The sequence below is a fragment of the Equus caballus genome, chromosome 1 (genome assembly GCF_041296265.1).
Source record: "Equus caballus isolate H_3958 breed thoroughbred chromosome 1, TB-T2T, whole genome shotgun sequence".
Classification (NCBI taxonomy): Eukaryota; Metazoa; Chordata; class Mammalia; order Perissodactyla; family Equidae; genus Equus; species Equus caballus.
This window is the reverse complement of record NC_091684.1, coordinates 105,629,672-105,761,653: the sequence shown is the minus strand read 5'-3', so window position 1 is coordinate 105,761,653 and position 131,982 is coordinate 105,629,672. Positions and strand designations below refer to the sequence as shown.

General features: G+C 56.1%; 2 protein-coding genes and 2 long non-coding RNA genes across 26 annotated transcripts; 3 read left to right on the top strand and 1 right to left on the bottom strand.

Moving 5' to 3' along the window:
• Positions 1-10,333: 10,333 nt before the first annotated feature.
• LOC102149743 (uncharacterized) lies at positions 10,334-44,582 on the top strand. Of its 19 annotated transcripts, XR_011438505.1 has the most exons (7): positions 21,860-22,332; positions 26,189-26,728; positions 26,944-27,050; positions 36,127-36,186; positions 37,549-37,776; positions 42,178-42,283; positions 43,031-44,582. XR_011438505.1 is itself a non-coding variant. In XM_070266652.1 (6 exons), the coding sequence occupies exons 2-6, from the start codon at positions 26,514-26,516 to the stop codon at positions 43,527-43,529; spliced, it is 987 nt and encodes a 328-aa protein (XP_070122753.1). In that variant the 5' UTR covers positions 21,860-22,332; positions 26,189-26,513; the 3' UTR covers positions 43,530-44,582. The 19 variants fall into 19 exon arrangements, 10 of the variants coding, with proteins under 10 accessions (XP_070122788.1, XP_070122753.1, XP_070122764.1 ...); XR_011438497.1 differs by lacking the exons at positions 21,860-22,332; positions 26,189-26,728 and adding an exon at positions 10,334-10,822; XR_011438508.1 differs by lacking the exons at positions 21,860-22,332; positions 26,189-26,728 and adding an exon at positions 14,733-14,869.
• Positions 44,583-48,158: 3,576 nt separating this feature from the next.
• Positions 48,159-77,416, top strand: LOC106782122 (uncharacterized). Its single transcript, XR_002805161.2, has 4 exons — positions 48,159-48,350; positions 75,119-75,172; positions 76,614-76,794; positions 77,277-77,416. It is a non-coding gene; the product is annotated as an uncharacterized lncRNA (long non-coding RNA).
• Positions 77,417-88,587: 11,171 nt separating this feature from the next.
• Positions 88,588-96,971, top strand: LOC138917141 (uncharacterized). 2 transcript variants are annotated; one of them, XR_011424695.1, is made up of 3 exons: positions 88,588-88,764; positions 89,124-89,273; positions 96,668-96,971. It is a non-coding gene; the product is annotated as an uncharacterized lncRNA (long non-coding RNA). The 2 variants fall into 2 exon arrangements; XR_011424705.1 differs by lacking the exon at positions 88,588-88,764 and adding an exon at positions 88,790-88,895.
• A 7,418-nt stretch (positions 96,972-104,389) lies between these two features.
• RHCG (Rh family C glycoprotein) lies at positions 104,390-126,387 on the bottom strand. Of its 4 annotated transcripts, XM_023650082.2 has the most exons (12): positions 125,952-126,331; positions 119,906-120,032; positions 118,406-118,592; positions 114,729-114,879; positions 111,292-111,439; positions 110,136-110,302; positions 108,941-109,078; positions 108,619-108,755; positions 108,197-108,312; positions 107,944-108,017; positions 105,628-105,717; positions 104,390-104,810 (listed from the first exon to the last, which is right to left on the bottom strand). In XM_023650082.2, the coding sequence occupies exons 3-11, from the start codon at positions 118,570-118,572 to the stop codon at positions 105,652-105,654; spliced, it is 1,164 nt and encodes a 387-aa protein (XP_023505850.1). In that variant the 5' UTR covers positions 118,573-118,592; positions 119,906-120,032; positions 125,952-126,331; the 3' UTR covers positions 104,390-104,810; positions 105,628-105,651. The 4 variants fall into 4 exon arrangements, with proteins under 4 accessions (XP_023505850.1, XP_001499473.2, XP_070122740.1 ...); XM_001499423.6 differs by lacking the exon at positions 119,906-120,032 and having other exon boundaries at positions 125,952-126,387; XM_070266639.1 differs by lacking the exons at positions 107,944-108,017; positions 108,197-108,312 and having other exon boundaries at positions 125,952-126,293.
• Between the last annotated feature and the right edge of the window lie 5,595 nt (positions 126,388-131,982).

Genomic DNA, 131,982 nt, shown 5'->3' with positions numbered 1-131,982 from the left:
TCACGATGTTGCTATATTTGTCATTCTGTCTCTGCCGCGTACCCACACACCTGTCTCTCGCTTGACACTCCAGATGATTATTTTTCTGTGGCCACATGCAACCGTTTACACAATGATGCTTGTGATGGCCTGGACACTTTGGCTCTCTTCCGTTGATTTCTTGCTTCACGTGGCCTTCCTCCAGATGGTTTATGTGGCCCCGTGGACTCTGCCAAGGTGATGACTAGCTGGTTAGCAGGGCTGGGAGCCGCCCCTGTGGCACAGAAGGGTGGCGTCGCTGTGTTTCCATTTAGCTGAGACCCAGACACCCACAGACGCCACCTGCACAGGCTGCTTGGAACGTGGCCCTGATTTACATCGTAAAATTCCTCCTGATCTCGAACCAGCCTGTGTCTGGAACAAAGAGGCTTTGCAGAGAGGAAAATAGGCCTTTGGGGGAGAGGGGCCTCAGGACAGACTCTAGCTGGAGTGAGGTGATGTCCGCTGCTGGCCCTGGCTGGCCTCAGATCAGGGACAGGACAGGAAAAACGCAAAAGAGCAGAGCATCCCTCGCCATTTGGGCTGAAATCGGGGCCAGCGTCAGCCTGGAGCGGCCCGGAGTCTCCAGGGCGGATGTGGGACTTGATGACTAGAAGGAGGTCATATTAGTGTGTGTGAGATGGGGACAGGCATGTGTGGATCAGGACACGATGGCAGGTCACCCAGGGAGCGAGGGGCCACACCAGGCTTCAGGGGAAGGGGGTGTGGGGACTGGGTGGGAGGGGGAGCAAGACAGTCATGGTGGCCCGGTGACCAGGTAAGACCCGTGGGCCTGGACCACACACCTTGGGACCTGGGTGGGGATGGCCTTTGTATTGGGATAGCCCCTGCGCCCCAAACCCGCAGTGGCCCTTGCAGGATGGAGTTCACCAGTCAAGGTGGGACACGGGGTTGCGATGCAGGCCACCTGTCATGGACTGAACTGTGTCCCCCTAAATGCATGTGTTAAAGTCCTACCCCTAGTACCTTAGACCGTGACTGCATTTGGAGGTGAAGTCTTTAAAGAGGCGACTGAGTTAAAATGAGGTTGTGAGGGTGGGCCCCAAACCGCTCGGATGGGTGTCTGTAGGGGAATTAGGACACAGGGACGGCACAGAGGGAAGACCACGTGGAGACGCAGGGACTGTCTACAAGCCAAGGAACGAGGCCTCAGGGAAAAGCGCCCCTGGCTTTCCAGGTGCCCACTGTGTGCCCAGAACTAGGGAGGCTTGGAGGCTGCACATGAGCACCTGCCAGGCCACGTGCTGCCCTCAGAGCACAGGTTCAGCCTATGGCAGCAAGAAAGGGCTTGACCACTGAGCCTCCCGCCCCTTCTTTCAGGAGGATGCCATCGTGCTCACTGGTGGTCTTCAGGGCGGCTACAGAAGGCTGCTGGAGGGTATGGGGGACTAACGCCACCCCCTGAGCCACCACTACTCTGGGGGGCCGGGCCCCTGCCTTTTACCCCGTTTGGCCCTCACGAAGCCTGTCCAGTGCCCCCCACCGTGCCTTCACCTCCTGCGGGCCTCTTGGAGGCGGCAGCCGGCAGGCCCACCCCCTCTTTGGGACACCCAGGTTTCTCCACGTTTTTCTTTGATTGCCTCTCAATAGACATAAACATCTCCTGCTCTCCCCCCATCATCGCACACGCCATGGAGGATCAAAATCTTCTTCATAGGTCCCATTAGAAGAAAAGATTTTGTCCACCTTTACTTTCTATAGTTGCACTGCGTAAACAGTATGGAATTTTATTTTTCCAAAGAGGGAATTATATCCCAATATTAGGTATATTTTCTAAAATGTCATTCCTCCTGTCCTAAAGGTTCTCATAAGACTCGCTCTCCTACGTCCCCTCCCTCTGCAACGTGTGCCCGTGGGAGGAAGGACCAGGATGCATATGAATGGCACCCCCTGGAGTTATGCAGTACCCAACCTGTACAACTGTCCAGGGGAGCCCTGGCTCAGGAGGCAACCCCAGCTGACTATTACTGCTCTATAAGCTGTCCGAGCTGGACCCCTCACGGTGTGGGGCTGCAGTCACCAAGACGGGTGGAGATGTCTGCAGAGAGGGAGAGTGCCTGGAAGGCTCCTTCTGAAGCCAGAGCAGGGTCCTAAAAACTCCTTGTTTCAGGCCTGAGGGAGGGATCCAGGCCTCGGCTGACACCCCGTGACCTTACCTGGGAGGGTGGCTTCAATCACCAAAAGGAACAGAGAGGCAGCCAAGTCATAAGGGCTTGGCAGGGATAGAAAATCGGGGCATGAAAGCAAGGAGATGGAGAGCAGCCACCTTTTGAAGGCTAGAATCAGGAGGGGCCAGCCCGGGGCTGGGGGCACAGCACACAGGCTCTTAACGTGGTTCCTGAAGCCCCAGATGAGCTGCAGCCAGAGGGCATCCCTGTCTGGTTCACCCATCCTCTTGGCTCTGCTTACACACCTCTAGCAACAGGGAGCTCATTACCTCATGGGAAGCCCATTTCCTGCTTGGGCAGATGAGGTTACTGAAAATCTCTTGCTCGGGTAATCCTGCTTTCTCAGGCCACAGCAGAGGAGAGTGGGGCCATGGCACAGTGGTGGCCAGGTTGTATGTGGGTTGATCACCTACTGTCAGGCGTTATTCTCAGCACTTCTAACATGGATCCCATTTCATCTTTTCCAGATCCCCCACCAGGAGGGGCTGCCACCAACCCCAGTTTACAGACACGAAAACTCAGGTACAGAAAACTCTCAGTTGCCAAGAGTCCACAGCAAATAAGTGGTGGGAGGAGATGAGAGTAGAGACTATGAGAACATCGGTCTCAGGCTCGGGGTCCCTGGGGGCGCTGTTGGGGAACTCCAGCCCCCTTCTGGGCAGGTGCCAGGGACATCAACACACTCGTCCCTGCTGACCCCAGGATAGCCTCGGGAGCTGGCTGCCCTGCTCCACTGCCCAGTGGCCGCTGCTTGGCTGCTTTGCTGGGGCGTGGGGTGGCAGGCCTGTCCTTGGCTAGCCTTCGAGATCGGCTCCTGCCACTGCTGCATGGTCTTGGGGTGTTGGCCCTCCTCCCGCCCGCCCCCCAGGTCCTGCACTGCCCTGGCTTGTCTGCCTTCCTGTGGTGGAGCCTGCCCTGCTGCTACCAGCTGGAAGCCTGCCCCTGGCTCGGAATCGTGGGTTAGTCAGAGCTCTCCAGAGAAATATGACTGGTGGGATGTATGTATATATGGACAGACATATAGAGAGACAGAGACAGAGAGAGGTCTGTATACGTACATACACATACACAGATATGGGAGCTGGCCAGTCTAAAATCCACAGAGCAGGAGGGCAGGCCAAGACCCAGGAAGAGCTGATGCCTCAGTCTCAAGTCCAAAGGCAGTCTGGAGGCAGGATTCCTTCCTTTTCAGGGAATTTCAGTCTTTTTTCCTTTAAGGCCTTCAACTGATTTGATGAGGCCCACCCAAGTCATGGCCGATAATCTGCTTCACTCAAAGTCATTCAAATGTTAATTTGAATTCAAACGTTAATCACATCTTCTAAAAAGTACCTTGACAGCCACATCTGGACTGGTGTTTGACCAAATAACTGGGCGCCAAGGCCCAGCCAAGTCAACACATAGAATTAATCATCACAGGCAGTTCTGGCTTCCGGAGCAGCTCATGCCATTCTGCCTGCTCTCTCGCAGCCTGGCCTTGAGATGCTCTGGAACGATGGACAGCAACCCCTTGGTCTCCTTTTTCCAGGCCAAACCCCTTCCCCAAGGCCTTGTCTACACACAGCTTGATGACCAAAGTCCCCGCTGGCCTGGCTGCTCCGTTGGTCAATGCCTCTTTTAAATTATGGTGCCGTCTGTGGCCAGCTTCCCACAAAGCCGACCCCAAGGCAAGGATTTGCACCTAATGAAGTGCTCCAGGAGAGCCAGAGAGGGCGTGGGGGAAGCAGGAGAGCAAAGGGACAGAAGCCCAGCAAAGAGGGGATTTCCAGCCAAGCGTCAGCCCCAGCCTGTCCCCATAGAGGGCTCTGGAGTGTGAGCCACACCTCAGTTTGTCCCTCAGCGAGCTGGGCTTCCGTCCTCCCACACGAAACATCATTGGCTGCTGGCTGCTCTGGGCCTGCACTGGGGGCGTAAGCTCCCAGATAAATCCAGCTCTCTGCTAGTGCATCTGATGCTCCAGTCCTCCCAGACGCTGGGGGCAGGAAGGACAGATCCTGTAAGAGGGACGGGAGGGGATCTGAGTGAAGAACCAACAGTGTCTGCCACAGCGTCCGCCTGAACAACGTGTCCCAGTGGGGTGTGACCACACAGCTTGGGGACACTAGCACGAGGCTGGGGCTCCTGGAGGACCGGAGCTGTTTCTTGCCACTGCATTGACAGGAGAACCAATGCTATATTTTTAAGAAACATTTGGGACAGTAACAAGGGAAGGAATAAAAATGATATCCATCAGGCGTCTGCACAGGATGCAGCTGGTATTTTAAGCAGAAAGGAATTTCATAGAATTTAAGATAGGGAATGAGGCAATTGCAAACTGTTGGAGGCTGTTGTGGGTGGGGCCTGCAGGAAGGACTCTCAGAACACCGCCCAACTGGCCTGCCGAGGGAGCGACGGCCCTCCCACTGTCTGGAAGCTAGGATATTCAGAGGCGGCCAGGGCAACTGTTGACTTCAAGGGCACACGGCGGTGGTTGTGGTCCAGGCATCAGAGAGCCCCCACTATCGACTAGGAAATTGCCTCTCGACACTCAGGCAGCGGAAGATTGCCCGCTGGACCATGTCAGTGGAAAAGCCCCACATCTCTACTGCATCGCTCAAAGGCAGCTGGAAATGGCCCCTCCTCACTTCCCTCTTGCAAACTGCTTCTAATTAGTGCCTTCTAATTCCCATCCAGGATGCCGGCTTCGAGGGACTCTGGATAAAGTCATTTTAGCTTTCCAGTTGATGCAGTACAGCCTGGCACTTTATGAGCTTTGTTAGCACCTTGGCCACCAAATTGTTGGTTTATAAGCTTGTGGTCCACAAGGAACCCCAGATTTTTTTCCCTCCAAAACCTGCTCTAGGGTACCCTGCGTAGGGATGTTGTGTGTGTGATGATTCAAAGGTTTTTGTTGCAGTCTCTGGAAGAGGGAGGCCAGAATTTGCCGTGGGAGTGATGAAAATAAGCAGAAACACACACAGCATTCCGACAGTTTCTCATCTCTAGTAGGGTGCCGTCTTTCAGTTCATCAAATGTTGGTGGTGTCTTCTGTGTTAGCAGCTGAGAATGTGGACGTGAATAAGACAGGATTCCCTCCCTCGTTGGGCTCACAGTCATGTGGAGGCTTGGGGCGAATTACTTGACCTCTGTGTGCCTTGGTCTCCCTGTGTGTTGAATGAGGAGAGTAAGAGGATCTGTGGCATCAGGACGGCTGTGAAGATTCCTAATAAAGCGCTTAGGATAGTGTTTGGTACAACAGACCCACCAAGGAAGCGTTAACTGATAGCGAATTCTCACCCGCGAACAAATCTGAAAAATGCGAATCCTGAAACATTTTCAGCGTTATCAAGATGCGCGTGGTCCTGAGCTGGCCGCGGAGGGGGTTGTAAGCGGTGCCTGTGACAATTGCCACAAGGTGGCGCCCTGCTGCTGGCTCCACAGACACGCGGATCCTGGAGGGTCTGAGCCCTGCCAGGTGCTCCGGAGGGCGCTTCCGGGAGGGAGGGGAGCCCGGCGCCCTGGGCATCAGCATCCGGCAGGTGCTGCCTCGGCAGGACGGCCCCCGGGGAGGAGGGCCAGGGAGCTGGCAGGGACAGAGAACGGAACCCTATTAAACCAGGCCGGCGGACAGGGGCTTACTGCATGATTCTCCGGCCAGCGAGGGATGAGGCCATCTGAGAAAGCACTGGGCCTTTTCTCTGCCCACCTCGCCACCATCTGCTCCGTCTCCTCGAGGCTCCTGTGCTCCCTCAACCACAGCCCAGGTTCCCTCAGGCCCGATGCCCACTCCCCAGCCTCGTCTCACTGGGACTCTGGCAGGCTCAGCGGGGGCCAGGGACTACCCCGGGTGGGCCAGTGGCCGTGCCTGTCCATCAGCAGGTTGTCAGGAGGAGGGGAGGGTGCAGGAGATACAAACATGGCCCCTTAGGCCCACCTGGGCTTTTAGCCAATGAGGAGGCCCTAGAGGATAGTCTGGGTCAGAAGGTTTCATGGAGGAGGTGACATCTGCCCAGAATGTCAGAGATCCTCAAGAGAAAGGCGTGCTCCAGGCAGGGGAGCTGCAGGTGCACAAAGGGGGGAGCGAGCAGGGCCAGAGTCAGGGCCTGGGGAAATGGAGACATCTGGGATGGCGGGCTGTGGGTTCACGGAGAGGGGGCAGAGGTCAGGTCCAGGTGGAGCTTGTACGCCTCGGGGAACTTGGCCTTTATCCCACAAGTAGGAGAACCTCGCTAAAGGACATTAAGCCAGGAGGAGACACGATCAGACCTGCATTTTAGAAGGGGCCCTGCCCAGCGGGGTGGACCACGTGTTGCAGGGGGCTGAGTGCTGAGGTGGAACCCCAGTTAGGAGACCTCTGACATGGTTCAGGGGAGAGAGGATGTGGTGGGAGTAGGGCGGCACATCTCTGACGCTGAATCCTCGCTCCAGCAATTTCTAGCTGTGTGACTTTCAGCAAGTTCCTTACCCTCTCTGAGTTTTGTCCCCAGAAGTGCTTGGCTTATGGTAGGAGCTCAGCACAAGTCTGTTGAATGAATGTCAAGAACCCATCAAAACTCGTGACCAGATCAAAAGCAGAACATCTCGCCTGGGCTGGCAGAGGTGCTCCTGCCCCTGGAGGTGTGAGCCTGGAGGAAGTCTCCGGACTCTGCAAACCCCAGGCCTCGTCTTCACATCCTGTCATCTCCTCTCCCATCCCCATTCACCTTTGGAACAAGAGACCCTCAGACGGAGTGAGAAGGGACTTTTATTTCTTAGTTTTCTGAGGTCCTGCAGGTATGAGAGAGACCCCGGCGGAAAGGAAGCTGCTGAGTTGGAGGATGAAGCTGGCAATGGACTGACACTGCCGTGGGGACAAGGGGCACTGCTTGCCTGGCTGCCAGAACCTTGGGGAAGGTCCTGAGCCTGCCCCGTCCACCTCGGTCTCCACGGGGCCTTCCCGAGCAAGGCCAGGATAGAGGAGGCCCCAGTCCCAGGGGGAAGAGGCGGCAAGCTGTAGGGCTGGAGTCCCACTGCCTTACTCACTGGGGTCCCCACGACCTTGAGTCCAGTTTCCTGGCAGGTGGGAGGGCCCCATGCACGCGAGCGGGTGCTTTGTGTGCAGGCTGAGAGGCAGAGAGGAGCCAGGAGCGGGAGGAGGTGCCCAGCTCTCCTTAGGCTGCTGTCCCCTCTACCCAGACCCCAGGGCATCACGCGCCCGCAGGTTCGGTGACTTTAAAGCCCGGGCAGCAGCCGCCTGTCGTGCCCACCTGCACCTCCCAGAAACGCCCCCAGAGGGCGCTGTTGGACAGCGCTCGGAGCCGCGCTCCCGGGCCGGAGAGCGGCTAGGTCAGCACCGTCCACCGGGGAACCCGGGACGGGTGGGGAGGACGCAAGCAGGAGGACGCGGGGCGGGAGCCTCGGAGACCCTCAGGAGCTCCTGTGTCCCGCAAGAGCCTTGGCGTGGTGCGGCCAGGTCTTGGGGGTGCGCGGGCTTCAGCCTCCGCGTCTTCAGGGCTGCAACCCGGTGGCAAAGGGGATGGCAGGGCGGCATGGTGCGAGCTCCGGCAGAGACGCCAGGAGGCGCTAGTCCGGCCTCCTCCACTACCCGTCTAGGCCGCGGTCGGTTGCACGAAGCCTCCGCACCCTATTCCCCCGCAGTCCTGGCCTGGGGGTCAGAGTCGTGGGTCCTCGGGGGCCCGTGCGGAGGAGGCCGCCTGCCCGCGCCCCTCCCCGGCCTGCATTGAGTAGCGACCGCCTCCAGCGTTCTTCCTCTGCGCCCTGCGCCCCCATCCTCGGCCTTTCTCCGGCCAGGTGCCCCGCCCCGCCCATGGGGTCCTCCTAGGCTCTCCCCTGGAGTTTGGCTCCCGGGAAGGCGAGGCTTGTCCTCAAACTGGACTCGGGGGGCGGGACCAGAGGTCTGAGTGACCTCTCGGGCTAGGCATTAGTATTCACCCAGGACTCAGTGACCTCATAATCCCGGAGTAGGAGGGACAGGATGCGGGCGGCTCGAAGAGAACCTTCAGGAGCCAGGAAAAGATACGCTAGCAGCAGCCAGCCCTTGCCTGCACACTCACTCTGGGTGTACTAGCCCCTCTGAACATCCATGTTCTTTCGTGGGTTCAAGCCGAGAGCTCAGTCTTTTCTAGGCCTTTCGCTGGCTTAGAGGGCGTAGTCCTCTACAGGACCTGAAGGACGCTGGCTGGGGAGCCGGGCAGGGCACAGAGGGTGGGCCCCATCCTCAGGCACTGAGTTCCCTGGGAGGGCTCACGGCTCTCTGTCTCCGTGGGTCCTCAGGCCGCGGGGGGAGGGCAGCCCTGGCACCAGCCCCTGCACCCTGCGGGCCAGCAAGTCACGCCTAGGGCCAGGCCCTTCTTGTCCTTTTCCCAGTGAGCTGGGGAAGAGTGGCCTTGCTGGGGTGGCCAGCCCTTGCTGGGAACGCTGGGCGCAGGGCAGGGCTGGCGCTCCCTCCTGTGCATCCTTCCTAAGGCTGCACCACCTCCTTTGATGCCCTTAACTCAGGAGAGACTTGAGCTAACTGGAAGCTGGGGGTCTGGGCCCCGAGAAGAGAGGAAGGGGAAATCCAGGCTGTGGGAGTGCAGCTGGGAGGCTGGAGAAGTCAGAGGAGGTGTGCTGCTGACTGTTCCCCTGACCCCCATTCCTGGGGTCTAATCTACTGCCTCCTCAAAAACTGCCCAAGAGCCCAGGGGGCAACCAGCAGGGTTTCGGCCATACCAGTACCCCGGTGAGGGCGTGCAGGCTGGGACAGAGTGGGCAGGAATCATGCTAGGCCTGCACGGGTGCCCAGTCCCTCCAGACGGGGTGAGACCCAGACAACGACAAGCGGACCTGCAGCATCCTGTGACCCCACCACCGTCTCCAAAAAAGGCAGCTGGGGGAGGGAGTGGAGAGGACGGGAGGGGGCCGCCGGCGCCCGGGTTTGGCGGGCGCCTCAATGGGCCGCAGGGGCCAGAGCGGTGGCCTAATGGATTCAGGCCTGCCGGGCAGAGGCGCACCCGCCCCGCCGCCCGCCCGAGCTCTCAATAGCGGACAATGGAGTCCCGGGGTGACCTGAACAAAGAATTTGGAAGTAGTTAAACTGCAGAACACGTTCTGGGCCTGGGTGCCTCCTTTCAAAAAGAGCGCTGGGAGAAGAAAAGAAAGCACTGGGGGGCGGAGGGGGTAAGAAAATGCCCAGGGGAAAAGTTGGTAGGTTGCCCTCGCTGCCGCCAGATACCAGACGCCAGGGATTCAAAGGGAAAAGGGCGGGGGGAGGGTGGCCCAAGCCTGCCCGACCGCAGGGAGAGGCTGAGAAAGTTCTTCGGGAGAAGGCCGGGGTTCCCCAGCAGGGCCCAACCCTCAACCCGTGCAGGGACATCCCTCAACCCTAGGCTTCCACTCTGGGCCAGTCTCAGGAGCTGGGCTGCCCAGGGAGGCTAGGAGAAGCTTCTCCTGGGCTTTGGAAGCTGGAACGGGGCTCAATGGGTGGAGAAGGGGGAGAGAGTGTCTGACCTTGCCCAGCGCAGGTTCTCAATACCATCTCTGGGTCCTTGTGGCCAGCCCTCCACCTCATTGGGTCTCTCCAGGGCACCTCTGGCAGCATCTCTCTGGCCAGCTCTCCCTCTCTGATCCTTTTCCCAGAGCTTGATTTTGTTTTTCTTTCCTCAACCATTTCAGACAATCTGGGCACCCCCCCCCCACCCCCGCTTGCCCCATCCCACACAGCCAGTAATCGAGGTTCTTCTAATGAGGATATTCTTTTTTTTTTTTTTTTTTTAGAGTCAGGCCTCTAGGTGTAGAAATTAAGGCCAATTTTTTTTATCTCTTGTGTTTTTCTGAACTTTCTCATTTTTCCACAGTGAGCACATTCACAAAATGGGAGAAGGGAAAGACATTTAGAAAAGCAGTCAGTTACACTGGTGTCAAATTAATTTAGAAGAGGAAAAACCGGAGAGGTTATGGGGACCAGAAGAGTAAATAAAATGACAGAAACAAAAGGTCAGGAAATGCGTTGGGGGATGGTGGGGTGGGGGGACAAGTCCTCTTTCCTTCTTCTAGCCCTTCCCCCAAATTGTTTAGAAAAGAGAGAAGTAGGGAAGAAGAAAGGAGCCGTGGCGGCCGCTGTTTCCGGGACGAAATGCCTCTGGAATCGGAGAGAGCGCGCCCCAGCCAGGCGGCTCCCTCCTGCGGGAGGCGCTCGGTTTGCAAGGGGTTAACAGCGTTGCTCGTGAACTTGGCCTGTCTGTCTGGCTCGTGATGGATGGTGAGACCCGCTGACAAGTTCAGCCGGAGGGACCTCCCCTGCTGTGGCGGCAGGAGAAACACACAGGCAGAGGGGACCCGGGGCGAGCAGCCCGGGCGCGCGGGGAAGACGGTGGTTCGGTGTGGCAGGGCGACCAGCAAGGCGCGCTGCTCTGCCTGCCCTCTCGGCTCCCGCCTCCCCTTGACCGCTCGCCTCCTCCTCTGGAGCTTTCCGATATCCTGAAGCACCAAAGTTTCCCCAGGCTCGGCGCTGTCTGTCCCAGAGCCCGCCGCCCGCCCCTGCGGGCGATGCAGAGCGATGCGGCGCGGGGCGTCGGGAGCCCGCCTCTCGGGAGGCCGAGTTCAGCATTTGGACAGCGGCTCCGGGTCGCAGTCGTTCCACCGCGTGGAGTTTGCAGGTGCACAGCCCAGGGCGGGTTGGGAGGGTGGGGGGCGGCGGCTCTGGACCTTGGAGACGCAGGACCCAGACCGGAGGGCACCCCCGGCGCCGAACGGGACACATTTCCCCGAGCTAAGATATCCGAGCTCACGCGGGGGCCCCTGGACCGGCCAATCCAGCGTAGATAGCCTAAGCTTGCGGAGGGGAAAAGATAAGACGCCCCCATCCTCTCAGCTCTGCATTCTCCCAAAGCAGCCCGGATCCCTGAGCTTAGAGCTGCCAGCGAGGCTTCCAACCCGCTGCTTGCCACCACCTCCCAGGTTGTTGGTGGCTCGGGGCGAGCCTGGCGGTGCGGGGGAAACGAAGGGCTCGAATGGCGCCGCGACTCCCCGGGAAAAGCTGGCGGGCAAGCGGGGCGGGGAAGGAAGCACCGGGGCGCGGGCTGGGCCCCCCTCGCTGCTTGCCTCCGCCCCCTCCATTCCGCACTGGTCGGGGTGAGGGGAGGGGGGACGGGGGGAGCCGCGCTGACGTCACTGCGGGCCGTGCCCGCCCGAGAAGGCGGCGCTGGGAGCCGCTCAGAGCCGGGAGAAGCCGCGCGCCGCCAGGAGCCCCCGCACCGCCGCTACCGGGCCCGCCTCCCGCGGCTCTCGGCCGTGCGTGCGCCGGGGCAGGGGCGCCCGGAGAGCGGCCGGAGCCGGGCCTGAGCCCGGGGAAGCGCCAGATCAGGGGCACGGAGCCGCCGTCCCCGCAGCCGCCCCACCCCCGCCGCTGCCTCGCGGGCCCCCCGGCCCCCTTCCCGGTCCGTAAGTGCTGCTGCCTGCTGTGTCTCGGTGAGGCTGGGGAGCGGGGGCTAGGGCTCGAGGGCGGGTGCCTCAGCTAGGGCAGCGTCAGGGAGCTGGTCTGGACTGGGAGAGGGGCTGGAGCGTCCCTGCTTGGCCCCCTTGGGCAGCACGGGCGGCTCGGGGCTTCCCGCTGCCGCCTGGCGGGGTGACGGGTGCGCTCTGACTGCGGGTGGAGGGCAGGGCTCGGCTCTGGGGCCTGACACACCATCCCCAGCAAATCGTCAAGGCCAAGGTCAAGGGTCGTGGGGCAGTGGGAAGCGTCCAGGGGCGAGGACTTTGGGGATGCAGAATGGGGAGGGGCACAGGGCCAGATGGAAGTTGTGGGACTGGAGAAAGGTTTAGCAGGAAGGAGGGCGCTTCCAAAGTGAGGTTCCCGGGAGCGCTCGGCCGCCCCTTCCCCGCCTCTGCCCCTGACTCTCCTCTTCCTTCTTATCCCCTCCCCCACAAAAAGCACCCCAGAAAGTGGCTTCCTGAAGAAATGTTTTTAAAAATAATGCCACACACAGCACCCATTCTAGACAAGATTTATGGCACGCTTTTCCCCTCTGTAATGGGAAGTTGTTGGGAAATCCTCTCTGTTCTGCTCCCCCCTTCATGCCCCAGAACAGATCTCTTGGATCCGTTTGAGGGTTTCTCTGCAGCCTTCTCCAGCCCAGGCTCCAGAGAGCTTAGAGGGTGACCGTGGAGGTTGAGGCAGTGGTGAGGGCCTTCTCTGGGAGAAGCCGGAGGCGGGGGTGTCCAGGTTGGCCCCCAGCAGACAGGCAGGTGGCAGAAGCTGGGAAAGTCTCCAGGGTCAGATCATGGGAGCAGTGCATGCATCAAGAGATACAGTCTGATTCTTTGTGACTGGGAAGAAATTGAGGTGCTGGGGCTAAAAGGAGCCCCTTTTTTGAGCCCCCAAATCCTGAAGGAGGTGGATTCTTCAGCTGTGGAGAGGGAGAGGATGGAGTTTGAGAGTCTGGCTTTCAATCAAGGGACACAGTCCAGAGGGTAGGTTAGGTGGGCACTGAGGGGGGATGCCATGCAAGATTCCTTCGCAGGATGCTCAGTAGCTATGACAGCTCCTGGAGACCCCAGGGGAGGGGTGCCACTCTGCCCATGGCTTTTCAGGATGGGTGTTTCTGGGTTCCTGACCAGCCTGGGCCTCCCCGGAGCCCACCTCTTGGATGCCTAAGCTTCAGCTTCTGAGGAAAGGGAGGCCAGGCGTGAAAGCCAGAGAGGGCACCACAGCCCAGCTGACCACGTGTACATGAAGGGGGGCGTGGAGGCCCCAGGGGCCCTGGGTGCAGGAAGCAGGGTCCATTTGAGCTAATCTGGTGCTGGACTTCCAGACTCCAGACAATGGGAAGATCAGCTGCATCAAAGATTGGGCCTGAGCAAGGAGCAAGGGAGGGAGGGAGGGAGCCATGGAGAAAGGGTACTCAGGACTTAGCCAGCTTGTGACCGGAGACCCTGTCTCCTAATTAAAGCCCAGAGGGGCTCCAGAAAGGAGTGCTAGTTCCAGGCTGAATGTCAGGTGCAGTGGCTGCATTTGCCTGGACTGGAGCTTGGAAAGCTCCATTGGTCTCATGATCCGGGTCTGGATCAGGGCAAGTCTGGTATACCAGGGGCCCCTGCCCAGGGCTGTTGGCTAGAGTCAGAACTGCCCCCTCTCCTTCCATTGAGCCCCTTAACTCACTGCATCCTGGAATGGGGGGCACACTCCTGTGGGTCGTCAGGGCCCCTGCACCGAGTTGTGTAACCACCAACAGGAAACAGGAACTGGGGCCAAAGCCAGCTCATAACCCAAGCACCTGAGGTTGCCAATGGGCACAAGAGCAAGAGTTCTTGTGTACACGTGTGCGTGCATGGGCAAGGTATCTGCCACTTGCCTGAGGCCAGTGGCGAGATGGGTTTTGGGCCAAGTGTGCATGTGTGGGTTGCAGGTTGTGTGAACCTGAAGGTGTACAGGGCAGACATGTGGCTGCAGTAGGAATGGGCACTTCTGTAGACACAGGCCAGGGGTTCCCAGGAACCTCTCTGTCCTGCGGTGGAGGTTTGAATATGAAAAATGGAGTCTCAGGCTCTCAGTGGAGATGCCTAGGAGAGAAACCTCCTCTTGAGGAGCCACCTGCCACTGGAGCTCTCTTTCCAGCTGCCGTTCCTTTGCCCTAGTAGATGCTGGCACCCGCTGAGCTCCAGTTTGGGACTCTGGGGAGGAGGCCGAGGAGGTTTGGGACAAATGAAGCAGTGGCAAGAGAGGCTCGGCCGGCGCCTCTCAGCACCATGGCCAGGGCCCAGCACCACCACTGGCGCTGTGGTCTCAGCACCCAGCACTCAGATCCAGTGCATGGTTTGCCATACCTGAGGGCCTGCAGGCCAAGGCCAGGGGCTTGGGGTAGGACAAAGAGCATAGGACCCAAACTCAGTCCAATGTGCAGAGGAGGGAGCAATCGGAGCCAGGGCTGATCGAGTTCTCCCCATTCAGGCTTGGAATTGGCCTGCCACCCTCAGCTGGTGGTGCCCGGCCCACACAGTGCACCTCTGCCCGGCCTCAACCTGGACCATTTCCTGGGCCCCTGTCTCAGCTGTGTGTGGACGCTGGCCACCAGCCCTCAGAGACCTCCAGCCGGTCCTGACCCACCAGAGCATCCTCTCCCTATGGCCAGCCGACGCTTTCGCCATGGCCTCCTTCCTGGGAGTGAGGCTGTAATGGCCGGGTGCTGGAGGTGGAGACGGAGGGCTTGCTGATTCCGGGACAGTCCCACTCAAACAGGGCGTGGGAGCCTCCCTAGCCAGCCTCACCTGCTCTTCACCAAGGGACTCAGTTTCCCAAAAAGGGTAGCAGAGATGGGGCCCTGATGACAGTGTCCTCCCACATCTGAACTGAATCCAGATCGAGCTTTTAATTCTTTCTCCCAGAGCCCCCACCCGCCCTCAGCTTGCCGGTCGGGCTTCTGGCGCCGCCGTGTTACCGTGAGCCTCGCTGAGGAGCCATTTTGTGCAGCATCCTGCTTAAATCACAGTCCGAGGGGCTCCTTCCTCGCTCTCTCCCTCCTCGCTCCCTCTCCCCCCTCCCTCTCTCGCAGGTGAACCGTGCTTCTCCACCCCTTCCCGCCTCCGCAGCCCCACCCGGGGTGGCCCAGAAGGACGAGGAGGCCACCCCCACACACACCCAGAAAGGGAGACAGTGCAGGTTCCTGGAGCTGCAGGAGGAAGGAGGCAAGGGGCGCCTCCCAATTATGGTAATCCTTTGGAATTAACTGTCTCGGGCCCAAATTCGGGTGGCTCCTTCCCCAGGGCTGCTGCTGGCCTCTCTCCATTTCTCCACCGTTGCTGCTCTGTCTAGCTCCTGTGTGCCTTCTGGAAAAAGGGATGTGTATGCAAAATGGGATTTGGAGGGAGATATGTAAATGATGGGCCTGGTCTGGCACAAGCTGGCTGGGATGGGAGTGGGATGCAGACGGCCCTGGATTTAGGGTCAGGATGAAAATAGAACATACCTGAGACAAGCGGTGGGGCAACAGGCACTTGACGCAGTTGGGAACCGGACACACGGAGATGTGTCATTTTTAGAGGAGAAAGGGAAATTTAGAAAAATCATGAAATCCTTTCCAAACCATCCTTTTTCGCCCTCTTTGGAAAGAAGGCAAATCTCCAGATTTGCCTGGCCCAGACTGTCTCAGTGCCCCAGGCCCCACCAGAATGGATCCTGAGGCGTACCTCTGTCCAGCCCCACCGTGCTCTGCGCAGACCGAAGCAGTGGGAGTCTCTGGGCAGAGAAAACCTGTGTGTGTTGACCGCTGAAAGCCGGGAATTAACCGGACCACTCTGCTGCCGAATCTGGCCCTAGCTCTTGGACTGAAATTTTTTTTCTGAGGGGCATCTGGGAGCAAAGATAGTGCATTTTTCATATTTAATCCTTTGCTTCCCATGGATGGCGGGTGGGGGAAGGTGGATCCCAGCGCCCAAGGCTGGAGGGTCGCCACAGCATCAAGAAGGAAGGGGGTAATGGCTGGGGTGAGCAAAAAGGGGCGCCCATGGGCCACTTACCACTGGAAAGCTGCAGTGGGGCCTCCAGTTCTGCTGTCAGGCTCACTCGGGGGTGATTCCGGGAGATCCAGGGTGGCAGCCCTTTTCCCCGGTGGAGCCACAGGCAGCGAGTGGGCCAGGTGTGTGCTGAGAGCCCTGGAAGGAGGGCCGAGGCACGGCTTTGTGCTTTGATTTTTCTGTGGAACGTGAATTTAACCAGCAGCCAGTTCGGGCCTAGGACATCTCCAGGGGGCCGGGCACAATCGCTGGTACCTTCCTAGCCGCGCTGAGAGAGGAGGGACCGAGCAGCCTGGTACTGAGCGTCAGGGCCTGAGTGTAGCATAGCTCGGGAACTTCTGCATGCCAGGCGCTATGGGTGGGACACCGACCCGCATGCACCAGGATACTTAATTCCTTCCTCCACTCTCAGTTCCCGCGCGTGGGCTGGGTTTACTGCAAGGTGCTGGGCGTGGGGAGAGAAAGAGGGAAGTTAAAGGTGAAACGGCTCCTATTTCTCGGCTCTTGGCCTCCCAAGTGCTCACTTGGCCACCCTGGAGAGACCCTCACCACGCCCCAAGGCGCGCATCCCCAAACCTCCTCACCGGAGCTCCCTAACTGTGATGTCCGTGGTGGCTGCCAGGCTCCCTGGGGCTTGGGGGAAGGCAGAGGAGCTTGGGGGAAAGGCCAGACGGTGCGCACCCAGGCGCGCAGCCCTAACGCTTTTGAGAGCAGCGCGGGTGCTCCCCTGCCCTCAGGGAGGAGAAGCCGTGAACGCCGAGGCCATTGTAAGGCTGGGTGGTGCGGAGCGCGGGAAGGGGGCTGGGATTTGAATGGGAGCCTGTGATTGGCCGATCCCTGGCCTGACGTCACTTCCCCGCGGGGCGATTAGCCTGCAAGAGGAGGGCTGGTGGTCCAGTGCGCCGGGGGCGGCCGGGGTTCCCGGGGCTGCAGAGGCGCGCGGCGCGGGGCCCTCGGTGCGCCCCGGGAAGCCGTCGGAGCGGGCAGCCGGCGCCGGCGCCCGGGCGCACAGAGCGGGAAGCCGGGGAGCAACGCGCCAGGAGGGCAGAGGAGGGAGGGAACTGGGCGGGGGCTGCCGGCCTTGGTTGTGGGAGTCAGGGTGTCTGTGTGTCTGTCGGTCCCCCCTGGCTCTCGGCGTGCACCCGGGGCTCCCAGAGCGGCGCCCGCTCCGGTGCCCGCGCCCGGCGGGCAGCGGCACGTGGGGCCCACGGCGCGGCAGCGGCGGTGGCGAAGGGAGGCCCGTTTCTCTCTTTGGTTATCTAGCTGTATGAGTGCCACAGAGCCGTCATAAAGCTAGATAACCGAAAGTAGAAATGACTCTCACAACTTCGTGCGAGTGCCCGCCCCGTCGGCCGCCCGGCCCGCGCGGGCCAGAGGAACCCGGAGGAGCCCAGCGCCCGCCCAGAGGACTCCAGCCCGGCGGAGCGGCCGCGCCCGGACCAGGTACCTGACCTCGGCTCTCTCTCTCTGGGGACACTTTCCGTACCCTGGAGGAACTTGCCGGCTTTGCCCCTACTCCTCCTCTTCCCCCACCCCCACCCCACCGCATCCCTCAGCGGCGGGGCAGGAACCCCAAACTGGAGCGCGCCGAGGGAAGGGAGGGGCATGGGGTTGCAGAGGGGTCGCTAGTGAGGAAGGCGCCAGCCTTCGCCTTCACCCCATAAATCAGGCTGGAACAATCCTCTCCCGGAGCTGCGGACGGGGATTTTGGGATGCAAATGCGGTGGGAGAGAGACAGCGGCCGGTAGGGGGTGGGGATGGGGGGAAGTGAAGGGGTGGGCAGGAGGCTGCCCCGCCGCTAACAATGCGGCCTTTATCGAATTATTCTACGAGTCAGCCCCTGAACGCCATTAGCATACGGCTTGGGGGTTGCCGGAGCTTCGCCCCTCCGTGAGGTCAAGTTCTTGATAATTTGATCACTTTTCACGGGCTCTGGCAGCTGCCTTTGTGTGCAGTTGGGGGGTCTGTGTGCAGCGTGAAGCGGAGCAGAACTGGCGAGGAGTGCGCTCAATGGCTAGGGGCCGGGGTGGGGGCCTCCCTCCCCGACGGGCCGGCCCTGCCCTGCATACAAACCAAGCGCCGGCGGGCGGGCGGACGGGCGGTGGGAGGGACCGAGCCCAACCCCACCACCTCTGCGCCAGCCCAGGCCTGGCCGCTCCGCTGGCGCCTCCTTAACTTCCCCGAGTGGTTAAGGTGCGGAAAGGCTCCCAGTGCCCCCTCCCCCTCTCTCCCCCCTCCTCCCCAAGTCGCAACATAAGATGTATTACAATGTCTAGCAAATAAAAAAGCAATTGGGGCAAATCTGCATTCCGTTCCCATGGCAACCCTATGCAGCACACCCGGCCACTCAGGCTCCGAGTCCCTCGGAGCTGGGGCGTGGGGAGTGGGATGCCCCCTGCTCACTGCGTGGAGGTCTGGGTCCCACGCAGCACCCAGCGCTGGGGTTCCTCTTGAGGTCCTTTTCTGCCTCCTGGTCACTCCCCTCCCTGACATGTCACCTTGTCCTGAAACTCAGGGCTTCCCAGGAAGCTTGGGGAACTGCTTGGGCTCCTGGGGATGCGTGGCTTTAGAGCCCTCCATGTCTCAGGGAAGAAAGAATCCAATGTGCGTTCAGACGCCCTGATGGTTTGGGGAGCTTTCTAAGTATGTGAGCCTGTGAGTGCTGTGACAGACAGGGTGTAAGGGATGGCAGCCACCACCCAGACACAGCCCCCATCCCTTTTCCCTTTCCTACACAAGGAAACAGATCTGGAGGCCTGAAGTGACTCTTCCGGGGTCACAGCTCAGAAGTGCAGAGCTGGGCTCGGGCCACCTTATTCCCATCTCGGTCCACCTCCTCCTTCCTCAGAGCCTCTCCCTCAGTTATTTATAAGGCCCACGTTCGCAGCCCCTATCAGAAGCTGACCAGTCCTCTCTCAATAATAGAAATCTTTCCATTTTCATTCCTTCAAGCGTTGTTGTTTTTTTGGCCTTTGTGTTACAAAATTATTTTGGAAATAGGTTATATGTGTAAAAGGCAAAAATTCTAACTGTACAAAAGGGAAATCCCTTGGCCCTGGGGAGAGAAACTGAGGCTCGGGTGTATGGTGGAGAGAGACTTTTCACTGTATCAGCTTTTGAATTTTGAACCATGTGAATGTGTTAGCTATTGAAAATAAAATTAAAATAAGAAAACAGAAGCCCAGGCAGGGAAAGTCAGTTGCCCTCCCTCTGTCCCCAGTTCTCTGCCCCAGAGATAATTATCTGGTACAAGGTTTTCGTGGATCCTGTGTACCCCCCCCCCATTTTTAAAGGTGAGTCTCCCTTTTTGCTTACGAGAGGCTGGCAAAGGGTGACTAGTGTGTTTCAGGATCCACGAGCCATGAGCAGCATCCCCTGGGTGGCCCTCCCTTTCCAGCGCACCTGGGAGCCTGTGCGCTGATGGTGACCTCATTTCGGAGGAAACCGGAGCAGCTCTTCCCACCCCATGGCCCTGTTCTCCCTTCCTAGCCAGCTGGCCATGGGCCCTGGGCTTCCATCTCAGCTTCCCACCATCCCTATCCTTTTGCTATTTTGCAACAACTAGTCCTTCTATTAGCCCGGTGGCTTTGCAGCCTCACAGCTGTGTCTACACAGTTCAAATGAGTTCTTGGGGGGGGTTTTGCTTTTGTTTTAAACACTGGGGTTCCCAAACCATCTGGGCAGTCCTAAAACCTGGCTGTGGGGGAGAAGGAGTCTGCGAGGGGGAGAATGCAGTTTTCTTTCCGCTTTCTACGAAAATCCCTTGATGCAAACCTCCCGGGTCAGGGAAAGGATCGCGGTGGCCGGGCTTCGGCGGGCAGAGAGCGCCAGAATCCTAATCTCCCAGACCCTACCCCACACGCACCAGAGCGGCCCTTGGAGAGAGGCCACCCCGCCCGATTTTTGCCTCAAGGCATGGATGCCCGCCCCTAATTTAGCCTTGTTCAAATCCCCTCTGGACACTTGAAGCTCGAGGCCCACACTCAAAATTGGTGCCTCCTCTCATCAGACCTCTTCTGGCTTGCCCGGCCCTGGGGGAGCCGGCCTGGCCTTGGGCCTCCTCAGCGCTTCTTCCCGTGCCCCACGGAGGTCTTCCTCTGGCCTCCTCTGGCCACTCGGCTCCCGTGTTTGGGCTTCTCTTTTGTGGCAAGTTTGCCCTGCCTCCCCTTCCTTCCCTCCCCCCTTCCAAAAAGGCTTTGGGGAGCCTGAGAACGCAATGGAAGCTGCGGCTTAGAAGCCAGAATTGGTTGGGATCTCCAAGATGCTCTTCACTCAACCCCTTTCATATGACATCTGGAAATAGCGAGCTCAGTAAGGCCCAATGGCTCGCCAAAGGTCGCACAGCAAGGCATTGGTGGGGCAGGGATCGGGGCAGCCCCCGTGGCCAGTGAAGCACAAGGGCTGCCTTCTCACCGGTCCAGGAACTCCCCACCCTGAACGACTGTAGGACCAGGCGGGTCTCTGCCCCGGCGAATGGAAAGCTGGCATCCCCCGGCGCCGCCGAAAATCCGGCTGCGGCGCGGCCAGAGGCCTCATCCAGGCCGGTCAGGGAGCGCTCCGCGGCCGCGGTCCCACCTCCGGGGAAATGGGACCGGAGCGCGGAGGGCGCGAGGCCGGGAGGCCTCCCAGGGCCCAGCCGCGACGCTGAAAAGCATGCAGGGTCGGAATTAGGCGCTCATTTAGCGAGCGTTACTAATCCGAAGTTACAGCGCTAATTCCCTGATCCGGCCGCTCCCACACGCAGCGCTGGGATGAGAGGCGCGGCCGCCGCCCCGCCCCGCCCCACACCCCGGCCGCCCGCCCCGCGCCCTCGGGTCCGCCGGCCCCGGGCTAATCCGCCCGCCCGGCCGAGCGTGCCGGGGGCGGGTCCAGCCGGCTGGGGTGTGCCGGCCGCTAAGTCCAGGTCCGGGCGAGGCAGGCAGGGGTCAGCCCTGGACCCCGGGGCAGCCCCAGCGGGATGTATGCGCCCTCCAGGACCCAGGCGGCGCGGTCAAGAAAACCACCCGGATTTCTCCAACCCGGCTATGCGCACCCACAGCAGCGGCGCCATTTTAATAGCCTTCATTTCCCCCTTGGCACCTCTCTCTCCCGCGTGTGTGTCGGGGTGTCTCTGTCCCCCATCCCGCCTTGACTTTAGACCCCCTCCGTCAGCCTGGATACAGTGACCAATCAGCTCTGTCCTAGGGTGGGATGCGCGTCACCATGGCGACGGCCAGGGCGCCCTGGCAGTGCCGCCCATCGCAGAGGGCAAGTCTTCGCTCCGCCTGGACGGCTGTGAAGGGGAGGTGGCGACGGTAGGGGGTTGGAGTAGCCTGTGGCGTGTCACCCCCATTCCACCTAGGGTCACTTCAGCTGGAGTCTGGCAGGGGGAGAATGGACGATGTGGGCAGGGCCTTCACAGAGACCTGGGTTCCTCCAGGAGTTGCTCTTGCAGGAGTTTTCAAATTTCCCCAGGTCGTACTCCCCTCTGTCGTTCTCATCTTGGTCCAAAGGGCCATGTTGGTCTCTCTCTCATCCTCTTCTCTCTCTCTTCCTGAGAATGGTGTTCAGGAGCTCTTAGAAGTCACCCCCCAAACTGCCTTGCTCTTAAGTGCTGTGATTTGGGGCAAGTCACTTCCCAGCTCTGAGTCTTAGTTGTCTCATCTGTAAGATGGGTGTGCATAACCCTGGGGTGCAGGATCACCGGGGAAAGCGTGGAGGGCACAGTGGGTGCCCTATCAATGTTAGAGCTCCTTTCCCCTTAGCAGGCAGGGCAGACTACTGGGGGCAGAACTCAGAACTTGGGGGTGTCCTTTCTGTCTGGGGAGCCAAGTTTGGGTGTCTCATGGCTTCCTAGAGCCAGCTTTTCATCTCTCCTCCAGACAGCTGGGAACCGGAGAGGACGGAAAGGTTTTTAAAAATAGAGCCAGGGTGGGGGCTGTGGCTGGAACAAAACCTTGGTCAGTGGCTCTGAGAATGGGCCGCTGCGGCTTGCATAGCGCTGGCTCCTTCCTTCCAGGCCGGTCCGGCTTAAGCACCACTTTAAGTGGTCAGGCATTCACTGGCCAGGCCCTCACGGCAATTGAGCCGCAGGGGTTTGAAAAGAGGGCCAGGGCCTCAATGACAGGACCTTGGGCCAGGCTAATTGGTTTTGGTTCAAGGGGATACTGGATTTGTGAAAAGCTCCGAGCTGCCTTTCCCACGCCAGAGCCAGGCCACAGCTTTAAGGAGAAGGGTTTGAGGAGCGTGGGGCCAGGCAAGGAAGCTGGGAGCCAGGTGCCTCCAGCTGATGATCTTGTTCTAATGGGCAAGACGTTCCTCTGCTTGGAGCGTGGGGAGTTGTTATAAGGCACTTTGTGGGTGCAGGCAGGTCCTATCAGCCTCTTACACACCTGTGTGGCTGTCCCAAGAAAGGGGCCCCCTCTTCTGAGACTTTGGTGCGCCTTAGTTGTGGAACACCCTCGCTTTTTCCCTCTGTATCATCCAGTAAGAGAAACCAGCAATTGCCGAGTTACTAGTTCTTTCCCCCTGAGCTGGACCACGCCTGAGCTTTTAGACTCTTTCCTGAGGCGGGCAGTGCAGTTGGTCCCAAGATAACCCACTTCTGTCTCTTGAAATGTCCCTAACCCACGCTGGGCACGGGCAAACAAGGAGGAGATGAGAAACACGCAGCCTCAAGGTACTTTTTATTTATTTTTAAGATAAAGGGTCAACCATTTCTTTGCATTCAAAAATTAAGCATTAATTGTGTTACGACAAGTCTATCATTATTGTAGATAATATTAATGCAAATGCTTTGGAGCGTGTTATCTTGAGATGTGCCAGATATCTGAGTATTTGGACCAAATGATTGCACATTCGTGTATATAATGTACCCATTCTTGGGGTGTGTGTGTGTGTGTATATATATATATATATATATATATGGTCTCTATACCAAATCATACACTTATGTGACAATCAGTTATATTAAGGATGGCAGCAGGGTTAGGGGGAGCTATAAAAAGATAAGTCCCATTTAAAATGATGTTACATCGGGGCTGGCCCCGTGGCTGAGCGGTTAAGTTCGCGCACTCCGCTGCAGGCGGCCCAGTGTTTCGTTGGTTCGAATCCTGGGTGCGGACATGACACTGCTCATCAAACCACGCTGAGGCAGCGTCCCACATGCCACAACTAGAAGGACCCACAACAAAGAATATACAACTATGTACCTGGGGGCTTTGGGGAGAAAAAGGGAAAAAAAAATCATTTAAAATGATGTTACATCGACTGAGACCTGTTTTTCATGGTTCCTTGTGTGTTGAAGGGCGCATTCCCAAGTAATCACCAGCCAGAGAAGCCTCCTCCCCTTTTTATCAGCTCCCACATTTTCCACAGTGTTTGCCCACTTGAGGCATATAAGTAGGAAAAAGGTACTTTGAAGAGATAGAGAACTCTGGGTATCACATTTTCCATTTTTATTTCAATTTTTAATTGCCCAGAGCCTAATTTCTTTGGGCCTCTGCTGATTTGCACATTCGAGATTCATGTGTAAATATGCATGTGGTACGTGTGCACGCCTGGGCCTCCTTATCACAAAGTGTGCTCTCTCGGTCTTTAAATACACACAATCCACGTCAACGCACAATTATGGGCTTGAGTATTTGCCTCTTCTCCAGAATCGGGTTAATTTTCCCTTCGCTAATCCTCAAACCCATTAAGTTGCCCCCACACACAAAAAATTGCCGACCCTACCACAGACCAGCGGTCCCACCCCACTCCTGCAGCCGGCAGCTCTCCAGGCGGGTGCTGGAGTGAAGTTTCCTATTAGGCAGACTTCATTAATGTTACCAAATATACCCCAGCACATTCACTCGTCTACTATGAAGTATTATCATAAATAATTAAAATTAAACTGCACTTGTCAAAATAAATGAACAAAGTAGAGTTAGTGACGTCTCTGCCTTGATTTGCCTGCCCTGGGTTTGCTTATTCACTAATTTGCAGAAAAGAAGAAAGAAGGAGAGAGAGGAGGAAAGAAAGCACAGCAGCGGCCGTGGGAAGGGGAGAGGGGACGTGGAGAGAAAGGAGAGAGAGGAAACCTCTTGGTCGTCTGCCCTTGGGGTCCCATCATTAGGGCGCTCTGGGAGGCTGTAATGCGGTCACTAATGTCAGCTCATAATGAATATTGAGGTGTGGATGTGGAAGGGGGATTTCTTTGTTTACTGAGGAATGGCCCTGAGAATGGGGAAGAGGATTGCCTTTGGGGATTAAGGAGTGGGCTTTGTTTTTATGAAGGGCCTTACTCCTTTTCTGAAGTTTTCTGCAGCTAATTGATTCAGTTCAGATGTTCCTTTGCCCCACCCGGCCGGCCGAGGCCCTGTGTTTGCGAGATGCGCACAGCCCCACTTCCCCATCTGCTCTGGTCCTTTCCTCTACTGTGACCCTGGAAAGGGTGTGAACCCTCCCATCAAGGAGATCACAGGCTATGGAGAAATCGGTCAGGGGCCGAGACCTTTGTATGCATCTGTGTGTGCTACACAGACACATACGTACCATGTCCATATGTATGATTAGAAGCATAATCTACATACGGAAACAGATCATAGGTGTACAGTTCTATGGGTTCTGACAAATGCATTTACACCCATGTAACCAACACTCAAGATAGACAGCATTTCCCTCACTCCAGAAACTTCCCTCCTGGCTCTTCCCAGTCAATCCCCGCCTACCCCCTTTCCATGTCTCCTCCCATGAATTAGTTCAACTATCTAGAGTTTCATATACATGGACAAGGAATATACACCAGGAGTTTTTCTTTTTAAGAATTTATTTCAGGCCTGGAGGGAGCATTGTCCTTGGAGGCCTGGCTAAGCCAGTGTTCAGGAGATTTCGTGGTCATGGTTGCATTGGACTTGTGTTAAACACCTTCCCCTTGGATGGGGCCAGAAGTCAGACCTGTAATTAGGATTTTTGGGGAGGGGGCTGGTTTGGGCTGGTCTTCCGCCAGGACGGCCCTGTTCTCACCCTGGTCCTGCTAATGAGCCAGGTGACAGGTGAGCCTTGCACATTCCAACTTGCCTCCCATCAGAGGCACCCAGGAGCCGGCTAGGAGCTATTAATGGAAGGTGCTGGCTTTGTGCTAATTAAAACTTCCTTCCAGCTTCCATCTGCATAGGCACTGAGCCCCTCACTGGTCAGCCTCTCCCGGCCATCACCTTTTAACCTCGTTTTTTTGTCCCCCTCCCCCCATGAATTAGCGGGTGCTGAGTGGAGCTGCTCGCCTCTGTCTCTGGCCAAACCCCAGTTCTTTGTGTGTTGCAGGAATGCACAGGGTGGCATTTCTCCAGCCTCTTCTGTCTCCTTAGGGGGCAGCTGGACTGCAAGTTGGGAAGGGGGCTCGGCACCACAGCATCCTCCTAGCTAGGCTGGTCGGCTGGTCTCACACCATCGACTTGGGTTTATTTTGAAAAGGACCTCTCTCCTGTGCCCTCCACAGAGTGTGACTTCAGACCCTTGTCCCCTCCATGTCCCCCATTCCTGGTGCCTCCCAAGTCGAGTTGTACCCACCCCATCTCAACATTCAGCTGCCATCTTTGCCATCTCGGGCAGCCCAGGGGAGGGGGCTGTCACCCTGGCCCTCTTCTGAAAGCCCAAACTTTTTTTTTTTCATTTTGCCTTTTATTTCTTTCACCTCAGGCCCAATGAACATAATTTTTTAATGGAAGTTGTCTCTTAAAGAGATTTCATTAAAAAAAAACTACTAACGTCACATTAACGTCATTTAAAGAAAAAGCGCCTCCCAGCTTGGAGGTTCGAGGAGTTAACAGCTTCCTGCCTGGTGATCATTGGGATGAAATCTCTTGCAGGGAACCAGAGAGAGAGGGGCATTTCCTCGCCACGCTCCTCTTTGTAGCTCCCTAATCCCCTCAGGTCTCCATTGGGGTTGAGAGTAAAAATATCACGCCCTCCGCGCCCCTCTATCTCATTTTCTCCTGCTTGAATTGTCCTGATAATAATACAGGTCACCCACTTCTTTAACAGTGTAGACTGGGGTTTTAAAAATCAAGAGTGGATTACTGGCTGCCATGAGGCTTTGCCAGGTACCCCCAACGTTCTGGACCCAGGCTAAAGAGGGTGGCAATGCCTCTGGGGTGCCCAGGAGGCCTGCAGAAATTCCCTGCAGGAGGACTGGCTCGCCTCTGTGACCTTTTCGGCCCCGAGGGGTGACAATTCCTGAGCTGCGGCACTGGGGTGGAAGACCCAGGACTATCCCAGGCTGGGTTAACAAGCCAGCAATCCAAACCCCAGAAAGGCAGCAGCTGGCGGCCGGGGAGGGATGCCCACGCCTGGGAGGCAGGCCGTTCTGGCATGCTTTGGCTGTTACAACTCAGAGTATCCTTAACAAGTCACATCATCTCTCTGGGCTTCTGTTTCCCCATCTGTGAAATGGGGATAATAGTATCCCCACCTTCAGGGGTCACATGAGAATTAAGTAAAATGTACAAGTGCCTGGCATACAGTGGGCGCTGAGCAAATGATAGCTCTTTCTCCAGGCTGCGGCAGGGGGTGCACGGGAATGTCTGGATCTGAGGTTGAAACGTCCACCCGCAGGAGACAAAGCGCCAGGAAACGGCCAGTCTCATGGAAGAGCTGACCAGCCACCTTCCTGCCCCAGTGCCTGCCATGCCCACTGGGCTGAGGCCGGAACTGGGAGACGAATCGGGACTCCAAGGAGCGCCCCGTCGGGGGAGAGTCGGAGAGGGTGTCGAGTTCCAGGCTTGGCTGGCTGGGGAGGGAGATGAATAAGTGTCTTCAGAGATTCGAAGGGAGCAGGATCCGGACAGACTTGCCCGGTGAAGAGGGCGCCGCCAGGAGGCCATGCGCGCTCCGGTTCGGCATTTCCAGCAGTTAGGCTTGGGGAGAATCGCCTGGGTCCCGGCTCTGGCAGAGTCCGGGTCTCTCACGAGCAGCGCTGTCCGGGAAGCCAGGGTCGTCCTGGGGCGGTCGCTGGCAGGCTCTCCGAGATGCGCGGGACCCTGGGCGCATGGAAGTGCCCCACTTCCCGGGTGGTTGGATGCCTGGCCCGCTGGTGGGTAAGGAGCTCCGGGCAGGAGGGAACCTCCCTTAGCCAGGCTTCCCTCGGGCATCCTGGGCGGGCGATACCGAGGCGGGAGAGCGCCCAGCAGCCGCGCCGGGCTGTGGTCGTGACCTGGAGGACACGTGTGTCCCCATCCCCACCTTCCAGTGGACCGCGGCGCGCGTCTGGGCGGGCGTGGGGGGCCCCTGATGTGTCTTTTCTGTTTTACAGCTACTCCCCTGCAGGCGCCTCTCTCCTCGGTGCCCTCTTGTCGGGCACGAATTCGCCGTCTGCACCCGTCCGTTCGTCAGTTCGTAGGAGGGCGCGCGGGAGGAAAGGTGAGTGGCCACAGCCAGGGTGTGGGCCTGCAGCCCGCCTCTGCCCTGGGGGTCTCAAGAGCGGGCTCGCGGGAGATTCCAGGATCCCGTCGGTGAGTGGCTGGGTTTTTACCTGGCTCACCAGACAAGCGCCCCTCCTCCCCAGGCCCTGCTGCAGTCTCCTCCTTCCCCGAAGCCCAGGAAAACGGCGTGAATAATACACCTACTGGCTGTTGTGCTTTGAGATACAATCCGGCAGAGCACGGCGCGTAGCACACAGTAGGAGCCAAGTAAATGGCAGCTCTGACGGTTCTGGCCTCCAACGCGGCTTCTTGGACACCCGGCTCTCCCCGTTGGCGTCCTGGGGAGCCCGAGGTGCGCAGTGGCCAGAGCCTTACCCGTCCGCTGGGGATGGCACAGCCGGCCCTGATCGGGGGATCCCGAGAAGGGCTCCGGGCCTGGGCCCGCGCCCCAACTCTCCGGGCTGCGGAAGCAGTACGGCAATCCTTGTTGAGCACGCACACATTCACACCTCGCGTGCACCAGGGCCCTGTAGGGCCCGCGGCCTTCGGACCCAGAGGTGCCCGCGGGCCAGAGGGCGCGGGCGCGCGCCGGCGGGGCGCCCGGGGCCGGCCGAGGGCGGAGGGGCGCGCCGACAGCCCGGGCCGAGGCCCCCTGCCCTGTGCCCGGCTCGGGCGGGCGCGCGGCGGGGCCGGGAGGCCATTTTGAGCGAGCGAGGAGCTGCCGCAAGATGGCTGCGTGGGCACGAGGTAGGTGGCGGCGCCGCCGGGCCCAGCCCCTCCTCGCGCCCGGCCCCCGCGCGGCCCAAGGAGCGGAACGCGCACAGCCCGCCGGGTCCCCGCCGCCCGCCCCGCCCGCCGTCGGCTGCCGCGCTCCAGCCCCGGGCCGCTCCGGGCGCTCGGGCCGCGCGTCGCGGCTGCTGCGGGGACAGGGGCCGGGGCGCGGCCCGCCGTCTGTCGTCCTCCTGGACCGCAGGCGCTGCGCACTCTCGTGATGTCCGCGCAGTGTCGGGCGCGTGGCTGAGCCCGCTTTTTCTTTACGCCGCGAGGCCTGAGTGCCGAGCAGGCCGGGGCGCCCTTCCCGGCCCGGGGAGTCCCGAGCGCAAGGATGGCAGAGGGCCGGCCATGGGCAGGGGCCTGGCTGGTGTGGTTGGGGCTGGGGACCCGCCTGGAGGCTCCACGCGCGTCCGCCCGTGCTGCTGTGGTCAGTTGCGGAGGAAGCAGCCCCCGTCGGGCAGCAGCTTTGAGCTCGCCCCCTCCAGGCCACAGCCCGAGAGTCAGAACTGTGGCTCTTCCTGGTCCCCGCTTCCATCCGGGCGAATAATTTAAGCCTGTCGTGGCTGTTGTTCTGATCGCCCCAGTTGGCCCGCCGCTGGCCCCAAGGCTGGTCCTACACATATGCCTGTGTTGAGACTGACCAAGAAATTCGGGTAATGTTTGTTCCGTTTATCGAGGCCCGCTCTGTGCCTAGCACTTAACATGCATTCGAGCCTCAGCTTGACAGGTAGGGCGATGACTCCCTATTTGTGACTTTGGTCACAGCTAGGATGTGGCAGAGCCAGGATGTGGATTCGAGGCTGTCCTTCTCAGAGCCTGAGCTCAACCACAGGCTTGCATATGCGTACATACACAGAAACGCTGGGATCTGTCACCACTGTGGTCTCATCTGCCCCCAGGTGCCAAGCCTGTCCTGAATTCAAGCCTCTGTCCCCACACAGCCCACCTCACATACGAGGGCTCTCCTGTCACCCCTCCCCCCCACCTCCTGGCCTAAAATAGATGTTGTGATTTAATACTGTGGTTATTCTGAGCCTCCTGGCAGCCAAGACAAAGACGAAAATATGATGGTTTATAACTTTGTTCAGAAAGGGAAATTGATCAAGATTTTTAGAGATAGGAACATTTTCTCCTCCACCATCTTTGTAGAAAATTTAGAGCTTGGTGATTATGTAGGTCAACTGCTCATGTCACAGATGAGGTACCAGGCCCAGAGAGGTTAAGTGGTTTTCCCCGAGGTCATAAAGTTCGCTAGTGGAGCAAGGGCTGGGACCCAGGGGTCCCGATTCGTAGTCCAATTTCCATCCTCTTGTGAGCAGACTCTGGTGGGTGTCTCAACAACGGTTTAGCTGTGTTTAGCGACCCCTCCATCCCACACTGTCAGCTCCTCAGACGCACGTGCTGTCTTGTTCCTTTCTTTGTCCCCAGTTCCCAGTGCTGGGCTGGGCTGCTCACTGCAGGTGTGTGTCAATATTGGATAAACGAGGGAGCAGTTCCCTCTTAGAGGCTAAGCCTCTGGTTCTGAGGAGGTCGGAGCGGTGGTGGACATAGGTTCTGGCTTCAGTTCTGTGGAGGGACTTTGTGTTTTGAATGTTGCCCCCCTGAGCCCATGAACTCCCTAAGCCGCTCTCTTATGGCGAGTGGTGTGGGCTGGGTGGCGTATTTCCCCTTTTGGCAGTGGTCCGGCTCCTAACTGCCCTATGGCATTGTTGGACCTCACCGGAAGTGGTCATTTCTCTCTGGAGGGACCGTGTTGCCAGTGAGACCTGAGTGTCCCTTTATGTCAACTAAGGAACTAAGTCCCTTTATGTGAACTCAATTGCACTGGCACAGTTGCTGTGAGACCTGGTGGACCTTTTGTCCCCTTTGGGTGCAGGGCCAGCCGTTCTGTGCCTGCCCAGGTTTGGTTCCTGTGGCTTAAGTACCAATCACAGAATGTGGCTCGTCATATCCCCACAACTTAGATTAGCACATTTTCTTGGCTCCCAAAGGTAGCCTTTGAACCCTGGCATGGTACCTGTAGGTGCTGAATCAATTTAGTGAGCCTGCCACGGACCGGATTCTCTGGCAATTTGTATGGGAAAGTTGTCGTCCCTGTGTGTGTGCTGGGGGTCTGCTTCTTGGGGAGGAGCCCCTGGTGGCGGAAAGGCTCCATCAGGTCCTGGCTGAGTCCTGGCCGTTGTCTTTGGGTAGGCTGTGCCCAGGCAAAGCGGGGTGGGGAGCTGAGGCCAGTTCACATCTAAAGCCCCAGCTGGGGAAGAAAAACAGGGTTCGGTTCCCCAGATTAGTTACTATGTACGAGGATTAAAGGCCCCAGATAATGGCTGGCCTCTCCCCTCCTCCGTGCCAAGGGAAGACATGTAAATACAGCCGCACGCCAGCTTAGGCAGTAGATGTGTATAAATCGAATTTAGCAAATCAGATCATGGTTTAAATGCACTATTTAAAGCAGTCCTGCAGTGAAGCCTTTTACAAAGGGAATAATCATTTTGTGATGCTAATCATCAGCCTCCAATTTATCTCCTTTGTAAGTTCAGATGTTGGTGCACTGGGTGTCCTGAAATTGGGGCGCTCTTGTGTAGGGCCCGGGTGATGGCTGTCTGCCTTCCTTTTCTGACCTCTCATTTTAAACGGGTACATGTCCTTGTCCTCACTGGGGGCCTCAGGATGCTTGTCACTTAGCCTGATAGTTCTCATCCATCCTACTCATCTTTTTATAATCTGATAGAGCCCACCATTCAGCTGCTCCTGGCTCCTTTTCTGAGATTTTTCGCCCTTCCTGGGCAGAGATATAAGCCCTGCTGTTCTCAGGGTATTGGAACCAACTCCCTCTCTGATCTGAACCTTCTTTTGTTTCCCTGAGCTTCTGGTACCTCTGGTGCTGATCATAAAGAAGATCTTAGAGTCGACTGGACACACGTCAGCCTCTGAATTTAGTAGGTGAATGAAATGCAGGCGCCCACTGGCTGAATAGGCACTGTCCAGAATATTCTCCCCATTCACAGCAAAATAACTGAGGCCTGGATGTCACAGTGACTTTTCCCACAAGTGAAAATCGGGACTCAAAGGAGAACCTGTCTCCTATTGCTATAAAAGTGTTTTATACACTGAGCTATAGTGCCTTCCTTCGCAGAGAAAATGTAATCAGAGACCATCTGGGTGGGAGAGAAAGAATGAAGGGAAAGAGATGGGTCCGAGTGGAATAAAGGAAGTGGGCAGGAAGCTGGGGGGCCGCGAGGAGCCTGACCTTGCTTGGCTCACAGGCCCTGATATAGTGTCTTTGTCAATGCTGCCACTATTGGCGCGTTCCTTGGTAATTATGACTGTGTGTTGGCATGGCGACTCGGAGCAAGAAGACTGGAGGCGCTGGGTAAATGCACGACTTGTTCTTGCCTTCTAAAGCAGAGAGGAGCTTTTGTGGGTAGTTCCTCCAGGGAGACGCGGTAGAAAATTCACCAGGCCCAGTGCTGGAGCGTGGGTGCCTACAGCCCATAGGAGCCAGGTGGCCCTGATCGGGGTGGCACGCGCGAGGTCCTCATGCAGACTTGCCTCCAGGGCAGAGGTCTCCCAGAAGCTCCCTCCCGTTCCCTTCTGTTGGTCTTTGTTCCTGAGCTTGTGATGTGCAAGGATGTCCATTTCTACGCCTCTCCAGGTTGCCTGTTTCAAATAGGTTCATGTTGCAGTCCCCCTGAATTTGACTTATTGTAAAATGGTCTATTCCAGAGGCCACGAGTATTTACTGGGAGGCTGAAAGGAAAGGCCGATGGGCCCAGCTGAAGGGCTGGAGTTTGGGGCTTCCCTTTCGATCCTGGTGTCCTCTCCTTAGACACTTGGGCCACATCCTCATCTGAAAATGGGGGAGAGTACTGGAGTCACGAGTCGTGCTGTCTGGTCTGTTGACCACTGTTGATCTCATGAGAGGCGGTCAGTGTGACGTGCTGAAATGATAATATTGGGTTAAGTAAAATATACTATTAAAATTTGTTTTATCTGTTCCTTCTTTTTAATGTGGCTTCTAGAAAATTGAAAATTATCCACGTAGCTCCTATTTTCCTTGGTCTAGACTAGAGAATCAAGACCCCTTCCAGCCCTGATGCCCAGTAACTACTCCTGACCTATGCCTGGAAGGCCTCTGGCCACATAGGGCTCTGTATCAAGGGCCGTGGAAAGTCCGGCTGATGGTGCATAGAGATGCTCAGGCCTTATGGGCCTTTAGGGGTGCCTGGTGCAGCCCCATAGATGGGAGTTACCCCTCAGTCCTTCCAGGCAGAATCCTGCATCTGAAAAACAGGGCAGCATCCTGTTTTTCAGCTTTTAGGATGGGGGAAGAGAGCCAGTGGGCAATCCCAGAGGAGTCTTAGGATGGAGGTTTAGCAGTGCCCCATGGAGAATGGGGCACAGATGTAGGTGACAGCAGGGTTGTCCCAGGGGTGGAACATGCCCCCACCCTGTCCTTGACGTGACTTCATAGTCTCCAGGATATGTGGAAACCACAGGGCGTGGGAAGGCACCGTGTACCCCGAGTTCATGCCAAACCCACGGGACGCAGGTTTCCTTAGGCCGAAGGGCCCCTTGGCTGCCCCTCTCCGGGCGCCCCTCCTCCCCTCAGCCTCGGCTGCTCTCTAGAAGCCGAAGCTTGTGGGATGCACCCTGGCGCAGGGCCAGCATCTCCTTGGAGAGGCCTTCCGCCCTGGCTCCCTGCCTAGCCTCGGGTCTTCAGAGAGGTTTTCTGGGGAGGCGCTCGGCTCGTCCCGCCATCAGAGGGCAGAGGGGCCTTCACACCTTGAGGGCTCCTGGCTATGGGCCCAGCCTTGCTCCCAGCCCCTTCCCCTGTCAGAAACTTCAGGTTCTGCCCTGCAAACCGTGGACTGGGCTAAGGGCCTCCCAGCTCCACTAAGCCTGGAGTGTATGAACAGAACGCTCCTCACGTGGGCCTGGGAGGTGAGGAAGGGGCAGCCAGGAACTCGTAAGGAGTCATGATAACGGCGACAGGACCTGTTTAGTGAGCACTTAGCTGGGCCGAGTTCTGTGCTTTATCTTCTGTAAGGCCTGTCTCTTGGGGAGCAGAAAGAGGGGTAAGTGGGATCTAGGGTCTGCCCTTCTTTTCTAAGTCAAACGCCACTGGGATGATTGCACGGGGTGTGTCCTGGAGGCTGCAGCCCTCAGGTAGGTGGATGTCGGAGTCCCCTGTGGGTCCTCGTCTCCCAAGGAGTTGGCCTGCGCCTTGAGAAGCAGTGTGAGCTGGCTTGGGTTGCTAGAGTTTGGCTCTGTAGTGTCTCCTGCTTCGGGCTGGCGACACACCTGGAGAAGCCAGGTTGGAAGGCTCAGCGCTGGGCTCCTGGGAGCCCTGGCGAGGTGCTGGGAGGGCTGAGAAGCATCTGCCCAGTCCTGGTTTTCTCCTCATTGTCAATGTGACTCGTATCCTGGCTGTGCCTCAGTCTGTAGGATCAGGGCCTGAGGTGAGATGGAGCCTCTGCTCTGCGATGTCCCGTCGCCCTGAGGGAGCACTGGCTTCTGGAGGGGGCAAAGGGGTCCATGTCCTCTGTCTAGTCTTGTCTGGTCCTTAAGCAGAGAGTGTTAGGCCTTCCTGATAGCCCGCTTTGGCATCATAGCCCACCCCCGCCCAGGACAGAAGAGGTGCTGAGTGCTGCTGAGGAGGCGTCATTTGGGGGAAACGCTGGGAGAGGGGGAGTAAAGAGAGGGAGGTCCCAGGTTACAGCACCCCATCCCTCTGAGCTTTCTTTGCCCCATTCGAGTTGTTTCTGTCTATGCCTCTCTCTTCCGTTGGATCGCAGCCTCCAAGACCATGGCGTGTGAGGCTGTGCCTGTGGCTCAGTGGCCGTCGGGTGTCTGTCGGACCCAGTTCAGACCCCTGGGGCACACTGTTTCCCCTCTCGCTGAGCCAGTGTTCTCATCTGTAAAGCTGGGCATGGTGATACTTAGGGTACTCCAGAAATGTTGGTCAGTGGCCCCCGTCTGCTGCTCTGGAACGGGCGTGTGTGCTGGGGAGAGAGGAGGGCTGGGCAGGCGCGAACGGCAAGGCCCTGCTGCGGGGGCCCTCTCCCTGGTGGGTGAAGGTGCAGGGAAGGCCGCGAGCAAGGGCTGGGCTCAGCTCTGTCAGTCACTCTACAGTAAGTCGTGGTGTTTACTGACCATGCGTAAGCTCCCAGCTCCACGGTGCAGAGAGGACCCCGGGGAACCCCTGACCTCTCCCTGATCCCTCGGATCAGAAACCAACCTAAGGAGGCACACATTCAAGCGGTGGGTAGCTTGACTCAGGCGTGGGAGTTAAGAGAGGAAGGATTCCTTTGGGGTGGAGTTGTCAGAGAAGGCTCACTGTCCCCAGACGGGTCCTCTAGGCTTTGGAGGCGGGAGGGCTCTCTGAACACGCTGAGAAGGGGGCATGGAGCAGCAGGGCCGAGTCCTGCAGGATCTGGCCAGAGATTTCGGTCGGAAGAGCAGGTCAGATGGCGGAGGCCAAGCACAGCAGGGGCGGAGGGCAGGCTAAGGGAACTGTCTGGCCATCAGGTGCAAGATGGCGCTGCCAGGCCAGCCTGAACCAAGCAGGCACACTGCGCTGGACGGCTCACCTCTGATGGCTCCAGGCCTGGACTCCAGCACCTCCAGGGCTGTGCCCTGGAACCGCGTTGCAGTTTGCCAGGGAACCATGAAGCTGGGGGTTTGGATGCCTTCCTGTGCTGGACTGTGTTTTTTCTACCACATTCATTTATTCATTCAACATTTAGGGACCGTGCTCTATATGTCCAGCTCTAGGCAAGGCCTTGGGGATACAGAGAAGAAAACCACAGTCCCTTGCCTGGCACTTGAAGCTTGTGTAATATGGAATTTCACCTGTCCATCCAGGACGGAAGGGCAGGCTCGGGGGCGGGGAGGGGAGGAGCACTGGGGGTATGACAGTCCCTACCAGTTTGTGGCTTCCTGGCTCCCCTGCCCGCCTCCATGCCCCAGGAGCCTGGGAGAGCAGATCCAAGGCCATTTCATGCTTTGCCCGTGGTGACCTGAAGCTGCCATTCAGCCTGGGCTAGCACCTTGAGTTTCCAGATTCCTTTGGTTTTCCGTAGAACTGTGACATCTCGATTGCCTTTTCTTCATTTAAAAAACAACTTTGATCTTGGGAGTCAGCATAGCAGTAACCTCTAGAGATTTGCATGTGAGATTGGTAGGGAACATCTTAAATGCGGTCAAGTGATGAATTACATCTGGATGAGTTCATGTCCAGGAGGCTTCTCCTCCTCGGAAGAAATCAGACGCTGTTTGGGGCGTCAAGGCCAAAATTCTATCCTGGTTCTGCTTGGACTGGATCCTGAGCGCAGGGGTTGGCAGGGGAGCCTGCGTGTAAGTCAGCCGTGGCAGGCACCCAGCTGCCTTCTCTCAACACATCTGGGGTTGGGAAGAGTCATCCACGTGGCCCCCGGGTTGGGGCCTGCCATATAAATGGACACATCAGACCTAAAGCCCGGACTGCAGGCTCTCTCATTCTCTCACTTGCCTCCCCGGGAGCGAGAAGGCCCCACAGGTTTCATCTTATTATTATTACTTTGGTGGTTTTCTTGTTGAGGTCTCCGGGGGGGGGGGGGTTGGGGGTGTTTAGAAGGATAAAACTCCAGAATTTACATGGCATTTGTGGTTAAAGCACTTGTCAGAGATGCGGGAGGGACTGGCCACTTCCAGCTGCATGGAAAGTGGTTCCAGATCTTTGAATGGAGCCTCAGGTCCTTGGCCACTAAGAGACTCTTAGGAGATATCGTCCCCTTGGCTTCTGCTGCTGGTGGACAAGGTGAGCATGTGTGAAACAGGCTGTCCTGTGTGGACGAGGAGGAAGCAGGTAGTGAGCTACAGAGCGTGCTGGACTCACTCTGCTTCCTAAACCTTCCTCTTTGCTTCCCTGGGAAACCCCGGAGAGGCTGGTGAAAGTACTTCCCAGGAAGATGCCGTGTGCTCTGCGTTCTGTGACAGTGAGTGACGGGACACATGGATGTCCAGATGCTGGCAAGGGATGGGCCTTCCCTACACTGGGTGGCTTCAGCGCCATTCTGGCTTCCCTTGTGTGACCCTGCTAGAGGTAGTTTGAGTGAATGTCATATGCACAGAGGCTGGCCTTGGCCAGTAGATAGCATGTGCTTTAGTCCTGAAGCTGCGTGGTTGATGTTTCTTCCAGGACACAGTGCGTGCACAGACTCCTGTGCTGGCCCCTGACGCTCCTCTGGAGGAGAAGCCAGGAGCACTGTTCTCTCATTTCCTGTGCTGTTCTCGTCTCATACTCCTTCTGTCCTCTCCAGGACATGCCTGGAGCCGGAAGACAGAAAGGAGAAGCAGGAGCCTGGTGGAGGAGTCGGAAGGTGGGTCCCATCCTGACGCAGGCCCTGAGCCGTGTGTGTGTGTGTGTGTATGTGAGTGTGTGTGTGTGTGTGTGTGTGCGCGCACGCGTGTGTGTGTTCACAGTTCATTTCCAGCAGCTGCTCTGACCTCTCTGCAAGAGGTGTTATGTGGCTGTGGACGGATGGCACAAGGTGGACTTGGGTCTTAGATTACTGTTATTTATTTATGTTTTCTTTGGGAATAAAATAACCCAGTTTGGGGAGGAAATAAAAAAGGGAAAATACCCCTGGTGGTTTTGGGAGCCAGCTGCCTGTTAGGTTGACCCATATGAAATTTCTTTTTTGTAGATCAAAACGGTCAAATATTGGTAATTTTCTGTGGTTCAACCTAATATATTTCCGCTGCTCTGGGCCGGTGGAGAGGGAGCCGTCCCTTCTGGATGCCCAGAAGCCCGTCTTGAAGAGCCTCTGCAATCTTTACCACTTGTGTGCCTCTTCATCCTGTATTCCCTTCTCAAAAGCACTTTCATGGCAGGAAGCAGTCCCCCGACCTGTGGATTCTCCTGAAGGGGAAAACTACCCGGCAAGGCTCCACTTCGCCCCAACTTCAAGATGTGTCTCGAAATGCAGGACAATTAACATGACTTTTACACACTTTATCTTTCAGTATTAAAAAAAAATTTCTCCGGGGCGGTTGAGACAAGCCTGGCTAAGGGCTGCGACCAGTTCCAAACTTTTCTGTCCCAGGGGGCGTTTGCCTCCATTTGGATGCTGAGATGGTGTTTCCCTTCCCCACTTCCCATCTCGGACCGTGCGGTCCTGGGGGCTGGAGCAGGGAAGGAGGTTGCCAGGGCCCTTATAGCCCCTCCATAACCTTTCAGCCCCCCTGGTGCCGGGCGGCCGCGGTGCGGGCTTTTGACTGAATGCGCTCGCCGTCCTGCATTCATTACACCATTGTCAGTGTGTGTGTCTGGGGCTGCCTCTGGGTGTGTGTGTTTCTTTTTGTGTCTGCGTGTCAGTGTCAGGCTGTGTGTGTCTGTTTACATCGGCCTGTCTAGGCGTGCTCAGTGCGACAAGGAGCTGGGGGGCCTTGGAAGGAGGGGGAGCGTTTCGAAGCCCCAGATCTGCCCCTCAGAGATCTCAGTTGATTTATATATATGTTTATGTATAGATTTATATATGTGTGTGTGTGTGTGTGTAGATATATAGAGTTTTTTTAGGCTGCCCATTGTGTGGGGCTACATACGAGGGTCTGACCAGGTGTGGTGTGAGCAGCTGGGTGAGCCCCATCTGCCGTGAGCTCACAGACTTGTCTGCCCGCCCGCCTCCGTCCATGGGGAGCCTGTCCCTTCGCAGCTCACCATCTCCTCTCTAATTTATTAGCTGGGAAGGAGGAGAAAATGAAACGTTGCCTGAAGACAATGGCCAAGACAGCAGGTCCCACCCAGCACAGCCGCCAGCACCTCTGCTCCAGCCCCGGCTCCTCCTCCACGGTCAGGATCTGCACATCACACCACTTGGTCCGCAGGAAGGAGAAAAAGAACCCCCAAACCAATCTATAGAAAAACGTGGCTGGCCATGGACACACCGGGGAAGCTTAGACAGTTGAAGGTGGGAGAGGGCACCAAGGCGAAGGTTGGAGACACACTTTGCATCTGCTGGCCCGGTAGACACAAGGCTGCATCCACTCTGGGACCCCCACCTCTGCATCCTGGGGCTTCTCCCCTGCTGCCAGCTAGGCGGAGAAGGGGAGAGGGGCCCAAGGCAGCTGCAGGGGCTGTGTTAGTAAACACTTTCCTGGGTTCCCATTTTCTTCACCCCCCCCACCCCGCCTTCTCCAGTCCTGATGCCCTGTTACCCGCCCACCCCCCCCACCACCCCCCCAGCATCCCCTTTTCTGTGGCCTGCACAATGAGCTCATTGTCCTGGGTGTGATTTGAATAAGGGATCGGCGGGCCTGTTCCCAGCATTGTCCAAGGGGCTGGGAAAAACCCCAGCACAGGCAGGAGGACCAGACCAGACAGAGACAGATGCCTAAATTAGCAACAAAGCTTTGTGCACGTCCCCCGGACAAGGGCTCGCCTTGTTTGCGTGGACTCGAGGGTGTGGAGCTGGCCGGCTGCTCGCATGTCTCCCCATGTTAATTAGTTTTGCATGCATGTCTGAGAAGGTGCCAGGGCAGATGTGTTTGCCTTTCCCGGGAGGGGGACCTGTTTGTGGCTGTGGAGCAGAGTCGGGCTGGGCCTACCTGGGGGGCCAGGCTCCGAGCCGGGGTGGGGATCTTGGCTCCCCCACGCTGCCTTTTTGTCTCTCTGCCCTTTGGGGCGCCTGGCATTGCTCCCTGTGCCCCCGCCACTCCTACCCCACCACATATGAAAGTTGGTTAGCTCTGACTGCAGGGAACTCACTGGCTTCCACCCAGACCCAGGCCAGTGCCTGTCCATCTGGCAATCTGTCTCTCGCGACACAGGGCCCCCTGGGACTGGGCAGCAGAAGCGGCCAGTCTGGGCTCTCCTCTGTCCCCGAGCCAGATGGCCAGTCTGCTTATCGCATTACGGCCTCCCCTGGCCCCAGACCCCCGCCGCCCATGGTGGGCCAGGATCTTGTTTGGGATCTGATGGAGACGTTCTCTCTTAGGCCCTTGCAGAGGCCTGGCCCTGAACAGGAAAAGGGTCTGGTAGACAGGGCAGGAGGCTTGTCCTTGCCACTGACTCGCCGTGTGACCTCTGGCCACCAGGGCTCCCCACACCGTGAACTTCAGCCTTCTCACTTGCAAAATGAGTGAGTTCACTTCAGGGATCTCTGGGTCCTTTAGCTCAGAATGTCTGATGGTGGCGATCTTAGCATTCACTGTCAGAGCACAACAACGGGAATGGGACAAGCAACTTCCGGCCGGGGGTGGAGGGGGTGCTATATCAAGGATTTCATCCTTGTTGACACTGGAGTGTGGGCCTGTGTTTTTGGAGCAGGCAGAGAATCAGGGGCTGGCAGATCCTGTCTTCTCAGGTCCTCACAGGACCCCCCTTGGCAGCCCCAGCCCTTCTCCTCCCGCCCCTACCCTGCAGGGGTGGGAAGCAGGCCCCAGCCCAGCAGAAGGGAGCTTGGCAGTGGCGGCAGAGGAGAAGCTGGAGTGAGAGCAGCTGCTGGCCGGGCCCTGGGTGTGTCCCCGTCGCCCCCTGCAGGCCCCAGCATGGGGGACAGGGCCGAGGAGAGGCTGGATGCCCGCCCAGCTGGGCCTCCAGACAACTTTCTGGGTCTTGCCTTGAGTTTCCAGCCCTCCACAGCCCCTCACAGTAACTCCAGGAGAGGGGGATGCAGGGCACGGAGCATGGCCCCTCTCGTTCAGGAGCAGGGTCTCAAGATCCAGTGATGGGTCTGGCTCCCAGGCCCTTACCTGGCCTTTCCCCAACTCAGCCCTACTGGCCCTGCCCTCTTGGCACAGCTTCTGGGTCATCGACAGTCCGAGCCTCAGACACTCAGTCCCAGAAGCCCTGTGCCAAAATGTCCTGTTCCTTCCCGTTGGGTCTTTATCGTGGATGGACCCTTCCTGTCTCGTTTCATACAGATCTGAGGACTCCACGCAGACAGAAGGGACCTTTCTCCCTGGGTTTGTGTTTTAAATGATTTGGGATGACTTCGTCTCAGGAAGTGCTGGGGTCTTAGGGAAAAGCTTCGAATGCCCAAATTCCTCCTCTCGTCCCTTCGGTGCCAGCCTCCCACATCTCTGGCACTCCCTCCGGCTCTCTCCTCAGGTGTTGTGGGATGCACCTTGCTCTGGAGTCAGGCAGCTGCCCAGAGGGACCCACAGGGAGCCCCAGGGATGCACCTCAGGCGGTGCCCAGTCCAGGCAGGGGAGGCCCCAGCCATTCTCCAGTGCTTACCTTCCTGCCCTGAGCCAGTCCCCACCCCCGGGACACTCCCTCCTGCCATTGGGACTGCCTCTCCCCTCCCCCTCTCTTTTCCTACCCTTTCCCTGTTTCCCTTTTCTGCTGGTTGCTCCAGCTGGGTACCTGGAAAGGACACAGGAAGCTCAACGAGGAGGAGAGGGTAGAGGTTAGAGCTCAGGTCAGGGCCCACAGGAGGGGTTGGGGCAGAGGCAGGGTGGGCGGGGCCTGGGGAGAGCTGCCCATGGCCTGCCCCCCCCACTCTGCCTCCCGGGCTTTAGCTGCCTCAGCTGTAGCCCTGAGCTCCTTAATCTGGTGATCAGTGTGGTGCTGGGGGGGCGGGCCAGCAGCGGCTTTAGGAGGTGGCCAGGGATCTTGGGAGTCGCACTCTGCTAACGGAGCGTCAAGCAAAGCCAGAGAATCGCATTCCAGGCGCGGCTGCCCCTCCCGAGGCTGGACCCCCCAGCATGGCTGGGGTGGCGCCCAGCAGAGGGCTGGGGCACGGGCCCTGCTTGCACAGCGGCTCCTTGCTCTCTGTTCTTCAAGAGGAAAGTTGCCGAGATGAAAGCTTTCCAGCCCTTTCTGCCCAGCTGAGTTTTTATTGTTTGGGAACTGCCCCTCCCTTCCCCCAGCCCCATCCCAGTTAGCCGCACCCGCCCACTCCAAGTTGCAGGTATTCCTTCCCACAATGGCCGGGAAAATGCTGTCCGGCTGGTCAGGCGCTGCAGGATTTGATCTAGAACTGAGCAAGTGTGCTGCCCCTGCTTAGACTGAGCAGCCAGAGAGCCCGGCGGTCAGGAGATTGAGGCAGGATGCTGAGCGCAGGCCCTGCTGGCTCAGAGGCTTCTGGCTCTTGAGGATGGGGGTGGTCCAGGCGGAGGACCTTGGCCAGGGAGGAGGACGGAGAGCTCTGTCTCTGGCGCCACTGTGCAGCAGTCCCCCAAATGTCTCAGAGCCTCTAAACCCTCATCTGTAAAATGGAACTGATCGTCCTCCCTATGGAGTGGCTGTGAGGAACGTTCATAAGCATGTGGGGAACGCGGAACAGGGTTGATTTTCAGGTCTGAGGAGCTGAGCTGTTCCAGGTCAGTTAGCGTAGCTGGGATTTGGGGGACGAGCACAGCAATGAAACACGGAATCTTTAGCTGTGGGCTCCGGCCGGTCAGAATGGCAGCTGGCCCGAACCATCAGCCCAGGGAGGAGGGCACAGCTGGGCTGAGATAAGTTCATCTGTCTGCGTCTTCCTGCTCCATCACGGGTTTGTGCATCAGCAAGCACAGAGACCTCCCTCGAGGGCAGCTCCTGCCCGGGTTGCAGCATGCGGGATCCCCGGATCCCCTGTCTATTCTGAGCAGGTCAGGTCTGCCTGGCACCTGGTGGGGACCCAGCATCAGAGGGCAGGCAGCTGAGGTCCTTCCTGGCTCCAGGCACCCCCGGGCTGCAGCTCTGCCACCAGGCTCTGTGGGGACAAGCTGCTTCTGGGGACCTTCCCCATGTCCCCTGGAGCTGTCCCTCTGTCCTCTCCCTTCTTCTCAAAAGCATTGTGGGTCAGGATTAGGGGACTGTCCATGTTCCGGTTCACCTCCTCGCACCTGTTTTGTCACCCGCCAGAGGAGGTTCATGGTTCCTGCTGTCTGGCGGTGGAGTAGAGCGGTGGTGTCAGCCATGGCACAGAGCTGTGTCCTGTCATCCAGGAAGGCTTCTGACCTCAAGGCAGCGTCTGCCCTCAGCCCCGGGCTTCCTGAAGCCCCCCCTTGATGCATGGTGTGCTTTGCCAACAGTGCCTTCCTTTACCTGACTCTTCTCTTTGCCTCGTTGGGTGGGCCTTTGTCTTTGAGGGCCCACGATGTCCTGGTAGAGTGACGAGGGTTCAGAAGACACAGCCCCACCTACCTGGAAATCAGAGACTTGGACTCCAGCCTGTCTTCCTGCTGAGCAGTCTTGGGCAAACCCTTTCCCTCTCTGGACCTAGAAAAGGTGCATTGGATAGGATGGCGCGTCAGTTCCCGTTTGGCTCTGACATTCTGGAATCTGGAAGTTCTTCCTGCTTTTTCTCCTCTGTTACCAGCCACTACCCCCTGGTCCCAGTCCCCTGGCTCACAGGAAGCCAACCAGCTTTCCCTTTCAGGCTGCCCTGGGATGCAGGAGGCACCTTCACCCAGAAGCTGGGCAATGAAACCCCATCTCACGAGTCACATGAGCCTGGGAAGTAACCGGCCCAGAGAGAGACTCAGGTCAGAGGGCACAAGTCTTAGCTGAGTTTGCTCCCAGCCTCTGGTCTGGAGCCTTCTCTTCTGTTTCCATTTGCTCTGACAGGTGTCTGAGTGTCTGTCCTGATGGCCATTTGCACCAGGTGGCCCTCAGCATGGGTTTGCAGGGTGGGTTTCCTCCCCCAGGCCAGGGCCCTTGGACTCAGAAGCTCTAAGCCTGAGAAGCAATCCAGGGGAGAAGTGCTGCTTCTCGGGGCCTCGCCCATCTCCCAGCACCTCCAGCCGGGTGGCTCTGCCAGGGGGACAGCTGACACAAATGCGGGCCATGGAGTCAGGCAGACATGGGCTCAGGTCCTTGTACAACCAGTGTGACCTTGGACCGACCCTTAACCTCTCTGAGCCTTTGTGTCTTTATTTCTAAACTGAGGATAACCACGCCTTTCTCATAAAGTCGCTGTGAGGCGTGGAAATAAGACAGATGAAATACCTTGAAACTGTATGGTCGCTCTCTCCTACCTCCTGGTCCCAGCTGAAGCCAGGGGCCCCAAAGGCCACAGCCATCCACCGTTATCCTTCCTGACCTCTTGCCCTTGAGTTTCCAGCCTGCTCTGCTGGGGAGGTTCTGAGACAACCTCGGGCGGGCTCCTCCCCTGGCCCCAGGGGGCAGAAGTACCTACTTTCAGCCCTAATAATACCTGAATGAGATTTATAGGACACCCTTCTCCCCAGAGTGCGAAGCTCCTTCTCACATGTTGTCTCTCTTATCTTTAGATTGTCCTGTGAGGTGCGATGGGACAGCGTCTTTTCAGCTTCTCTGAAAATGGAGACGGAGAGGAAATCAGGGCCTTGCCAAGGTCACAGGACCGGAATACAGAGCCACACCACCCCAGGACACTCAAGATCATCGGAAGAGAAAAGCCAAGCAGGAAGGGAAGAGGCAGTAGCCACTGTCCCGGGCCACAGCAATCAGGGGTCAGGACGGAGGAGGACCTGCGCACGGGGCACTGTGCAGGCTCCGCGCCCCGTCCTGCCCATCGGGGACTCGGCGGGGGCACTGGGGAACGTGCCCCAACCCATCCCACGGAGACCTTTGCCTTTGCTTGTTTGGCCACCATTTCTGCCCTTGTCACACCATGTGCCTGTTCTGGGCCTGAGGTGCTCTAGCCAGGTCTCCAGCAAACAGAAGCTCTTTGCCATCCATATTTCCACCCCGGAGGACCAGGGGCAGCATGCCGGGAGGCTGCCGAAGCCAGGGGCTCCAGTCTTCTAGGAGTTAACGGCTCCCTCTCCCCAGCTGTCCTCCCCTTGGTGCTCCTCTTCCTCCCTCCTCCTGCTCACAGCAGGCAGGGCCTGGACCTGGGAGCCACGCGGCTGTGCTGTTGCCAGGGGAGCCGGGAGGCAGATCTGAGCTATGCAGGGAAAAGGCCCGGCCTGTCAAAGTGTCTGAGATGAACCGCCACCGTCCCCGCGCAGCTGGGCGCAGACGTGCTCGGCTCTTGTTCTGTGCCTGAGAATGGCGGAGCCCAGCGAGGTTCAAGGGCACACTCACTATTCATTAGTCAGGGGTTCTTGACGTCCCGTCTCTCCCAGGGATGGGTCCCCCCCTTCCTCTCTCCCTCCTGGGACACATTCCTGGGTGCCTTTGGTGAGGACTGCACACCCTCCTCCTCCTCCTGCCCAGCCCCCTCCCCAAAGGCCCCTGAGTAAACCCCAAGGAGACCAGGCGAGGCAGAGACAATGGCCGCAGGGAACCGTTCAGGCGGGACCCCAGCCATGCCGGCCTGCCCTCCACCCCCAGCACCCCTGTGGGCCCCACTCCCCTCTGACTCAGTGCACCCCTGGGCACCAGCCTGCGCAGGCCTAGGACATTGCCCTCAGGGCAGCAGACCGGTCCCATTGCCATTCTCAGGGGGCTCCTTGGATGCTCCATGGCCTGTATCTCACACAGCTGGCCATCTGGGTGCCGTTCTCTACCATCGTGTGTCTATTTTAAGACACTCTCAAACACTGTTGGTTGGAGGGTGTAAATTGTACAATACTTTTTCAAATGTGGCAATATCGAAATGTAAAAGATACATACACTGGGTCACAAGAAAATTGCACCACTAGGAGAAAAGTTCCCAGAGAAATATGTACAAGGATGATCGCCGGAGCATCTCTTTTTTAAGAGTGTAAAGAAATGGAAAGGAACCTATGGTCCATCCATATTGTGGAATACTATGCAGCTGCAAAAACTGGTGTGGCTGATCTCTCTGTATAAGCTCATTTAGAGGGTTGGCCAGTGTATGCTGTTGGGAGAATAGAATAAATTGCAGAGCAGGCAGTCGAGTGTGATCCGATTTGTGCGTCCGTCCTAAGGATGCTTGTGAATGAAGAGTTTCTGGATGTGCGTGTGGGAAGGCTCCCTCTGGGAGCTGGGATGTTAGGGATGCACTGTTCTGTACTGTTAGGTTTTCTTTCCGTGTTCGTGGAATGGTTTTACTGAAAAATTTAGAGACTATTTAATATAATAGGTTTAACTCCTATTAACCAACTTGGGGTAGGAGTTCTAAGACGATGGTGCTGATGTTACAGAAAAAACATCCCATTGGCCGTTTTGGGGCCTAATAATCACATATCATCAGCATGGCTGCTATTGTTAATTAAACACCTACTAAGTGCCAGGCTTAGTCTCTCTGGGTCTTGCTGAGGTAGGTGCCATTATTCCAATTTCACCCATGCTGAAGAGTCCTCGACTGGCTTCTCAGAGCCCCTCAGCAGGGAGGGGGCTTCGGGGGGCTTCCTGTTTCACTGCAGTAGAGAGTAGACGCTGCCCCCCCTTCAGGAGGGGCCCTTGCCAGGTGGGCAAGGAGGTGCCCCCATCTGCCACTGCCCTAGAGAAGTGTCATTGTGCTGGGGGCTGGTGGGGCGAGGGAGGAGTGGACGGGGCTGCAAAAGGCCCTATTTGCACAAGCAGCGTGTGTCCTGAAAGACATCACCATGCAGAGTGGGGGGCTCCCAGTGCCAATCTCCTCTCCTGCCTGCTTCACCCTCCCAAAAGGGAAAATGGCCCGACAGGTGTCTCTGAGTGGGCCACCGGCCGTAGGAGCGGGAAGGTGCAGGGTCCAGCTACACCACACAGGCCAGACTGAGCTGCAGTCAGCAGCGGGGCTCTCCATTGGGCCCCCACGGCCTGGGAGGGGCTGGGGAAAGAGGCCACCCAGAGGGGCCTGGGTGGGGCTACAGTCACCTGAAATCAATCAGCTGTGGGGCTGGTGGAGAGGGGAGGAAAGAAGCCCTCTGGAGGGCTGCCAAGCTGCTAGGCAGATGTTTTGGTGCAGTGACTCCTCATAACTTTATCGGCTGTTGGTACCATCAGTACACCCATTTTACAGATGAGGAAACTGAGGCCCAGAAAAGCTAAGTTATAGGTCCCAAATCACATAGCTAGTAAGAGCCAGAACTGAGATTCAGGCTCTTTGACTCTAAGTCTGTACTCCTAACCCCAAGGAGATCCTGTTTGGCTTGGTCACTTAAAAGAGGTCCCCAAAGCTGCAACCCCTCCTCACCAAATCCATATGTAAGAGACATTAACCCCTCCTCTGCAATGTCACGTTGCCTGGGGTCCTCCCTGACTTCCACCTAATGCCATCTCTCTCCTGCGGTGTGCCCAGCCCTGGACTGGGCAGGGGGGTGGGGGAGGAGGATTATAGAGCCTCATATGGACCGGGGCCTTTGAGTAGTATAGCCTCTCCTCCAGAGTTGTCTAGGGGTAGTAGGGTTGTCCAGATGGGCTTCCTGGAGGTAGTGGCCTGGAAGCAAGGATGCAGCTCAGCTGATGGAGACAAGCCTGAGTGAGCCCTGGAGAGGGGTCTCTGCCCAGCGGGAGGAGGGAGTGGGCAGGGTCTGAGGGTCTGTCAGGTGCTGCAGCACCCCCAGTACCCTGGCTGCTAGTCACCTGCACTCCTGCAGACTCTGCTTCTTCTCTGGGATCCCCGACCTCAAGGGGGCCTAGCAGGAAGATGAGGACGCTCCGGCCCCGCCCCAATGCTTCCCGGAGGCTGGCCTGATGGGGGCTGAGAAAGCTGAAGCTGCAGAAGCAGAAGTGGGCCAGCAGAGACCTCACCCAGGCAGCTCGACTCACTGGGACTCTTCCAAGGCCAGTGGGTCCCTGGACGGCCCTGAGGGAGGACCAGGGCCCATTCTGGGGGAGGCCCCTCCCCTGCCCCTGGACCCCTTGCTTCTCTCTCCCCAGCCCACAGTGAATAAAGTTTCCTTGCAAAGACTTCCACGTCTCTGTCAGTTTCTAGAAAGACAAGGGTGAAGAAAGCAAGACTCAGCCACCAGCAAGGACAATGCCCGGTGTGTCCGGGTGTGGTGGGGACCCCGAGTGGATGGAAAGGGGGAGGAAGCTGCCCAAGGCCCAGGAAAGTGTCTGCCTGGCCCAGACTGGGGTCCTTTGGGTAAGAGGATGAAGGTCACTGGCAGGCTCGTACCTGGCCCACCTCCGGCCTTGAGGAGGGCAATGGTGGGTGTACTGCCCTCAGGAGAGGAGAGGCTCTGGGGGTTCCAGGGTGTGAAGTGGCCTCCAGGCTCCTCCTAAACCTCCATCAGTGTCTTCTCATATAATCCTCACAATGACCCCGTGGGACTTCATCCCATTTTACAGACTAGGAAATGGAGGCTCTGAGAGGCTAAGAAATATGCAAAGCCACACACCTGGGCTCCAGATCTCCTTTTCGAGATCAGAATGGGATGCAGGGGGTCGTAAATCTCCTAAAAGCCCCGGGCCCAGCTTCTTTATCTATGTGCAAAATCACAGCGTGGGTCCTCACAAGGCCCTTCGACCCCAGATAACAATCAACACTTTCTTGTGCCAGGCACTGTGCTAAGTGCTTGTTGGTGTCCTAAATCGTGGTGGAGTCCTCAGACCTCCGTATGCACAACTGGGCACTGTCTTTATTCCTGTTTAACCAACGGAGAGAGTGAGGCAGGGTCAGCGCGCCAAGGCGGCCAGTGGGTGCGGGCGCGGCCTGGATGCCAACCCAGGCGCGGCTGTCCAGATGCTGGACACTTCCGCACTGCCCGCACTTTGCCTCCGGGCCCGGCGACCCCGAGCCTCGCCCTGCCCCGCGACCCCAGCGGAGCTCTGCCGCCCGCCCCACAGCAGCAGCCGGCGGGCTTGCACCCCGGGCCGGCAGGCGGCGCTGCCCGGGGTCCCGGCTCCCCCCGCCGACCGCCGCCGCCGGGCCGCAGGCTGGGGCCCCAGGGCCTCGGAGCAGCCGGCACCCCGGGCGGGAGGGAGAGGACGGCGGGGCGTGCGGCACAAAGAGCTTTTTATTTAAATTTGTTTAGAGTTTCGCGAATTTGCATGAAAAATGTGTGAGAAAAGCCAGCTCCGGTGACCTCATCCGCACCTGCCATTAACGTTCAATTAGCGACTGAATAGCAGCCGCCGACGCGACGTGCCGAGAATCCGGCCGGCCCCGCGCCGATCAGGCTGCGGGCCGGGCCCGGTGTCGGGGTGGGCAGGGCCCTGGCCGACCCTTCCCGGCCAGAGACCCCGCGGCTTCGTCCACACCTTGACTTTCCGAGGGAACGCGGGGACACAGGGGCCCCAAGGCAGTTGGGGGCGCCCCGGGGCCCGGGGCACCTGGAGATGCGCGGCTCCCTCCCGGCAGAGGAGGGCGGGCTCGCCCGCTCCCGGGGCAGGAGGTGGACGGAGGAGCCCCAGTCCCAGCTCAGACGGGTTCCCTCGCCACCTTCCGGACAAAGTGTCAAGTACAAGTTCAAGTTCAGGGCCAAGCCCAGGGGGTAGGGGCGAGCCTTCCCCGGCCTCCTTTGTTCTTCGAGATAATCGCTCCCAAATCCCCTCCGGGCGGGGCCCGGCAGACGCCCCCGCCCCGCCCCGCCCCGCCGCGCCCCGCAGGAGCCGCCTCCTCCCGCCCGCCGGCGCGGCGCCTGTCCCCTGGTCCCGGCGCCCCATCTCGGGGCCGCCGAAGGGTCTGGGGGCTCCGGCGGGGGGGAGGCGCGATCCGAGTCCGTGGGAGCCTCCCCAGCCCCGCAGTCCCAGCAGCAAACCAAGCTTGGCCGGACGGATGCTCACGCCGAGGTAAGAACCCTTGGCGGGGTTCTCCCGCATCCCGGCGCCCCGCCCCCCGCCGCGGACCCTGCGACCCGGAGGAACGGGGCAGAGGGCGATGTGCTGCAAAGCGACTGGGATGCTGGGCAGCCCTGCCGGGCCTCCGGGGGCGGGGTACCAGGCCTGGGGAGGAGGGTACCGAGGGCAAGGGCGCCCTGTGACGGCCGGGTGAGGTCGCCGGTCTTTCCCAAGGGCGTCTAAGCTCATCCATCTCTTCTCGGTTAGCCTCTTGGTCTCCACTTTTGCGTCGCTAGTTCTGGCTCTGGCTCTTCCTCACGTCCTCTCAGATTCTGGCTGGAGGGGTCCCCAGTTGGAATCTAGCTCCCTAAGCCCTGAGGCTCCTCCTGGAGAGCTGGAGGGGTGTGTGTGTTTCTTCCCTCTAAGGAGGATCAGCCGTGTGCATTCCCTCCCCTCGCTCATCTCCAGCACCTCAATTAAGGTCCTGGGCCAAATGGTGGTAGCTGGGGTGGGCTCCAGTGGGCCGTGCTTTAGTGGCAGTGCAGGGGCCATAACTGGTCCTTGTTTCTGCAGGTAGGACCTGTTGCTGTTGCTTCATGTCTAGCTCCTGGATTCTCTGTGGGGACTGGTGGTAGCTTGTACCTCACCCAAACAGTGCGCTGTGATGCTGAAAGGGCGCAGAGGGTTTCTTGTGAGTGGCCCAGACCTTGTCCCCCTTTCCTGCCTTTCACTCTCACATGCTCACTCTGAGGTCGTTGATGTGCTCACGCTTTAAACGCAGTTCTAACATCCATGATATCTGATCTCTCAATTCACAGCAAATTAAAAAGGGGGAGAGGGCCTTTTCCTTGAAGCCACGCTGCTCCCTTTCTGTGTTCCGTCCACTCTTCTTCTCTGTGTAGTCCCCAAACTTCTCATTTCTGGGATTTTACTCATGACGAAGTTTCTGCCTCCCAGAGGACACTCCTTCCATCTCCACTTGGCCAAACTTTAGCAAATGTCTCCTCCTCCAGGAGATCTGCCCAGATTTCCCCCACATCTCTCCCTCTCTTACTTCAGCTGCACAAGTAAATGAAACAGTATCTGGATGAATTAATTTAAAAATAAAATAACACACACACATAAATTATAAAAGCATTGAGGATTTTTTTTTTTAAACATTGGCTCAAACTTGAGGTCCCAGCTCCCAGGGGCCCCTCCCCTCTGTTCCGGGAAGTACAAGGTCTCATTCACAAGCAAGAACCAGCAGGAAAAGGCTGGCTCCCTGTACTCGGTTAAAGGAAAGAAGAAAAATTCTATGCAAATTGCTTTAAAATTTAAGAAGAAATGCCAGAAGGGAGCCCCCTGACCTCTGGAAGGCTCTGCTCTCTGTCTGACCGAGTCCTCCGAGGGTCTGGCGGGGCTGAGGTTCCATGCACTGCGTCAGACCATGGGGCCTCCTGCAAGGCCTCAGCGGGGCCACCAGGAAGTTGACTAAAAACGGAGACCGTGACCTACCTAGCTCACGTCTTTATGCTTCCGATGATTTATCACTGACACACTGATGTCGGAGGAGCCTGAGAAGATGTTTGCATCTTTTTAAAAAGGGAAACCGAAATGTTTTTCTGCAAAATGACATGCAAAGACTGTTCTAGACCCTTCCTCTTCCTCATGGGAACTTCCAATCTGAGCTCTAACCTGATTCTCCCTGGGTTACTGTGACATCTTGGACAAACCACTATTTTTTTGTCCCCACAGCGAAGGTTCCCAACTCATGGATGGGGAAAGTGAGGAAATTTAAGGCAGCAGTTGTAAAGCGTGGGGTAATTACTACTCTGTAGTAGACCGAGGGAATAATAACATTATTTATATGAACTCATTTAGTCCTTCCAATTAAAGGAGATGAGTCTTGTTATCAGCCCCCTTTTACAGAAGAGGAAACTGAGGTGTGAGGGGGTTAAGTAAATTGCCTTCAATGTCGAAGCTAGGAAGATGTCCAAGGGGGCTTTGAACTTAGGCAGGCTGCTTTAGACTCAAGTGTGCTTGGCTATAATAACAACATTCTAGCTTTGTTCCTAAGCTAGTTGCTGAAAATGCCTCTCAAATCATGTTTCACATGGATTCACTTGCTTTCCTTTATCACCCAGAGACAGAAAGGAGTTAGACGGTGGGGGTGACAGCCCAGCCCTTGGATCGTTGTGTTGAAACCTTGGCTCTCTCCCTTATACACCTTATGACTTTTGCCAAATCTCCATTTCCTCGTCTGTAAAATGGGCATGTAAATTGATCTCATGGCTTGTTGTGAGGATAAAATCAAATGTTGTGCTTGGCCCAGTGCCCAAGACATTGTGAAGGTACCCATGAATGACAGCTACTGTTCTTGTCACAGCAATCACCTTTAATGACAATGTTACTGTTGATTTGCATTTTCAAAAAACAACGCCCCTCCCCCCCCAGAAAAGAAAAACCTGAAGAAGGAAGGAGGACCTTGTCCATAATTGAGAGAATTAGAGGCTGAGACAGGAGACTGTTAAGTAGAGAAATCAGGAATGTGTTCTTTTTTTCTTTCTTGGCTATAAAATCCGACCATCGCCACTCGATGAAGAAAATAAATTAAGATCCTGCTACAGAAGCAGATGTGGTCAGCGGACACTTCTTCCTTTCATTCAGTTAATAGTTATTGAGTGCTTCTTCTGTGCCAGGCATTGCTTTTAGGCACTGGGGACACAGCGGAGAACAAAACAGAAAAACCCCTGTCCTCAGGGAGCTGACGTGTGTGCGTGTGTGTGTGGAGAGAGAGAGAGAAAATGTCAATAGTTCTGTGCAGTAGCTCTACCTGCCTCTGAGCAGGATCCCTCGTGGCGGCCAGGGCTCAGCTGGGCCTCCCTCACTCTCTCACCCCTAAAGCCAGGGGCACACCTTTTCATCCGGCTGTTTCTGCCTGTGGGTGGAAGTGAGGGGAGAGAAAGGGAGAGAGCGCTTGACTCAACTTCCTCGCATACCAGAAAATAAATAAAGGACTGACGCAAAGAGATTCCTCAGGTGAAGTGCTCATCGAGAGGCAGAGAGGCAATGCGCCCGGCGTTCTGCCCTCCTCCATCCCACTCCTGGGATGCTGGGACCCAGAGCAAGAGATCCAGGCAGTGGTGCAGGGACAGAAACGAGACAGTCAGTGGGGGAAACCAAGAGGACCGGGAGGGGTGAGGCTGCATCCAGGGGTCAGGGCAAATCATGTTAGCAGCTAACCTGCGCCAGGCTGCTGCTGAGAGCGTCACACGTGTTCAGATCAGCTCAGTCTTCCCCAGCACCCTGTGAGATAGGCACGGTTATTAGTCTGTTCAGAGACAAGGACATGGAAGCACAGAGAGACTGAGGAAAGTGGCCCAAGGCCACAGAGCGAGTCAATGGCAGATCTGGCTCAGGTTTGAACCCAGGCAGCGTGGCTCCAGGGTCTGGGTGCCTAACTCCACTACTGAGCCACTTAGCAAAGGACCCACGTCTCAGAAGGACAGCTGCACATCGCTGGGGTGAAACCAAGCGTCCCGGAGGTCTGCAGGACTTTCCTTGTCCTGCCCTCCCTCATGCTTCTCGGAGCCTCGGGGCGGAGATGTTAGGAACCTTCCCTTCCAGCCCCCTCCCTTGGCAGAGGAGGAAACTGAAGATGGAGAGCGACTTCCCCCCGGTCGTTGTCCAAGAGGGCCTCCTGGCAGAGCAAGGCCAGTCACTGCCACGCTGGGGCTGCATGTCGAGGTCTTGGGGTGAAGAGTTGCTTCCCTCACTGGAGACTCTTCAAATGTCCTGGGTCAGAAAACCTCAGTCCTTCCATCGCAAACCCGGAGAGAGGATCAGAGATGATCAGGGAGGGGTGCGCTTAACTGAGCTCCCCCAGGAAGCTCCATCTTGAAGGCTGCCTTTGTCCTACTCCATGGAGAACTTGCTGCCATGGGGAGGAAGCCGGGGTGGGGGGTTGGGGGGGTGGGGGGTGGGAGTGGGTGGAGGGCGGCCAGTACACCCCAAGCCTGACAGGTCATGGAGTCTGTTTTCTAGCCTGATGCCTTCTGGTCTGAACTTGACATTCAGCGGTGCCCACTTTACACCAGTTACCAAGCTGACTGGCGATGAGGAGGACACCAGGTTAGCAAGGTGTTCCTGCCTTTTCCGGGAGGTAGAGATTCTCTCACCAACACACTGAAATGTAAGGCACTTGTGATGTAACAGCTGGAGTAACAAAACCCTTTGGAGATTCCTGTCCTAACTCGCTCCAGAACCAGATAAGGCTCTTCGTGGGTGTAAGGATTCTGCCGCTGGTAGGTCTGAGGTGGCAATCAGGGGCACCCTATCCAGCAGCTCTGCCCAGGGCTCCTGCCGGGCAGGCCTCCAAGCCTAACTCACAAAGCGGATGCACAAATCTGAAGCCAGGACCCCTAGGAGCCCGAAAAGATTTGCTCAAACGGCTTTCTTAGAGAAACAAAATTTCCACCTGGGGAAAGGCGACCTGAGGAGTCCTGGGCCAGAGATTACATCTGGGCTTGTCTGCTTCCCAGGAAGCATATTCATTATATTCTTATAATTTATTCTAAATCTGTAATGCCAAGAAAATCAATGGTGGGCGTCAGTATTGACAGCCCTGCTCCTGACCACACCTGCATCTTTTGGGTGTGCCTTAGCATCTTGGGAAGGGAAAATACAAAACACTTTGCGATGGGTCATCTTTGGTCCCCCGCCCCGGGGCACGTTGCAATTTGTCTTCCCCTTCCCGCCCGAATTTGGGGCTCCATGTGGGGCCAGGCAGCCATCTTGCGGTGGGAACAGGGCAGGCCGTGCTCGGCCGGTCCCAGGCCCACGACGCGGTTCGCCTCGAGCACCAGGCGGTCCCAGCTCAGCGCCTTTGGGGCGTAGGGAATGGCGCGGCCCTGTCCCAAGCTCCTGAACCGCCCGGTAACATCTATCCAAGGCCGTCGTGCAAGGAAGCTATTTGCACGGCATTGGCAATGCTGCAGCTCGGGAGGGGGCCGCATCTGGTGTCTTGGGGCCTCCAGGGCTAGCCGGGCGGTCCCGCAATCCGTCGGTGTCTCCTTGGAGCAGGGGATGCCGGCTGTAACCCGAGAGAACGCTTCACCCTGGAACCTCAACTCAGGTCCTGGCAGAACGCAGGAGAAGCTTCTCTTGTCATCCCTTTTAACTAATCTCGCCCTCCCGCGTCTGGCCCCCGTCCCTCCCGGCTGGTGGCAGCGCGGGCCGCCCCGTGGGGACTGGGCTGGCCTGAACCCGCTTCCCTGCCTCGCCTCTGGGTTACCGCTTTTGGTTTGCGCTCACACGCTGAATGTCGGATTTCCCCGGGAATCGGGATTATTATATCTGCGATGTATTCTAACCCCAAGGTTCCGAGAAAATCTCTAGTGTTAATGTCAACCGAGCGGGTGAGAACGGGGTTCTTCGTGGTGGAAAATGAAAAAACTGCCTCGTGGTGGGTCACGTCAAGTCTCTGCCCCTTGTTTACGGTCGTTCTGAAAGACCTGTCTCCCCAAGGGGAATCCAACTTGTGCGAAATGTAGATTTCACCTGTGATTCTGCGGACTGGAGAGAAATGATCTAGGTCTGGTTTTCAAAACGATTTAAAAAGAAAAAAAGCAACCCAGATAGGCCCCAGGAATCAGGCAAGAGAGCACCCACGACACCAGCGCCTCCGACCTCCAGACGTTACATACACGAAGCACCCTCGAAACACCACGAAGCTGCGGAGGGGGGATGTCAGACACAGGGTGCCCGGCTGGTCCCCGAGGGAAACTCTTGGCCGCTCCACGTCCGTGGCGCGGAGGACCCTGCCCTTGGGCCCAGAGACCCGGGCGCCAGCTGCACTCTGTCCGCGCGCGCCCAGACGCACCCGCCGGTCGTGGGCACAAACTGGGGATTCTTATTCCGGAGCCACTCTGAAGGCGAGATCGGGTTTGTCCCACGACCCTGGCGCCAGGAAGCTGTGGAAAGAGACAGACCCCAATTTTCTCCCCTTGGAGTTGAGACAAAACCTGAAAGCCCGAGGTTACCCGCACGGCCAGAGGTGGCGCCTCGGCGGCGGGGGCGGCCAGAGCCCGCGTGCCCGCGCGGTTCCCAGGCCCGGCTTCTGTTTCTTTCCTGGCGGTTGAGTTAGTTACTTAGCGGGTTAGCTAATAGCAAGCTCGCAGCAGCATTTACGCAAACGCCGAGCCTGGTCTCACGCTGAGTCCCCGCGTCGGCCAGACCGAGAGTTGCCCGGCTGCCCTCCGGGAGGAGGGAAGAAGGGGAATTCTTGGTAATTAGAGGGGAGGTTTTCCCCGGGACGCCCCTCGGTGAAGTGGCCTTCGCTTCGGCTGGGGAACAAAGGGCTACGGTGCCTGCGCGCCGCGCGCCCTCGGGGCCCGGCGCGGCCCGCATTCACGCCCCTCCCCGCGCCGCTGCGGCCGCGGGCTTTGTGCGCTCCGGCTGCGCGCGGCGCTGCACCTGCCCGGCTTTAAGTACCTTGGCGAGGCGGCGCGGGCGGCTTTTCTAATCGCCATCTCCAAAGTACCTGCTCATGAATAAACACCAGCCCCATTTATCAGGTACTTAGCGCTCATTGTGAAGAGGAAATTGGCCCTTTTCTGAAAGTGTCTATCCTCAACCCATCTGCACAGTCGTGGCTGCACAATTTCCCCCACCCTTTAGGCACACACACACACACACACACACACACACAAACATACACACACTCGCAACACGAGGCTCCTCCAAGCTAAGATAAACTCGCTTTTCTTCCGTAAGTGCGTGATTGAGCCACAACAATAGACGGAGAGGAGCAGGCCGCTGGGTCAATAGCCCACGTCTCTCCCATTGATAGGAAAAGTCAGCCTGCGGAATGCACGGTCTTCGGAAAGCCTTGTTCTGCGTTCCGGCTACAGGGGCCTGTGGACGCACTTGCCCAAAGCCGCATGGATCCTCCAAACTTTGGGCTAAATGTTAGAAACGGTGGCCTAAGGTGTCCGTGGTGCCTGTCAACCTCAGCCGGGTGGGCCCCAGCTGCACCTGCATTCCCAGCCCTTCCCTCTCCTCCGCTCCCCTCTCTCTCCACCAGGGCCCCACATCTGGGTCTGGCTGTTAAGGCTTGGGTAAGCAGGACAGAGCAAATAACAACCCCGACAACTCAATTTGCAAAAACCCTCGCCAGCACAAGGCAAAGTGGCTCTTCTGGCCCGGCTGGGCCGAATGGTAGTTTCTGGCCGACACAGCTAAGGTTTCTGTGTGTGCAGAGCTAGAGAAGGGGTGACTGGCCTAGCCCACACAACTGTGCCAGCCGCCCGGAGGGTAAAAAAGCTGGGTAAACGAGCATAAATTCGTAGATGACACAAAGTCACACGGGTGAGTTTATAAACGCGTTTGCGTCCTGAGGGCTCGCTTATTTGAGGGTTCACTGATCCATTCCTTCCAACATATGCGCTTGCAACACACGGACACGGGCGCGCCTTCCCAGGGCTCTGTTCCCTGGGTGGAATTCGCACAATCGATTTTCTGGACCTGAGTATGGCCACAGGCAGCTCTGAAAATGAAACCGTTTGATAAGTCTGGAGATTTCGCCAATCGAACCTTTTAAAATGGCTTTGTCTTCCTTCGGCTCTCTCGATCTCATTCTGTGCTTTACAAATAGAAGCCTGGGGCCTCTCCCAAATGCCGGGCACTGCCACCCAGCCCTTGAGTGGTTCCTGGAGGTGGTCACACAGGGTTCAGGAACCCAGGATGTTTAGAAAATCACTGCATTTTGGGGTTTCCTAGCCCATTCCCTTTACACTAAACGCAAGCAGCCTCTGAAATTCCAGTCTCCAGTCTCCTGCCAACGACTGGGTAGGACCCTTGGGGTCCTGCTGGGGTGCTGGCGGGTGTGCTCGGCTTGGTTCGGGGCCGGCCTACAAGGGGAACTGGGTTGTCCTCCAGAGGCGGGCGGGTGCGCCCGGTCTGAGCACGAGAACTGGGGACTTGGGGGCGCCCACAGAAATGCCGGTGGGTTCGTTTCCCCCACTCCATGCTGGCGCCAGGCCCGCTGTGCTCCTTCCCGAGGCTTGGCAGCGCCATCATGCCGAAGAAAACAAGCTCAGGCCCCGAATTCGCCCAAACACTGCCGCTCATTTTTGGAATATTCTAGAAAAAACCCACAAGAACCCGTGTCTCTTTATGATTAAAGGGAGGTAATTGGTGAGGTCGGCCATCTGCATGAGGGCAGACGCTGGAACTGCGAGGGTGACTTTGAGAGATGGACTCGAAACTAGGAATGGCTCGGAATTCCCGTGTCTCCGGCCTTCCTGCTACACAACGGACTCAGGATCCCCCCTCCTCCAGCCCTGCAGGGCATCCAACAAACCCTTTCTTCTCAGGCGCCCCCTCCCCACCTCAGGGTCTAGAGGCTGAGCCTAGCCTCCTGAAGCTTTGTTTTATTTGGAGAAAATTCTGGAATTGTAATTCGTTGCTCTAGCACGTTTGTGCTGAATACCTATATGGCCCGGTTGTGTGTGCTTCCGCAGGCATCTGTGGCTTTCAGGGCAGCTGGCTGCGTCCAAGGACTTGGGGGACGGGGAGAAGGCTCTGGGCGTCCTCCGCAAACACTGGGATTGGCCACCGCTGCGCGGCTGGAGGCTGGTGGGGGCAATAAAGGCTTCAGTCCTCTCCTATTGGCGCCCCCATTTTCACTCTTCGCAGCCAGGCCCTCAGTCCTTTTGAGCTGCGACTCAACTTCCCCAAAAGCCCAGGGAGGAGCGAAATCGAACAGGGGCAGGGCACGGCAGCCCCCGAGGCTGATTCGCGCGCCTGCAGAGGGCAGCCAGGCCCGAGGCCTGCGCAGCCGTTTGGAAAACGCGGGGGATCCGAGCGAGGCACTCAGGGCTAGACATGGGCGGTGGCAAGGCCATGAGGCCGGCCCTCCCCACGCAACGTGGCTTGTCCTTGAACAGCCCACTCTCCCCAAACCTCCCCCTCCCCCCATTTCACCTCGGTTCTTGGGGACGAGTGGCCCCGCGGGAGTTTCTCCCGCCCGATGACAGGAGCGCGTGGCGCCGCCTGGCCTGGAGTTGGCAAGCCTGCGGAAGGCTTGTGGGGTCGGGCCTCGATAGACCCCGGAAAGAGCGTTCTGGTGAAGCCGAGCAGGTCCAGGACAAAGAGGGGCCCGCGCGAAAGCGCGGGGCCGAGAAGGGAGCGCTGAGGGCGGGCACCGAAGCCTGTTAGCTGACCTCACAGCTAGGCTTCAGCAGCCACGTGCTCTCCCATCCCGCCTCGGGAGTACAGGGGGCCCCTGGCTATTTCACGTTGCAGATACGTTGGACCCCCTGGAGGGGATGCGGAGGGATCTGCGGTCCCTGCACAGTCTCGCCTTCTGAAACCCCTCGGTTCATTGAAACAACCCGGCCTGCACGACACGCCCGGCCACTACTTGCGTGTCTGGGTGCCCAAGGCCGGAGGATCCCGGTTGCACTCCCTTCCCCCACTGCAGCCGGGGGTCTTGCCCCTGTTCTCTGCAACTAGCTTTGGCGCCGCCCTCCAGGGAGGAGGGGCTGCAGCGACCTCGGCTCACCCTGGGGGTTTGGACGTCCCCGCCTTCTCTGCATGGAGTGGCTTCCTGCCCTTTGTAGGGCTTCTCCCTGGCGCTCTTTGGCTGCCCAGGCCCTCCCTCGCCCACGGCACAGATGGAAACGCTGAGGCCAACTGGCTCATGGTGGCCAGCAGCCGGCGGCAGACCCTGGGTGAGCCTGCCCTGGTCCCCTCCACACCCGCGGCCGGCGGCTCTCTGCCGGGCGCTGGAAGGAGAGGGGCGTTCCTAGAGACCTCAGGGGAAAGGGGCGGCCAAGTCGGGCCTTGGAGTTACCACGTTCCCTCTGCCCAGTTTACTCTCGCAGTCTCCGTTCCAGTCTGGACAGAGGTTCCCTGACTCCTCCTACCGCCGAGCCGAGCACCGGCGGGAGCAGATTTCCCGGCGCGGGCTCCTCCAGTCGGGTCTGAGGGTCACGTGCGTTCGTTGGCCCCCCACCCCTCGGCGCGCCTGTTCCCGATACGCCGGCAGAGGGAGCCGCCGGCCGGGGAGGAGCGCGTGTGGATGCCTTTCCTGGGTTCCGGGTGCCACACTGTGGGGCTCTGTGGTTCAGATCCACGCCTGACTCCCCCGTGTCCCAAAGCGGCAAAGTAACGCGGACCAAGCCACAGATGCACGTGGCTCACCGAGGGTGGGAGTGGTGGCGGAGACACCTGCTGCGCGACCTGCGGGGTGCGGGCCAGGAGCTTCCAAGCCGACTCTTCAGTTTGTAGCTATGTGGACACTCGAGAAAATCATTGTTAGGGGAACTGTGGAGTGTATGTGTGTGTGTGTGCACCTAAGTGTGTAGAGGCAGGGAAGGGGCAGGAGGAGAAGCCCCTGACACTTGGCCCCTCAATTTCTGAGCTGGAAGGGGTTTGCTAGAACGTCTGGCAGCAGTTAGAGGTCGGGGGGATGCAGGGGGCTTGGGAAAGGGCTGTCCCTTGGCTGTCTTCTGAGCCTGAGTTTCCTCTGCTGTGAAACATGGAAATTGTGTCAGGGCCGTGGTTCTGGGGTGCCTCTGAAGGAACATGTGCGCGTGTGTGTTCATGTCTGGGAAGCAGCATGCGGCCCCTGAGAAGGAGTGTGTGTCCGTGCACGGAGCCTGGGAAAGCATGAGGGGCCTGTGTGCATTCGCCCATGAAGGGGTACGCATGCCTGCAAGTTCTGTGGAAATGTGTTTGTGCCTACAGAAGTGTGTGCCTGTGAGTGGCGTGTGTATGTATAAAGGGGTAATGGTGGATAATTGCACCCTCAAAAGGGGTGAGTGTGTGTGTGCACATTCATGCACAGGCACCCTGGCACACCCCCCTCCCCAGCCCCTGTGCACTGGGACTCCTGCCTCCAGGAGGAAGAAGTGAGGAGGTGAGGAGGCCGCGCCCAGGCTCCAGGCTGTGCCCTGCCCGGTGCCCAGCGGGCTCTAAGGGCTGCAATTAGGCAACGCTTCTCCTGGGCTTGGGGGCAGGGGAGGAGGAGGATTATGGCAAACCCTTTTCTATTTTGCAGCCCGCTAAGCCTGCAGCGTGTCCCTGGTGTTAGCATGAGAATGGGCCGCGGCCCTGTGAACCCCTCCCGACCCGCTGACCCCTCCCCTACGTGAATAGTGGGCCTTGCGGCCTCCCCAGCCTCTCCAGCCAGCTCCTGCAAAGCCAGGGCTCCTAATCAGGGTAATTTAATATATTTTAAGCCCCCGGCGGCTTTATTTTCCCTCCTTTTCGAGTTTGTTTTAGGCATTCACAGCTCTCACCCCGTCATTAGACAGCCTTATTTGACGGAGGGAAGGAGCTGCTATGAGACCACAGCCCTTTGTGTCCCCCACATAAGCTGGGCTTCCCTGTAATTAGAATGGTATTCCCAGCCATTGAGGCCTTTCAGGAGGCGGGACAAAAACTCCAGAGATGAATATCTCCCAACTCCCAGCCCCCTGGCCGGGAAAGGGGCTTAGAGTTAAAGGGACTCCTTGGGGAGGGCAGTCTGGGAGCAAGGACAGTGAGGTCCTGCCAGGGTGAGGAATTTAGAGGCCACAGGGATTGGGCATCAGACAAAGGCTGGGTGAGGTTCCCCGTAAACACCGGTCACCTCTGCACACTCCCCCACACGTTCCGCCAGCCTCAGGACCCGCCCTGGCCCAGCTTCTGTGCTTAGAGCACCTGCATATGTCCATGGGGTCGGGGGGTCTGTAAGCAGACTGGGGTGTGCATGTACAACATGTGTGCACATGGAGTCATCCAGACGGTGACTCAGGTATGGCTTCGTGTCTAAACACACACACACACACACACACACATATAGTCACTCACATGTAGGCTTGAGATTACATTGTAAACACACAGACACACACACACACACACACATGCACACATGCATGCTCATCCACAAGATCACAGTGTCACCGCACCAGGTTGGGAGATGCTTGTAAATACACACACATACCACACACACTGTCACCCAGATATGGAGCCCGTTTGTCTTTATATTCGTGTATACGCATGCACACAAGCCACCCAAACTGCGGATTGCTTGTGAACACACACATACTCATATATACATATCTATACACCTCTAGGGTCACCCAGACCCCGTTTCTTCTGTGGCTGTAGGTCATTTACCAGCTGGTGCACACTGTGGTAATGCCATGCTTCCCCCTCAGGATGTAGGCTTGCTTCCGGTCGCAGTCTGGGATCCATGCCCAGCCTGAGTTCAGATACAGAGACTGACACATACACACATGCAGGGATCCGCAGGCACATCCCCAGCTCGCACTGGCACGTGAAAACCCAGAATACTATGGAACTGAAATGCCATCGCAGTGTTTCCACATTTCCAGGTCAGCCTCTCCAAGACACTCAGGACCAGACACGCAGGAGGGTTTCAAGGATCAGCCCCTGTCCGACTACACACTGTGCTGTGAACTCAGCCCCCAGATGGGCTGGATTCTCCTCTGGGGTGCAGTGGGGGGGTCTCCCCATGCCATTGGGAAAGAGAAATCTCCCTTTTCCAGATTTCCCCTTTGGACTGGGCTCCAAAGACAGAAGGCAGGTGCTGGCTCTCTGGAACTATCTGTAGCCTTTCCCAGGTCTCAGGAAAGGCCCAGAGGGTGATACTGGGTCTGGGTGGCAGTGTAAGGGAGAGCTCAACTTGCCGACTAACCCTCAGGGGAAGCAGACCCTTAGAGAAGTAGTGAGTGCCTCACTTCTGGGAGGATTCCAATGGAGGCAGGATGACTACCAGTCATTGCTATGGGGCAATTTATTTCATTCAGCCCCTCCTCTGTGTCAGATCCTGGGCCCAGAGCTTGGAGTACAGTGATGAGTAACATACAAGCCTGTCTTCAGAGGAACTTAGAGTCTTTTTTTTTTTTTTGAGTTAGCCCTTAGCTAACTCCTGCCAGTCCTCCTCTTTTTGCTGAGGAAGACTGGCCCTGAGCTAATATCCATGCCCATCTTCCTCTACTTTATACGTGGGACGCTTACCACAGCATGGCTTGACAAGCAGTGCCATGTCTGCACCCGGGATCTGAACCCCGGGCTGCCAAAGTGGAACATGTGCACTTAACCACTGCACCACCAGGCCGGCCCCCAAACTTAGAATCTTAAAAGGATGACCAGACACACACAATACGTGGGCCTGGGGCAGGGTACAGGGATGGGGCTGGGGCAGAGTGGAAAGAGGCGTGATGGGCTTCTAGTTTCCATGGGAATAGGGTATCAGGGACTGGAGTGGCCCATTTAATGTCCTGTGCCTGAGACACAGTTGTGGCATCTTGGAAGTCCTCATGTGGATAAATGATGGATTAACTGGTCTCCAAGACCTCTCTCTACTCTTAAGATTCTTGGACTCCTGGTCTGGGTCCATGGCTTGCTCACTGTGGCACTCTTTGCAAGGTAGATTGGCTCTCCCTAACTCACTCTGCACAGTGTTACCTTATCACGGCCCTTATTGCCCTGCACGGGAGCTGCGCCCAGGGCCATTCCAGGTCTCCAGGAACAAGGCGAGGCTCGTAAAGAGTGTGCTGAGTCCTCTTTGAGGGGGTGGTGGTGGGGGGCAGTCAAAGAGCAGTAGGTCAGGTTCATTTGGGGTTCCTGGCTTCTTAGAAGTAAAGTACAGACCACTGATTCTTGTTAAGTCTCATTCTCTTCTTTTCCAGGAGGAAGTACAATTTTGAAGGGACAAGGGCAGGGATGTCCAAAATGCTAGTGATTTGCATGCTTTTATTTTTTTTACCCTTACCTCTCCTTCAAAATGTGGGGAAATTGTCTTATTCTTATAAGTGCAGGTGCCACAAGCAAACACATACCCGGGAAATGACCAGGAAAACCCTGACATCTCTTTCTAGATAAAACGTTCATTTGTTCCTCTTTCTAGGAGAAATTTCCCAGGGAAATTAGAGAACAAGAGACGCTTTGAAGCCACTTCCAATGTCTTTTTTTTTTTTAAACCACAGTGTTCCGTGGGGTAACATAGTGGTTAGGAGCCTGAGCGCTGGATAGGACCCAGGTTCAAAGCCACTCACCAGCTCTATGTGACCCTGGGCACGTCTCTTGGGGCCTGAGTGTCTTCAGCTGTAAAGTGGAGATAATAACAGTACCACCATGTTGGGGTTGTTGTGAGGTTTGAATGAGCTAATACATGCAGAAGAGCCGAGAGTGCCTTTCACGCAGTAAGTGCCCAATTCATGTTAGCTAAGGGGCTTAAGATCAGAGAGCTCAGTAAACGTGTTAGGTAAATGAGTGCATTTTTCATATTGCTTGCATTTAGGAAAAAGTTGCAGGAAAACAAGATCTTCCTGGAAGCCTCTCGCGTGTGACTTTGGCGGGAGGTGGGGACAGGGTGGGAGCGGGCCGACGGTGGTTGGAGGGTCCCTTACGGCTTAAAAAAATAAACTTTCCAGGTTCCCGAGCTGGTGCTAGCTCAGGTCGTTACCGCGGGCGCCAGCAGGGGGAGCCCGAGTCGCCGCAGCGTGGCCGGCTCCTGCAAGCAGAGCGGGAGTTACACTTGACAGAGCGCCTACTGTGTGCAGTGCACCAGTCAGGCGCTGGGCGGCGCCGCCCCCGCAGGATGGAGGGGAAGTTGGGGGTGCGGGTGGAATGGTGAGGTGCCCTGGAAAGAGCGCAGACGTGGAGGCCAGACTTCTTGCGCACTAGGGGCCCAGGTTTGGGGCCTGGCGGGGCCTGGGGTAGGGAAGTCCAGTGCGTGGCGACCTGCTCGTGCAGAGCGGCTCTGTGCTCTGCTTCCCCGCTCCACCCTCCGCCTCTGCACCCAGCCCCTCTCACAGGGAGCCTGTGGCCTGGAGGCCTGGGCTCAGGGCCTCTTCCATGGCAGTTTGGAAATGAAAACCGGACCCCTCCCCCAGCCCTTCCTGCCCCCCTGCGCGGGCCTGCGAGGAGGTAAAACCCCGACCCTGCCTTTGCACGAGGCGGTGCTGCTAAGGATCTGGCCTTGGCCTTCACGTGCAACGTTTTCTCCATCACTTCCCTGCCGTGGTGGATCGGCAGCGGAGGGAAGTGCTAATTCGGGAGCCCTGGTACGTATGTACGTATATGTATGTACGTAATTGTTGTTTCCATAGATATTTTAAAATATCAAAGCTGACAACGACCCATCCTTGTGGCTGGTTAAACCAGTTTGCATCTCGGCTTGAAGATGCAGGAATCAGAAGGACGTTGAGGAGCAGAACGACCGAGGACGCTTTCCTTCTAGCCCCAGGGCAACAGAGTCCCCTACCCCCAGCTCTCACAGAGCGCGGTGGGACGGCAGGATATGGAGCTGGTGGGAGCGGTCTGGATGCTCCCTGCCCACCGGAGGGCCCCAAGGAACAGGGTCGTGGAGACAGAGACTCCAGCGCAGGTCCTTGCCGCCTTGGGGGCCCTGCCAGCTCTTCACCCATGGCTTCTGTCCTGGCAGACTTGTCCTAGCCTGGCTCCTGCCCTCCCGGGTGCTCCTAGGGAAGTTGGGTTGGAGTCGTGGAGTTCCACATTTCCAGCTGTGTGGTTGGTCAGGTCAGTTGACGTCTCTGAGCAATTTGGAGCAGAAATAGCAAGCCCTCAGCGGAATGTGGGCTCCTTCAGGGAGACTGTCTGTGAATTCCCCAACCGATGTCTCTCAGGACTGAGTGCTGGACACATTGCTGGATTTTTCTCTCCTTGAATCCTCACACTCATCTGGAGGGTCACATTCTCCTGGCTTTACAGGTGAAGAAGCTGAGGTCTTGATACATGGGGAGATGGATGCTCTTGTTTCTGGGGCAACTATTGTTCCCTAGGCCCCTTTAGAAGTTTCTGAATTGGGGTGCTAGGGCCTGGAGACGGAGGAGAGGCACCTATGGTAACTCTGGCTGAGGGCCGATGTCCCCTTCACCTGGAGTCTTGTTCTGAGGAACTGGAGTGGGGCCCTGGGCAGCACAGGTCACCTCCACGGCTTCACTCTTCCCATCTGTAAAATGGGCATGTACATGTCTGCCCAACCCTGCACAGAGGTCGCAGAGGTCTAGAGAGATACCAGGAAGTGGGCTGGTTGGCAGTGGGGGAGGTCTCCCCTAATTCTGGGAAGTCTCCTCAGGCACCCTCCCTTCCTGGAGGGTGCCCACATTTTAATGACAGAGCAACACTTATGAGGGTTGTGATAAGAGGTTTACTTTTGTCTCAATGACTCCTGATAGAAGCCCCTGGGAGGAACTACTTTCCCCTCATTTCACAGGTGGAGAAACTGAGGCTTCGAGCAGTTAAGTGAAGGGTGACTTGCCCAAGGTCCCCAAGTGAGTGTAGAAAAAGGGAAGGAGCTGGAGTTTGAATTGAGATCCAGTTTTGGCCACCCCTTCACACCCAGGAACCTAGTCCCAGGCACTCCCCCACTTGTGTATCCGCCTCATTGTCCCTTGAGGGCCGGGTGGTTCTGAGGTTGGGGCCCATGAGCCTGGATCCTGTTGGAGGCTGGCCTCCTGCCCCGTTTCAGAGAGAAGCAGGCCTAGGGACCAAGCCCCTTCCCAGTGGGCTTGGCACCCCCTCCCAGTGTGGGAAGGCTCCCAGGGGACTCCTGGGCGTCCATCCCGGAGGCAAGGGAAGGAGAGAGGGGCAGGCGGCCGGTAGGGTGGCCGCGTGGGCCTGGGTGGTGGCGGAGAGGGTAGAGGGCCAGAGTCACTGTAGGGTTCAGTGGTGTGGGGCCCTCTGGGATGCCTGGGTGGGTTCCCGCTGTGGTTTGCTGGTGTCCCTAAGACTAGAGTCCCACTCTCCACCCTCTTTCCCCTCAGGGAAGCTGAGCGAAAGCTCCCCTTTGGGGACTTGCAACCCAGAGGTCATTTCAGAGAGAGAAATCCCGCGGCCCCTCCAGTCCTCCTTGACCCGGCAAGACCGCACCTTCAGGAGGCACAGCAGGGTCCCTTCAGTCTGCAGATTCCAAGTGATGCTCCCAGCTCCAGGAAAGAGAATCCTGCTGCCCTCCAGATAGGAAAATCAAACCGGTTAGAATGCGTCCCAAGAGACTAGATCTGGGTGGTGCGGGGGGCGGGGGGAGGGCAGGAGGAGAGAGTGAGGGCTCTCCCACCCCACCCCACCCCACCCCACCCAGGAGAAACTGCTATTGGCGGAAGAGAATCTGCACTGGATCTGAGATGATTCCGACTGATCGTCCAACTCCAGAAGCAGCTTCGTTCTCCGGAGCTTTGTCAGCAGGACGTGACTGCACAGGGGTGCCGGCAACACTGGGCTGCGCGGGGGAGATGCCCCAGATTAGGTTGCAAACAGCCTCTTCCCCTACCTGCTGCAGACTCGGTTTCATTTTTAATTCTCCAAAGTCGGAGAAATAAATTCCGGAGTGTGCGACGAAAACTATCTTAAGAGGCCTTGCTCTTATTGGCATTCCCAAAGTCCGTGAGGGTCTGGCTCATCCGCGTTCACAGCGGCCTCGTGAAGCGGCGCGGCGGCATTGTCATCTCCATTTTTGACGATAGAAAACGGGGTTTTCCAAAGGAGGATGTTCCCTAAGCCTGGTCCGGGCTCCTTCCCCAGCAGCCGGCCCCGCCTCCAGGCTCCCAGCCCAGCGGCGGGGCGGGCGCTGTCCACCCCGTGGTGCTGAAACGCGGGCCGCCTCTTCTGGAGTCACAGACAGAGCGCGCTTCCTCAGCCGCACCCCGGCCCCTCTTCCCGCCTCTGAGGCTGGCTCCTCCAGGGCGTCGAGGTGCGGGATTCTTCATGGAAGGGAAATAGTCCAAGTCATCGTCATCCTGCCCCCAAGCCTCAATAGCCACCTAACTAGTCTTACCACTTCCAGTCTTGCCCCCTCAATCCATTCCCCACTCAGCACCCGGAGTGGTTTTTTCAAGAGGCAAATCTCATCATATTTAAAACCCTCCTGTGATTTCCCATCTAATTCAGAGTGAAAACTTAAAGTTCTTGCCACAGCCAAGAGACCTTTTGTCCTCAATGACCCAACCCCTGCCTGCTTCTCCCACCTTGAACACCTGTCGGGATGGCAGTGATGGGTGAGAACTGGCTTATTTCTCATATATTTTGAAGACAGAACTGCTGTGGTTTTCTGAGGGACTGGAGGTAGGGGGTGGGTGGGAGAAATAGTGGGGTCAAGGATGACCACGGGGGTTTTGATTTGAGCTCCTGGAAGGATGGTTTCTATCTCTGGAACTGGGGAGCACCCAGGACATATTCTTGCCTCCTGCCAACCAGTGAGTCTGGGTCCAAGTGGCCTAGGGCCACATACCCTTGGGCAGGCCACATGCCTGGACTCAAGGCCCTCCAGAGCGACCTTCCTTGCCCAGCCTGCCCTGAGGAGTGCACTGAACACCTCTTTTCACCTTACTTTTCAAGTTGGGAAAGCTATAATAACCCCCAAATGTAATCCAGCTTTGCTTGGCCGGCAGTTTATGGAGATGGTAGTGGGCTTTCCTCTCAGGAACCCTGGGCTCAGTGAGAGTGCCATGTCCCCTGACAACCTAGGACCATGGTGATCCCAGAGCAGCCCTGATGAGCAGCCCTGAGAAGCAGAGACGTCCTGTCTCCCTCTGTGCCCGCCTTTGGAATGATGGCCAGGAGTTCACTGTCTAGCGGGGGAGCACATGCCCCCAGTCTCAAGCACCAAGGGCGAAGACAAGGGTGAACCCTGCACTCTCAGGCTCCCAGAGCCTCAGAAGTGAAGTGGATTGAGGACAGGAGATGGATTCAAGTGGTCCCCTTGGATGTTCCTCAGCCTCCTTGGTCTCTATTGAGGTACTCCACACCCCCTCCCAATGTTGTAGGGGAACTGCAAAGCCAAGCCAAGTGCAGCTCCTGGGCTCCAATGGTTTGTGTGTGTGTGTGCACGCACATGCTTGCACACATGCACGTGTGTGTTTTCCTAGTGCTGCCAGGGGAGCTACTGAGAGACTGAGGCCTCTGAGCACCCCCTGCTGATCCTGCCCCTGCAGGAACCACGTCTCCTGGCATCATGCCCCCAGGACTGCCCCTCACCCCATAAAACATCTCTACACAGGCTACAGCCTATTAACGCAAGTATCGTATGAGCGCTGATGGGGGAGCAGGAGTCCCTACTCTGCCACTGTGTGACCTTGGGCAAGTTATTGCCTGTCTCCAGGTCTCAGTTTCCTCATCTGTCAAATGGGGATGGAAGGAAAAATTGGAATCCATTATCCTTTCCCATCTCAAAGGCCCAAAGGTAGCCCCACCTTGCCTCCTCCTGGCACATATAAGGTGGGGACATCCCCACCTCAGGCCTTTCTTTAGCCCTGGACAGCAGAATGCCTCCTCCTGCCTCAGCCCAAGTCTGAATGCACATCCATTCCTGTCCATCCTGGTCACCCCTTCCTCTCTGGCCCTGGGAAGGCTCTAGACAGGAGGTGAGACTCTAACTAAATAGAGAGGAGATGAAATGGCATTCCAAGCAGGGGCAAAGGCATAGGGTCATGGAAGCACGGCTGATCTGGAGAATGGCTGTGGCCTGATGTGGCTAGAATGAAGTATAAGTGGGAAAGCCATGGGGACAGACCCTGCAGAGCCTTGTAATCCATGCTCATAAATCTGGAGCTCATGCTGAAGGCAGTGGAGAGCCACTGGAGAGTTTAGACATGGTCCGGAGTTGCGGTTTGGACATATTACTCTGGGGTGGTGTGGAGAAGGACTTGAACGTTTGTGGCAGAGCCTGCAGACTGTCTCCCATTCCCCATGGCTGCCCCAGAAGAAGGCTGCATTTCCAACCTCTCTTGGAGCTAGGCGTGGACACGTGACTAAGTTCTGGCCAATTGAATGTAATCAGAAGTATCTTGCACATCTTCCAGGGAATGTCCCTAGCAGGAGGGGAAGTGCCTCTTATCCTTTCTTGCTTCCTTCTGACTGGAATGCACCTCAGTGGCTGGCACCCGGACCTCCTGATCTGATCTGGTTAAGCTGATGTGAGCATGTTCGGTGGGCAAGCCTAGGGCAAGATGGTGGCTACCATCTTTGGTCCACAGCTATACTCTGCCACTCCAGTGCATTCTCCCACAGGTCCGAAGCCTGTTTCCCACCTATTCTAAAACTGGTGGCAATTGGGCCATCCTCACTGCTTCCTTTTCTCTATGTTCCCAGCTGTTAGCTCTGTCCTGGAGGAAGGCTTTCTCAGGGGCATCTCCACATTTGGACAGCTGAGCCATTTATAGCCACTTGGTGAAAATAATAACAGCCGATATTCACTGAACACTTACTTTGGGCAAGCACTGTGCTCAGGGCTTTGCAAGGATGATCACATTTATTATCTCTTAACCTTCATGCCATCTTGCCTCTGAAACCACACCAGGGTAAAGACAACAGGAAGGTTCTCGTGGAGTCAGGAGTGATTATCGAACAGAACTGATGAGGCTGTTCAGGTCCCCACCCCACTTTAATCACCCTCCCTGTTCTAAATGAGGAACCAGGCTCAGAGATGTGAAGTAAGTGGCCCAAGGTCACACAGCTGGAAAGTAGCAGATAGGGAACTCCAGGTCTTTATTGTGCTCAAGAGAAGCAGGTGACCCTGTGAACTCCATCTCTAGTGGGGAGATTACAAGGGCGGCTCTGGAGCCAGAGTGCCTATGTTTAATCCCAGCTCTGCCACTTACTGGCTGAGTCTCTCTGTGCCTCAGTTTCCTCATCTGAAAGAGGTAGGTAGTACGAGGGCATCCCTCATGGGATTGCTGTGAAGATTAAAAGAGATAATGTGTGTAAAGTGCTTAGCATAGCAGCTCATTACTATTATTGTTTTTGTTATTGTTATTATTACCATGGGTCTCAGCCTCTCCCCGGGCTGTGTCAGGAAGAATCAGGAGGCAGAGAGGAAAGCCCGGGCTGAGAATTTTCTGCCCCATCACCTGTGCCGGAGGCCAGAGGACAGAGGAGGGACCGCGTGACTGCCTGGGCTGGCGGGCAATTTACTGGAAGAGCTCATTTGGTGACTCTGACTCTGAGTTAATTAAAGATGGCCATGAGGGGTCATTGCCATGGCGACAATTAGGCTGAGAAGGAGCCTCATTAAGGTGCGGCTTTAACAAGCCCTGTTGTTTTTAACCTGAGATCTTGTGAAAGAGGAATTCTTCAGCTTGCTTCCCTCTCTCCTTTTCTGTGTGTTGGATCCCTTTGTAGAGAGCCCCCAAGGAAGAAGGAGACAGACGAGAATTCCTGGGTCCTGCTCCTCTGAAGAATCAACAGGCAGCAGGTTGCTTCCCTCTGGCGTTTCTCTGGCGGCTGAGAGAAGGGCTGGGTGGCTGGAGGGTTAGAGAGGGAGGGGAGGGTGAGGGCGATGAGGTCAGAGCAGGAGGTGAGGAAGGAGGAGTTTATTACAAACGGAACTGGAGGCCTTTCCCAGAACTTGGAAATGTCACTTCTTCCTCCCAATCTGCTTCCTACACTGAGTGGGGGGCTGGCGTGGATGGCAGTGGTGGAGGAGGAGCCCGTTCAGAGTGGGAGGAGGGAAGAAGGGAGGTCCAAGACCTCTCTCAATTCCGAGTACTTAAAAAATGTGTGTATTGTTTATTTCCATAGCAATATAGGCTTATTGAGAAAACTTAGAAATTTCAGAAAAGCACAAAAAGAAAATATCCCCCGCAGTCTCGCCCCCAGACTTAACGACTGTTAAGATTTTTGGTGAGACAGAAGCTGAGCAGAGGCCACAGCGAGCCGAACTGAGGGAAGGGCAAGAGGAACATGTATTTTTTCGTTTATTTCCTTTCCTACTGTTTAAATTTTTATCAGGAGGATGTCAAATAAAACCAAGTTAAAATAACACATAATGCAACATTTTTCTATACCAGGAGACGCAGTGTACATTTTCCTCTACAAAAAGAGGGGTCTTATTGTACCTATAATTTTGAAATCTCAATTTATCGCTTGAAGATAACAAGACATCTTGAACGCTTTTCCAGGATGTTACATTTTCTTCCTGACTTTTTTTTTAAGCACATTATAAAATGTTGCGCCTGTACAAAGGGTGGACAGAAAAGGTAAGTTTCCTGCCTGGGTCCCCCACCCTTGGTTCCCCAGCCCAGGAACAACCACTAAGACCAGTTTCGTCTGTATCTGCCTGGAGACAGTCTTTGTGTTACAAGCTCACCGGTTCTTCCATGTATCTTTTTTGTGCAACAAAGTTAGCCCACTATTCACCCTGTTCTGCTCGCTTTTTCCACTTTGCAGTACATGTGAGACATGGTCCCCAGGCTGATGTATAGCTGTCTCATTCTGTGTTTAACAGCTGCATTCTGTACAATTAGGGACTTGAATGCATTTAACCAGCGCCCTGTTGGTGGGCGCTCAGGTGATTGCCACAGATAAGGCTGCAGGGCTGTATCTGAGGTTGGAGTTCTAAAGGAGACTTGTTAAGTCAAAGAGCATTACCCCATCATTTTTAATGTCTTTGTAATATTCCAGAATATGGATGGCCATGATGTATTTAACAATTCCTTATGGTAGAGCATTTAAATTGTTGCCATTTTTCACAATGGATTACCCATGATCATCTTTGAGGAGGCTAAAGTCTGCAGGGGAGACAGAGAAAAGAACCAGCCTTTGTAATAACATGGAGGAGCTGCTGCGATGGCGGCGTGTCCAGAAATGGCACAGCCCAGCTTGTGGAAGTCAGGGAGGAGCCGGGCCGGAAGCGGGAGGAGGCAGGAGGGAGGGGGCGGGGCTTTAGGCCAAGGCCCTGAGGTTCTGAAACACTTGGCAGGCTGCTGGAGCTGGGAGTCTTTACGTGTGAACCAGAGGTGGTCCTGGCCCTCAAGGGGCTCACAGGGGTGGTCTTGGATATGCTTTCATGCCCAGCATTCGGCATAGTGGTCACAGGTAGCACTCAGTGAGTGTTTATGGATGAATGAATAAGTGGGGGATACAGAGAGAGGAGCTGCAGAGCGGGCAGGGGCCATGGCTTTGATGGCCAGCTGGAAGGTTTGAACTTCGTCTGGTCAGGGATGGGGTCCCCGTGGAGGCCCTCTCATGAGAGCAGGCACAGTCAGATCTGCTGTCCTGGAAAGGTTCCTCTGGGAGACCAGGCAGAAGGGTGGCCCCACAGACTGCCAACCAGGTGTGGGAGACTGCAGCACTGTTCCCCCGTCTTCAGTGTCCCTCCCTCCAATGGTCCTCCCGGCAGGACTACACATCCCAACCCTGGTGCATGCAGGTATGGCCATGTGACTTGTTTTGGCCGATGAAATATGACTGGAAGAGATATGTGGCATTTTCCAGAAGCCCCTAAGGGACAGTTAGCTTGGGATTTGCCACGTTCTCAGTTCTCTCCCTTGGCAGTTGCAGAAGTATGGGCCAATATGGAGCTCCTTCAGCCAGCATCCCTGAGTGACTATGATGAGCAGAGGCCCCTCACCAGCCTGCAATAGACATGTAAACATGAGAGGAAATAAATGATGTTGCTTTAAGCCACTAAGATTGGGGGTGTTGTTTGTTACTGTAGCATAACAATGGCTGTCCTGACTGATACACAGGGGAACTGAACCAGATAATTCCCAAGCCCTTCCAGATGTGCGTAACAGGCCGTGATTCTGCCGAGCTGGGTTTTCTGTGGCCGGGCCTGAGTCTACTCTCGGTTTACCCAGAGACACTCCACCTCAAGTTCTTATAGAGACCTAGACCATGACCTTTCTGCCAGACCCACTTTGAGCCACAAGAACATTTCTCAGAGGTCGAGAGAAACCTATGGCAGAAGTCTGCAGCAGCCATGGCCCTCCTGAGATATGGCTCCTGGTGGCCTTTAAAGGGTCAGACATATCAACAGCCATGTCAGTATCAGCAGTAAGAGGAGGGAGTATCCTTGCTCTTTCTGAAGAGGTTCCCTCTTTCTGAAGGGGAAACGGAGGCTGTAGTGCTATTTTAGCCCAAATCCCTCATGCCATTGCACCCAAAAGTTGGTTTCCACTGCCTTTCCAATAGGGACACATCTCACAGAGCTGGAGGTTCAGAGGAAGGGCGTCCCTGGAGATGATAACATCAGGGCTCGGTGAGGTCTCCAAGGACTCTGTCCTCCATGTTGGCTTTATCCTCAGGAACATGCCCCCTTCATGATCACAAAATGGCTGCCAGTAGCCATCAGGCCACATGATTGCCTGCTTGTTCCTGCCAATGAGAGAAAATGTTCCACCCCATCCACGGACCATATTCATAACCAGGGCAGATGGCACTGACTGGCTCGGACCAGCCATTCCTAATCCTGTAAGGCCCAGCACCCCCCTTCCATAACAAATATTACTATCCTAATGAAATCTGTAGAAGAGAGAATCCACTTACACATATAATTACAAAAATACCAATACAGTGTCCTAATTAGAAAGGAAAAACAAGAGGAAATATATAATAAAATAATACATAGTTCAAGATACCTGCTCAGGCACAAGTATTCTGGAGGACATGACAGAACAATCAGATGCCTTTACCTGCATGTAAAATCTCCACAAACACAGCAGCGATGGATGCAGAGAGGTGCACGTGGACTGTTTTGGAGACTAAAATGTCACCGGTGCGTGATTGTGATGAAATGCACTCCTGGGAAGATTCTAAACAACACAGAGCATACGCTTCCTCAGAGTACACAGCGGTGGTTGTGCTGTGTGTGGTGTATATTTGATGTGTACATTACAGCTGTGCAAAGAAACCTTTCTGTTACTATGTAACGTGGCTTAGGGTCTAGGCTCACATTTTTCACCCTGTCTCAGGCCAGTGGGGCATCTGAAAGTCATGTGGGATTCAGGCCGAACCTTTGTTATGTGCGACTGTCGGGAATTCTAGCCCCGACCCCTGCTCACCAAATATCGGCAATGCCCCCATCGTTAGGACGACCAAAATGTCCCGCAGAAATATACACGCCCCTAGGGGTACTGCTGCCCCTCTGGAAAACCTCTGGTCGGGTCCAATCAGGAGTCCTTTGTTGGGCCTGGAGTGGGGCGGCTGCCCAAACGGAATTTGTGTTCCCTTAGCAAGAAGGAGGAGGGAGTGGACGTAGGGGAGGTGACTCAGTGTCCACGCCAGGCCTCAAGCTCAGCTGTTTTTCATAGGGCTGGTGGTCTACTCTGGGGGTCCCTTCCTGGGACTGAAAAATCTTAGATGTGCAGAGGGGCTCTCAAGAGAAAGTTTCCATAGCTGTGTGTGTGTGTTTCTGATTGGCACAGAAAATACTCAGGTCTCTCAGCCAGGAAGAAAGAGGCAGGGTAGGCTGGCCCAGTGCCCACTGAGAAAGAACAAGGCCCCTCTCCCCGAGCTTTTCCAGGACACTGACACTCAGATTTGTCCAGCTCCTCCAACCATGTGAAACCACTTTCCTGCTATTATCTCACTGGACCCTTGCCTCCCATTAGGTTACTCATTTTTAAAAGTTAATCTGTAGGAACTCTTTATATATTATATATACTATTCCTCTCTATGTTGTTGACATTTTCTTCCAATTGTCACTTTTCTTTTAACTTCATAGAAGGTATCTTTTGCCTCATGTAAGTTTTTAATTTTGATGGAATCAAATCTGGAAATACATTCCTTTATGAACCTCAGGACTGTGAGGCTGGATGAGCTGGTGGTTTTTATGTGTTGATGTGAAGGAGGGATGCATGGATGAGAAAACTGCGAGGGGAAGGTCAGTTTACAGGCCTGAGACACAGGTGGTTCCTTGAGGCTTCCTGGGCCAGGCAAATGTCTGGAGGCCCAGACCAAGAGCTCCTCTCCAGTCCTCTCCCCAGGAGGTACAGTCATTTGCAGGGCCTGGAATGCGGAGTTCCTCCTGAATCCTACCAATAATCCTTCTGGAGCCATCAATAGCTGACAGTTCTGCCTGAGGAAAGCAGAAGGGCCCCCCTGGAGGTCATCTCCTGGCTTCTGGAGTGGGGAATGCAGGGCATCAATGCGGCCAAGTGGAGGCCGCTGAGGGCTGGGAGCCAGAGGAGGTGGGGTGCGTCTCCACACTACAGCTAACTGGCTGTGTGGCCTTGGGAGGATCTCTGCCCCTCTCTGGGCTCAGCTTCCTCTTCTGTCCAAGGAGGGGGTTGCCCATCATGTTCTCAAGGTTCCCTTCCACTGCAGATATCCCACCACCATTTCTCCACACACCCCTTCCTTGAAACAGCCCCACCGCTGGGAGCTGCCTCATCCTGCCCCTGCTCAGATTCCTCACCTGGGGCAGGAGGGGGCCTTAGTGTGAGGGTGTCTGGGAGTATCTGTAGCCTCAGAAACTTGCTCCTGGTCTGGGGTGTGACTTCTGAGCCTCCTGGTGCCTGGCTTCAGCCCTGGAGGTATAGAATGGAGGCAGGGCCCACAGGATGCCGCCCCCCCCCCCCATGGGCATCCCTTTCCCAAACTTGTTGACATGCTCTCACCTTGAATATAATTTACTCTGTCAGCTGTGTGGCTACCGGCTGGTTGGCACAAGTCCGACTTGTAGACTGTAGATGTCTAATGTATTTGTTCATTTGGATTCTGCAGTTTTCTTTTAAAAGTCTGGAAGAAATACTTTGGTTTTTCATGCCTCTTACGTTTGTGTATCCCCAGAAAAGCTCATAAGCTGAACCCTGTGCCTGTGGCCAGGCTGGAGACTTCCAGCCCTGTGCTCACCCCGGCCCCCAGCCTCCCTGCCTGACCTGGGTCCCCTGCATCTCTCCCCAGGACCAATGCCCCCGTCTTCTGCAGCTCTCCCCAACTCATCCTACACAACACAGCCAAAGTGATCTGAATATCTCCCTTTTTAAAAAAATTATAATGACTTTACGATTTTCAATTTAATAATTTTGTTCATTTTTCAGAAAGAAGAATCACTCACACGGCTCAAAATTCAAAAGGAACAAAACGCACACCGTGTAAGTTTCCTTTCCACCCCGTGCCCAGCCTTGAGTCCCAACCCCAGAGGACACTGATGTCCATCACTGTTGGGTACCCTCTGGGCACACTCTATGAGTACTCATGAGTGTATGTGTACATGTTCTTTATTTTGGGGGCCTCTTTTCGTTTTTTTTGAACACAAATGACAGCAAAGTACGTTTCTAAGGGCACATCCACCCAGACCTTTGCGCGGCTCCCTCGAGTCCCGCAGGGAAAGTCTTTAGGCCCGGACCAAAGGCCGTCCTTGACCAGCCCCTTCTGACCGCTCCCCCGCGCCCTTGCGCAGCTCCGGGCCTGTGCACACCTCCGCCTCCGCTCGGGCCCCTTCCCCGCTCCTGACTCCTCCTGCGGGTCCTCAGGGCTCAGCTTCCCCGGCTCCGCAGCTGCGCTGGCGGGGTCCCTCCTGCCCCTGGGAGCCTACAGCGTCGCCCCCGGCCACTGCCACTGTCTGCTTCCCTGCGAGCCTCCCCCGCCAGGCCGTGCGGTGCTCGGGCACGAGAGGCTGTACCTTCCTCATCTGGAATCCCCAGGGCCGGGCACGGTACCTGGCACAGAGAGGGCGCTCTGAAACGTCGCCGGGTGGGATCGGAAGGGGCCGGTAGGCGGTGATCGCTTTGCCACAGCGGCACCTCGTGGTGGACTTCGGAAGTGCAGTGGGGAAGTGACGGGGCGAGGGGCCGGGGTTCCCCCGACTCCAGGCATCCACTGGGGTCTGTGTCGCAGGCGCTCTCCCACCCAACCACTCCAGACCTCACCTTGCCCAATGGCGCCCAACGTGGGCAGAGCCCGTTGGGCGGTGACCAGCTTTCCCATCACCGGGACAGCTGTCTGCTGGGGAGACCTACTCATACCATGATGGGCAGCAGGGCAGGTGGCCGTGCATATGTGTGTGTGTGTGTGTGTGTGTGTGTGATGTACTTGTGTGTTTCAGGGCTACCTAGCATATGCCCTGAGCAGATAATTAACACTACCCCTCTTCTATAAGACAAAATTATTGGCAGTAACAATTGTGAAATCCGTAACAATAAATAAATGACAGGCTACGAAAATTTTCTTTTATTGAATCTCCTGCGTAAACTCTTGCCATCTCAAAAATAAATAAAATTAAAAATACAACAGTCATTATAGTACAAAAAAGGAAAACATGGATGCATACTTTTAGATTATATTATTTTTTAAAATGGGGGGAATCTATACCTATATATTGGTCTGTCCCAGTAATGAACAAAATTACTTTAGAATTAAATAAGAATAAAAGACTAACCATTTAAAAAGAAGAAACTTCAATTTTAAACAAACTGGTCAAATTCAGTCAAATGTTTCCCACATAATTTAAAATTTGCACTTTCCCGACAAAACTATTGTGGCCTCTCACAGCTCACTCTCTGATTCACTGTTTTGTATTTTAAACAAAAATAGCACTACGCAATTCAAGTTCTGTTTCTACAACTTCACTGTCACCGACTTAGGGCTTGGAGACACAAATGGCGCCTGAAGCTGCTTGGTTGGTTCCACCCCCACCCCCAACAGGTGCAGAGGCCAAACGTGGAGTTAGCAGTTGTCGGAATTATGTCCGTGTAGAACACAGGGCTAATTAAAGGTAAATGATAAAAATGTGCTGATTTGGAGTCTGCATATTTATTATTAAAAGCCAGCAGGTTAAGACACGAAAGGACACGTATTGTATGATTCCACTTAACGTGAGAAACATAGAATAGGCAAATTCATGGAACAGAAAGTAGAAAGAGGTGGTTGGGGGGCTGGGGGAGGGGGAAGTGGAAGCTGTTGCTAAATAGGAAAAGAGTCTGTTTGGGAAGATGAAAAAGTTCTGGAAATAGATAGTGGTGATGGTCACACAACATTGTGAATGTCCTTGATACCACTGAACTGTATACTTAAAAATGGTTATAGCAGAATAAAAATAGAAAAAAAAGGCTAAAATGTTATGTATATATATATATATTTATATATGTATATATTTTTTTATGTATATATGTATTTTTTCTTTTGGTGAGGAAGATCGTCCCTGAGCTAACATCTGTGCCAATCTTCCTCTATTTTGTATGTGGGTCGCCGCCACAGCATGGCTTGATGAGTGGTGTGTAGATCCATGCCCAGGATCTGAACCCGTGAACCTGCGAACCCTGGGCTGCTGACACAGAGCACGTGAACTTAACCACTACACCACTGGCCCGGCCCCTATGTTATGTATATTTTGCCATAATAAAAAAAAATCTGAAAAAAACCCACAAGTTAGAATTAACAAAATAATTTCGGGGGGAGAGGAGCATCTTATCGATGACATAATTAAAGAGTTGACAGTACAACGTGATGTTTAAAAAGCAGACTGAAGGAGGGGTTCATTATTATTTTGAAGTTCTCTACAGATAAGCACTCACCTGCCCCCAGGTTGGATCCCCTGGGACACCGTTGGTGTGTCTATCTTTGTGGGTCTGTCGCTTTTCTGTGTCTGAGTCTGTGGGGTCTTTGTGTGTCTGTGTGTCTCTTTGTTGATGTCCCTTGTGTCTATCTGTGAGTCTGTCTGTCTGTCTGCGGTGCATTGTGTGAGGGTGAATGAGGTGCTCTGTGTCTCGTACCTGCCACAGTGCCTGTCATGAGAAGCCAACCACTGTTATCTGCTGGGTGCTTGTTTGTGGGTGTTTGTCTCTGTTCTCCAGGGATCTGCTGGTGGCAGGGTCTGAGTGTCTCTGTGTGCCTGTTCCTGTGTGTGTCTGTGATGTGCAGGGTGGGCACGTGGTGACCGTCTCCATGCCCGGCCCCTCTCTCTGGCCTGGGAGTGGCAGGCTGGGGGGCTGCTCCAGTGGGTGGCTCACAGGGGGCGCTGTTGTTGCCCTTAATTTTCTGGCTTAGGGTTCCCCCAGAGCTGGCCTGATGGGGGAGGGCACCCCACAGCCTGACTTTCCCAAAAGCTACACCAAAATGTCTCCGAAACTGTCTTCCTAGTGACTTCCAGTGCTTCCAAAAGTCCCAGCCAGCCCTGCACTCGTCACCCATGGACCCCAAACTGGGCTGTCAGGAGTGGACACCAACAACCCCAGCAGTGACCAAGCCCTCCTGAGGTCACCTGGGCCCACCCCTTATGTGGAGCAAGGGGCATGAGTCCTTAGAGGAGATGGCCTGGGATCCACACGGGACTGCAGTCCTGAACTGGCATCTGGAGACTCCATCTGTGTGCCTCGCTGGGACTCGGTTCCACTGCCTTCAAGGCAGGCACAGTACCTCCCATAGGAGGCTCTTCCTCCCTCCAATCACAGGCCCACCAGGCCTCAGTGCAAGTCCCTTTCAAGGCCGACAGGATGAGCCCTGTGAAAGGTCTTCAGAGCCGCTGATGAATAGGGATGGGTGGAGTGGGGCCGGAAGGGCTGGGAATCCTGGAGCTTCAGAGTCAGGAGGGAGCAGGTCTGACTCACAAAGACGGTGACATGACACACTTCCCTTTCCAGCTCGGAGGTTCCCAGGCAGAGGTGGGCGGGAGTGGGGGAAGCCTTGGTTCCCTGGACAAAGTTCAGCCTCCCTTGTGGCTGATGCCCTCTAGGGAGCCCCGGCTTTGGCCAGCAGGGAAGAAAGGCTCCTCTCTGGGTGGTGCTGGGCCTGGCACGAGGCTGCCTGGGAAACAGAGTCCAGTGTCTGGCTCCAACGGGCATTCAGAAGCTCAGGGCCTGGCAGGCTCTGCCAGCTGCCGGAAAAGGGGGGCATTGTCCCCTCCTCAGCCAAGTCAACAGAGTCTCCCCTCCACTGCTCTTGAGGGCCCAGCTGACTCCCTGCTCCCAGGGTGGGCTGGGACCCAGAGATGCCCACAGTCAGGCACTGAGGGAACAGGTGCAGGTGTGGACTCAGGGGATGGGCTGGGACTCCGGGGTTGGGGGGCGGTGCAAGGGAAGAGTTCTGGATTCAGAACCAGCCTCTGAGCTACAGGAAGTCCTGACTTGGGGCTGAGGGTGTGTGTGCACCAAGTAGCAGAGACACGAGGCCTCTCGATGCTTAGGGGGTCCCAGTTCCCATCTGCATGATCCAGCACAGCTCTCAAATTCTCCCTGTGGACTCCCAAGCCAGCAAGCAGCCCCTGGAATTCCTCATTAATCCAGAGCTCTGCTTAGGGCAGCCCCAGTCGGCACCGATGGGCTTGGGAATGCACTTCCTAACGGGGAAGACTCTGAAACATCAACAGGATGGCTTGTGCAGGTCCTGTGCCCATGGTGGAGACAGCTTTGCCAAGAGCTCTGCCTTGGGGCTCGGATGCAGGGCGTACAGGGACTCTGTACTATCTGCAGCTGAAGTCTCAAGTTATTCCAAAATAAAAAAGTGACTTTTGAAAAGGCAGGGTGGATCCTGCGGAAGGAGCCCTTGTCGCCCCAACTCTTTCACCCCAACACACACCCTTCGTTACTGAAATTGCTGGAAGCCTTGATCTGAGCACTGCTGTTGGACGCAGTTAAGTTAGAATGAATGATCATTCCATACTCAAACAGGGGCTGAGAAATAGGGTTCTCGTTTCTAGAGCCTAGCCTACGTGTCAGGCCTGATCCCCATCATCTCAGGTGATGCACACCCCGTCCAATAAGCGCTATTTCTGTACAGGTGCCATTTAGAGATGAAGAAACCACGGCTCCGTGGGTGAGCAAGTCACCGAGATCGAGATGGCACAGCCAGAGCCGCAGAGCCAGACACGCGGACCCCGGGGGCCGGGCACTTCCTGAGAGCTTCCCATAGTCCCAGCCTGCCAGGGCGAGATCCCCATCTGACCACCCAGTTGGCTAAGGACAGGGGTCATGTCGACGCGGGATGCTTCAGGAGAGGAGCTGCTTCCAGGCCTCCCGGAGCTGTGCCTGATTTGCAGACCAGGGACCACTCAGGAGGTCCATCCCTCACCATAGGCCTGAGAGCCTTTCTCAAGCCCACTCTCATCAGTTACCAGTTCCCGCTGCTGTCCTGGAGAGTAAGAAAGCAACATTGTAGTTCCCCTACCCACCCCTGGGGACTGTCCAGGCCCCCTGGCCAGTGGGAGGGTGGTCCCTCAGCTTTCAACAACTCTCAGCACAGCTGCCCAGGCTGTGGGTGGCTGGGGCCCAGCTGGCCCTCCCCCCTAACCATGGCAGGACGATGGGGGCGTGTTAGAGGATGCCTGGGTGGGCGGCCAGTGCGAGCTGGCCTCCTGGGGCCTCCCCGGATGCTGAGCAGCGTGGCCACTTCCGAAGGCCCCTTTGTCGGCCCCTTTATCTGGAAGAGCAGCTGCAATTGTGCAGGGACAAAGCCCGGCGGCCCTGACTCCCGCCCCTGCCTGTGGCCCCGCGGGGAGAGTTTCCCAGGCTTCTGCCCCTCCAGGCAGAGGACACCCAGACCTTCTACTCCGGGGCCCAGGACTGGTTCATCCAGCCCTAGGGCACTCTCCTCCAGCGTGTCTCCTCCACAAACACGGCAAGCGGTCCCCGCGTTGGATGCTGCGGGAGCCTCCAGGAAGAGGCTATGCCCTCTGCTCACCTGCTGCAGAGCATTTTGGGAGGGTTTGCTGACAGGCAGGCAACATAGGGGTGCTGGATGGAGGGTGGGCCACCCCAAGAGGCAGCTGGAAAGTGGGGTAAGGCTGGGGAAGTAGGCTGGAGGGCACGTCTTCGTGTCCTTGTACCCAACACAAGCACATCCTAAGGAGGGGTGGAGGAAGAAGGGAGGAGGAAGGAGGGAGATCCTTACTCCGCCCCCGCCCCAGCCCTAGCCCTTGAACGCTGGGATGCTAAGCCCTGTGCCCACACGAGGGCATCCAGTGCTCACGGCATCCTCCTCCCATAGACCATTAAGGCTGACAGAAGGAAGCGACTCGCTCACAGATCTCACAGCTCACAAGTGGGACTTGAAGCCGTGAGTCTCTGACCCCTAATGCTTTCCGCCATCTTCAGGAGAGAGGGCCAGGATGTCAACCAGGGGGCGGGCTGCATGGCCAAGGACACAGAGGCTGCTCCAGGCCTGGCTTCTTTGGCCTCCTGTCTACCAAGACCACCCATCCTGTGTGATCCCCTGGAAGGGGCCACCTTTGCTCGTGGGAGGTTCTGGTCCTTCTAGGAAAGGGCCAGAAAAGCTCTTTGCCCACTCCTCACTTCCAAAGAGCGACAGAGGGGACTGCCCCTGGGCTTGCACCAGCACCCTGGGAGCACTTGCAGAGGAAATAATGGCTCACCTGTTAGCCAGTGGTTCTTGCCCAACCTGTTTTCTTCTGGGTTGGAGGAGGCAGTGACCCAAGGTCTAGTGGTCCATTCCTGGAATCCAGAGGGTGTCCCCAGCCCCAGGGGCCAGGCTCTGGGCATCAGCCCTCTAGGGACAGCCAACCCTGCCTGCTCCATCGCAAGAAGCCTGGGGTACCCAGGCTTTAGGTACCCAGGAGCTAACTCTCTGCAGAGACCCAGGAGCCCAGCAGACACTTCCTCCTCATGCCTCCCCCCTCCTTCTTCTCCCTTCCCCTCCCTCGCCTCCCCTCCCTCCACCTTCCCTTCCACTCCGGCCATCTGTCTTTCCTTCCTCCTGCTTCTTATCCCTTTCATCCTCTCCTTTTCCTTTCCTTTCCCCTTCGTCACCCTCCTCTTCCTCATCTCCTCCTCCCCCTCTTTCCCTTCCTCCTTCTCTCTGTCTTCCTGTCTCTCCTCCCACCTCCAAACCTCTCCAGGGCCCCTGGCCTCGAATCTCATGTAAATGATGCAGTGAACACAGCCCCCTCGCCACCCCAGAGTGCCCACAAATCATAAATCTCACACCAGAAGGAGGCCTTAGGCATCCTCTACTCCAAGCTCCTCCTTTTATAGATGGCCCAGAGAGGGCAGGCAATTTGCCCGAGGTCACAAAGCCCAGTGTACTAAAGTACTATGTGGCCATTTGTCCGTGGGAATAAAAATAATCCTCGCGCATTTACTGAGCACCTAGATGTTAGTTCTGTGCTGGGTACATTGTATCTACCCCACGATAGCAACCCTTTAGAAGAGGTGTCACTATTTCCTTTTATTTTGCGCCAGAGAACCAAAACACTGAGACATCCAATGACTTGTCCAAGATTACACAGCTAGGAAGTGGAAGAGGAGAGATTCAACCCAGATCTACTCAAACTCTGACCATTCACGACATCTGCCAGGATCACTCGCTCCAGCTCCCTCCTGCTCAGGACTCATGGGTCACTGACTCCCCCAGAGGTCGCCTGAGGTACGCCGGACTGTCTTCTGCCAGCCCAGTCCTGTGGGCCCAGCACACACCCTGCTCCTGCCCGAGAAGCTGCCATCAGTTCAGCCCAGGGACTCTGTCTTGCTTGCCCAGGCCCTACAAATGAGGGCAGAGGAGCATCCTGGGAGAATACATGTAGGGGGCCCGGAGCATCCCCTCCTTCCATCTGTCCGCCCACCCGGGAGCCTTCCCTCTGAGATGTCACATGAATTCAGCATTGACAAAAGCCCAGGGCAGCGGTGGGAGTGCAGCCACAGCTGTGGGAACAAGGCAGGGAAGGAGGGAGGGAGGGAGGGAGGGAGGCAGCCAGCCAGAGACATCCCCAACCCTGGCTGCCCCCTGGAGAAGGAGAGGGCCTGTCAGATGTGGGAGGACAAGAGGCTGCCCCTGATGAGGGAGGGCACTCAGCCCAGGCCTCTTGCCAGTACTGCAGAGGGCCTGACCCTGTTGGAGCCGGTTTGGGGCAGAGCAGCAGGTTTCGGGGGGTGCTTGGTCCAGAAACCAGGTTCTGCCCCTCACCTGGTGTCCCCCGCATTCATAGGTCATGAGCTGCCTGAGTGTGGGGGCTTAAGGGATCCAGGCAGCAGGGAGTACCAATTGCTGGCCTGCTGAGCACCCCAGACCAGATGGGTGCAAATGCCAGGTCCCAAGAGGAGGAAGGAAACTGGTCCATTTGACAGATGAGGAAGCTGAGGCCCAGATACGGGAAGGGACTTTCTGAGTTCACAGCAGAGTGCATGCCGTCAGGGCTCTTGGCTCTCGGAGGAGAGGATTCAGGGAGGGCCACCAGGGCAACCCCTGCTTGTCCTGTACTGGGTCGCCAGCCGGAGAGGGCTCCAAGTCTAGAGGACTGCTGTCGGGAGGCTGGGGGCCACTGCTTCCCAGGACGGGGGCTGGGGCCCCGAGGGAGTGCTCATGGGGGTTCCCTTAGCACCAGCACTGGCCCTTACAGCACCTCCGTTTGACCTAGAGAAGAGGACCCCGCCCCTGACGCCCTACCTCCCTGGGCTGGGGAGCTGCCACACCCAGACTTTCTGCACTCCAGAGCTGGGCACCTCCAACCTGGCCCCTCCCACTCCCCTCTTCCCTCTGACCATCGCCTCTATCCTCAGCATTTCTTCTCTCTCCTTCCACCCTCCCGTGCTCTGAGCTCAGCGGTGCTCATGTCCCCATTGCCCCAGAAGTCCAGGCTCCCGAAAGGCTCCCACTGGCCTCTTAGAGCCAGCCTCCCACTCCCTCCACTTGCCCCGCCACTGCACCTGCACCCGGCGGCTGCGGAGCCTGGAGCAGACCCACCCCAGTGCCCGCTGTTTCTTCTGGCTGGAACATGCCCTTCCTTCTTTGCCTGGCCTGCTCCTGAGCGTGCACCTGGTCTTCAAGGTCACTTCTTCTAGAAGGTCTTCAAGGCCCTGTTGGCTGAATGAGCTGCCCTCTGCTGGGTTCCCTTAGATGGGCCTGGCCTCATTGCAGTCTCACACCATGTGGCTATCTCCCCGAGGGGACACAAGGCTTCCAGAGGGGGGAGGCTATATGTCTCCTCTGAGCCGCAACCCTGGGCCTAGGTCCCTAATATGAATTGCTACTCTGTAATGAGCATCATGAGTGTTTCCTGTGGGTCACACTGTGCAAAACACACAACATACAACGCTGCAGTGACTGTTCACAATGACCCTTTGGATTCAATTGCTACTTAATAATAAAGACTAATAATTGATAACAAATGCTATCGTTAAGCCCATTCCACAGGTGAAGACACTGAGGCCCAGGGGGGTCAGGCACTTCCTGCTAAGGGATACTGAGTCTTCCATTACGAGCACCGCCCCTGGGAAAATGTGAGCTGAATGAACCAGTGGATAAACTGCCAGGATCTGCATGGTAGGCAGGGGGAATCTCGGATGCGTCTCACACCAGAGGGTGGCACCTGGTCCCTGATCCCATCAGGGACTGTGTCCCGGCCCAAGGGGCTCCAGGACCTTCTGACACTAGCCCTGGGTCCTGGCCCCAGCATCGTCAGGCCGGAAATGTGTGAGTCTCGTTCTCCGAGTTCCTGGGCCGCATCTGTAAAATGGACCCTGCAGTCCTGCCCTGGCTCCCCTGTGTGCTGGTCTGAGGGGCTCAGATGTCCTGGATGTGGACGTGCTCTGAAAACGGTCAATCTTCACACAAATAGAAAATGGTGTTTGGTATCCATAAAAGCTCCCACCCCTCTGGCTCCTGCTACCGCCTTGTCCAGGCTCTGGAGTGCCCCAGAACGCTGGAGACAGGGCTGCTCGGCCTCCGGGGGCCTCCTGCTCCCTTTCCTGTGTGGGTCCTGATGCTCCCCTAAGTGGGGGTGGGTTGGAGCCTACGGGGTGTCTACTAGGAGCTGTAGCAGAATGGCTCTGGGCCCTGGAAGGCCCCTTGTAGTTGTGTGCCCTGGAAGGCAGAGCATCAGTTTCCCCACATGTAAGATAACAACCTGTCTGTTTCAGGGCTTGTCACGAAAAGGGTTGGGTGAAGTGGGGTTAAGATCTGGCCTGCACTCAACCCCCAGGCTGCATCCTCTGCAAGGGCCACATCTGCCCGGAGGGGGTGCCCTTCCCTAACTGACACACAGACTTGTCTGGGCCTGTAGCTGGGATGGGTGACGGCCTGGTCAGGAGAGAGGGCAGTGGGCACCGGAGGCCCTCCAGGACTCCCTGAGGTTAGTGCGCTTTTCCCAGCGTGGACAGTCAGCAGGTCTCTGCGGCAGGCAGTGCGGGGTCCACTTCCCCAGCGGCCCATGAGGAGCTTGGGTACGTGATGTGCGTGGAAGTGCAGCCGGCCCACCCTGGGCTGTGATCCATGATCTGCCCGTGGTCTGAGCATCACTCACAGAGGTGCCTTCTGGATGCCGGGCCCTCCTCCCCAGCTTCCAATCCCCCTCTTTTGGAAAGAATGAAACGGATAATAAAGTTCTTATTTCCACCACATTTGCCATTTCCTGGTGTAAGTAAAGAGTGTCAGGGGAGTGACAAGCTAAAAGCTGCTGATTACTGTGGCTCCAAGGCAGCGATCAGTGAAAAGAGCCAACATCAGAAATAATGTGGTCCAGCCTGTTTTGGGTGTCTAACCCAGCAATTAATCAGCACTGGAGCAGGGAGGGTGTTGAGGAGAAGACACGGGGAGCGTCTGTGCGCTCACCCCGGGAGGTGGGGAACTTGGCAATTAAAGGGACAGACACCCTCCCCTCTCTGGGGAGTGGCGGTGGGGTCTGAGAATGGAGGAGGCAAGGACCAGTGTAGAATCAGCATGAAATCAGTTTGGCGATTGTGAATTCAAACCCATATTTGAGTCTGTGGCTTGGGTCTCCTCCCAACCTCCCCTGGAAATCTCTGGGATTGTCATTCAATCTGATTTAGAAGCCTGCCCTCTGGGGGCCTAAATGTTAGAACAGATGAGGCTGATGGACACACACACACACACAAGCACATGCACACCCAGAGGCATTTACTCAGTCTGGCAGGAGGGTCTGTTTATAGAAGAGATTTCATTCATTTTACTCCCAATATCAAGCACGCTTGGCAGGGAATAAACCTTTCCTCTGGGTGGGCTGGTAAACTTTGTGGCTTGTTTGCAGGCTTGTTTTAAACACATGGTATCACGAGAATCAGGATGGTTAGGGGCCTGGTTCCAGCTCACACCATTTCTGACTCATGCGAGTTGTCAATTCTGGTGGCCCCTGCAGCATCAGGGACACTGCCATCTGGATGGGGGTTTCCAGCTTTTCCGCGGCTGTTCCTGCACTGGGGGAGCCCCTTTGTTGCTGGGCTGTATTCTGGGATTTGGGAGCTGCCAGCCAGGGCTCAGGAGGGAGGAGGCGGGAGTGGCAGACCCAGGCTGCGGGTGGGGCAGGGCAGGGCAGCAGCGCCCCCTCAGAGGTGAGAGTGTGCTCAGGCTTCTAGCGGCCAGACGGAGGAAGATGTCCAGATCCATCACCAGCGTCCAAGGCCATGGGGCAGTGGGAGGGAGTGGGGTGGGGGCTTGATCTCCCGATCTTTTAGCTCCTGAGAATCAGTAAATTAATCCACTAGAGAGACTTGGTTATTTCTATCAGACTTCCAACACTCCCCCACGACACTCAGTCCCCTTTGTACACCCTGGGGGCTGAGAGACCAGACAAGACTAAAACCGACAGAGGGGTCAGAGGGGAAGGCCTGGCAATTAACCCCACATCCTGAGCAGGGTGGGGTCAGGGGTCATTGGGGTGGGGGAGGGGCTGACTGCCAGCTGCCACGCCCAGGAGGAGGCCTCCAGGCGCACCCACAGGTGGGAGTCCAGCCAGGCTGGAGCAGGGGGGAGAGAGGGACACGGAGTTCTTGGTCGCACCCCACCTCTCTGCACCGGCCCTCGGACCTCTGAGACTCAACTTCCCCACTTTGCTCCCCCACCTCGAGGGACCCATCCTGCTCCCTGCCAGGCCTCTTCAGGGATGGGACCCCGGCCCCCCCCACCCCATTTTGGAGAGGCAGCTGATTCTCTCCCACCGCCCCTCCCCCCCCCGCCCCGTTTTCGGGGGAGAATAACCTGTGATAATTTTTTTCTTCTCCTTTCTGGCAACTAATGGACTCCTTAAATAGCAAAAATTGCGGCCTGTAATTAAGATCTTGCTTTTTAAATGATTAATCATTGTAACCCCTTCGAGCAGCATCCTACTTTCCCCTCTTCTCACATTGAAATGCAGATCAGTGGCAAGGGAGGGAGGTGCTCCCAAGCCACAGAGGAGCAATTAAACCTTCCCAGCTGTCACTGTCCTCGGCTGCCTCCCGGCCTGTCCAGACGCCTTGGCGAGAGTGCCGGCCCCCTCTCCACTCCACAGTCGTCGGCGGCCCGGCTGGGGCATGGGGTGCGTCTGCCTCCAAGCCTGACCATGGTGTGGCAGTGTGCTCACGCTCTGGCACACATGAGACAGCCTTCGTGTTCACAGTAGGCACCTGAGAGAGACAGGAAGGCGCCCACTTCCACACAGGGGCGGATGGAGGTGTAATTCCCAAAGTTCGCAGGCAGGCCTCAAACAGGGATAGGCTGATCCCAAACCTTGGCCGTTTCACTCTTCCGCGAGGTCGGCAGGAGGTCGCTGGGACCCCTTGCTGAACACACAGGTGCGTGCACACACAATTCCTCACCAGCTCGAACAGGTTCTCTGGGTTGATCGCCTTGAAGCCACCCTCGCAAACAAGTGCCAACATTTGTCAGCCCACAGAAGTGTTTTCCAAGCCTTTCCTGCCCTGGATTTGTATGTGGACTCCCAAAATCCCAAACGTGATTTTGGCATGCTAGGTGGCAGAGCTGGAAGGGGACTTGGAGCCCCCTGTGTCCATTCTGCTCATTTTACTCAAGATGATGCTGGGACCCAGAGGTCAGGGGACGTTGCCGAGATCACACATTGCATATACAGCACTTAGTGGGATGCTGGGCCCATAGTAGGTGTTCATGGCTTTGTTGAATGAGTAAACACAGGCAAGCTGCCTTTTTCAGAACTGATGCGTGTGTGTACATGTGGCGGTGATGGTTGGGGGCAGGGGAGCGCCCTCCTCAGTAACCGTTCTGGAGGGAGAGGCAAGAGACAAGGAAAGAATGGACTCAAGAATGAATCGAGCTGCCCTGTGTGGTTGTGCAGATCCCCAGACAGGCGCACTGGGCCAGGAGGGCTGACAGGCCCATGCACTGCTGGCCACGCCAAGAGACGTGTCACCAGGCAGGAACCACCCTTCCTGAGATCCTGTAAGCCATACACTGTGGGTTGGAAGTGGTTCCTGCCCCATAAGGGACAATTTCGCAAGGTATAGCAAAGTGACCAATGCACATAAGCTTTGACCCCACAATCCTCCTGGGAATTAATCCCCCTTCACCCTCAAGGCCTGGCCTGGAGGAGAAGGGAAGGGAGGTGAGTTGCTCCTTTCTCTCCCCCCCCCCCACCCCACCCTGCATTCCAGGACACCTCCCAGAGCTGGGTCAGGCCAGCGCGGCCTATTCCCATCCTCCCCGGGCGTGATGAATGCCAGGGCCGCTTACAGACTCACAATCGCCAAATTAGGTTGCCAAAGGCGTCGCAGGCCTAGCCTGGAAACACCTCCCCAGCTGAAAGGAGGCGCGTCTGGACCGAGCAGACGTCTTTATTCAGCCGTAATTGACGTTTCACAGACGTCTGTAACTCTGTCTGGAGGGACACAAAGCGCCCCCACGCTCGGCCCAGGCAGCCCCTTTATGTCGCCCTCTTTCATCTGGCAGTCAAAAGTGTGTGAGCCGCCTGGGCCGTCTTGGCCGGTCCCGGGGGCCGGGACAAAGGCGGGTGCTGCACACAGAGCTGCCTGGTGGGCCTTCACCTCCCGGGGTGCGTTATGCTAATCCAGCACCAGCCAGGACCCCTCCTGCATATCGATGGGCGGCTGCCAGCCTGGCCGGACAGCCCGGGGATGGGGAGAGTCCGGATCGCCCAGAGAAGGGGTGGCCACAGCCAGTCAGGTCTGAGAGGGTGGGTCGGCCTGAACCCAGACTCAGCTGAGGCAGGGGGGGAAGGGACCCGGGTGCTCAGCCTGGGATCCGTGGCCCCCAGCAGGAGGTGCCCAGGAACCTCACACCATAAGCAAATCTATGCACAGGTCCTTTTCTCTGGGGAGAGGGTCCGTATCTTTGGTCAGATGCTCCTAAAGGTGTCTTTCTGCTGGGCTCATCCGACCTCCCACTTCACAGATGGGAAAGCTGAGGCCCAGGGAGCAGGCATGCCTGGCCTAATGTCCCCAGATGAGGTGCTGGTTGCAGCTGGGCTTCCACTCCTGCCTGGAGAATCTCTGCTAGCAGAGGCCGCACACTCGTGAGCTTACAGAGGCCAGGCCTGCAACGGTAAGGAGGCATCCGTGTTCAAGGAGAGGGGCCAGCAGGATGGCGGGGGTGGGGGGGGTGTGCAACCTTCTCCCAGGGCACTGCTGCTCTGCTGCATTCCAGGGAAGCCAGGTCCTCAAGAGAAAACTTATGTCTTTTTAAAGTGTGAAATTTGCCAATTTAAAGATGAAGATTGCTACGTTAAGGCCACTGGGGTGGGGGTGGCGTGCACGGCCCTCAGGCTGCTGAGGTCAGACCTTTGCTTCTGGCCTCAAGGAGAGCCCCATCCTCGTCCCAAGACTGTGGGCAAGGGAGGCTCGGATGGGGCACAGCCCAGAGTCTCCCCACACACAGGTCCCCCTTGCCCAGTGATCAAAAGCGGGCTGCGCTGCAGGGCTGGTGTCCAGAAACACACTCCGCTTGTCCTTGGTGCCCTGGAGCACATCTGCCGCCCTCTTACTGGGTGGTTTCTGCCTTGAGTTGTCAGCCCGGCCGAGATGCCCCATCTCCAGTGACTGCCATTCCTCGCTTTTCCCGAGTCCCGCTGTTTTCCTGGCTGGAGGCAGAAGTGACAGGTTAATGGCAGTCTGTACTGGTCCCTGCAGGATGTCCTGACCTTCCCTCTAGGCTTGGCATGATCTCACAGATCATCCTCCAGAGCGGGCAAGAGGGAGGGGGAGGAGACCGAGAGGGAGAGAGACAGAGAGAGAGAGAGAGACAGCCGCAGAGAGACAGAAGAGAAGGGAGGCAGGGGAGCAGAGGGAAGAGAAAGAGATAGAGAGGAGAAGAGGGGAAAGACAGCGAGAAACAGAGAGGAAATCAAAGAGAGAGAGGAGAGACTCGGATGGGAGGGAGACAAAAAGAGAGAGAGACATGGAGACTAAGGCTGACACAAAGAGCCAGGGAGAGCTCAACAGACAGAGATAGAAAGAGACCACAGAAGGGAGGAGGTGAGCAGGGAGGAGAGGAGAGAAGGGAGGGGCGCACACCCCCAGGTGTCCCCCAGACCCCCTCCTCTGGCCTCCCTTGGCAGGGCCATCTCAGCAGGTCTGAGGGGTGAGAATCAGTGTCCGCCGAGGTGGTTCACTCTTAGCTCTGAACCCTGGGCGGTGCCCACCTGCGTGTGAAGCCAGCATGCCCCCATGCCGCGTCAGCAACAGCCTTCCAAGACTGACCCATTCTGGGGCCTCTGAAAGGCAGAAGGGGGCTCTTGCTGGGATTCAGATGGGGAACTCACCAATCCATCAAAGGACTTTAAACTCATTTGGGAAGGAGTGAGCCAAAATTCTTCAAATTCTTAAAAACATGTTATTAGTTTTTAAGATGATCAAGGAATGACATGTTAGCTGTGACAGCATAGGAGGGGATCCTCCCCGGCAACATCCCCACGCACTTTCTGGGGACAGGATTTAAAGCCCAAGTCCGTTAAGCAAAACTCACAAGGGTTCCGTTGTCCTTCCCTCCCCTTGGCCTATGGGGTTGGGGCTACTGGTTGGTATTTGTGCCACCTCTGCCTGTCAGCATCTCTTAGGAACATACAGAAAGGTTAGGTCCTCAATGAAGCAGCTTGTCGCAAGTACCCACATGTGGAAGTGCACCAGACTATACAGACATACATATATAAACACTTGCCATCTTCCAGGTGGAGCTCCTGGTGGCTCCAAGGGATCAGCTGGCTGATTATTGTTATTATTTTTGGTGAGGAAGATTGGCCCTGAGCTAACATCTGTACCAATCTTCTTCTATTTTGTAAGTGGGATGCGGCTTCAGCACAGCTTGATGAGAGCTGCATAGGTCCCTGCCTGGGATCTGAACCTACGAACCCTGGACCACTGAAGCAGAGTGCACAAACTTAACCACTACGCCACCGGGCTGGCCCCAGCCTGGTGGCCTTTCCTTGCAATGGGGGGTAGCAACCAACCAGAGAGCCTAGAACATGTTTTGGGCACTGGTGTGCTGCAGCTATCTGTGGCCTTCAGGACACTTGACCTGTGTGTCTTGGGGCTCAGTGACTCAAGTGGGGAAATTTCAAGCACAAGGGAAAGACAAACAGTGCTTGGCGAACAGGGGAGAGATGAGGCAGATGGGCCAGACTCCTCCCTTTGTTTCTTCAGTGACCGATGCCTTCTTCTATCAAACATTTACAGCGATGTTTTATCTTGGGTGCATTTATCATGTGCGTAAACGCTCAAAATATTTTAAAAATTCTTTTATTGAGGTCATATTGGGTTATAACATTGTATTCATTTCAGGTGTACATTATTACATTTCAGCTTCTCTAGAGACAGTAGTCTAGTTTTTATCCATCGCCATACTTATGCGACCCTCTATCCCTTTTGCCCTCCCCTCACCCCCTTCCTCACTGGTAACCACCAATCTCTTCTTCATCTCTGTATGTTTGTTTGTATACCTTCCACATATGAATGAAATCATATGGTGTTTGTCTTTCTCTGTCTGACTTATTTCACTTAGCATAATACCCTCAAGGTCCATCCATGTTGTCACAAATGGCACAATTTTGTCTTTTTTTATGGCTGAGTAGTATTCCATTGTGTATATTTACCACATCTTCTTTATCCAATCATCAGTTGATGGGCACTTGGGTTGCTTCCACATCTTGGCTGTTGTGAATAATGCTGCAGTGAACATAGGGGTGTGTATATATCTTTTTGAATTATTGATTTCAAGTTCTTTGGATGAATACCCAGGAGTGGAATAGCTGGATCATATGGTACTTCTATTTTTAGTTTTTTGAGGAATCTCCATACTGTTTTCCATAGTGGCTGCACCAGTTTGCATTCCCACCAGCTGTGTAAGAGGGTTCCCTTTTCTCCATATCCTCTCCGACACTTATTTCTTGTCTTGTTAATTATAGCCATTCTAATTGGTGTGAGGTAATAATTCATTGTAGTTTCGACTTGCAATTCCCTAATAATTAGTGACATCGAACACCTTTTCATGTTCCTGTTGGCCATCTGTATATGTTGTTTGGAAAAATGTCTGTTCATATCCCCTGCCCATTTTTTTTTTTTAGATTTTTTAATTTTTTTTCCTTTTTCTCCCCAAAGCCCCCCAGTACATCGCTGTATGTTCTTCGTTGTGGGTCCTTCTAGTTGTGACATGTAGGATGCTGCCTCAGCATGGCTTGATGAGCAGTGCCACGTCTGCGCCCAGGATTTGAACCAACGAAACACTGGGCCGCCTGCAGTGGAGCGCACGAACTTAACCACTCGGCCACGTGGCCAGCCCCCCCTGCCCATTTTTTGACTGAGTTGTTCATTTTTTCGATGTTGAGTTGTATGAGTTCTCTATATATTTTGGAAATTAACCCTTTGTCAGTTATATGATTTGCAAATGTTTTCTCCCAGTTGGTGGGTTGTCTTTTTGCTTTGTTGGTTTCCTTTGGAGTGCAGAAGCTTTTTCGTCTGATATAGTCCCATTTGTTTATGTTTTCTTTTGCTTTCCTTGCCTGAGTAGACATGGTCTTTGAAAAGATACTGCTAAAAGTGATGTCAAAGAGTGTACTGCCTGTTTTCTTCTAAGAGTTTTATCCAGGTTTCCAGGCATTACATTCAAGTCTTTAATCCATTTTGAGCTAATTTGTGTGTGTACTCTTTCTGTATAGCACATACTAGTGCCTCCATGATGCATCGATACACATATATTACTGTGTAGAGTTGTATGGATAAAACCACATACACTGACTTGGGGGACAATTTTACAAGGCCCATGAGGGGCCATTTTGACTATACTGGCTGTTCACCTTAAGAACTCACTCTAACGCCACAAAAGATAAGACTGCCCTGTACCCAATCCCTACTCTGCCAAGCCGCCCATCATGCCCTGGGGGAGACAGAAGCCAACGTCCCGCCCTTGTGGATATTGTGTCCTATTGGCGGTGGCTGCATAGGCTCGTGACGAGAGCATGCTGTGATGCGTGCTATATGGAATTATGCCTATGGTGAAATGGCATCCAGGAAGGCTTTGTCGAGTGGGGGACACTGGAGAAAAGTCTCAAAGGGGGAATAGCAGTGGTTACGGGCAGTAAGAGTTTCAGCCTTGCTCTGAATGGCTGGGGGACAGCCTGTGTTCAAATTCTGGCCCTGCCACATACTAGCTGTGTGACCCTGGGCCAGTTAACTCATCTCACTGGACCTGACGTCCTCAGCAGACGCTATTGGTCACCCACCACCAGCCAGTCCTTTGTCCTGGCTGGCACGGCTCTGAGTTTGTCCCTGGCTCAGGGAAGGAGAAACCCAGCTGTAGCGCCAGCCCCAGCCTCAGGGGGCGGGCTCTGGAAGGTTTGAGTCACTCACAGAGGTCCCAGGCCCCACATCAGTGATGGGTTAGGCGTCAAAATGTGCCGTATCATCAGCACAGGTATCTATCGCTGCGTAACAGACCACCTCAACACTTTGAACAACAGCCAGCATTTATCTTGCTCAATAAATCTGTAATTGGGTCAGGAATCAGTGGGATACTTGTCTCTGGTCCGCTTGGTGTCAGCTGGGCAGTTTCAGTGGGGCTAGAGGATCCATTGCCAACAGGGCTCATTCACGTGGCTGCAAGTTGGTGCTGGCTGTGGGCTGGTCACTCAGCCTGGGCTGTCGGCCAAGGGTCTCCATCCTTCCTTGATTGGTCCTCCTCAGACATGGAAGCTGGGTTCCCAGAACCAGTGTCCCAGGAGACAGGAAGGAGAAGTGGTCAATCTCTTACGGCCTCAGGCCGGAAACTGGCACAGTGTCACTTTTGTCATGTGCTATTGGTCAAGCAGCCACCAAGCTCAGATTCAAGGGGAGCGCACAGACCTCATCTCTCGATGACAAGAGTATGGAAGCATTTGGGGGCCATGTTTTACAACTGCCATAGCCAATGAAACATGGGGAGGAGTGCCTTGGGGGGACTTCTTGGAAAATTTACTTTGCTCCCAAAAAGAGACATAAGCTTAACTGAATCACGATTGAGAGGCCAACATAAGAAGTGAGACCATCCCAAGAAGAATAAGATTGTACGCTTGACCCTTCACGATTATGTTCTTAGTTTCATAAAATTCAGGGAAAGGAGAAGACTGTTGTAATCTCTCCTGCAACTGTTGTATTTGGAATCATCACAAAGCGCGCCTAAATTACATATAATTATGCGAATTATGCTTAAAATCCTGTAGAATTTCAATATTTGATGGGAAAACTCAGTATTGTCAAGATGTCAATCCTTTCCAAATTAAAGCATATGTACAATGCGACGCCACTGAGACTGGAATTTAGAAGCAGATTCTAAAGTTCATCTGGAAGGGAAAATGTGAAAAACTAACCAAGAAAACTTTGAGAGAGAAGAAATGTTCTCACAAGACACAAAAACACATATAAAGGGATGTATCCTAGCACAAATTTCAATAGCAAGAAGTTGGAAACAACTTGAATGCCCATGAGCAGGGGCCTGGTTAACTAAGTGGGAGTCATAAGGTCTCAGACTTGAGCCTCAGGATGACGCGGAGATCCTCGCATCTCCCAAAGGTACTGATTCAGGAGGCGTGGGGAGGGAGGGCTCAAGAATTTTGCGTTTCCAACCAGTTCCTAAGTGATGGGGATGCCGCTGGTCCAGACCACACTTGGAGAACCACTGAATTAGGGACTCTCTGCTGGAGAATTCTCTGAAACTGATCAAAGAACGGATGTACCAGCTGTGAAATATAAAGAATACCAGCATACCCCCCCAAAAAAAACTAAAACTAAATCAACTTATGGATAGGTACAGTTTCACTTAAAAAAATGACCGAAGGGCAAAAAGACGCATAAGGAAGAGACGGCTGCTCTTCTCGCCCTGGACACTGCTGAGTCTGCATGGGTGATGCCGCGGCCGCCTTTATACGGACCTGAGCTTGGAGCCAGTAGGGAGAGGGGGGTGGGGCCATGGAAGTCACAGGGAAGCATGCCTGGAGCCTGGTGTAGCCCTGGAAGTCTCTGTGAATTAACATGTCCCAGGATGGTTTAAGCCATTTTTGGGGGGGTTTTCCATTACTTGCAGCCAAAACTGCCTACCAGACACAGTAATGATCATGCAGGGTTTTGTAAAGATTGAGTGAGAGCATGTAAGTGAGTGCTTTCTTGGGCACTTGACACAAAGATCTCTTCCATCTAGCCTCTGTTTTCTGTACTTATTCTGGAAAAGCTTTCTGGGCTGGGCCATATGAGAAATATCGTGAGAAGCTGGCAGATTCCCTGACCTCCAGGAGCTCAGAGCCTGCAAGGGGAACGAAGAGAAGCAAAAAGAGGAATTCAATGGCTCATGTAACTGGGAAACCTAGGGACGGGCTGGCCGCAGGGGTGGCAGGATCCTGTTCCTCAAATGATGTCAACCAGTCTCTTTTTCAATGTGTCTCTGGTCTCCTCTTTGTGAGTGAGCTGCATTCTGTCCTGCTGTGGAGGGCTTCGTCTATGCAGTGGGAGGAGAGCATGGATTTTTGTCAACCATAAGGCTTACTTCCTACTATCTGAGCAAGCCTAGAAGAAAGAGTAGGCTCCTCTTTCCCTGCTTCCATATGTAAAATCCCAGGGAAGGCATCTGATTGGCTAGCTTGTGCCCTGGGCCCTTATCTGGGCCAATCATTGTGATCAGGGGTATGGAATACCATGCTTGGCCTAATGTGTGTGGTGCATGGGTGTTTACATATGTCATTTATGTCACATATGTGTATACACACATATATACAATCTATTGTCGCATAACCGTATTCCCACAAACTCAGCAGTGTAAGACAACACATACCTGTTGTCCCACAGTGTCTGTGGGTCAGGAATCCTGGAATAGCTTAGCTGTAATCAAGGCACAGGCCAGGACTGGGTCCTCATCTGAAGGCTCGAGTGGGAAAGGATCCACTTCCAAGTTCATGCAGCTGTTGGCCAAATTCTGTTCCTTACACTTATAGGAGTGAGAGATAATTTTCTCGCTGGCTGTCACCTGCCCCTGGTTTCTAGAAGCCACTCTCAGTTGGGTCCCAACATGGCCACCCACTTTATCAAAGCCAGCAAGGGAGTGAAAGACTCCAGTAGGAAGGTGCTACAATCTTATGTGATGTAACTCACATACATCCATCACCTTTGCTGCCTTCTTTTGGTTAGAAGCCAGTCCTGGGTCCCAGCCTATCTCAAGGAGATGAGATTATGCACAGGCATGAAGACCAGGAAGTAGGGGTCATGGGGGCCACCTTAAGAGCCAGTCTTCCATGTTTATTGAATAGTTTATAATATATGATACATGTATGTGTGAATATACATACATAGTTGTCCTACACAAATAGTTGCATGCCATCAAATGTGACATTCCAAAGTACTAGTTGCATTTGTTGCTATGTGCTAGTTATCTCCTTTAATGCTCACAACTCACTCTAGATATATGTTATTTTCCATGTCTTACAGATGAGGAAACTGAGGTTCAAGGAAGTGAAGTGACTCGGCCAAGACCAAACGCGTAAATATTGGCAAAGTTGGATTTAACCCCAAGTCTACCTGACTTGACCCTCACACATCTGCTCTTCTCCCTGTGTCAAGATGGCCATGAACAAACCAAGGGTCACCCTTGGATGTTGACAAGTGAAGACAGCTGTCTCTGGGCTTAGATGCGACTGCATCTCCTCCTCACTTTAGTGCCCCTGTACCTGCCACTCCGGCCCTTCCCCAACGGCACTTGTGCATGGAGCCTAAGTAAACAATCATCATTTTATGTCCTCCCCCTTCCTTCCCATTTTTCTTGTTTTTCTTGCCCCCATTCAAATGGGTAGTCTGCTCTGCACACTCTCATCATATTGGGATGGGGCAGCACGGAAAACAGACATAGCTTCCCCATCTTCCTCGCTCCTGCTTCTCGATGCCTAAGCCCCTAGAAAAATTTAGATTTGTGGCCAAAGATAGAAAGTCTTGGAGAAGCAGGTGAGAGAAGAGGGGCTTCTCCTTTCTCCAACACCCTTGGAACTGAGAAAAATTTTTCTGGGCTGGGAAGAGCAGAAAGGGGTGACAGAACCATTGGGTGTTGTTTCTTGTACACCTGAACTTGTGGACTGAGAGTCATAAATGCTGACAACTTTGGGGTGTCTTCCCAACCCACAGCCCTCTTCTCTGAGTCCTGCCTGTACCTCCCACCAGGGATTGGTGTATTGTTCAGGATATCGGTTTGTTGCTGCATCCAAAGGACCCAAAAGAATAGGGCTTAAACAATTAAAAGTTTATTTCTCTTACATAAAAATCTAGATAGATGGCCCAGTGCTATATTAATGGCTCCATAATTATCCAAGAGCCAGACTCCTTCTGTCTTGCTGCTCTGCCACGGTCAACATGCAACTTCAATTCCTATCTGCATGTCAGCTGGTAGGAAGAGGAAAGGGGCCTCCTTCCTCAGTGTGACTTGGAAGTTGTGCATACCGCTTCCACTCATTGGCCAGAACTTGGTCACATGACCAAACCTAGCTGCAAGGGAGTCTGGGATATGTAGTTTTATAAAAGGACACCATGTATGCACTAAAAATTCCACTAGGCAAGAAGGGTAGACTAGATATGGTGGGACAATTAGCGGTCTCTGCCAGCTGACCTTGGTGGCAATGCTTTCCCTATGTGGTCCAGCCCTGTAGCCTGAACTCTATCTCTGTTTAAGAGAGTTTGAGTTGGTTTCTGCTACCTCAGTCCTAAAAGCTTTGAGGATGGTGGCTTGACTTCTGTGGGCACCTTCAGGGACCAGGTAAGGGGTGGACAGGGGCAAGAAAGCCATTCCCAAGTCTATGAGCAAGCAAGGCAAGGAGGGTCTGCACAGGGGGTCCTGCTAGCTGTTCCACACCCAAAGCAAATTGCAAGGCTGACCCCTGCCAAGCCCTACTGTCCATCACCCTGGTTGGCTGTGCCACGCCCAGACCCCTCACTCTGGTTATTCCCTCTCCCAACTCGAAGCACAACTTTCTGGAATGTAAGGTGATTTCCGGGCTGAAGAAAGGACTCTTCTGGATTGCGTCTGGGGCTTCTACTCTTCCAGCCCATGATCAAATGAAGGAGAAATGTGGTGAGTGCTAGGTTCGAGTCTGGTCGAGTCTTGTCTCAGAATTCCCAAGCCACTCTGCATGTCCATCCTCTTCAGGCACACGGCCGCTCACTGAGGACCTGGGTCTTGCTGACCGGAGTCAGTCCTGGCGAGGCCTCAGAAATGTTCACATCTGGCATCTCTGCTTGCTGTCCACCACCTCATCCTCTCAGTGTAGCCAAAATTCACCCATTCATTCATTCATTCAACAATTATGGATAAAGCCCCCACAATGTGCCAGGCTCAGCTCTGGGCAGACAGGATCCCTGTCCTTGAGGGACCCACATCTACTGGGGGGACTGGCAGTTAACTAATCACACAACCAAATGCACCATCACAGCCTCGAAAAATGCTAGGAGGAAAAAGTAAAGGCATAAAACAGGAGGTCCTGTCCTGGTCTAGGGCTTAGGAAAAGCTCCTCTGAGAAATGTTTCCTGAAATTGAAGGATGAGTAAGAATGCAACGCACAGGGAGTCAGCGCAATGGAGCAGGGTGTGCAGAACACTCCAGGCAAAGGTCACCGCCTATGCAAAGGCCCTGCGGTTGAACAGCATACGGCTAATTCCTAGAACTGAATGGAGCCCCTGAGGCTGGCATCCCCAGCAGCAAGGGGGATTGACGAACATTGTTCCCGATCCTGTCACCCTGGCGCTTAAAGCTCTTCAATGGCGTATTCCCATTACCTTTAGTGTAAAACCCAAATTTGCCCTTGGATAGGCCCCTGCCTTCCACTCTGGCCTCATGCCTGACCACTCCTGGGCTAGATGCTCTGTCACCTTCCAGAAGCTGGTCCCTCTGGCCCTAATCCTTCGCTTGACTAATTCCAGCTTGTCCTCAGGACTCAGCGTTGACATCATAGCCTCTGGAGAGCAGCCTGGATATTCCGCCGTTTGCCCTCCCAATCCGTGGGCTCTATGGAGGTTCTGCCAGGAGGGAGGGGAGTGAGGTTGGGTCATTGTTCCACGGTCCCCTCTCCTCCTTCCCCCATGGGGTCACTTGGAGCTGGCTGTGGCCCCTGACAGACACCATTGATCTGCTCAAGGCAGCCCTTTCCACATAACCCTCCCTCTAGGGTCCTCGAACCCTCCCTCCCTTTGTCTGTCCCAGCGGCCTAGGAGTGGTGACAGCCCAGCTGCTGCTAGCAGTGTGTGGTTAAAAGCTGGGCCTCTGGGGCCACAGTTTGAACTCCAGCTCTGCAACATATTTAGCTGTGTGGCCTTGGGCAAGTTGCTCAGCCTCTCTGTGCTTCAGTTTCTTCATGCGGGAAAAAGGGATCATGACCAGACCCACTTTACAGTGTTGTTGGCATGATCAAATGAATTCACACATGTAAGTGCCTAGGCCTGCGCCTGGCACAGAGCAGGCGCCCAGGTTTGCTGTTATTAGTTGTCAGTCCTCTCCTGTCTCCTTGGTTCTAGGCTCGCCTCCTCAGCAGGGCTGTGGAACGCGTGCGGTTGAGGGTCTGGGGCCTCCCTGCGCCCCTGCCTCCCACCTGCCCAGGGGAGGTCAGATGGTAACTGCCCGTGACCTGGATTTGCCCTCGGAAGAATTTCCGGCCATTATCCCAAGCAGGCATGAACATGGACTCTGGCCTTTTCTCCCAGTTAGCTGGAGGGGCTGAGAGGGGCTGAGCGGTGGCTGTGGACCCTGCCCTGGATCTCTCTCTCCCGCCCTCACGCCCAGGGCCCCCTGCACCCCAGCCTCCTGCCAGCTCTCGACAGGGCAGATCCAAGTCATCCCAAATGGAACAGGAAGGAGGCATGGGGAGGGGCAGTGGGCGTCGGGCAGTGGCCCTGTGAGCATCTGCGGGGAGGAGCTCCTTACATTCAGAGGGACACTGACAAGCCAGGTGGCTCCCTCGGGGAGTGGCCAGGGTGGACAGGATCCCATCATATGAGAAACAGGTGTTGGGGTGGCACACCCAAGGGAGCTGGGAGGGGTCCTCAGGTACTGAGGGGGCCCAGAGGGCAGGGGACTGTGGCGGCATGGGCCCTGCCCAGAGACGCCAGCTGTGTCTGCGCTGATGACAACACCTCCTAACGTCCACCCTGGCTCCTGAGCAATGTGTCCAATGCCCGCAGCTCTGTGCTGAGTGTGCCAGCGCTAAGGGTCCCCAAGATCACGCCCTTCCCGGGTCAGCCTTGGGCCTCCACGTCCTCCATGCCTCGTACAGAACCGGGGGACTGTCAGTTCCCTTTCGCTACTTAAAGCAAGGAAGGAGCACCCCGTGGTGGGGTGGGGCAGGGGGCTGAGGGACCAGATAGAGCCGGCTTCACGTTTCTGCTCCTCACCTACTGGCTGTGTGGCCTTGGGCAAGTCACGTAGCCTCTCTGAGCCTCAGTTTCTCTGTCTGTGAAATGGGAAGCCCTGTGCCTGCCTCCCTGGATGCTGTCAGGCTCAGTGAACCGTGTGTGCAAACTATGGCATGGCAGCTGGCGCCTGCATAGATGCTCAGGAAACTGGTAAGAACTTTCTTGGGCCTCCACACATCCCTGAGTCTGTGCACGCTGGGACACCCCCTGCAGGACCCCGTCTCTCTGGCACCTCCCACGTCCTGAGCTGCTCCCAAACTGCTCAAGCCTCAGCCTGGCCCACAAGAGACCAGGCGTGAGGACAGGGCTGCCTAGCTTCACCCTGAAGGAACCTGGAGGCCACCGCTCCTGTCCTCTCTGGGGGCCTCACCTCCTTCCCCATCCTTCATCCTGACGGGCCCAGAAGGACATCCCAGAGCATAACTCATGCTGGAAGTTTCTGGAATCCATGGAAAAAAGCCCCACACTGGTGGGGAAGAGTTCCCCAGGCCTGGGTGCCCCCCACCCCCGGGTCCGCCCACTCCCTCCAGAAGGGTCCAGGTACCTCCTGTTTTCCCAGCCAGGAGGCCACTGGTTCCCACATTACCACATGAATGGGGCACAAGTCCCCTGCCCACTCGAGCAGACAGTTTGGCTAGCAAATTGACATAATTACGGAGACGGAGGGAAGAAAGCCGCCCCCACCGGGCCCCCCAGCAGGCGGCTCCCGGAGGCCTCCTCCGGCTTTGTGGGCCGGCTCACGGCTGATTAGAAACCTTGTGGCCTTTTCAAGAGCCCTAAGTGATTGGCCCCCTTAATCTGATTACAGTTGGCAGAGCCCCTCCAGCCGCCTCTGAAGGGCCGTTCTCAAGCACCCTGCTCGATGGTGCGTGCGCACGCACACACACACACACACACACACAAGCTCGGTCAGGCCTGCTGGCAGGGCCTCTGCCTCCCCTCACCAGGCCTCGTTTGCTCCATCAGGGACATCTGAGCTGTCCAGGCTGGCCCTAAACTTCAGCCACACGGGGACTGATGCACCCCTAACACCCTGGGTCACCTCTCTAGAATGTCCCACACAGACACATGGCCCAGGCCAGGGGCGCACGGGAACACTGGCACCCTGTCCGTCCTCAGAGTGGCCACCCTGAGCAGCCAGGACCAGGCCACCCGACGCCGTCCAGGGCAGCGCTCTCCCCACGGCTGCTGTATTCCCAGGGCTCCCGGGGCTGCAGCTCTGGGGGGTTGCGGCCCAGCAGGCAGCCTGGACACCCCTCAGGCCCAGGCTGCTCGGCCACCCACCTGGGAACTCAGCCTGCAGGGCCGCCGTCAATGACCTCGGCTCCCAACTCCACTTGGTAGCTCTTAATCCCCGGGCCCAGCCACAATGGCTCCTTTTTCCATCCTTGCTTCCAGCCCTCACAGGCCCCAGCCTTGCCTCCCACCCCAAGGGCGCCCTCCTGGGCAGCCGCTCAGGGTGAGGGTGGGGTGGGGGACAAAGCTGGGGCCGAGGAAGAAGGGACAGAAGGGGACAGAAGAGAGGGCTCTGGCCTTGTTAGTTAACTGCCTCCCACCCCCACCCCGCCCTGGGAGGGGGGGGTGCGGGGGCGGGGATGTGGGATGAGCCCTCTAGAGTGACCCCAGTCTGCCACACCCCATCCCAGAGGCCCCTCAGCCTGAGGCGGTGAGAAGGGCGTCCTCCGCTTAGGAACCCCACTCTTCTCAGACAGTCCTGAAGACTGCCATCTCTGGGCTGGGCCAGGAGCCAGAGAGCAAGAACATGGAACCCAGGTCCAGACACCGGGATTAGGGCCCTGGGCTCCCGTCTGGCCCTAGCACCGCCCGTAATAACACGGTGACCCTAGCGGATTACTCAGCCTCCCTGGGCCTCAGTCTCCCCACCTGTGAGATGGATGTGATACAGGCACGTTCTTTCAGGGGTGCTGGGAGGATAAACAATACAGGGCGGGCAGGGCACTCAGCAAGGTGCCCACACAGAGGTGACACTCAGTACACGGCTGCTGTCACCATCTGAGTCAAGAACAGAGGCGACTGGGGGTACAGCCATTAAAAGCACAGTTGGGGGACAGTCTCTGGGGTTGCCCCTGCCCCTGCTGGACCCCCCTGGCTCTCAGGGCTCCCCAAGGAACTTCATGTTGTGCGGCATCTTCCAGGACAAGTCTCCCAGTTGTCGACATTTTTAAGACAGCATCCCTGATCATGTGACCCAGAGCTAGTCTCGGCAATGGGGACCCAACCTAGGTCTCTCCCCCACCAAGGCCTGGGCGTGGTCTCCCCCGAGCAGCCTGGACATTTCCCTGAGGCAGAGCTGCCTGACCCCTGCTCTCCTGCCCTCCTGGAACAGGCCCCAGGTCATGCAACCCTGGGCGGGGGCCTCCCAGACCCCGCACAGCCCGGTCCTCCGCGGGGCCCAGTACTTTGGCGGGACAGCGAGGACCTCCCGCAGCCCGCAGCCCGCAGCCCGCAGCCCGCATCCCACATCCCGCACCCAGCGCCCACAGCCCAACCCGGGCGCCCCGCGGGGTGGGCGTGCCGGCTGGGCGGGGCCGGCTCCGGGAGGGAGGCTGGGGCGCCGATCAGCTGGAATCAAAGCTGCCGCTCCGCTCCCCGCCACGCCGCACCCCTGCCGAGCGCAGCGCACCTCCTCCTTTGTCACAATGTTTTTCAATCCGGGGAACCAAACTGTCCAATTAGAGCCGGGGTCTCCGGCTTCCATCTTTGCCGACGTTTAATTAACATGCTCCTCTTGGCAGCTGCTGACAAGTTCCAGAAACAGGTTGTAAAGGGCTTTTGTCTTTACCCAGCATGGAAAATGAGGGGTGTTACATCGCGGGAACATGAATAGGTTGCATATCAGCTCCCTCCTCTCCGCCTCCTCCCCCATCCGCCGACAAGGGGAAGGACGGCCTGAGTGAGTGCCTATGTACGTGTGAATTGTGAGGGGGCGCGAGGGCGAATTTGGAGGCAGGAGAGACCCTCTCCCCCCCTTCCCCTTTCCCCCCTGGAGTCTTTGCTCCACAAAGAATCTGGATTCCGCTTCTTATTCTCCAGCGGGCACACTTTTGCCTCACTTCTCTTTTAGACATACCAAACCTTGCCATCTTGCTTCCCATCCCTGGGTTTCTGCCTTTGTCATCCTTCTGGTAAAATTCAGCCTCCAAAACCCTGCTCCAGTGGCCCACTCTGGGGAGCCACCTGGGTGTTGAATGCCTGTCAGAGTTCAGGGTGATGTTGGGTGTCAGATCGGTTCCCCAGCTAAACTGGGAGCCCCCTGAGGGCAGGAACGGTGTGTTAGTCTGCCTGGGGGGCGGGGGGTGGGCCTCAATCAGTGACAGCAGACCTAAACTACTGAAACCTGCCCCCACTGTGGAAGGAGAGCAGGGAGGGAGGAGGGAAGGGTTGGGGGAGGGGGAGTGGCCCCAAAGAGCCCTCCCTCCCTACTCCCCCAGGGGCCCTTAAGAAGGGGCAGGGTCATGTGGAGGCACAGTAGGCACGGTCCACATGGGTGGGTTTCTGGGACGGTTGATGTGAAGGAAGGAGGGGCTTTGGGGAAAGACCCCATCCCCAAAGCGGAGCCCTGCCAGGGGGGCCCCAGCTGGGGCAGGCTCCAGCACCCCTAATTGCTCCTCTTCAGCCCGGGATGATTTTCCTCGCAGTGCGTGTGGCCGCTTGGGGTGGGAGGTCAGGACTGGGGCAGGAGGCCAGGTCCCTTGGGTCCTTTTCTCCCTCAAACTGGCCCTGTTGGAGTATTCACACCCATTCTACCAAGGGCACCAAGAACATTTATTCATGGAGGCCGCCATCTGCATGGCACAGGGAGGTGGGGGGTCCAGGGAGCAGTGAAGGTGCAGGTAAGGGCGGGCGGGGAGTGGGAGAGCCCAGCAGCGGGGGGCTGGCAGCTCAGTTGCCTCTGAGGAGGGCCTGGGTCCACCCCCAGCCCCAGCCCCAGCCCTGCCTGCTTTTCTCAGGATGTGACCACCAAGACCCCAGCGGCAGGCTTCCTGCGGCCAGAACCTGGAGGACACTTGCTTTGTCTCCAGCTCCTCCTTCTCCACTCTCAGGCAGGCCCCCTGGAGGAGGGGAAGGCAGGGTGGAGACGCCCCAGGGCCAGGACACCAAGGAGGGTGCTGCTTGCCTCGCTCCTGTGTTCCCAGCTCGGCAGCACCAGCTGCTTCTGCGGAGCCTGCTGTAAGAAAGCCGAGAGCAGCGGGTCACAGCCTCACTCTTCTCTTTCCTTACATCCCAGTATCTCCTCCTGCCACTCATGCGCCTTCTGCCCTATGCACGGCTCTTTCCCAGCTCCAAGAGGGCAAATAAAGACAATAAGAGCAAAGGTAATGACCTGGAAAGACCCAGTTCCTCCACCGGCCAGCTGTGTGGCCTTGAAGAACCTGAACCTCTCTGAGCCTTAATTTCCTCATTTGCTAAAAAGAGAGGTAATTGCACCTGGTAGAGGGGTAGATGCAAGAGGCCTGGGAAAGGGCTTGGCGCCTTCCACAGAGGGGAAAAGGAAATGTTAGCTGATGGATGGAAGGAAGAAGAGAGGGAAGGAAGGACAGAGGGGAGGGAGGGAGGGAAGCAGATTCTCGCCTGAGTCGATCAATTGAATAGCGCCAGGCCTGTCATCTCCACTTTCATAAATGAGGAAATTGAGGCTCAGTCTCTGGGGCGAAGAGACCCTCCAAGTCCCTCACGCAGTAAGCAAAGCAGGAAAGCCAAGCGCGCACCCAGGTCACCTTCCTTCCGGATGCTCCTTCCCGCCCAGAGCGCCTGCTGCATATTCCTGTGTCTGTCCATGTGCACGTGGTCCGGCTCTGAGTGCCTCCCCCACCAACCCCAGCGTGCCCACTGCACTCCAGGCAGGAGGGGTGGAAGCTCCGCTCTTCACTTCTTGAGGCTTTCATTTTGCCTCTTTGCTGGTGGCATCTGATTTTCAGAGCTGGGCCCCCACTGGACAACCTGCCCATCGTCCCTCACTGCCAAGCCAAGCCCACACTCACCTGTGTCTCCCCTGCCCTGGGAGCTTAAGGTTCTGGGGGTCTGAGGGTGGTGTGCTCAGGACGGAGGGCAGTCCTCTCGTGTTCAGGCACCTGCAGAGAGAGGAGGCCGCTGGGAGGGTGGTGCCTCAGACCGGGCAGGTGTGTCTGGTGGAGCTAGAGCAACCTGGGCAAGTCAGGAGCGGGCAATGGTGTGTGGCGGGCGCCACCTCGTGGTCACTGTGCAGATCGCACGCCGCGGAGCAGGGCCGCCCTCCATGCACGTGTTGTTCCCCTACGTCAGGTTAGCCACTGTCCAGGGTGCTGGGGCCCCGCGAGGACGACACGGAGTCCTCGCCCCCCTAGAGCCATGGGAAGGAGTTCAAGGGAAACGCACAGTAACAACGAGAGTTGTAAACGCACACAAGAGGCTGACGACCCAACCCGGGGGGACTCGGGCTGTGCCTAACCAACTTCTGAAAGATGAGTGGTAGCGCGCCAGGTGAGAGGCAGCGTGGCAAGCTCCCTGAACTCAGGCAGGTGCACAGGTGAGGGAGGGGGAGGCGCAGGGGAGGCCGGAAGGGGATCAGTAGGTGGAGTGCGGTCGGGGCGCATCAGCCCTGCCTTGGCTTCGAGGCTTAGATTTGATCCTAAAGATCATCTGTGGTCCTCATCTGTGGTCCTGGGGAAACTCTGTCTCACCCCCGGCCTCTGGGAAGCCACCTCATCTTCCAGATAAACCACCCAGAGGCCAGGGGACATGGGGACGGCCTGATGGTGGCGTGGTGGAATTATACTACTGGAAGCCGAGTACGGCTGAAGGGTATACAGCAGAGGGGAGGTGTGAACTTCGAATAAATTATAAGATCAAAACAGAACCCAGAGGGAGCTTCTACATATGGGAATTGGTAACATTTTTTAGTTTATTTCTTTAGTATTGAATGCATGTGGTTTCTAATTGTGGTGTCTAAAATAGTTTAAGTTCTGACTTGAAATGCAGAACGAAAATAACTGCGCTGCTAAAAAAAGAAAGTTTATTAGGAGTGTAATAACACGGAACACTGCTTAGGGTAGAGAGAGAAAGCACAGGACACCAGATCGGGTGTGTAATGTCATCTCAGCTGTGTAAGAAAAAGCTATGCGGACTTAAAGAGCAGAGACTGAAAAGATATACACTAAAATGTTAACAGTGCTTGAATTAGGGTGATGGAATTTCTATTTTTCTCTCCTTCCAGATTTTCTTTAATGAGCTTCTATTCTTTTTATAATTAAAAAAATAATTTAAAGAGAGTGAATTTAAAAGGCTTATTAGTTACGTACTTTAAATTGGTTTATAGTGGATATTACTTAAAATTACCTTGAAAACTCCTGGTATGGTTTTAAAACTACGGAGCCAAAGGGAAGGCAATCATGGGCGGACCTGTGTCTCAGGGGCCACAGATACAGGCTGGGTCCTCACCCTCGTCATGAGGGGAAGGTACAGGGGGCAAGAAGGACCCTCGGCATCTGCCATCGTCTAATGCCGATAAACACCTCCAATAATGATTCGTGGGGAGGAAGGCCTGCCTAGGTCACAGAAAGCTTCTAGAACAGTGTTTCTCAAGTTGGGTTTTTGGACTGATGCTCCTCTAGATGCTGAAAGTAGTGGATGTCACAGAACTCAGGTTCTGCGCCAGAGCCACCTGGGTGCTTGGCCCCAGGCGGAGCCCCAGGCCCTGCTGAAGCAGACTTTCTGAGCAGGCGCCTGGGAAGCTGCATTTTCACAGGGTCTCCAGGTGGCTCTTACGGAGACTGAAGCTGAGCACTGCACTGTGATTCTTAACCGAGGCTGTATATTAGGTTCACCTGGGGAGCTTTAAGTGAAACCCTAATATACAGGCCCTATGCCACAGACCAATTAACTCGAGGCTTTGGGGGCGGAGGCCTGGGGCTAGAAGGCTTTTAAACCCCCAGGTGGTTCGAGTGTGCATGGAAGGGCTGGAAACCGCTGGTCTCGGGCAGTGGTTCATGGACGTGTGAATCACATGGGGGCTTTGAGAACAGAGGGCTGGGCCCCACCCCCTGAGCTGTAGATGCAGCGGGTCTGTGTGGGGCTCAAGAATGTGTGTTTCTAACAAGGTCCCAGGTGATGCTGATGCTGTTGGGGACCACACTTTGGGACTCTAGACCACAGCCTTCAACCCCCAGCAGGCACAGCCTCTGGATAAAAGAGCGGGATGACACAGGCTTTGTCCCCAACCCTCAGCTCCGACTCCCAGGCCCCAGCCCAGCTGACGTGGGCAGGGTCCGGGGAGGGTGGCCGCAGCTGCCGTTGTGCAGGGAGATGAGCCGAGGACTCACCTCCCAGTAGACTGCATCATCAAAGCAGCTCTGGTCGGGGGCTTGGCCCCAGAATGGAAGTTTCAAAATGAGGCCTAAAGAAAGTGGGAGGTCACCAGAGGTCAGGAACTCCTTCCTCTGCCAACCCAGCCCTTTCCCTCCGCTGGGAACATCCCCCCATCCCACAGTCACGGGGCGGAGATGGGGTTCCTGAGAGCTCTGGGCTGGCCTCTGCTGTGCCCCCACCTTCTCTGGACCAGCCACCTCCACTCACCCACGATGATGCCGCCCACCAGGGCCATGGCCAGGGAGATGAAGAGGCCGGCAGCCTGGAGGTTGGCCTGCATGCTGGAGTCCAATTTTGACCTCAAACCAAAGGCCTGGATAAGCCTGGGGTGGAGACAGGGGCAGGTCAGGACCCCAGACAGAGGCCAATTAGCCATTGCTGCCACCCCACAAATGTGAATGGGCACCAAGGCTCAGTAAATCCTGGTCCTCACACTTCCCATCTGCAAAATGGGGGCGCCAGACAGATCAAATGGTCTCTACGATTCTTGTGGAAGGAGGGAGGCCCATGAAACAGTGATCCAGACTGAGGAAGGAAGGGGGTGGAGACATAACCTTGGACCCCAGAGGAACAGCAGGAAGGACTGGAGAAGGAAGGAGGGAGCCCCACCTGCACGCTCTCATACATACCCTTCCTCTCCATACACGGCACTGTTGGCAAAGGCTGCCGTCACGGCACCGGTGATGCCGCCTATGATGCCGGGAATGCCATGCAGGTTGTGAATGCCGCATGTGTCCTGGATCCGCAGCCGGGACTCCAGGAATGGCTGGAGAGGGGAGTGGGGTGCTGCTCAGCCCAGGGCCTGTGGCAGCGGCCCCACGAGGCCAGGATTCTGGAGGCCCCAAATACACAGACCCAGGATTTTCCAGCCCCATCCCCCTCCCGAGGGACCCCTAGGAATACAGACACCCAGCACTCTCCAGCCCCCAGCCCCTCGCCTGGGGCTCTCACCTTCAGGTACACAAAACCCAGGGTGGAGATGATGCCGCTGCTGAAGCCGACAATGAGGGAGCCGTAAGGCATGAGCATCATCTCGGCTGCAGTGCCCACGGCCACCCCTCCCGCGAGCGTGGCGTTCTGGATGTGCACCTGGGCCGGGCAGGCAGAGCAAGCAGGAATTCAGTCCTCCCCTATAGCGTGGGCCTGGAGGAGCTGACGCCCTGGGAGCCAGGGGTGGCTCGAGTGCACTCAGCAAGCCAGGAGCCTGCAGAAGCTCCAGCCGGGGCCCGGGCTTGGGACGGCTGCCCCTGTGTGCTCTGCACATGTGCACCCACACCAGGAGTTGGCATCCTCCGTGCACACAAATCAGTGTACTTGTGTCCGTGCCGGTGAGCCCTGTCTGTGTGTCTGCACGTTCCCTTTATATCCGGGAGCCACACATACCTGTGTGCCTGGGTTCGCGTGTCTGACATTCTCTACATGCATGGATGCCAACGTCACGCACCTGTGGGGACTGTGTATATGTCCACACCCGTGTCAGAGGCTGTGGGCTTGCAGGATGCCAGCTGACTGGCTCTGGGGGTCTGCGCTCGTCAGGCGCTTGTCAGGCACTCCACGGGGAGCCCAGGAGGTAAGGACAGGTCCCTTCCCGTGTTTGCAGGTGAGGAGATTGAGGGGCAGGGAGGTTAAATGACTTGTGGAAGAGCACACAGCCAGTGAGAGGCAGAAAGAGGTCTGGATCCAGGTCTGCGGGGAGCCACAGCCCTGACCTGGACCCTGTCCCACGTTCCTCCCTGCGTGTGGGTGTCAGATGCACACAGGTGTGCCCATGTCAGTGTGTCTGGTTCTCCTCCCCCCGGGTGCCTGAGCCCCACCTCCCTGCTCAGTGACTGTCCACTGCCTCCAGGGCTCCCGGCAGTGTCTCAGCACAGATGCTGTCAACACCGCGGGCTCTGGGGGGAGAACGAGGAGGAGCAGCCAGGTGGTCCAGAGCCGCGGGCATAGCAGAGCCTCCAGGAAGCTGGCTCCGGGCTCTGCCTAAATTGGCTATGCAGTCTGGACAGACCACTTCTCCCCAAGCCTCAGTTTCTTCATCCACAAGATGGGTGCGACAGTCCTCATGCTGCCCACCTCACAGAGCTGTTGGCAGGGCCTGGTGCTCAGCGCCCCTCCCCGCAAGACTCCCCACTGCTCCCCCACTACTCACCATGTCCAGCTTGCCCTTCTTGTGCAGGGCGCTGGACAGTGCCACCGAGGTGAGCACGCAGGCGGCCAAGGAGCAGTAGGTGTTGATGGCAGCGCGGTGCTGGGCGTCCCCGTGGCTGGACACAGCTGAGTTGAAGCTGGGCCAGTATATCCACAGGAAAAGGGTGCCTGGCCGGACCAGATAGGGCCAGTGGACCCGGGACAAGAGGCATCAGTTAGAGGGCCCTACAGAGCTCAGAGCCATCCTGTCCCTTAGCGCCACAGATGGCAGATGACTCCCACGCCAGCTGTTTCCCACTCCGGAGCTTTATGCATCTGGGGGCTCTTCCCAGAAGGCCGTCCCTGCCTTACTCCCCACCTAGCTCTCCGGGAAGTCCACCCTGAGCCTGTAACCGGGCTCCATGCACCCCCTGCTCCCACAGCACCATGGGACAATCTTTTTCTCCACTATAGGGAGACCATCCAGAGGCATTGGCATCTCTCCCATGACACTGAGGAGCTCCTTGAAGGCAGGGCTGGGATTTAAGAGACCAGAGAGGGTGGTTGACATGTGTTCTCTGGAATAAGTGGACACAGGAAGTCGCCTTGCCCCAGCCCAGGGATGGAGGGACGGTTCCTGGTTACCACTGTGTCTGCCCTGGGGCATCCTACGGAAAACACAGGGTGAGTGACCCACTTCTTCCAGCCCCACGGGGAAAGGGGACAAGGATCCTAGAAGAATCTACAGGCAACCTCCCTCTGCCCTCTCCACAAAAGGAACTGGCAGCCACACACCAGACCACATGGGGATCAGCTGTGATCATGGCAGCCTGGACTCCTCATGGCATCCCTCAGCCATTATGGTGGTCCTCAGCCATCATGGCGGTCCTCACCCCTCATGGTGGTCCTCGCCCATCATGGCAGCCCTCAGCCATCATGGTGGTCCTCACCCATCATGGTGGTCCTTACCCATCATGGCAGCCCTCAGCCATGATGGTGGCCATCAGCCATCATGGTGGTCCTCAGCCATGATGGCGGCCCTCAGCCATCATGGCAGCCCTCAGTCATGATGGCGGCCATCAGCCATCATGGTGGTCCTCACCCATCATGGCAGCCCTCACCCATCATGGCAGCCCTCAGACATCATGGTGGCCCTCAATCATTATGGCAGCTCTCACCAATCATGGCAAAGAGGTCCGAGTGATACACAGGGCTCTGCGGCTGCTTGCTATGGTGTAGGTTGGGTCGGTAGAGGATCCAGCTCACTGTGAGCCCAAAGTAAGCGCCGAATGTGTGGATGGTCATGGAGCCCCCTGCATCCTTCACCTGGGGTACAAGGGGCCTGTCAGGCTCTGACACCTTCTCTCCCTCCCCCACACACAGACAGAGGCCCAGCTGTGTCTGACTCTGTGAGCCGCAGGATGGAGCCCAGGGCCCCCGCAGAGCAATCTACTGGGGAGGAGAGAAAGAGGGGGTCCCTGAACCCAGGCTGTAAGCCTGTCAACCAAATGCCAGGACATCTCCATCAGTGAGTGCGATTGGGCCCCGATGGCAAATGCCAGGCTTGGTGAGGGACTTGCTCAGCTGGAAGAGGTGAAGCCCAGCTGGAACCCAGGGCAACCTCCTATCTAGTTTGTCAGCCACTAGCTCCCACTTTGTCTTAATTCCTCGGGACTCCCTCCTTCCCTCTGGGCCTGCCCCTCTCCACATTTCCTTCTAGACAACCACTCCTGGCCCGCCACCACCCCATCCAGGCTGCGTGACCCATCTCCCCTGCCTCCTGTCACACTCCTTGCCCTCCAACCTCCCACCTAACCTCCCACCGTCCACCCCATCCCCAGCCTCCTCTTGCCTGCCTCCCAAAGTCAGAGCAGGCAGAGTTGGTCCCCTCCCAATCTGTCCCTTCCTGCCCTACCCACCTCCATGCCTCTGGACTTCTTTAGGTCAAGTTCTTCATTTACAAAGTGGGGAGATGGCCGGGACTCAGCAGGGCTGTCTCGAGGATTAAGCTAGACACCTTGTGTAAACACTCTACGGCTGCTGGACTGATTGAGCCTTCCTCCCCTGCCCCCACCTGCCCTCCCTCAGCCTCCTCTTCCTCCCCGCTCAGAACCAATCTCAGAGGAAATGCCAATCAGAATCATAGGCTCGCTCCTTCATTTTGGATGGGAAAACCCAACCAGAGAGGTAAATGTGTCATCAAAGGTCATAGAGCCAGTTGTGGAGTTGCTGACAGAGCTGGGTTTCCTGACCCCCAGCCTGGTGGGTGCCTCTCCTAGCTGTGTGACCTTGGGTGAGCCCCTTAACCTCTCTGAGCCCCAGCTTTCTCATCTGTAAAATGGGGTAATAATTGTGCCTATCTCAGAGATGAGGGTTAAATGGGATATCCCATGTGAAGCAGTCAGAGCAGGGGCCAGCCGAAGACAAGGGCTCCTTACATGTCGCCAGTGACTGTTGTGTTTAAACTTGGCTAAAGAGAGGCGGAAGGGCTGTCACGCACTAGAAGACTTTCTGGAGCAGATCATGGAAGGTTCTCGACGGCCTGAGGAGCCTTCCCTGCTCTCCACTCACCCAAGATGCTACCATCAGCCTACGCCAGCTCACACCCACAGGCCCCAGCGCCTGCCCCTCGCCCCGCCCAGCTCCTTCCTCCCCCTCGCCTCGCACCCCAGCCAGTCTCTGAGGCTTGTCCAGAGTCTCCTGAATCACCCACTGTCTTCTCTTCATGCTCGCCCAGTCCCGGTCCCAGCCTCTTTCCTGGGCTCCCTGCCTCCAATCGTTCTCACCGCAGCCAAAGTGACATTTCCATGGCGTGTGTCCGACCATGCCACTCCACTGACTGACACCTTCCGTGCTCCCCACTGCCCTCAGGATAACGTGAGACCACGCCCGACACGGCCCCAGGAGTCTTGATGGCTGGTGCTCCTCCCCCACCCTCCCTACCCCTCCAAGTCCCCTCTCAGCACAGCCCGCCCCCCAGCCAGCCCCAAGCTCCTGAGACCTCTCACTGAGGCTCTCGCCCAGGCCTCTGCCCTGCTGTTCCCTCTGCCTTGAATGCCCTTGCTCACTCCTTCGCCTGGTTATCTCCCACCTGACTTCGAGCGTTGATACCTCTTCCTCCAAGAAGCCCCCTGACCTGGTTCGGGCACCCTCCTCTAGGCCACCTCGCCCTTGAGCTCACTCCTGATCATACTGTGTGGTCACTGCCTGTTGACTTGCTGGCTCCCTCACTAGACTGCGAGCTCCTTGGGGTCTAAGGGTGAGTCCTGCTCACCTCTGTAACCCAGCGCCTGCAGCGTTGCCCGACACGGAGTCAGACTCCAAAATTCAGGCACTTGACAAATATTTACGGAGCGCTTATTAGGCACTGACCTAGGTGCTGGGGATAGAGATGGTCCAGGCAGACAAGGTTTCCTGCCCTTATTAGATAAGGAAAAATGCTGTGAAGAAAATAAACCAAGGCCGTGTGAGAGACAGTGACTGGCAGGGTGTAAGGAGAGAGCAACACTGGGTAGGGGAACCTGGGAGGGCCTCTCTGAAGAGGCAGCATTCCAGCTGAGACCTCAATAGTGAAAAGGCCTGAGGGACGAGCATTCCCGCAAAGCGAACAGCAAGTGCAAAGGCCCTGAGGTGGGCCGAGCTTGGTGTGTTTGAGGAGCCAACAGCAGGGTATGATCACAGCACAGAAAGATCGGGAGAGAGTAGACGAAAAGCTTGGCGAGAAAGGCTGGGGCCAGAACATGTAGGGCCTTGTAACAAGTGTAGGTTCTATTCTAAGTGAAATAAAAAAAAAAATCCACTGGAGGGTTTTAATCAAGGGAATGGTCTTATATGCATGAATAACAGACCACCATGGCTGCTGGTGGCCATTGACCTGAGAAGGTGCCTGGGGTAGGGATGAAGGGGGGACAATGAGCCAGGAGGAGATACAGTGGCTTGGACCAGTCTGGTGGCTAAAAAAATGACAAAAGGAATAACTGAATGTAGGGTGTCCTAAATAAAGCCCTGGGGAGAGGTTCCAGGCAGAATCCAAATGTAGAGGAGTTGGGGGCTCAGAAATGGGTGGAGTCCCTGAACGACCCCCTCCCCTGCTAAGGTACCAAAGAGGTTTCTGAGCTAGACTCAAAGGTGCCCCTTACCTAGGCCACTGAACTGGCTAACCCCAAGGGGCATCATTTCTGCCATAGTCCATGTGAATGGCACCACTGTGCAGTGCACGATCTGCGCAGCTGTACATGGCAACCTTGGGATCCTTCCTTACAGATGTACCCCCTCAATACACTGGGTACTTTTCTTGGCAGGGCAATCTGGGAATGTGGTGTATGTGCAGGACATCCCGCGCTTTCATCTGATGTGCAGGAAAGAGAAAGGAGGAGAAAGCCAACATCTGAGGAACCACTGCTCTGCCCAGGTGCTGAGTGCTTTGCTAGGTGGCCTATGATCCCTGCCCAATATATGTCATCACTCCCACTTTAGAGATGAGGAAACTGAGGCTCAGGAGGTCCAGTGACTTGCCATGGTTGAATTGAATCCAGCTGGCGTGTCTCCCCAGCCCTCTCTATCTCTGTCCCCCCGTGTCCCCTCCAGCACTATGCCCATCCTGAGCCCTGCTCACCTCCAGCAGGCTGAGGAGAATGAACTCGTTCCCCGAGAAGAGGGTCACTTGGAAAAGTGTCATGATGAGCAGCTGGATAGGGCTGACCTTGCCCAGCAAGGCCCCAAAGGCCACACAGACGGAGCCCACGCAGAAGTCGGCATTGATGAGGCTGTGGGGAGACAGGGCGGGCAGAGGAGGGGCTGAGGCAATGGCAGGAAGGGGCGCTCCAAGCCCTGGCTTTGAATCTGGGCTCGGTCATCTGTGGGTCTGGGCTTGTGGCTTAACCTCTCTGAGCCTCACTTTCATCCTCTGTGATAAAGGGCGCGTAACATCTTAGAGCTGCTCTAAGAATTAAAAGAAAGAATAGGTGCAGTGTCCACACAGCAGTGGCGCCTACTAAAGGCCACACCCTTCTTTGCAGCTCCCACCCCAGGCCCCCTCTCCTTACGGGCAGCTGGTGCTCAAGGCACCCAAGGGGTCTGGCTGCTGTTGTTGAACACACCCCATATTTGGGGCCTTGCCCTGGTCCTCCATCTTCTGCCTACCCTCCCAGAACCTCCCCTCACTGCCTCCTCTTCCAGGCAGCCTTCTTAGATTCCTCCAGCCAGATGTGGTGTCTGCCTCCAGACCCTTAGCTCTCCCTCTACAGACACCCCTCCTGCTGGCATCCTGGGCCTTGCTAGAGTTTGAGCTATTGTGACCTCCTCTTCCTGGGACAGAGGGTCTGTGTCCAGGGAAGAGAGAGAGGCCTTCCTGTAGGAGATGGGGAACTGGGGGCTGGGTGGAAGGAGGGGCAGGAAAGCCAACGGAGAGAATGGAGGCAGAGGAGCACACAGGCCCTCCTTAAGTCTGGACTCTGAAAGCCCAGCCAGGTAGCAGAGGGAGGATGGGGAGGCAGACAGCCAGGTGGACATTCTGTGGATGAAGCAGCCCCTGGTTCCATCTACATGCCCACTTTGCCTAACCCAGGCCTCCTTGTGCCCTGCCAGCAGCAAAGTAGTCCTGGATCCCAGGGCAGACCTCAGTGTGGCTCTCCGAGTCAAGAGAGCTGTTCATCGGGGAAGGTTTAGGGCCAGTAGGGGCAGTCACATGCAGAGGAGCCCCTCCCCCATGTGCAGGGCTCTGTGTGTGTGTGTGTGTGTGTGTGTGAATCATGAGCTGAGAAGTGAGAAGCGAGCTGATTGTAGGGCCAGGATGTGGAATGGGGACAGGGCACTGCTCTGTTAGGGTCCCTCCCAAGACAGAGGATGGTCACTGGAATGTCCGCTTCCCTACGGGCCTCATTCACTGAGGTGTGCCCAGAGCCTAGTGCAGGGCCTGGCTGATGAATGATGTTGGTTGTCAAGGGCCAGGCCCTGAGATGCCTGCTGGGCGCTGCACATGCCCTCCTGTACCACACCTGGACCCTATGGGACAGGCGCTGTTATTAGCTACATCCCATGGGTGGAAAATGGAGGCTCAGAGGCTGAGTTCTTTGCCTGAGGTCCCAAGGCTGCAGCCAGCAGACCCACCTGACAGAGGCGACCATTAGCAAGGAGTGAGAGAGCCAAGAGCTCACTCCTTGGGCCATCAGCACCTGGGAGATGGAGATCTGGACGCCACAGCCCAGGAGGGCCCCAGGAGGCTCGGGCAGGGCCTGCAGGGGGTACCACCCTGGAGTGGCAGGTGCCACCTGGAGGACTCCTCAGCAGGGACAGGATGGAAGCCGGGAGGAGGGTCCCCAAAGTCAGGTCTGGGGACAACACGCTCATCTCAGCCCTGAGCACCGGACGGAAATCAGCTCCAGCTCAGTGGCTAAAAATCAAACCCCTGAAAGCCAATTTGCCCAAACTCGGTTTGTCAAGTGACCAGCTTGCTAAGTAACTGTTTCACCGAAAACCTAACTCACAAAGTTCACAATGATCCCCTTTGAAGATTTTTAAACGTTGTGTACCTTTGATTTTCATTTAGCCATGGAGCTATCTTGCCACAGCAGCCAAACAAAAACATTATGGATATTGTCATGCTCTGGGTATATGTCCTTGGGAATGAGAATTTCCTGTGTATTTTGCACCGCAGGGTGATACACATGTCAAGGATTTTAGATACAAAAAGACTGATTTATTTGTTCCAACGCATTTTCCATCTGGTCAACTCTCTCCTGCTTCTCTTAATTCATGGATTCATTAACTGGCTTGAGTGCATTAATATTTTGCAAATATTTGGCATATGTTTTACATTTCAGACGCCTGGCCTATGACACCTGACTGGTGCCCTATATGTGACAGCAAGGATTTACGCTTTAAATGTGGTTTTATACCAATTTGCCTCTAAACTCTTTCTCTGGACTTGGTTTTCGAGCGGGCTAATGAATGTTCATTTTCACACACCAAGGACAACTTTCTCAAATTAAAAAAATTTTTTCTTTAGCCCAAATTGTCATATGTCTACAGAAATTGAAGACAGCCTAAACTGGACTTACAGAAGAACCTCCAATAAACCAAAACTTGACTAAACTGGGAAAAATTCTCCCAAAGGCTGTCGATTCTGTCCTGTGCAACACGAATTGGTGTAGGTTTCCTAAGTTGCCATGGCCTAGACTGTTTGATAAATGAGCCATTCAGTGAGGTGGCTGCTTGGCAGGTTGGTTTGAGCAAGTTGGCTTTGGGCAAACTGATTTTATAAGCTGGTGGTGGTGTTGGGGGAGGCACACACTGAGGGTGAGACCCCCTCAGCCAGAGGGAGGGGCTGGGTTTCCTGAGGGAGAGGCCGCTGGTGTTCACTGGACCAAAGGGTTATCACGGAGAAAAGTGATGAGAAGGATGGAGGTGAGAAGAGAGCGGGAGAGGGTGCCCCCTTGGAGGCTGAGGCACGGAAGGGCTTCATCCCGAAGGCTCCGCACCCACACCTGCCTCACATCTCTGTCCCGTGCCTGCGCCCCGGGTGGGGACACTGGCCAGGCGGGGAGAGGCACCTCCCTCGACTGGATTCCCCCATTCGATGTTCCCTCCAGACCAACTCCTGAGGCTGGCTGGGGCAGCCGCGCTGTCTCCGGGTCCCCCACCCCAGGCCCCGGGGACTGCGGTCTCTCAGGGCCATTTTGATGTGCCAGGGTGGAGGCCCGGCCGGCCCCTGGAAGGAAGTCCGGCCTCGCATTCCTGCAGCCTCGTCTGAGAGGGAGGGAGACCCTCCCTCCTTCAGTACCTGGACACCATCAGAACTTCTACCCTGCAGACTGGCTGATCGGGAAGCAGTGTCTGTGTGTGTGTCTGTGTGCGGTGTTTGCCGCAGGCCCCAAGCAGACAGGTTGGAGGACTAGGAGCCGGCTCACAGTCCCAAGCCCCTGGACCCGCCCCCTCACCCGCCGGGCCCCGCCTGGTGCGCCCCGCCCCGGGTCCCCGCCCCAGGCCCCGCCCCCTCATCCGCCAGGCCCCGCCCAGTGCACCCCGCCCTCTCATGATCCAGGCCCCGCCCAGAGCGCTCCGCCCCCCCCCAGGCCCCGCCCCATCACCCGCCAGGCCGCGCCCGGCTCAGTGTGCCATGCCCCTCCACTCCACCAAAGGTCGGTCCCCTCAGCCGTAGGGCCCGGTCCAGTGACCCCCGCTCCCCAGGTTCCCGACCCGGGCCCCGCCCCCTCTCGTTCCGGGTCCCGCCCAGTGCGCCCCGCCCCTCACCCGCGGGGCCCGGGGCCCGGCCCCCGCCCGCGCCGCGCTCACTTCTCCACTCCTATGAGAATGTAGCCTTCCCTGTAGCAGTGCAACCAGCCCTGCAGGAGCAGCGCCCACTGGATGCCGAAGGCTGCCAGCAGGAAGTTGAAGCCCACGCCGCTGTAGCCGTAGCGCTGCAGGAAGGTCATGAGGAAGCCGAAGCCCACGAAGATCATCACGTGCACATCCTGGAAGCCTGCAGGGAGAGCGCAGCGGAGGGTCTCGGCGGTCTGGCGAAGGCCCACCATAGCCCTGGGTCTGGGCCAGCGAGGCCCGGAGCAGCGCCTGTGTCTTCCCTGCCACTGGGCGGGCCCAGGCAGCCTCCCCAAGCCCCGTCCCCCCATCTGCGCATCTGGATCCTGGTAATGAATGGCTCCGCTGCCGGTGGAGCAGCCTCTACCCCCGTCTTGTCATAAGAGCCTCTAGAAGGGGCTGAGCTGGGGGCCCCCAGATGAGCCCCTACTGTAGACCACTTACACCACTGGGTTATAATGCCGAGAAATGCCTGAGCGCTCCCCCTCAGGAGATGACAGCTCTCACTCTCCACCCTCACCTGGGGTGGAGGTGGGCAGCTGGGCACTTGAAATGGAGGCTGGCCTGTAGATTACACCCAGAGTCTAGGGTCTGGAGCTCCGACCCTCTGGGCCTTACCCCCACAACTCTATTCCTTTACAATGGAGAGGTCAGTCTCATCCGGCCCGGGAGTCCCCTGACTGGCCAGGCACATCAGATCATCACCTGCAGGAAGGTCTCCACATTGCACCCCCACTCGCAGCAAGTACACTTTCCAGCATCACTGAGACCTGAATCCGTACCTCAGTTCCTCTATCTGCTGGGCAGGTAACTCTGAAAAATAACTGAACATCCTTGGGTCCTATACCACCTTCTTCCACGACTCTTCATTGCGAGTGTTGCAGAGATTAGATGCAGATGAGTATGTAAAGCACCTACCCAGTATCCATCCCATAAGAGGTGCTTGAAATGGGCGTTTCATTATTTATTGTTACTTTATTATTATTTGTTGTTACTCAGGCATAGTCTAATTCTGAGTTCTGACCCAGCTCTTCTACCAACTCACAGTGTGGCCCTGATGAGCCACTTCCCCTCTCAGAGCCTCAGTTTTCTCGATAAAACTAAAGGGATGGATTAGCATGATCTTAACTGTCCTCCCAGTGCTAACACTGCATGGTTCTCAATTCCCAGAAAGTGACAGAAGGCAAAGAGCTTTGAGAAGCAAAGACAGTACACAGTTACCAAAGTATGAGACACTGAAAGGAATTGCAGGTGTCACAGGACACAAGGGCAAGATCGAAGGGCTCCCACTGGCCAACTCAGGGACAATTTGAGCACCAAAATAATTATGTCCTATAATGAATTAAAACCACTAAAAAATAGGAACTCAGAATAGGTAAATAAATAGATGAGATAGTAGTGAGGGCTCCTGTTTACAACACGACGCTTAAGGCCCGACTTTTAGTTGTGGAATGAGTACTCAAATTAGAGAATCACCATTTTCACAGTAAAGATCCCATCAGTGGATGCTAAATCCAGCAGAAAATTTTGATGAAGAGCAGGACATTTGCATTGTCTTAAGGAATCTCCGCATACACTGCTTTTCTCCTCCCTCCCTGGATTCCTGAAAAATATCAACGGCATAAAAGACAAAGGCTGCAGAAATGTTCTGGGTTAAAAGAGCCTGAGGAGACAGACCAGCTAATCCCATACCTACTTCTAGCCTGGGTCCTTGGCTGGGGGGGTGGGAGGAGCACTATGAAGGTCGTTATTGGGCCACTTGACAAAATTAGATAGAAACAGTCTATTTGTTCACTTTGGTGTTCCCCAGGAATACCTGAGTGCCCGGGGAGCCTCAATCAATATTGGTGAATGAATGATCGATTACTGGGACCTCAGTAGCACCCAGGGATGCTGGCTGAGCACCAGGCAAGGAGGCCCAGGTGAGGTGGATTTCATGGTCAGGTGAGGCTGCAGCCCCTCTCCAGCCTAATGGCTCCTACCCACAGGGTGGATAGGCCCTGGTGCGCACTGCAGCCTGGCCACAGGTCTGGGGGCAGTGATGCTCATGCTACAGCGGCCCTGGCCTCGCCCGCTCTCATCTGTGCCCCTGCAGGCTTCTCTGAGGGCCAGGCCACAGCCACCTGGAGGAGGCTTAGTGGGGCTGGCACCCTACAGGGTCAGGGGGTGTACGAGCCAGTGCAGAGAGCTGTGGGTCTCGCCCCAGCATGGTGCTCTGACCTTCTGTCTGGAGGAGACCTGTGTGACACACAAACAAACAGCGGCTCGGCCCAGGTGTCATAACGTGAAACAGCTCAGTTCACATATTATCGTGTTTCCTGGTTTATCACGCTTTCAACTGCTGTAGGGGAAAAGAAGCCAACGGATGTGAAGCACCAGACACGGTATTATGGTTATTTTTGGGAAGAAGTGACGAGTGACAGACTGGAGGAGAGGTGTAAAAGATAGGCAGGCAACATATTCAGACTACAATCCCAGAAGCAGGGAGGGGAGCTGGAAGGACGGCAAGGCTGTTGAGAAACACAGAGAAGTAGGAAGAGTTGCCAGGATGGGAGGGAGGTGCGGGTGTAGTGCTGGCCAGGGGGGTTTGAGATGACCACGGGGCGAGGGGTGGTGGTGAAGGCTGGCAGGGCAGTGTGGGAGCAATGGGGCCTGGTGGGGCGGGTTGCAGCTGGCCTCTGAGATGGGGCAGGCCCGAAGTTCGAGCTGTGAGTCAGAATGTGGGCACCATGAGTGGGAGACAGCAGCAGAGAATGGCCTGCCTTGGAGCGAGCAGACCAGACAGGGAAGGCGTTGGCAGGGAGGGAGGTGGGAGGAACCCCTAGGAAAAAGCAGCAGGTGGTGGCCTTTCAAAGAGAGGGGTGTCCACTGGGGAGGAACCATGCAGGTAGGGGCGGAGCTGAAGAGGACTGTGGCGGGGTGGGGGTATTTGCAGTGTCAGGGCTGGCTTCCTCCCTGCCCTCCCCCATCTCACCAGTTCGGTCCTGCTCCCTGCCTCCAAGGGTGCCTCATCTCTCTGCTGGGCCCTCTCCGGGGGTGTCTCTTCCTTCTCCCCCTCCTTCAGGCACGCAGACGTCGGCATCCCTCCCCATGGGCACCTCCCCATTCATCCTCTCACTCCCTTTCTCCTTATCTCCCAAACTGGTCCTAATTTAGAACCCAACGTACCAGTTTATTAATTTATGTTTCATAGTTTGGTGCTACCTACAACACTTTTAATAGTAATGGTTTGAAGGTCCAGACTGCATGGCCTTCAGCAAGGACAGAACCTCCCTGATCTGTAGTTTCTTTTCTATGAAATGGGGGATTGTCACAGTGCTCAGAGAGTGCTCGCCCCAGACGTTTGTGGTGGCAGCCAACGTCCTGGGCTTAGGCCTGGCTCTGGGCAATTGCTCAATCACATTAGCCACGGTTTCTCTTTTTCTCTTCCAAGGCTGACCAGGTGCTTTGCACTGGGTTGGTGACAGGCTGAGGGCCAGTGGAAGCTGCTGAGACACTTCCCCACTCCCTGCTCTCTCTCTGGCCTGAGATGACTCAAGAACCTGCTCTCTCAACCTGGGGGTTCCAGGGGTGTAGCTGGCACACTGGCTTGCAGCCATGAGACTGCCACAAGGGGGCACCAGTACACAGCTGTTCTCACTCCCCCTTCTCCACCGCCACACCCATCCCCTCCTAGCTCGCTCCTCTACCCAGGATGGGTCCCTGCTGGAGCTGAGTTTCTGACATCTGAGGACAAAGTTTCCCAGCCTATGGGCCACGGCACTCCCTCCCCTTCACTGTGTCCGCACAGAAAGAGGGGTCCTGCAGTGGCCTGCATACGGCCCCTTCCCAGCCTCTAGTGGCCAGTCCAGTCTGAACTATTCTTTGAGGCCTGCTGGCCAGTCCCTCAGTTCCCCAAGGCTCTGCGTGCCCCCCTCCCATGCCTCAGAGCCGACCGCAGAACCACACCATCACCGCAAAATCTCGGCAGATGGCCAGGGAGTGGCAATGCCATGGGGGTTGGGAAAGCCAGCGGGCTATGGCGTGGGAGGGCTTGGCCTGTCCCCGCCTGTGCCATTGACTGGCTGAAAGTGTCATGCAAACCTCTAACCTCCACTTCCTGCACCACAAAATGGAAATGAATAGATGCCCTGCCCCACAGGGCATGCAGAAAGCACTGTGTAAGCGGGGCAAGCACAAAGGGACTCAAATGCGATAATAGTTCCAACTGATATTCAAGGAGACATTCCTTGGCCACGTCTCTAAAGGGCTGCTGAGCCTCCACTTAAATACCTTTAGCGACGGGGTGCTCACTCCCCACTGAGGAAGCCTGATACCAGTGTTTATTGCCCTCTCACTTCATGCCACGAGATGTGCCCTACCAGTCGCCTGCCACCTTCAGCCTTCCTGGAGATCCTGTGCATTAAATGACATCCCCACTTTACAGATGGGCATGCTGAGGCCCAGCGTGGTGAGGGAGACGGCTCACTCTGTTTGGTGATGGACCCAGATCGGTTTAATTCCAAAGTCAACCGCCCGGTTACCCTGCCCTCCGCTTGTTGGGAAAGCTCCTGCTTTATGAAGCGGAGCCGAAGCCAAGGCTCAGGTCTCCAGGGGTGCAGGGCGAGCCTTGGCTTCATGAAACAGCCCTTCAGGTGTGTAAACCACGGCCTCCCCTGCCCTGGGTCATCTCCTGGAATGTGTCCCGCTCCTTCTCGACCATGTCATCCTAGGAAGCTTGAGGAGCCGTGGCTCTGACGGCTCCTCCTTGGGCCAGCCTCCTCCAGACACTGCTGGTGGCCACTCAGGCCCCGGAGCAGCAGCCCATGAGGAAGCTTCGTGTTCAGGAGCTAGGCCTCCCAGGGCACTGTCTGAGCGGGTCCAGCTCTGCCTGCTAGCTGCCAAGGGGCCCATGCCCAGGGAGCTGTCCTCAGGCCCTCCAGAGCCAGCTGGAGCTGGACTCCTCTGGAAACCAGAGATGCCCAGTGGGTTCCACTCATCCCCAGGGCAGGAATGAGGCCCACACAGGTGTTGATGGCCTGCAGCCAAGAACCCAGAAAGTACCACAAGGGCCAGCCCTCACCCCACCCCCTGGGAATTGCCTTGCTGCCCAGGAACCCAGGCGTGGGCCCCACCTGGGCCATGTGCCCCCTACTCCCAACCACGGCCACCGTGATCTAGTGGGCCTCAAAAGGGCGGGTTAGGGCAAGAGGAGAGGGGAGACTAGAGGGAGGAGAGTGGTCCAGGAGTGAGGGCTCAGAGCCCTCCGGGGCTCCTACACTGGCTCTCTGGTTTCCTAGTTGAGTGACCTTGGCAAGATACTGTCCCTCTGTGGCCTTGGTTCCCTCATCTGTAGAATGGGAGTCCTAACCATGCCTTCCTCATGGGGTGGTGGTGATGATTAAGGCAGAGAGCATGCACTCGTGGCGAGTGGTGGCCACTGCTTCCTGTTCTTGCCAAGGAATCCTGAGGCCCAGCCTCTCTCCCTCCCCTCCACTCCTCTCTGCCACTTCCTGCTCAGATGCCCAAGAGCCCAGCCCTCACAGGAAACGGCAGGAGGAACTCAAGTCCCTCCTTGATGGCGGGGGCTGTCACCCCCTCTTAGCAACCCCTCTCCAATGCCTTTCACAAGCCCTACCCTTGGGCCCCACGGAGCCCCGCAGCCCACCTCCCAGCATGCTCTTTCGGGGGCTCCCCGCTGTCCTGTTTCTCCCCTCCTCACCACCCCACTGCTTTCCAGGAAGGATCACAGAGCCCCTCTGCCCAAAGCACTTGGCCCCACTGAGGCCGGGTGTGTGGGGGCACACCTCTCTGCTCTCAATGAGTCTGGGAGCCCCTTGGGGCCGGAGACCCAGGATATTCAACTTGTTTGTCCAAAGTGGCCATAAGCCCTGGTTTGCTGGGACAGTCATGGCTCTGCCTGTGTCCTAGCACAGCTCTCCCACCCCTCGCGCTCAAAAGTGTCATTTGGTTGATAAATTATATGTCACCCTATAGATCAGTGATTGTTGAGTGAATAAATGAAGGTGGAGCATGAAAGGTGAGTGTGGAGGGAGTGGGTTGGAGCCAGGGAGACATGAGGACTGCACCCCTCACTGGTAAGGTTCTGTAGCCCCTCTTATAGGGTCTTGTGGCCTCCCACTGCCCAGACATGTCGAGGACCTCATGCTTTACTGGGGGGCTGGCTCTACAGCCAGGAGATAAACGAGAGCCGGAGGGAGGAACGGAACAGACAGAGGAGGGTGTCCAGCTTGCCTGCCTCAGTCTCCCACCAAGGAGCATAAAGGTGGCAACGTGAAGGGTAGATTTGGAGTCTAAATTCCAAGGCCACAGCTGTTACGATCTCTTAAAACATGGCCCTGAGTAGAGCCCAGTAAAGGTTGTGGTCTCACCAGCACAGGGCACACCCCTCTTCTGTCACCTCCCTTCCCCTAGGCTCCATATTTCTATTAATCCGGCCTGTGACTGTGCTAGCTTTTTTGTAGCCACTTAATATGGCTGGCTCCCACTAAGCCTGTAACCCCACTTCTTTTCTCATGCAGGCTCACATCCTGAATGTGTGCAGTTATTTATTTGGCTCTAAGTAAAATGCTATTTCTGGAGGTAAAGAATCCCATTACTGAGGGTATACAAGCCATGGAGGGAACACCAGTTTGGTATAGGCTGTTGGAGGTGAGCATTAGGGTCCCTTCCAGAACTAATGGTCCACGGCTACATGAGCACCAAGAGTTAGAACGACTGTCATTGGCTGCTAGTAGATGGCGTGGAAAACCAGAAAGCACAAGGGCGTGGGAGGAGTCCTGGGCTAGGGGTCCCAGGGGTGGGCCAATCCAAGTGACCTTGGGCCAGTTCTCCCCACTCCTGAGTCCTGGGCATCTGTTTCCTGAACATCGGGTTTCAGGGAGGTTGACATTTGCCTAAGGCCACCCCACTGTGGCCATGATAGAAGTGAGGTCCGGTGATTCCACGGCCACAGTACTGCCGGTACCAGCTAATTCAGGGGGGCTTTGTGTCCCTCTCTGAGCCAAAAGAGGGTAGGGCCATGGTCCCACCCACCTCTCCCTGCAGCAGGGCTGGTGGCCAACGACCTGTCTCTGCAGCCCTTGACATCGGACCTACCCCCTTACAAGCATAGTTGGACAAGCGACCAGGGTCATCCTCTGGTTGGTGACCGAGATGGGACTGGGGTCTTATGAGGACATCAAGGAGGGCTCTCTCACGGGGAGGCTGGGGGCCTCTGAGGGCGCCTGGACGGAGCTGACCCCGGTTGAGTTTTCCCCATCACTTTTTCAGGGAAAAAGGAGCTAGTGCACACCCGGCCGCATCTCCAGCGCGATCTCCGGAGGCTGGCGGGCGCCCCTCGCGGGGAGCCTGGTGGGCGGGGCAGGGGGCTGCGGGCAGCATCGCCTCCTCATGCGCCCCTCCCGGCCAGCCAGTTGTTCCCGAGCAGCAGGCTGCGGAGGTGCGGCCAGGCGGGGCCCTGGGGCAGGTGGGGACCGGCTCGGCTACACCTCAGGTGGGCCCACAGCGTGGCAGCACTTACTCGGGTAGCGATAGTAGAATTCGTTTTCCAGGTCGCTGGAGATGTTACCGGCCAGCTTTTCGTCCATCCAGTGGGCGTCGGCATCGGGGTCGTAGCGCACGAAGATGCAGAAGAGGACCACCAGGGCCACCTCCAGGAGCAGGCAGGTGACCGGCAGCCGCCAGCGCAGATTGGTGTTCCAGACCATGGTGCGGGGGGCGCCTGGCGGGGCAGGCAGCGGGCAGTTCAGCTGCTCGGAGGCGGGAGAGGCTTAAAAGACCCGGGCAGGGGCGGGGCGGGGCGGGGTGGCCGCGTCGGGCTGGGCAACAGCTGACCCGGTGTCGCCCGCGCGCACGCCCAACCGGCGAGGGGACCCGAGGCCCGGGGCTCGCCCGCCACCCGAGGGCCCCGCAGTCCCCCGCGGTGGGGCGGGGGGCCAGCGGCAGGGGCAGGGGCCGAGAGGGCGGTGGGCAGGGGTCCAGGCGCCGTTGACCTCGGTGGATCCCATCCATCCGGGGCGGCACTGCCTTTCCCCTTTGGGGACAGAGAAAGCAAAAGCCGGATCATTTGCTTCCCACCGAGATAAAAATGAAGGAATTCCCAAATGTAAATCATCGTCATCATCATCACCATCGTCATCATCATTGTCATCATCAGTCCTTTCTTTTTCTGACTACGAAATTCACCAAGGGTTCATGAAAAGCCAGGAAAGTCTGAGAAACTGTCACAGACCAGAGAAGCCTGAAGAGGTGTGACAACTCAGTGCCGTGTGGTACCTGGGACTGGATCCTGGAACAGAAAGAGGATATTAATGGAGAAACTGGTGAAATCCAAATGAAGTCTGAAGTGGAGTTGATAGCGATGGACCCACGTGGGCTTCTCAGTTCTGACAAATGTACCCTGGTCATGGACGATGTGAACAGCAGGGGAGACTGAGTCAGGAGTGTGCAGGAGCTCTGGAACTCTCCGTACTGTCTCTACCACTTTTCTGTAAATCTGAAATTATTCCCAAAGAAAAGGGTGCCAAGAAAAAAAAAATATATATATATATATATAAAGGATTGTAAGAACCGTTTTTTTCCCCACGAGTTCATTGAGCTATGATCAAGAATTATCTGTTGGTTAATATGTATGCTTTTCACATGAATTGACCATAGAATTTAAGTTAAATCTACACTTAGTCTGTATTTTGCCAAAATAAATTTGATTTTCTAATTTTCTTTAAAAAAAAGGTAATACAGTGATATTGTAGAGATTTTGGAAAATACAGAAAAGCACAAAGAAGAAACTAAAAACCACCTGTAATCTCATCACCTAAAGGCAACATTAATATGAGAGAGAGATTCATACTATAATACTGATATATAGCCTGCTTTCTTCATTTAATGTTTTGTAAACATCTTTCCATATTCTTCTTCTACAACATCTTTTTTTCTTTTTTTTTGCTGAGGAAGATTTGCCTTGAGCTAATATCCGTTGCCAATCTTCCTCTTTTTGCTTGAGGAAGATTGTTGTTGAGCTAACATCTGTGCCAGTCTTCCTCTATGTTGTATGTGGGTCCCTGCCTCAGCATGGCCACCTAGCAAATGGTGTAAGTCTGCACCCAGGAACCGAGCTTGGGCCACCAAAGCAGAGTGTGCCGAATTTAACCACGAGGCCACAGGGCTGACCCAAAAACATCATTTTTAATGGCAGGATATATTTCAGTTGTACATTATTTCTTGTGTGTCACCACATAAGTGCTCTCTTTCGCCCCCTGTGCCCACCCCCCATGCCCCTTCCCCTGGTAACCCCAGAACTGTTCTCTTTGTCCATGGATTTGTTTATCCTCCACATATGAGTGAAATCATATGGTGTTTGTCTTTCTCTGTCTGACTTATTTCGCTTAACATAATACCCTCCAGGTCCATCCATGTTACTGCAAATGGGATGAATTTGTCTTTTTTCCTGGCTGAGTAGTACTCCATTGTATATACACCACCTCTTCTTTATCCAGTCATCAGCCGAGGGCACTCGGGTTGCTTCCGTGTCTTGGCTATTGTGAATAACGTTGCAAAGGCTATACCATGTTTTATCTAGACAACTCCTTCGGGTTAGACAATGAGGTTGTTTTTGATTCGTTTGGTATCATAAATAACGCTGTCACGAACATCCAGGTACATAAGCATTTGCATAGGTTTCAGTGAATTCCTGTTTTGATACATATCACTAGATTTCCCCCAAACAGAGCATGTGCCTCATGAGCCAGGTGTGAGAGTGGCATCCGTGCACCCTCCCCAACGCTGGGTTTTAACAAATTGATGCCAGTTTGAATCTCAAATTTGTGAAAGCCGCGAATGCCGTGTAGAACACTCGAGGCTGAGCATGGATCAGGGTGCTGGGGACTCGAGTGTGACCCCACCGGGCCAGCATGGGGCACCAGGGTGTCCCCACTCCCTTGGCAGGAGAAGCAGCCTGTTTTAAGACACAGCCAGACACGGCGGGAGCAATGCCAGCAAGAAGGGCCACATGTTACACGCCTGCTGTGGCTGGACTCTTTCGACATATTCTAATTCTCAGTGGAACCCTTGCAAGGCGGCTGTTGGAGCCCCATCCTACAGATGAAGAAACTGAGTTCTCAGAGAGGCTGGGGGACAGGCTCGAGACACACTCTGGGCTGTCTAGTCTCACGACACCTGGCTGCATCCCACTGGGCAGAGCCAGAGCAAGCTTTGACTTCAGGTGCGCTCACTGTTGCAGAGAAAGGCAGCTAAGCACCCAGCAGGGGAGGGAACAGAGGGCAGGGAGGCACGGCTTGGGGAACTCAGGGGAGGAAGTGGGTGGGGGCACCCAGGTCCTCTGGAGTCACCCATTCCCAGTGGGACCATGAGCCCCTTTAGGGTAGGGACGGCATCTGATAACGCCCTCCCCTGCCCACAGCACAGAGCAGGTGCAGAGCAGGCTCTCGGAACCGGTTCAGAAGGATGAGGGGAGGGGCCAGTAAGATTCTTGGAGCACCTCCTGTGTGCTAGGCACTGTTCTAGGCGCTGGGAACTAACAGCAAGCAAAAGAGGCAAAAATCCCTATGCTCATGGAACATGCGTCCTGGGGGGCGGGGGTGACAGAAAGCAAACACTGTTGATGAGTAAAGTAGATTGTGTGTTACAGGGTGATAAGTGCCAAGTAGAAAAAGAAAATGGCAAGTGGGAGAGAGAGAGGGCTGGCAGTGCAAATGTAAACTGAGTGGCCAGGGAAGGTCATATAGGGGAGAGAGGAGGGTAATCAGGGAGGGAGGGAAGGAGGGAGGGAGGGAAGGAAGGAAGGAAGGGAAAGAAATCGATTCTTCCGTGGGTGCTCCTGTCCCAGCTCACCCCTGACCCGGGGCACAAGCCCCCTCAGCAGCATTTTGATGCTACTGTGCAGCTCTCCCCTTCATTGGCTGCCCTCCGTCTTGGTGGTGGACTGAGCTCTCAACTGGCCTCAGTGGCCTTTTTCCCCTCAAGTCGCCAACAGTTTTATTTCTGGTGCCCCTGGGGGAAAAATGGCCACTGCTCCCAGAAGCCTAAGAAGAATGTCTCTTCCCAGAATATTTTCTCTCCAGCTAACACCAGGCCAGGCCAGCAGGCCGCCCCACCTAAGGGGAGGCCGGGATTCTGCAAAGGCCTGTCCTCCCAGGGTGATGGGGCGGGTTGATGGGTATGGTGCAAGGATGGGAGCTCCCTCCTCTGGCCTTCTATCCACTTCCTCCCATCCACAATATCCATTTCACTCATTCGTCACTCATTCATCGCTCTCTTCCTTCCTGGCATTGGCTCACATTATCTGCTTGTTTATCTGTGGTCTGTCTCCCTATCCTAGAATGTCAGCCCCTGAGGGCAAGGATCCCTAGAAGAGAGCCTAACCTAGCTCAAGGCAGTTGTTCATGAATGATTTTTCTAATGAATGAAGGGATGAATGAATGAACTCGAAATTTGTTCAGCTAATCAAAGCATGTTCTGAGCAGATATTGCATATATAGCTCAATATCAGGCCCAAATAACTGCACGGAGATGCCCCCCCATCCTCCCCCACTTCTGTTTGTACTGTCCGAGAGGAGGCACAGGTAACTTGCCCCAGTGGTTAAAGCAGAATCAAGCACTTTCCTATGCAGTTGAGGAGAGCTTGGTGGGCACCGGGGTGATCAGGGTAGGCTTCACGGAAGAGGTGAACTGATTGAGCATTGGCAGAGAAGGTAAGAGATAAACCTTTTCCCCTCTGCTCTCTGGCTTTTCGTGTCTCATCCACCCCCCACCCCCCAACCAGAGGATTCCAGGCCACCTCCCCACCCCAGCCTGGTACCTCCCCTGATCACGAGCAGGCTGGAATTCTGGGCTTGTCCTCTGAGATCAGAGTCCCAGAAACCGGCTGCTCAGGTCTGTGGGGCCAGGCAGGGGTTTCCCTGAGGAGCCAGCCACTTCTTCCTAAAACACTACGTGTGGGGATGATGAGCAGGCGAGGCTAGGACAGGCTGGTTCCCTCCCCAGCTCGAGAGGCAGGGTGTGGCAGCCATATTGGCAGGCAAGGTGGGGGTTGTGGTTTGGGGGCAAAAATGATTCAGACTGTCCTGCTTCGAGGCGGGGTTTCCCAGCACCAGGCCTGGTGGCCACGTTGAGGGAGCCTTACAGGGACAGTGACTGCCATCGCCCTTGTCTCTGTCCAACCCTCTTGGCAGGTCACCATCAGCACCCTTGGCATCTTTGGCTTCCGTCCCACAGGCAGCCTGAGATTGTGTCAAGGGCACGAGGCCAGGACTCAGAAGCTCCTGGAGCGGTCCCAGTTCCACAGATTTGCTCAGAACACACAACCTCTCTGGGCCTGATTTCCTCCCCCTGTAAATGACCACCTCCATGTCGGCCCTGCTCACCGCCCTGATCTGCTGTGACGCTCAAAGGGGAACACGCAGCCTGCTGCGTAGCGCCTTGACCTGGAGCTTCCAACAGGCCTGGCTTCGAGTCCCAGCCCTGCCACTTCCTGGCTGGGTGACACTGGGCAAGCGGCTTCATCTCTCTGGGCTTCCATTCCCTCACCCACACGATGGGAGACAGTAGGACCCACCTCTCATCTCAGGATGGCTGTGGACCAGATGATTCTAGGGCGTGTGCTATTTACACAGAGTGTGGTAGTCGGTGCCCCACGAAGCAGCAGTTATTATTTTCAACCGGAAATGAATGGGAAAGTCCTTTGTAAATTGAAAAGTGTCATAAATATAATTGCGAGATACTTCTGCGGTGAGGGATAATGGCATTCTTCTCTGGTGCAAAAGTCTGCAAAAGTAGGGCTCAGGAGGGTGAGCCCCAGGCCTTGCCCAGAAGCACAGGGTCCGGGGGAGGACGGGGGGAGTGCCTGGGGAGCAGTTCTTGCCACACCCCATTCCCTTGAGTCTCTCAGAGCCACAGACAGTGCCAAGCCAGCCCTGATGGCCTAGGGGTTAAAGTTCAGTGTGCTCCATTTTGGCGGCCTGGGTTCACTTCCCAGGTGCGGAACCACACCACTCCTCTGTCAGTAGCCATGCTGTGGCAGCAGCTCACACGGAAGAACAGAAAGGACTTACAAACAGGATATACAACTGTGTACTACTGGGGCTTTGGGGAGCAAAAACAAAAAAGAGAGGAAGATTGGTAACAGAGGTTAGCTCAGGGCAAATCTTTCCCAGCAAAAAAAAAAAAAAAAAGAGGCAAAGTCTCATGTTGACTTTAAAAAATAAAAAAGCCACAGACAGTGCCGCCTCTGCATGCTGATGGGGAGGTGTCCAGTGTGGCTGGCCTGTGGGGAGAGGCCTCTCTTCGAAACTCTCTCCTCTATGACATCTTGTGGGATCAAAAATAAGGTCCCCAAGAGTGGGAAACTGGACATCTTGTGTCCCCTGATGGGCCGATCTCAGAAGGACATAGCATCCCATCCATGCTATTCTTGCCAAAAACACAAACCCTGGATTTAACCATGCAGAAGCAGCAGACAAACCTAAATCGAGGGGCATTCTGCAAAACAACTGGCCTGTTTTCTTAAAAAAATGTAGGTGTCCTGGATGACAAAA

What these genes read in the sequence shown, in the direction of transcription:
- RHCG (XM_070266635.1), bottom strand. Translation starts at nt 126,138, where the DNA reads ATGGTCTGGAACACCAATCTGCGCTGGCGGCTGCCGGTCACCTGCCTG. An exon ending in GGACCTCTTTGCCATGATTG is followed by an intron (nt 110,303 to 111,291) that starts GTGAGAGCTGCC and finishes TGGTCCGGCCAG; the next exon opens with GCACCCTTTTCCTGTGGATA. An exon ending in CCAGGGCAGGGGAGACACAG is followed by an intron (nt 104,811 to 105,627) that starts GTGAGTGTGGGC and finishes TTCTTACAGCAG; the next exon opens with GCTCCGCAGAAGCAGCTGGT.
- LOC102149743 (XM_070266651.1), top strand. Translation starts at nt 26,660, where the DNA reads ATGCGCGGGACCCTGGGCGCATGGAAGTGCCCCACTTCCCGGGTGGTT. An exon ending in GAGGGCGCGCGGGAGGAAAG is followed by an intron (nt 27,051 to 36,126) that starts GTGAGTGGCCAC and finishes TGTCCTCTCCAG; the next exon opens with GACATGCCTGGAGCCGGAAG. An exon ending in CGGCCCAGAGAGAGACTCAG is followed by an intron (nt 42,284 to 43,030) that starts GTCAGAGGGCAC and finishes TCTTATCTTTAG; the next exon opens with ATTGTCCTGTGAGGTGCGAT.